A 144,179-nucleotide genomic window follows, 5' to 3' on the forward strand; every position below is an offset into this window, starting at 1 on the left:
TCCATTGCATGTATGTATGTATGTATGTATGTATCTGTCTGTGTGTATACACACACACACACACACACACACACACACACACATCTATCTCACAACTTCTTTATCCATTCATCTGTCGATGGACATCTGGGCTCTTTCTTTTTTAGTTTGGCTATTGTGGACATTGCTGCTATAAACATTTGGGTGCACGTGCCCCTTCAGATCACTACATTTGTATCTTTGAAGTAAATACCCAGTAGTGCAATTGCTGGGTCATATGCTAGCTCTATTTTCAACTTTTTGAGGAACCTCCATACTGTTTTCCAGAGAGGCTGCACCAGCTTGCATTCCCACCAACATTGTAAGAGGGTTCCCCTTTCTCTGCATCCTCACCAACATCTGTTGTTTCCTGACTTGTTAATTTTAGCTATTCTGACTGGTGTGAGGTGGTATCTCATGGTGGTCTTGATTTGTATTTCCCTGATGGTTAATGATGTAGAGCAGTTTTTCATTTGTCTGTTAGCCATTTGTACGTCTTCTTTGGAGAAATGTCTGTTCATGTCTTTGGCCTGTTTCTTGACTAGATTTTTTGTTTTTTTGGGTGTTGAATTGATAAATTCCTCATAGATTTTGGATACTAGCCCATCTGATAAGACATTTGCAAATATCTTCTCCCATTCCATAGGTTGCCTTTTGGTTTTGTTGACTGTTTCCTTTGCTGTGCAAAAGCTTTTTATCTTGATGAAGTCCCAATAGTTCATGTTTACCCTTGTTTCGCTTGCCTTTGGAGACATGTCTAGCAAGAAGTTGCTGTGGCTGTAGTCACAGAGTTTGCGCCTGTGTTCTCCTCTAGGATTTGGATAAATTCCTGTCTCTCATTTAGGTCTCTCATCTATTTTGAGTTTATTTTTGTGTATGGTGTAAGAAAGTGGTCCAGTTTCATTCTTCTGCATTTCCAATTTTTCCAACACCATTTGTTGAAAAGACTGTCTTTTTTCTATTGGATGTTCTTTCCTGCTTTGTCGAAGATTAGTTGATGATAGAATTGAGGGTCCATTTCTGGGCTCTCTATTCTGTCCCATTGATCTATGTATCTGTTTTTGGGCCAGTACTGTACTGTCTTGATGATTACAGCTTTGTAATAGAGCTTGAAGTCTGGAATTGTGATATCTCCAGCTTTGGCTTTCTTTTTCAACATCACTTTGGCTATCCGCGGTCTTTCTGGCTCCATACAAATTTTAGAATTGTTTGTTCCAGCTCTGTGAAAAAAAGTTGATGGTATTTTGATAGGGATTGCATTGAATGTGTAAATTGACAATTTAGCCTGAATGTCTAATGATTCTACCAATTTTCCTTTCACCATCATCTCCATTCATTTTAAGAGTGCCCTTAAGCCTGAGGTCTCCACAGTCTATTCTTTTTTTTTTTAAACATTTTATTTATTTATTTGAGAGAAGAGAGAGACAGTGAGAGAGAGCATGAGCGAGGGGAAGGTCAGAGGGAGAAGCAGACTCCCCGTGGAGCTGGGAGCCTGATGTGGGACTCGATCCAGGGACTCCAGGATCATGACCTGAGCTGAAGGCAGTCGCTTAACCAACTGAGCCACCCAGGCGCCCTCCACAGTCTATTCTAAGTGAAGCCAACATCTTGGAAGAGAAGGTACATTTGGAAGGTACATTTTCGGTCCACTTCTCCCTCCAGGCAAAATCTCTGAGCTAATGCTGTGGAGTTGGAGACAATGGCATGCTACTGATTTAGTGACACCACCAATTTAGGAGCTGGGCACTTGAGGAGTGGGGTAGAGACTTCAGGTCTTTTTGGCTGGCCTCTCCCTGTATGGAACCACCACTTTATGAGCCAGGGCAAGGCAGTCAGGGCCCTTGTATTCTCACTAGGCCATGCCTAAACTAAAGCCTCCATCCCAGCTCTTAGCAACACTTGTCTGGAATTTAGCCTCACCAACCAGCAGCTGGGGGCAGCAGGAGAAACACTGCTGTGCCAGCCCTTGCGAGAAGGTAGCTCTCTGACTGTGAGCTGGGAGGACAGGGAGAACTGTGTTGTCAGTTGCACCAGCCTAGAGTGGAGGTTTGGTCTCACTGATTAAGAGGGGAAAGCGGGGGAAGCAGATCTCAGTTCAAATACTATTATCTCTCACTGTTCCTACCAAATTTTGGTAGAGTTTTTGGAAAAAAAAAAAAAAGTTTCTTCATTTGCTAAATTTCCTTAGGATCATTTCCAGGGATTTTAAATGATTGTAGGGTTTTGTTTTTTTTTTTTTAATTTTGTTTTGATTTGTTTTGGTGGTGGTGTTTTGTTTTGTTTTGTTTTTTATCACTTTAACCAGTTTTTCTGGGGATAGGGCCCATAGAGCACTTCATGCTGTCATAGTCGAAGTTCCTCTAACTTGATTTTTAATCAAGTGTCATCCATGCAGGGAAGGAAGTAATACTTTCCTGAATATAATCTTGACTTTGGAACCCATGTAAGTAATTTACATAATTTAAATAAAAATTTAAAAGAAATACCTAAAAGTGGAAAATAAATAAAAGAATCTACCTGTGTATCAGGTTGGTGGCATAACAACAGAGGAAAAAAAAATTCTTAAGTAACCTAAAAATAGTTTTTTGACCATACATACCTAGTGTCATATATCCATGATTTGCTGGAGCTACTTTACTGGAGCTAAATCAAATTACATTAATGTTATTAGGAACCAAGTTTTTTTTATATAAGTGACATCAGTATACAATTAAAGAAAAGTAAAAACTCTATAATCTTACACTTGAGTTGAAAAAAATCAGCATGAATTTGTGACTTCACTTAAAAAAAAAATATATATATATTAGCTCTGTCTGCTAAAAAGGCTTAGAACAAGCCTCTAGATGTAATTCCCATGTGATAGGAAATGCAAGAGATAGAGAAACATGTTAAATGATACCATGGAGATGCAATCAGCCCCGTCCAAAATTTGGGAAATTCTAGAGGACAAAGGACCCCATTTCTTCCACAAATAAATTACAAGAAAAAAGCAGAGGGAAAAGAAACTGTTAAAGTTAAAAGAGGGGCACCCGGGAGGTTCCGTTGGTTAAGCATCTGATTCGTGGTTTCAGCTCAGGTCATGATCTCAGGGTCCTGAGATTGAGCTGCGTGTTGGGCTCTGCGCTCAGCACAGTCTGCGTGAGATTCTCCCCCCTTTTCCCTCTCCCTCCGCTCCTCTCCCCACTTGGGCTCTCTCTCTTTCTCTCTCTCTCTCAAGTAAGTTTTAAAAAATGTTTTTTAAAAAGTTCGAAAGAAACTTTAGAGACTTATACTATAAGCAGTGTAACTTTTTTTTTTTAAAGATTTTATTTATTTTATTTGACAGAGATCACACGTAGGCAGAGAGGCAGGTAGAGAGAGAGAGGAGGAAGCAGGCTTCCTGCTGAGCAGAGAGCCCAATGCTCGATCCAAGGACCCTGGGATCATGACCTGAGCTGAAGGCAGAGGCTTTAACCCACTGAGCCACCCAGGCACCCCCAGTGTAAACTCTTTTTGAATACTGATTCAAACAAACCACCTACATATGAGACTCTTCGGGAATAATTAGCGAAATCTGAACACTGAACAGTTATTAGATGATATTCATAAGGAACTGGGTGTTTTAACAAATCATCAGGTGAGATGATAGCATCGTAGTTAAGTTTTTTAAAAGAGACTTTTGATATTTTTATCATATATTTTTATTTTTTGACTTGAACAAATGAGCCTCAAAAAGTTATGAGATGTGGGGCACCTGGGTGGCTTAGTGGGTTAAGCCTCTGCCTTTGGCTCAGGTCATGATCCTGGGATCCTGGGATTGAGCCCTGCATCAGGCTCTCTCCCGATCTGGGGCTCGATCCCTGGACCCTGAGATCGTGACCTGAGCTGAAGGCAGAGGCTTAACCCACTGAGCCACCCAGGCACCCCATATAATGGAAAGTTATAAAAATAAACAAAAAGTTCTATCTGTGATAAAGATATAACAGCCCTGAGGAGAAGAGTTGTAGAAAGCCTTGATGGGTAGGCAGAAAGACCCAGAGTGGAGGAGTCTGTGGCAAGTACTGCTGTGGGCAACCCCTATCCTAGCTCAGTTGCGACCAGGACCTAGCTGTGGAATGATGTGTGTCTTCCTGGGAGCTTCTGAGCTAAGCAAGTGTCAGGATAAATAAAGTTCCAGTTCTGGTGTTTAATACTGGCTAAGTGAGACCCCCTGTGACCAAATCCAACTTACTGTTCCATTTTGGCAACACCAATCCAAATCTCAACCCACCCTACCAGACCCAGCTCAAGTCCCACCTTTTCTTAACTAACTGCATATCCACTAATCTCCCTTTGCCTATATTCTTATTCATTTTGTCTTCTCATTTGTTCCCTCATATTGTTAGCTGGTGGCTTCCCAATACATACTTTTCCAGCCTCAGTGTATACTCCTAAAACCAGGGACTATAACATACTTAAAAAACTCTTTTGGCCGCAAAAACAACACGATCCACAAAGCTAGAGCTCAATTAATACTTGAATGAAGGCTTAGAAGAGGCCAAAATGTAAAATACGTAATGGTCTATTGGGCAAAGCAGAGGGGGTGGGGCAACATGGCTCTTGATTCCTCTCTCCGGGGGTTTCAAAGACTCCATAGGCACAGCACCTCTATTCCTGTTATGAAGCTGCCGGATGCTTTGACCACCTCAAGTATGTCCAGCAAAAATCTGTGCCATTTGGCACTGCATAGGAGCTTTAAATAGCATTTTTTTTTTTTTTTAAGTTGGAATTTAAACCGAGTTTTTTGTCCTACTGATAATCACCACGTTCAGTTTCTGCACAGAGCAGGCCTGGGCTTTTCACTCGACCGTCCAGCAGGCTATGCTGTGCCCAAGGAAAACACACCTGCAAGGCTTGCGGCGAATCCCTAAATAAAGTGGAACAGAAGGGAGGCTCGGGGTCTACAGTAATGCTGCCATGAACTCTGATTCAAAGGCACATTGCTTTTTCTTAGGCATCGCGGGCTTAAACGTTTAGATTTAGTGATTTAAAAACAGACTCATCCCAGCGAAAGAATAGAAATTACACAAACCTATGCGGGAACAAAGTATCGGGGACAACACTCTTCGAGGAGCACGCTGGAAAACAAAAGTAATAAATAGTAAACGTTTCCCCTTTGAGGGCTCTGGTCCTCACAGGTGACCACTACCACCTTACTCAGATAATTGTGCGGACGAGTGAAGGCGGACGGGGGACCAGTGGGCACCAAGAGCGTGCCCGCAATCAGCGCCGAGCCCAAACGCACTGGCCGGCCTGGCCTGGCACCACCGAGCGCGGACCTCCGCCTGGTCCTAGAGCGGCCACACGCGGTCACAGCCCGCGGCGCACTTCCGCCCGTGCCGGCGCCGCCCGGTGGACGGCTGGGCCTTGCCGCGGGCCTGCGCCTCCCTCGGCTCCTGCCGCGGGCCTCGGGGAGTGGGTGAGTGGGACAGGGCGCGCTGGAGAGGGGAGGGCCAGGGTCTGAGCTGCCGCCAGCCCCGCGTCCGCCTAGTGGGCCGATACGCGCGGGCAGGCACGCTTCCTCCGGACTCCTGGGCCGGGTCCGGCGTGGACGACCCAGGCCCGGGGAGCCCCGGGGAGCGAGGACGCGCCTTGTCTACCCCCTACCCCGAGGCGGGAGCCCCCAGTCGCCCCGCGCCCCTGCCGCCGCCCACCCCTATTCGGGAGACTGACATTGACTTGGGGGAGAGCCTGGGCTCGGAGGTGGTCGGAGACCTAGCCTCTGGCCCGGACTCGGCCTTGGCCTCTCCATTTGTCTCTCCCCGGTCCACGGTTCTTTCATCTCTAAAATGGAGGAAGGCAGTATCCGCCCTCCCGGTACCACAGGGTGATTGCAGGGTTGGCGCTGCCTCCATGGAAACTGGTTCTCAATTTGGCAACCTTTAGAGTCATTTGGGATGCCTTCCAGATGCTGAGTCCCCAGAATCACCAGGTGATTGTGATATGCAGCGGGGACGAGAAGCACTGGCCCGAGGAATGTCAGGTGACAGCACTGTGGACGTGTGCTCTGTTCTCGGCCGGCCGGAATGTGCACTTGATCCAAGGTGGATCATAGCCATGAGAGCAAGCGGCTGCTTTTGTGTTCAAGAAGACAGGGACCCAGCCTGGTCTGGTTGCTTTTAATTCCTGGTGCCTCGAATGGCGCATGTCACAAAACATGGACCATTGATTAAGCAAATTTAACTTCTGATTCCTTCCCGACCTGGTGGAAAGGTTTTGATTATTTGGCTCATTTTTAAACTTTTTATTATGGAAAATTTCAAACATAGGAAAATAAGATCAGTCTTGTTTCATCTGTTACCCTCACCTCACTGGATTATTTGAAAGCAGATCTGAGTGTACCATTTTATTCACGAAATACTTGCTTATGTTTGTAAAACAGAATAACTCTTTTTTAAAACAAAGCCATTCTCAATTTAATAAGCATATCATGTTATCATTTATCCAGCCAGTGTTTACGTTTCCCCACTTGTCTCTTTTTCTCCCAATTCTCTTTTTATCCCATTTTCTCTTTTTAAGTTTGTCCAAATCCAGGTCCAAGCAAGCTACACATGCCACGTTTGGTTGACCTCTTTTCAATCTCATTTAATCTTATGGCTTTTTTTCCCCTTGTATTTTACTTGTTAAAAAAACCTATTCATTGTTCTGTGACGTTTCCTACATGTTGGTTTTTGCTTCTTCCATCCCTGTGGTGTCCTTTAATAAACTGGTGTTTGGATTACAGTTTTTTTCAGATTCAGGTTCTACTTTTCGGCAAGAAAACTTCATCGGGTTATTGTGTACTTCATACTGCAGCACACCAGGAGTTAGATAAGATCTTGTTTCTCTTTGTGGTGTTAATATTGGTCACTGGACCTTTTCTGTACAGATTGCACTGCAGGGTGACTAAATTTACCCAGGATTTACAGAAGGATGCCCCTAATAACTTCAGAAGAATGAGAGAATATCACCTTTTGGCAGCCTCTAATGAAATAGTGAATCCTGACAATGAACGTTAGTGGCTGTTAACCTCAGAAAGAGAGAGACAGCCAGACAGCATGAACTTCCTAATGGAAGTACCAAATACCACTTAATCAGGTATATGGGGGATATAGACCAAACAAGATTGCCCATGAGTTGATAATTGTTGAAGCGTGGTGATGGTTACATGGTAATGCATTACACTAATCTCTCTACTTTTGTGTTTGAAATTTTTCATAATAAAAAAAATTTTTTTTTAAGATTGACTTCTTGACTAGTGAATTTAGGTCAGCCTGATCTATTCTTTGTAGTTCTCCATTAGCCTTTCACTAAGTGATTCTCAAACCTGACTGCACATTAGAATCACAGGGGAAGAATTTTTTTTTTTTAAATACTAAAACACATGTCTTACTTGCAGAATTCCTTTTTAATTGTTCTGGGATGGAGCCCAATTATTGATATGGTTTAAAAGCTCTCCAGGTAATTCTAATACGCTCAAGGGTTCTGTACCAGTGGCCTAGATCCATTATTTGTTAAGGATTGCAAAGTGATTATATTTTATTATTCCTTCTGCATTTATTAGCTTTTAAAATGTTTAACTTTCCACATTCTGTTATTCTCACCTCTGTTGAAAACTGCAATCCAACAGGAAAGCCTCTGCAAATTAAATTACCTGATTATCAGAGGGAGGCTTGATCTTGGAAGTGAAAGTGTGGAGTAACACATGGAAGGGACACTAGCAATTACCTAAAACCTGTGCATGGGTTGGAGAGATATACCATCTGTATGTGTGAGGTGTGTGTGGGGCGATGGGGTAGGAGGGCTGATTGTATCTCCAAATAGTAAGAAAGATTAGGTGATGTATAGTTAGAAAAGTATGTTCAGCCTTATGACACATTTCTTTTAAATAATCAATATTAAATAAATTAAATATAAAATACATTGAAAATAAAGACATCAAATGCTTTTCATTGCAACCAAAACCAATCCAAAGATTTAAAAGAAAACTTAACCACTCCCCACCATCACCATTTTAATCACCCCTGAGATAACCAATATTAACAGTATGGTGTATATCCTTCCACACAGACCTTCTCTTTCTCTGTCTTATGTAAATGCAGCAGTTCAGGGCATTTTAAAAATGAGATCATGCCATAGCCATCTATACCTTTTATCATTGTCACCCCTCCAAGACAAGAGTTATAGACCTGACTTAAGTGCAGAACAAATAGTTCTGAATGTACAATAAAATATTCAGTCATTTCCCTGTTGAAATATATTCAGATGGCTTCCAAATTTTAGCCACCTTAAAAGTACCACCAGAAACATCACTGTACATAGGTCCTTTATTTCTGTAGGGTAGATTCTCAAAAATGGGGTTGTGGGTTAAAACGTGTTGATAATAGCAGCATCGTTATTTTTGGTAATGTATATTGCCAGCTTACTATCCCAAAACACAAAAGCAGTGTATACCTCCACCACTAGTAATACGAGAATACCTTTCCCCCGTGCGTCACCTACTCATTCTTCCCTCCTCCCCAAACCACTGTCAACCATTGGTGTTTTTATTATCTCCGTAGTTTTACCTTTTCCAGAATATTAAATAGTTGTGGTTCAACTATAGTTTTTAATTGACTGGATTTGGCAGTTTTTTAACTTGTTTTTGTGTGTGTGTGTGTGAGCAGTCATACAAGGTTTGGTAACTTGTGGTTTTAACTCACTAAGAGTTATTAGAATCTTACTTGGTGTTTCTTTGGGAAACTATTAGAGAGCAAGAATCCAGTCTTTTCTGAATAATTTATAAATAATACTTATGGATAACATAAATAACAGTAAATCTCAAAAGAACATGTTTTTGGTGATTTTGAGCAGTGATGTGTAATAATCCCTGGATGATCTTTTCATTGCAGGGTGGAAGATGTCTATGGATGTGACATTTCTGGGTACGGGTGCAGCATACCCTTCCCCAACCCGGGGTGCCTCTGCTCTGGTCCTTCGGTGTGAGGGCGAGTGCTGGCTCTTTGACTGTGGGGAGGGGACACAGACACAGCTTATGAAAAGCCAACTTAAAGCAGGTTAGTGTGCTTTCAGCTATCTCATTAAGACTATTAGTTATTCATTGTCTTGGCTCTCCTTGGGCCTTTTGCTCAGAAAGAGCCCCAAGAGTTGCATTCCTACCTCAGTGCTAGAGCCCTGGCCAGATTCGCAAGGCCCTCAGGCATCCAGCCACATCCATTGAACTTTGTTTATTTAGTTTTTGTTCTTCCTGTAAATGTTGAGAGCAAGGATTTATATAAGCTTGGGGGTGGAGGATGGAGTGGGATACATGAGGCATATTACATAGATACTCCAGAAGCAGAGGAGCAGTGTACACACTTATTTCCACCAGGAGATAGTTGTAAGTATCATAAGAGGGTATAAAGAGCTGTAGATGCTCAGGAGAGTGAGATGTTCTTTTTCATTTGTGGTTATCAGGGTAGGTATCTAAAAGAAGGTGACCCTTGAGTTATCGGAGGAGGAGGGATTTGCTGGGCTGGGGAGAAGATGAGCATGCCAGCCAGAGGCAATGGTATGAGCAAAGGCCCACCAGAGTACTCCACCAGGCCAGGGAATGCAGTGGTACAAAGCCTTGGCTCAGAGTCAGACCAACCTGGGTTGCAGTCCCAGCTGTGTCTTGGCTTATAGCCTTAGCAGATCAACAAACTTAAGGTTTATTTTCTTAACCTTGAAAATAAAGATAAAAACTCAACTTAGAAGGGATGTTGTAAGAGTTATATAAAATAATCCCTTCTCTGTGTGCTTCTCTCATCAGTAAATCTTAGTTCAAATGCCATCTCCTGAACCTCTGGGGTTAAGTTATTCCTTGTTTATCCCAGGTATTCTACTTCTTTGTGCTATTTTTATTGATTTCTTAGCATCAGTATCTAAGATTGTTATTTAAATAGTTGTTTCTGTGTTTATTGTGTATTCCCCTGTATGATAGAGTAAGCTCAAGGATTGTGTGTATACCTAGTAGATGTCTAATAAACAATTCTTCAGGTGATGCATGAGTAAGGTATTCAGCACTTAGTATGTGCTTCTCACTTACTAGGTCTTGATAAATGATAGTTATTGAAATTATTCCTGTGATTCATTACAATGTGTGGCATTGATGACTGAAATAAAGTTAGTTCTAACATCTAAGGATCTCATAGTCTAGTGGTGGAAATTGGTATGTTAATAGACATAGTGTAATGTGATAAAGAGAACAGTGGAACTATATTCTAAATACTGTTGGAGCACAAAGGAGGGGGGCATCAGCTATGTGTTCAGAGAAAGCATCCCAGAAATTGTAATAGTAGAGCTAGGATCTAACTGATGATTAGAAGTCTTCTCTGGTGAGAAAAGTAGGGATGCACGTTGTACACACACACACACAAATATACCTATACCATTAACATCTCTACATCTACAAAAAAATTTACCTATAAGAGTGGAGGCTGTAATCTTTCACATTTTAGATAATAGGGATTGAGGGTGTGGGGTGATGAAAACAGAAACAAGAAACTTTTAAGTGTGGGTGCCAGAGGTTTGGGTGTGGGGATAGTCTTTTTATTTAATACCTGTCCCACTTATCAGTGCTGCATATCCGATTACAAATTTAGTGTCTTACTTGCATTTATTATCCATAGTTTCTGTGGGTCAGGGAGTTTGGGCCTGGGTTGGCTGGGTTCTCTGCTTCAGGGTCCCACTGGGTTGCAGTCCATGTTTGACCAGGGTTGGGATCTCATCAGAGGCTCCACTGGGGGAGAATCTGCTTCAGAGCTCACTAGAGTTGTTGGCAGAATCCTTACAGTTGTAGGACCAAGACTGGCACAGATCCTAGAGGCCTCTGGTTCTTGATCATGTTCATTTTGCTTCATGGTAGTTTGGTCCCTTACTGCCAGCCAGGGTGAAGGAAACTCAAGAGCAAGCCTGCTAGCAGGATGGAGTCTTCTAATGTAATCAGCCGTATCCCTGTGTCGCATTTGCCTGGTTAGAAAAGTCACAGGTCCCACCCACACCGAAGAAGAAGGAATTGTAGAGGGATGTGAACATCAAGAGGTAGGGGCTATGGACCGCCACCTCACGTCTATTTGCTACAATACCTTTCTCCAATATTTTATATTTTATATATGTTTTATTTTATTTTTAATTTTTTTAAAGATTTTATTTCTTTATCTGACAGAGAGATCACAAGTAGGCAGAGAGGCAGGCAGAGAGGCAGGCAGAGAGAGAGGGGGAAGCAGGCTCCCTGCCGAGCACAGAGCCCGAAGCGGGGCTCGATCCCGAGCTCGTGACCTGAGATCATGACCTGAGCCGAAGGCAGAGGCTTAACCCACTGAGCCTACCCAGGCGCCCCTATATATGTCTTAAGTAAACATTTTTGCAAAGCTAAGCCTCACAAAGAATAAATAAAATAAAGCCTAAGGGAACCTTTAGTTTACTAAATTCTTACTGGCTAAAAAAATTCCTGGCCTCAGAGAAGAGGGTAAGATGATAATCACAGAATCTTAACTATGACTCTATAGCATTCCAAAAGCCCCCATTCTCAAACTGGAATGGAGTACTCAGTTCATCCGGTACTCTCAATGCAATACGGACCTACCATTATTTGATCCGTTGAAACCCTTTCAGCTTGTAGTCCTCCTGGGGTAATAATATTTTATGAGTTTCATAAGGGATTACTTTTTGTTTATCTAAACATACTTCTTTTAAGCTTCCTTGGTCCTCATGTGCAAGCATCTGATCAACGAGTGTGGGTCTGTCATGTCTATTTCTTTCATAATTTTATTTTATTTTATTTTTTAATTTTTTAAAGATTTTATTTATTTATTTGAGAGAGAGAGACCATGAGAGGGGAGAAGTCAGAGGGAGAAGCAGACTCCCCGCCAAACAGGGAGCCTGATGTGGAACTCTATCCTGGGACTCCAGGATCATGACCTGAGCCGAAGGCAGTTGCTCAACCAACTGAGCCACCCAGGTGCCCTCTTTTGTAATTTTAAAGCGTGAGCTTAAGCCTTCCTTTTTATTCCCTTAAAAATGATTATTTAAAGTATTACAAAAGTGTAATGAAATGATTATAAAAAGTATACGTGCAGGACACCTGGTTGGCTCACTCAGAGGCGAATATAAGTCTTGATCTTAAGGTGGTGAGTTTGAGCCCCACGTTAGGTGGAGAGGTTACTTAAATAAATAAATAAAAACTTAAAAAGGAAAGGTATACATGCTCATTGTAAAAATTCAAACAAAGCAGAAACATAAAATAAGCCTGAATTCCCCTTATAGGTAAGTTTTTTTTGTAGATGTGGATATGTTAATGGCATAGGTGTATTTGTGTGTGTGTACAGTTTGCACAAATGGTATCATACCAGGCGTAACCTGCTTTTTTTCGACTGAACAATTATATTGCAGGTGTTTTCCTATGATGGTAAATATAGCCGTGTCCTAAAGGGGTGTTTAGTGTTCCACTTCTCTGTGAATGATATATACCCCTGTAACTTCCTTTTCCTCAAGTGAAAGGGAATTCATGTACTCTGCTTTCTTCATTTGATAACATCTTCTAACTTTGATCGTTATGGTTGCCATTCCTTCTCCCTCTGAAATCAACTTTCTTGACAAATGAAATGTTTGTCTTCCCTGAAACTGTGATAACTGTGGGAAGAAATTTTTGACTTAATTTGTCTCACTTACTTTGGGCTCACAGATTGTTTTGGTGTTCAGTGTTGGCTTTGTTGTGCGCTATATAGGGAGAGGGCCCAGAACGTCGGACTCTGCAGTTGTAAGGTCAGCGTGAGGTCATGACTCAGTAACCATCATAGTTCTGTCTGCAGAGGACTCAGGTCACACTTATGGGTGCATCAGCAGCCCAGACAGCAGGAAGGGGAGAATGGAAGGGTTACAAGAAGTCTAAAGACAGTAAAAGCAAGGCCTTAAAAGAGAAAACTAAAGGGAGCATAATGAGGAAAGTTCTAGAGTGCGTCAGGATTCTCTAGATATCAAATCAGCCTCTGTCCATTCTATTGTTCCTGCCACTGGGGCCTGGGTTTGGTGTATTAACTCTGGAAGGCTTACCTGGAGAACACTTTTGCCTTGATGTTGCTGGACAAATCACTTTGCAATAAACTATTCCTATTCTTTTATGGTATCAGTATACTGGTCATGTTCTCTTATGGTATCAAATATTTGAAATAGGTGCCCCAAGAAGCTAGGACTAGAAGCCTCTGTTATACCAAAATTGTGTTCATTGTGATTGTTAATTTTAAAATGCCTTGGTGCATCTCAGAAAAATGCTAATGTGGCATCCTGTACATACCAACTGTAAATTCAGTTTACCATTGGCTAAGTCAAGTTACAACCTAAGCCAGTATGCACTGAAAAAGACATTGTGTTAGCTCACACTGAAGAGAAGGGATGGACCCACATACCTTTACATAACACCATAGAGGATCCGCCCTCTGATCTACATTGTAGCGTCTGTTGCCCACCTCCCCTCTGGGTTCTTCACCTCTATCCTCTCCCACCTCCTTCTTTCTCCCTCCTGCCTCATCATCTTCCTTTTTCTCCTCCCTCTTCAGACTCACTCAGACAGGCAGGCTCTTTCTTGGTTAATCTCTCGTCCAGTGTGGCGAGTCCTTAAATGGTAGTTTGGGGTTCAAGCATTGGTCAGGTTGGAGCCAGGGGAGCGTTTGTTTTGCTGAAGTACGTATTTGTTATTCGCAGAGGAAGCAGCAGAGGGCATTGTAACTGTCGGATGGCTTTTGACATTTGAGGCCTGTCTAGTTCAAGTGAACTATTTTAGTACACTTTCTTACTTTTCTCTATTACTTCCTTTTCTTTTCTCTTCTCTTCTCTTCTCCTCTCCCCTCCCTCCCCTCCCCTCCCTACCTTTCCTTTCCTTTCCTTTTCTTTTCTTTTCATTCAGCCTGCCTGCCTGCCTGCATTCTTCCCTTCTTTCCTTTCTTTCAGCAAGAAGATAATGTAGGAAAATACTCTTAAAACTACAGTACTATGTAATTTGAAGATGTTTCATTAAAAAAGTTATATCTTATTAAAACCATAAAGGCTGTCTTTCTTGCTTCTAGAATCATGTAGCAAAATATAACGAAATAAGTTTATGGTGATAAATAGAACTCCAGATTCATTTTGCTGCTTTCGGTGTTTTAAGTAGCATTGCATGGGTTTTTACTTCTGGAAAAATTGCAAATTTTATTTCTCTGCCTCAATCAAAAGGGAGAATTACCAAGATCTTCATCACACATCTTCATGGAGACCATTTCTTTGGCCTTCCTGGCCTCCTTTGCACAATCAGCTTGCAGAGTGGCTCTGTGGTCACCAAACAGCCTATTGAAATCTATGGCCCTGCTGGGCTTCGAGACTTTATCTGGAGAATCATGGAACTCTCTCACACAGAGTTGGTCTTCCCCTATGTGGTCCATGAGCTGGTGCCTACAGCAGATCAGTGTCCTCCAGAAGAACTAAAAGAATTTATGCACGTGAATAAAACAGACAGCCATCCCAAAGAGGGACAAGGAAGAACTATCCTTTTAGACTCAGAAGAAAACTCATACCTTTTGGTTGATGACGAACAGTTTGTTGTAAAAGCATTTCGCCTCTTTCACCGAATTCCCTCCTTTGGGTTTTCAGTTGTGGAGAAGAAACGCCCAGGTAAACTCAATGCACAGAAACTAAAAGACCTCGGTAAGTGATGTTTTGTTTTGTTTTGTTTTGTTTCCCCTCCTCCTCATCAATTAAGCTGTTGTTAGCTGAAGCTGCTAGAAGTGTCATAATAACCTTCGTTTCCTGTCTCCCAGGCCTAAAACTGAGATTTTCTCCACTTATGTCTTTTGCCCAAAGTTTGTTTATTAAGGGAAATATGTGGGGCCCAAAGATGCTATTCAGACCCATACCCACATATATATGTGAATCCTTTTCTCTTCAGCTCCCTGGATCCACATTTTAGTCTGTCTTACCTTTAGCTAGCTAGCTTGGTTGGCAGGGTGGTGGTGGTTGTCTTAGGTCCAGGCTTTTATGTTTTCATGTCTTCCTTCTGAAGTATGTTTTCGGTGACCTCTTTGGCCCGAGTATTTTTACTGTAGTTGGTAGCCGTGCAACTGCAACCAGCTACTTTTAGGGTTTTCCTTCTTTGTCAACCTTGCCTACTCATTCAACCTTGATTAAGTTAATCTGGTGTTCAGAACACCATGCCTCAACTGTTTCACACGCCTGGGTTTGTCATAGGTGGGAGCTAGCGCACAGAGACAGACTTGGGCCCCCTCTGAGGCTTTGTACCTCCTCCAGGCCAGGCTATCTTGCATGAGGGGGTCTTCAGTCCTCTCAAAGCAGCGTCCAGGTCCCTTCTACCCGCAGCATCACTGCCTTCCTTTTCATGGCCACAGCAGAGCCCCTAAAAAGCATGATGGTTTCTTTTGTATATTTGTCTCTTTATACAATCTCTTCCTTCTTCCCCAACTAAAACAAAATACTAAATAATGAAGAGAAGTGACTTATGCCAAAGGTATTTTTTCTTATCTAAAAGCCTGTGGAAATGCTATTGTATTGGGAAACTTTAAACAGGGTGCATGCTGGAAATAGTGAACACTTTCTGTTTGTTTGTTAGGTGTTGTTCAAAGTGATGGTCACGTGTTGTTATAGATGACTATAAGATAATTAAACAAGAGGAACTGCCTCTGTCCACAAAGAAGATTGATTATGTATGATTGTCAGAAATGTTCCTTGCTCTTGTGATCCAAATGATCCTCTCAAACCATTTTTTTTATTAAGTTAGTCAGTTTGTAGGTACTTTGTCATTATTTAAATGGACTCATTAAATTTACTTAAACATGAGCTTGTTCAATAAAGCAGTCTCAGAAACTGGTACTCCATTCATAGCAGAGAATCAAAGCTGGTAGCTTGATTGTAAGAAGGTCTTAGTCTTAGTGGGACTTAAAAGCTCAAAGCTCATCTGACACGTGTGCTTGGGAGATGTTTTAAGTACTAGGGCATCACTAATATCAACAGCCAACACCGAACTTTTAAAAATGTATAAATATTCCAGCTTTCCACGAGTAGTAAAATATTTATAACAATTATGAAAAGAATTGGATGCCTTTTCCGTTTGCTGTGCTGTTAAAACAGACTCTCTTAACAAGTCATAAATTCCATTCCCATGATGTGATGTTATCTCCCTCCATCATTAGGTGTGCCGCCAGGTCCTGCCTATGGGAAGCTGAAAAATGGAATTTCTGTTGTTCTGGAAAATGGAGTTACAATTTCTCCCCAAGATGTCTTAAAAAAGCCTATTGTTGGAAGAAAAATCTGCATTTTGGGTGACTGTTCTGGGGTTGTGGGTGATGGAGGAGTGAAGCTGTGCTTTGAGGCAGACCTGTTGATCCACGAAGCTACCCTAGATGACACGCAGATGGACAAAGCGAAGGAGCATGGCCACAGCACACCACAGATGGCAGCCACATTTGCAAAGTTGTGCCAAGCGAAGAGGCTAGTTCTGACTCACTTCAGTCAGAGGTACAAACCAGTTGCCTTGGCCAGAGAAGGAGAAACAGATGGGATTATAGAACTAAAAAAGCAAGCTGAATCAGTGTTAGATCTCCAAGAAGTGACTCTAGCCGAAGACTTTATGGTGATTGGCATTCCAATCAAGAAATGAACCCGGTATTCCAGAATGCATCCTGACATGTCTGTGAATATGTTACTGAACCAGCAGTCAAGTTGGTTGTTGTGGTGGTGGTGGTGGTTGTGGTTGTGGTTGGTGTTTTGGTCTAAGATTATTTGGGTCCTAATAATCCTAAAAAGGATAGAGCTGCATTGCTGAACTGACTCAGCAGCGAGAGAGAGCAAGCTTTTTGATAATAAATCATTTTAAAAAGAAAGAAAAAACCAGCACCTTTCTTAAAGACCAAATTTGACAAAATGATAGACTATTCAGGTATACTTTTAGTTTTGTGGTTGCTGCCTCAGATATAAGCCAGTACCCCCATGCAGTTCTGGGCTTGCTTCTGCCCAGTTTTATTGGTGTTGTTGGCAAAGTACAGAGAGCTCAGCCCTCTTGGCTAAAAATGGTGTTTTAGCAGTTTGTTGAATCTGTCCATGTTATTAACAGAATAGAGAAAAATGTAATGAGACATTATACATGCAGGATTGAAACTAGCATATTAAATCACGATTTGTTTGCTGGAATACTGAATGCAGGGTCAAGGTAGGTGTTTATCCTTCAATTAATGTTTTTTTGGAACTTTCTGGTTCGTTCTAAACCTGTGGGTCTCAGCAGGGGGTGATACCATTCCCCTAGAAATTATGGGGGTGTTTCTTGTCAAAATGATGGAGTGGGGGCTGGAGAAGAGTATCATTAAAATTTAGTCAAAAGGGGCCAGGGGTGCTAGATCCTACAATGGTGGGGTCAGTCTTGTACGATGAAAAATGATCTCACCCCAAGATGCAAATTGCAGGCCTATTGAAATACACAGCAAGTTAAAAATTATACTCCCAGTGTGAATATGCTTTATCAAAATTAATGACATGAATTGAACTGGTTAAGTCAAATTCTTGAAACAAACATTAGAGAACTAGCTAAGGAGATGTTGGGGTTGTAATACCATGTCAGATATTTGACAGAAATGAGCCATGAACTATAACTTAGGAATCTGGAGGTAAAGAAATTGTATCTATTAAGCTGAGGTTTAATTTATGTGTCCCTATGAATAATTCTTTGAGCTCAGTTTTAATAACCTAGCTTTTCCTTCTGAGCTGCCTTCCACCTCCCTTCTGTCTGCCGTGGGATATCTCTGACTCATTTGACCCACAGTTTTTCTCAAAATGGAAAGCTAGTCTCAAGCACAGATTCATTCAAAAGGATTTCCTTATCACAGTTTGGGAAATGCTTTATGTGTGTGTCCCTCTGGAGGCGTTCTCGTGCCCATCAGTATCATAAAAACAGTACTGCTTGAATGATCACAAACCTGTCTTTGGTGCCAGAAAGACATGATTTCAGAGTCCCGTTCTGTACCTTGTGGTCTGGTGCAGATTACTTAGTGTTTGTGAGCTTTAGCTTGCTCGTTTCTAGAATGGAAAAACTAGTAAGACCAACTGTGTAGGATCGCTGTGAAGATTAAGACAGTGCATAAAAGGAACATCACACATTGCTTACAGGTGCTGAGAAGTCCTGCAGTAGAGGGGCCTGTCAACTGTTTTGAACCCCTTTCTCAGTACTGTTCCACCACATACTATCTGTTAACCTTTCAGGAACCTTGAGAGTTTTATAATAGACATATTTTGAAATTCTATCTTGGTATATACTGTTAAATTCTTTTGGGTTCTGGGGGTTCTCTCATAAAAACTTTTGACTCCTGGGTGGTTCTAGAGTCTCTAGAGTAGTGATAATCAAGATGGGTCTCATTACTCAAGATCTCAGTCATTCTGAAGCAGTTTCCAGAATGGTCTGATTCTACCCTACTCTAGGCTTTTGCGCCACCAAAGTTTGACTAGCTTAAAATGTATCTTGGTTTCTGAACTCAATTAAAAAAAGTATTTATTAGACGCCTAATGTGTGCCCAGACCTGTACATCTGGGAATGGCTGGCTGGTAGTCCTACTGTATGGAGCTCTTAAGGGTAAAGACTGTATCTTAGTCACCTCTGCATTCTTGGAATTACCGACTCACAATAAGCACTCAGAAATGTTTATTGAATGAAATGAGGCCTGATATATGACTGCATAAACTTTAGGACCTAAAGTTTAGGACTTGTGCCTAGCCCATTTCATTATTGCATTTGTCCAAAAAATTTGACCACCTGTTTGGTGGTGCTCTGTTCAACTGAGTACCAGCTAAGTGCCAGTGCCAGGTTTTACTGCGTTGGGACTACGTAAGTGAATGTAAGACAAAAATTTCAGGCTCACTGTCTAGGTGGTAGATACAGATAGTAAAAAACAAAAGTAAATATACGGGTCCTTCAAGTACTCTAATCTTGTAGCCTGGCACTCACTTTTGCTCTTCTTGAGCATTCTTTGGTAGCTGACTTGAGCTGTGCCCTTAGAGTCAGGCCCTACTACTATATGGGCTAAGCCCTCAGAGACCATGGGAATGTGGGAAAAAATTGATACAGTGAATCGATCAAGCATAGGCTATAGATGCATGCTGAGAATTGCTTCTTAGGCTCTCTTCTGGCCTAGAATTTTTTTCTTAGTGGTAGGCCACATTCTAAGAATTTGTGGAGCTAGAATTATGAATGAAGCTTATACTGGACTTCCCAGAGCCTGTAATCTGCTCATGGTTATATGACTCTTAAGAGGGGATTAGAAAATGTATTGTACACCAAACTTACTTGATCACTGAATTCTCTTTCGCCAAGGAACATCTTGGAACACGGAGAAATATTATTACCTAATAACTTCTCAAAATTACTATATTTACATTTTTTACCTGTACAATTTATTGAGGTAATGAATTCCATATCTCTGCTTAGTGTTTTCCTTATCATAAACTGGCTCTTCAGTTGTCAGGGATTTAGAAGTACCTGCTTACTTTAGATTTCCAATGCTCAGGAGGTGTTTAGACTTGCCCAAGTAGACCCCAGATCTGCTCTGTTTTTCTAATACTCATGCTTCACTAATACACTTCTAATGAGCTTTTATTTATAAAAAGCAGCATACGCTTGATAGATAATCTTTTTTAAGGATTCCAGAAAGAAGATGATTACTCATCATTCCACCACCCTGAGAGCAACTACTTCTTGTTCAGTGGTGTTCAAATGAAGGTGTGGGTCAGTATCAGTCAAGGTAGTACGTAGGCGGACAAGGTAGTACGTGGGTGGACAAGGGTGTGTAGGTATGCAAAAATACTTGGGCTGTGATTCCAAAACCTCTAATTCAGTTGGTCAGGGGTGGAAACCAAGGATCTGCATTTTTAGCAAACCCTCCGTCTAGGTGGTTCTGAGATATATGGGTAGCAAACCACACTGGGAGAAAAAACTGTCTTTTTCTGTGCACTAAAAAAAAAAAAAAATTGAGTGTGCATAGATATTTTATATATATTTAAATATACTATGTTTATATATGTGTGTATGCTTTTACATGTAGGTTGACCTCAAATGTTTTTCTCATTTAACATTATCAGCCTCTTCCATGATGTTAATTGTTCTTTGAAAGCATGAATTTAATGATTTTATAGTATTCCATTCTATAGATGTAACATAATTTTCCTACTTTGGGGGCATTGAGATTGTTTTCCATTATATATAAATAATACTATCGTGAATATTCCTGGGCGTAAATCTTTGTATCTCTGCATATTTCCGTGGGGTTGATTTATTGGAAGCTCAAAACACCTGACTTGTCCTTTTAGACTCTGCATGGGAATCACCCACTTGTTTTCTAGCTCACATTCTGCAGCAGCAAGAGAGAGGCCTATTTTGCTTCTCTACGGGTGGAGGATACAGTTCATCAATTAATGACCTTTCGAACACTTCTAAGACATTTGTCTTATAAAGGTTACTTTGGCCTCCTTGTGCAAAAAGCTTTATTATGTCTTTTAACCAGCACATGTAATTCAACTGTAATTTCCTTGAATATTCTTATGCCAACTTCAAAATTTGAACAGTTTTTACTTAATGGGGTACACGTTTTTGCTGCTTCAAATATGTTTATGACTGATGTATAGGGAAGGTACTTCTGTCCTCACAAAGATACCAATTTATAGTGAAATGTAGCAGTTCTGTCCTTATTGATTGATGGATTTGTCAGGTAATGAATGACTCAGAGTATCTTTTCTTACATGGGAAGAATAAAAAGGAAATGCGAGTAATGCTTCAAATGCTCACTCTTGGCAGGATAAGAATAGAGTTTGGGCATGGTGGGACATGGGGTAAGCTCAAGAAATTCTTGTCTTCCCTAGTAGAAAGTAAACAATGCTTAAAACTAGAAAATAAATAGCACTTTAAGAAAATCATGTTAAAAAGAAAAAAGAGGGATTGTAGTAAATACCAGATGACTAGTTACGAGTAGAGGAAGGGATCCTTAGTGGAAGGTGTATGGGGTGTGAGGAGGGATGGTCAGAGGACTACTGTTTTTTACGAGCCTAACAGTACCAGTTCTAGTTGCTATTTTGAACATTTTATGTGTGTATATATTCATTTAGTTTAAAAATTATATTAAAACACACCTCAATATGATTATTCTAAATAAATAAATATTTAGAATAATCATGTCAGTCGCTGGTTTCCACATGGGTGCCTCAGGTACTTGACAGCTCCCCTCAAGCCTCTTTTACATTCCAGGCCGGGGCGCCTGGGTGGCTCAGTCTGTGAAGCAGCCAACTCTTGATTTTGGCTACGGTCATGGTCTCAGGGTCGTGGGATCGAGGCCCTGCATCAGGCCCCACGTTCAGCAGGAGGTCTGCTTGAGGATTCTCTGTCCCTCTGCCCCTCCCACTCCTGCTCTCGCTCCAAAATAAATAAATAAATCTTTAAAAAAAAAAGAGAACATCCCAATCCTTCCTCTATATTGCAAAGAGACTTCAACATGCAAATCTGAGCCTAGCATCCCCCTACTTGAAACTTGCCTTACCCACCGTTTGCGACCTAATCGCTTTCCACAGTGCAGTTCATTTTTGCAGCGCAGCCACGTGGGCCTTCTTTTAGTCCTTTGTCAGAGGTTTCTGTTGTTGCACAGTCTTTGGGAACTTCTCCCTCTGCTTGGAATGTTCTTTCTCCTTCCCACAAGTTAACTCTTACTAGGCCTTCAGATCCCAGCTGTGCAGTCACGTCCTCAGAGAGCCCTTCCCAGACTTCCCACTTGGTAGCTTATTATTCTAACAGCACCTGCACCACACCTTCCTGGTGTGACGCTCATATTTTTGTTCTGTTTGTTTATTTGATTAACGTTCCTCTTTCCCGCTAGCACCACAAGCTTTCCAAGAGCAGAACTGTGTCTGATTTTGTTGCCTTTTGTGCCCGAGCTCCTAGCTCATTGCCTGGAGCATACCAGGCACTCAGTAAATAGTTGTGACTGGCTCAATTTTCCTTACCATCCTGTTCTATTAAGATACAATACCTCATTCTAGAGATTTTTCCGGATCAATATGAAAAGCAAAGAAGAATCCCCACCCTTACTCTCTGAACTAAAACTGGAGAGGAAAAGAATGGTTGTCTGTGACCCTAATGAGGCAGATCCTTATAAATAATAATTACGAAGTTTTAACTTTGTGTCCTATATATGTGGACAGATATCTAGCGTCAGAGAAAGGGCTGAGAAAAGAAGTTTCTGTGCCTAAGAAATTGGGATGTTGGTTTTTGCTGTGCATGGACAAGTCAGAAAAAGGTAAAAAAGAATGAGAAGAGAAGGCCAAGCACCATGCAGGAATCTGGAGCCCCACGCGGGAAACTGGGAGAACCTTAAAAACACAGGTGTCTGACATTCAGTGTGATGGGAGCTGTGTTGCTTGAAGTAAGTCCCTCCAGTTACCCCAAAATGTCTTTGAAGTTTGATAGACACATAGGATTTAAGGAATCTCTCCCCAACCCTGCACACCAAATGAGAGCAAGTTCTGAATTCCCTGACTGGGTTGACCTGGGTGGAAAAGGGACAGCCACGGGAATCTGGGTGACTCAGTCCGTGAAACGACCGACCCTTGGTTTCAGCTCAGGTCATGATCTTGTGGTTGTGGGATCCAGCCCCGTGTTGGACTCCAGAGTTGGCTTCAGATTCCCTTTCCCTCTCCTTCCAGCTCATTCGTGCTCTCTCTCTCTCTCAAATAAATAAAATCTTTTAAAAGGGGGGGGGGAGGGAAGGGACAGAGCAGAAGGGAGAGAGGGAGACAACCCTGAACTAGTATATTCACAGGAGGTGGAGTCGGGTGAATACAGAGCCTAAGTCTCTCAGGAATTTTCAGAAATTGTAAGGAGGGCATTGACCTTTATGTAGCCCATGGGATGGGGAAGGAGGAGAGGTATTGAGCCAGTTTCATGTGTATCTTAAAGGGCAGGGCAACTTTAACAGCTGGGTACAGATATTTCTATGCCCTTGACAGACATTCTAAGGATTAAAGAGCTGTCATATTCAGGATAATAAGGAAGTTGAGGGAGGGGTGCCTAAGTTTACCCAACGTAAAAAATATCCCCACCCCTAAATAAAGCTGAGAAACACTGTTGTTCAGATGTCAGCATGCTAATTATACACTCAGCGGACATGGCAGGTACAAAGATTAAATTCGCCCACGAAAAAGTAAAAGGGGAAAGGCAAGGGATCGAGTTCCCCAGCTGTATAAATCCCCTGTCACTGCCAGAAACTGTTTGGGCGACCTCAGGTAGAGCTAAGCCACATTTAGTTTGGTGTCACCGAGTGAAACCAAGGTTATTTTGTCTAGGTCGTTCTCTACATTGTTGTGGCTTCCAGAGATGATAGGTTTGTCTATATGAGACCCTATCTCTGGCAAACATCCTGGACCGAAGCTGACCTTGTAGAAGTACCCATGTCTGGGTCAGCAACCCAAGTGCTCTTCCTAATTGGCCAACAACAGGCCTTGCTGTAGAACACATCTTCATACAGCTAGTAGATACTGGGACATGATTGATTTTCTCCCACAGGCCTCTACTAAGAGGCAGTATACCCGAATGCAGTGGTCTTCAAACTAGGATATTTCTATCTGTAGAGATATGCAAAGACTTTTCTAAGGATACGCAGGCATGCTTCCATATGAAGAATTTCCTAAAATCAATCTTCGTGAGAACTAGTGAGGCAAAATACCTTTCTAGGTCCATTGCACAATGCTTCAGGATACCAAAGAAGGGGATAATTGAAATATTGGCATTGGGACTAAAACATGAATAATTGGGTATCAGTTCTTTTGCTTATTGGGTAGGTAGTTTCCAATCTGTTCTTTGAACGAAATTGAAGGGGGATCTAATCAAGTCTAGATCAAGGAGTATCTAATCTGTCCAATGATAGATTTTTTTTTAAGATTTTATTTATTTATTTGACAGATAGAGATCACAAGTAGGCAGAGAGGCAGGTGGTGGGGGCGGGGGGGAAGCAGGGTCCCTGCTGAGCAGAGAGCCCGATGCGGGGCTCGATCCCAGGACTCTGAAATCATGACCTGAGCCGAAGGCAGAGGCTTAACCCACTGAGCTACCCAAGCGCCCCCAATGATAGATTTTTTAAACTGCTTTATTGAGATATAATTCACATACCATGCAATTCAGTGGTTTTCTCATATTCAGAGAGTTGTACAAATATTATCACTACCCATTTTAGAACACTTTCACTATCCCATAAAGAAACTGTACCCTTTGGCAGTCACTCCCACTTTCCTCCCAAACTTCATAGCCCTAAACTACCTTCTACCACTCATCTACTTTCTGCTAATCTGCTTTCTGTCTCTCTATATTTGCCTATTCTGGACATTTCATTGTAAACAAGGAAGAAATATACCTTTCTTCCACAAATACTTCCCAAAAATGGAAAAAGAAGGAATACTTCCCAATGTATTTTATGTGGTCAACATAACATTGATGCCAAAACTTAAGGACATTAAAAGAAAGGAGAATAATTACATGCAGCACCTGGATGGCTCAGTCAGTTAAGCATCTGCTTTCAGCTCAGATCACAATTCTGGAGTCCCAGGATAGAGCCCTGCATCAGGCTCCCTGCTGGGTGGGGAGTCTGCTTCTCCCTGTCCCCCTGCTCCTCCCCCGCACTCCTACTCTCTTGCTCGCTCGTTTTCAAAAAAAAGGAAAATTACAGTCCAATTTCTCTCATAAAAACCCTAAAGAAAATAGTTAACTGAACCCAGTAATATATAAAAATAATAAGACATCTTGACAAAGGGAGTTTATTCAAGGAATGAAAGATTTATTTAACATTTCAAAATCAATATTATTAATAACTTTAACAAAATAAATGGAGAAAGGGGGGTAAGATGATCTCCATAAATACAAAAGATTTTCTGATAATAGTTTTTAAAAATACTGATTTATTTGAGGGAGAAAGCATGTGAGTGGGGGAAGGGGCAGAGAGAGAGGGAGAGGGAGAGAATCCCCAGCAGACTCCCTGCTGAGCTCAGAGCCCAATGTGGGGATCCATCTCATGACTCATGAGATCATGACCTGAGCTGAAACCAAGATCAGACACTCAGCCCAACTGAGCCACCCAGGCCCCCCTCTGATAAAATTTAATACCTCTATGATAAGAATTCTTAGCATATTAAGAACAGGAATGAATAATCTGATGAATAGCTGCAAAATAATAGAATAAATATTACACGCATTTAATAATAGAATATTGAAAGTTCTCCTCCTGGGATGAGAAACAGACAAGGATGCTCATTTAATACCCCTTCTACACAACATTGCTTTGAGGGTCTTAGTACAGTAAGGCAAGGAAAATGAATTAAAGGTATAAGGATTAGAAAGGAGGAAATAAAACTGTCATTGTTAGATGGTATGATTGTGTACATAGGAAAATCCAAAAGAATAAGCAGATAACTTGTTAGGATTATAAGTGAACTTAGCAGGATATCTGGATACTCAATCAGAATAGGGAAAATCAATTTTATTTCTATATTCCAACAATAAACAGATTTAAATTTTTAAAATAAAACCATTTAAAGGAACATCAAAAAAGTAGAAATAGATCTAATGAAAGATAGGCAAGACTTAACTGAAAACTATAAAAGATTATTGAGATACATTACAGAAGACTCAGATACATGGAACTATATACCATGTTCATAAATTTGGGATATTTAGTATTGGAAAGATGTCATTTACCCCTAAATTTATCTGTCATTTCTTGGTGTACATGGAAGTTATATGGGTGTGAATATAATTTTCACAGTGTGAAAATAAGGTGCTCAGTTGTGATTTGGACATTTTTCTATATGTACATTACACACCAATGAGGATTTAAGAACATTTTTTAGTTGTATATCAATTATATCTCAAAGCTGAAAAAAAATGGGGGAACTTTCTTAAAGAAAAAATTCTAGACAGAATTCTAGAGATTCTTATTTGCTGGTTATTCAAGCATCTATCTAGGTATTATGTGAAATTTGCAAATATGATTAAAGTCCCAATCCAGGTTACCTTGCGATACAGAAATTATCTGTGTGGATCTGATCCAATCTGGGGTGCTATCTGAAAGCAGAGAATTTTCTCTGGCAGTAGAAGAGGGTAAGTTAGAGAAGTCTGCAGCATGAGAAGGATTTGAGAGTCCATAGCTGGCTTTGAAAATGGGAAGGGCCACATTCAGGGACTGGAGAGCGGTCCCTGGCCAGTAGCCAGCTGGAAAACAGAACTTCGGTCCTTTACAACTGCAAGGATCCTAATTCTGCTAATGATGTGAATGAAGCATTTTCTTCCCCAGAGCCTCCAGATAAGAACTCAACCCTACTAATACCTTAATTTTGGACTTGGGAGACCCAAGCAGAAAATTCAGTCACTAGCTCTCTCTCTACCCACCATGGACTTCTCTTCTACAAAATAGTGAGATAATAAATGGGTACTGTTTTAAGCTGCTAATTTTGTGGTATTTTGTTATGCAGCAATAGAAAACTAATACAACCGCTATGTAATTTTAAAAATATTTTTGTTTTATTGAGATATAATTCACATACCACAATTCACTCCAAATGTATAATTCAGTGACTCTCACTATATTCATAGAGTTCTACAACTACCACCACATTCAGTTTTAGAACATTTTCATCACCTCAAAAAGAAACTCCTCCGTCTTTAGCTATCACCCCCTAGCTTCCCATCCCCCTAGCTTCCCATCCCCCTAGCCCTAGGAAACCACCAAGCTACTTTCTGTCTCTATGGATTTGTCTATTCTGGACATTTCATATAAATAGAATCATACAATGTATGATCTTTTGTGTTTGGTTTCTTAGTATGTTTCAAGGTTCATACATGTTATATCTATGTATCAGAACTTCATTTCTTTCTGTGATTGAATAGTAAATATTCCCATGTAGGGACACACCATATTTTGTTTAGCTATTCATCAGTTGATGGAGCAGGCTTTTCCTTCCTTCCTTCCTTCCCTCCTTCCTTCCTTCCTTCCTTCTCCCTCCCTCCAGCCCCTGACAACCACCAATCATCTAAAATAAAAAATATATGGTAAATATTAAATGAGGTTTTAGGACAGTCTATTCCTTCCTGTCTGTGTCTTTCTAGAACAGTTGTTTAGCACAGTGGCTAAGAGAGTGATCTTTTAAATTCCAGCTGTATCACTAGTCGTACAAAGTCCCTTAATCTCTGATTCATTGTCTTCTCATTACATTGGGTGATAGAATAGTATCCATCTCACAGGGTCATTGGCTGGTTTAAATGAGTTGATAAGAGTATAACCCTTAGAATAGTGCCCAGCACATAGTAAGTCCTCAATAAATGCTATCAAAACACTATCATGTCTAAATTATATCGATTATAAATGCCTTAAAAGCAGGGCCCCTGCCTTCGTTACAGCTAAGTGTAGAGCCTGTTCAAGATTTTTCTACTTGCTTGGCTCAGCAGTATTAATTTATTAGCAGATGCAGGCATTGTCTTGCTTGCTGGTTTCTCCATCTGCTCTAAATTTGGGACTAAATAAAGACACTTGGTTGGGGGGAGGAGGTTTTAGAGATCTCTGGTCCAAATCCATTGGGTTTTTGTTTTGTTCAAAAGCTGTAATCCAGAGAGAATTTGGAAGCATCTGCTGAAGACCATTTTAGGCATGTTTTGCAGAAATCTGTAGCATCTATTTACATGTTATGTGCATCTGCACTTTGAATCTTCAACCATTTGGATATAGTAATATCCTAACTGGTGTTCCAAATTTGATGCTACTTTATATATAGTGATTCCTAAGTCATAACAGATGGATAGTAAATAAATTGATTTATGAGAAGCAATTTACTTTTTCAATCTTGGTAGTTAGAATAGTCACAATCTTACAATCCCAGATTTGAATAAGGATGGCTGAGAATATGCCATCATAATTAAACTTTACATTTGTATAGTGCATAATAATACCTTAATCTGTATACCTTGTTTAATGCTTACAAGCACTCGGTGAGGTAGGCAGGTAGGGGAATATGATGAATTCCATTTCATAGATGAAGAAATTAGAATTCAGAGGTGTTAACTGACTTGCCAGAATTTACTAAATGGTAATAAATGGCAGAGCCGAGACTGTGCTCAGGTTTCCTAACTGCTAGCCAGTGCCCTTTCCATTCCGCTGGCAGAGGAAAAAGTTAGGAATTCCCACTTTCTTCCATCAGGTTTTACAGCCCGATTCTACCAAGGACCAGGCAGTACTTGCCAGCAGCGGTCTGTGTGTGAGTCCTCAGTAAAGCCCTGGCCTGCTTTGGTCAGTCTCATTTTGAAAATGCTGTAGCCTCATCCCCCTGGCAATGAGGATTTACGCCAGGCAAATGTTACAGGTAACGGTGTTTAATGGCAGGGTTAGAACTGAGAAACTTTGGAATTGAAAGATCAAAAACAATCATTGATTAAATAATTTGAATAATGGGGGAGAATCTTCTAGTCAACACTCAATCTCTTGCTCCTCACCTCAGGCTAACGATGCCTATAAAACACGATGTAACGTGGCTGCAGAAGGTATTTTATGGACGGAACTTCAAGTAAAAGCAATCCTGGGCGTTTTGCAGTTTGTTTTCTCTGAAAGGGAGTCCCCCTCCCCGAACTGCCAGAACTGCTTATCATTGCATAGAGGAGAGAGAGTAGGATTAGAAGTAGAAAAAGAAGTAGCCAGAACATCCAGTTGATGGGGACTGCTTCTGTGTGGTTGAGAGTATTTATACTGTAAAGGAGTTGGCTTCAATGGCAGAGACAGAATGACTAAAATCTCTCTGCAATTAGCATATAAAGTCCGACCCGACAAGTATGTACTGGCATAGGCAAGTATGAAGCATTTGATGTTGGGCGGAGAAACAGGTCAAGAGAAAGCCCGTGTAAAGGATCCACGTCGCATAACATGGCAGTATGATAGGAGTCTATATTTCAGAGGACTAAACCCGAATTGAATAAGCCTAAACAATAACAATTTATTGATTTCTTGTAAGTCAAAAGAATAGGGATGGTACCAGCATCAGATGCAACCGAATCCAGAGCTCAAAGGATATCAGGGTTTTTCCCTCTCTCCTACCTTTTAACTCTGCTCCCCTCTGTTTATTATCCTCATTGCTTCTGCAGATGGCCTTCCTCTCTGGAGTCAGAGAACATGGTTGCCAGCAAGGGCAGACAGATGCTCCATCTTAGCCTAGTAATCTCAGAGCAAAGAACATGGCTTCCATGTATAAATACCCAGAGAAGGATTGTTATTGGCCAGTGGAGGCCATGTGTCCTCCTGTGGACCAGTCTAAGACTCAAGGGTAACCGAGAGCCAGAAGTGGTCAATTCTTGCTCGTGTCTCCACATTCAGATCAAAGCAGATGGAGTCGAGTTACCAGAAAATTGGTGGCGAGGAATCTGCCTGGGCTAGCACAGTCCACTACAGCCATAGTTCCCCAAATTACCTGAGGATAAAAATCACCTTGACCCTTGTTATAAAACAGATTCCTAGGCTCCCCACTCAGACTAATGGATTCAGAATGTAAGGAGAGATGGATGGTAACTTGGATATTGAACAAGTATTCCAAGTGTGTTAGCTTCCTGTTGCCACTGTAACGAGTTACCAAAATCTTAGTGGCTTAGAACAACATGAAGGTACTGTCCTATAGTTCTAGAGGCCAGAAGTTCAAAATCAGTGGGCTAATGTCAAGGGGTTGATAGGACTGTTTTCTTCTGGAGGCTCTGAGAGAGGAACCTATTTGTCATTTTCAGCTTCTAATGGCTTTCTGGTGGTGTTCCTTGGCTGGTGGCCCCTTCCTCCATCCTTATAGTACAACATTCCAATCTCTCCTTCCATCATGACATCATTTTTCTACTCTGACTTTTCCTATGTCCCTTTGATGAGAACCATTGTGATTACTTCAAGGCCCACCAGAATAATCCAGGATTATCTCCTCACCTCAAGATCCTTAACTTAATCACATCCACAAAGTCCCTCTTGCCATAAAATGTAATATTCATAGGTTCCAGGGATTAGGAATGGATATAGTGGGCCCCTATTCATGCTACCATCCTACATAATTATTATTAGGTAAATTTGAGAAACACTGCAAGGAATGGCTAGTTAATCTTAGAACTACAAGGTAAATATTCCAAACCACAAATATACTAGCATAGTTCATTACTTAACTGTGTATAATATACAGGTGCCCAAACTGGGTGACCCAAACACCGCATTTTTACATGTGTCAATAATTCATGCCATTTTATTTTTGCGTAGTAGACCACTCAATTAATTTCCCGGAGTCTGTTTGTGTATTCACCCATGGATGGACATTTGGTTTATTTCCTTTTCTGTTTATTTTGAATAAAGCTAGTCTGAACATTGGTGTACACAAGTCTTTGTGAAGATATATGTTTTCCTTGGAGGGTGGTAAATATCTATAAGTGGAATTGCTGGGTCATATGATCAATGTATATACCACTTTTTTTTTTTTTAAAGATTTTATTTATTTATTTGACAGAGAGAGATCACAAGTAGGCAGAGAGGCAGGCAGAGAGAGAGGGGGAAGCAGGCTCCCTGCTGAGCAGAGAGCCCGATGTGGGGCTCGATCCCAGGACCCTGGGATCATGACCTGAGCCGAAAGCAGAGGCCTTAACCCACTGAGCCACCCAGGAGCCCCAATGTATATACCACTTTTAAAGATAGTGCCAGACCATTTCCTAAAGTGACTGTAACCATTTTACTCTCCTCCTAGCACTCCCAAGTACTCCACATCCTTGTCAACACTTGATATGGCAAATCTTTTTAATTTTAGATATCCCTGTGGCCATGAAGCAGTATCTCATTGTGGTGTTGTTGGGGTTTTTTAAGTAAGCTCTACACCCATTGTGGGGCCTGAACCCATGACTCTGAGGTGGTGAGTCACAGGCTCTACTGACTGAGCCAGCCAGCCCCTCACTGTGGTTTTAACCTGCATATGAGTGAGCCTCTTTTCCTGTGCTTTCAGTCATTTGTCTATCTTCTTCTGGCATATTTGGCCTTTTTTATTTGTACTATTTCTCCCCATCTCCCTGTCCCGGTTTTTTTTGAGATCCTATTAATGCAAATGCCCTTGAGGCAGCACTCGTAGTTCCATAGGGGGTGGTTTCTACTAAGTGAGGCCTTGGGAGGAAGGGATGATGGTAGATGAGGTTGGGGAGGCCTGGGGATAGGTGGGGTTTGTGCTTAGGGCAGAGTGAGGAACAACGAGGGGCTCTGGATCCGGAAAGTCAAGACTAGCGCTGCTGTTATTTGTGTAGATGTGAAAAGGTATACAGTGTTGTTGCTGCTATAAGTTTTAACCTGGACGTGATTGACAACAGAAGGTTTGCTTTGGCAATCACTAGGGATCAATCGGCCTGTGGGATTGCATTTCTAGATCCCTTTTGCCAACTTCATTACCGCCAGGTGAAAATGTCTGAGAGCCTCGTGGAAATAAGTTTGCCAAAAAGGATGGGACAGAAGAACAAACATTTGACTGATTCCTGAATGGAACTCACTCGATTCTCACAACAACCTTAAGTTTCTTTCGAGGATAAAAACTCAGGAGGGGAACTGCCGGGTTTCAGGGATACCTTGTCCTATTTCCATAATGCCAGCTGCTCTCCGAAATGACTTTCCAGTTTATGCTCTGCTCCCACCAAGTGCACCTTAAATGTCCTGGGCCCCACTCACTGCCAGCAGGAAATGGTAGCTGATTCTCTTTTTTCTTTCTTCCAATCTGAAATGGTATTTAGCTTTAATTTACATGTCACTGATTACTAATGAGCTTAAACATCTCTTAGTAGACTTGTTAGTCATTCAGATTTCTTCTGTGAATTGCCTCATCATATCCTATGCTCATTTTGTTTTCTGTTGGAATTCCTATCTTCCATAAAGCTATCTCAGAATTTTTAAAATATTATAAATCTTTATTTTGTGTTGGTTTTGAAGATGACAAATAACTTTTCCCATTCGATCACCTATTAGTTGTGATTATGATGGCCTCCATAAGACAGACATAATTTAATTTAATCAAGCCTATGGATTTTTTTTTGGTCCCCTTATAATTTGTATATTTGGCATCTTTTTTAAAGAAAATTTTCCCACCCCTAAAGTCCCAACAATATTCTTATACATTTCCTTCCATTGGCTTTATGATTTTGTTTTTCAAATTTAGGATTTTTTAATAGATTTTATTTATTTGTAAGAGAGAGAGAAAGAGAGAATAAGCAGGGGGAATGGCAAGGCAGGAGGGAGAAGCAGGCTCCCCGCTGAGGAAGGAGACTGATGTGGGACTCCATCCCAAACCCTGGGATCATGACCTGAGTCAATGGCAGATGCTTAACAGACTGAGCTATCCAGGCATCCCTCAAATTTAGGATTTTAATCTGTTTAAGGGATTTTTTTTTTGTATATGTTATGAGAGTCAACTGAATTTTTCTCCTTAGAGCAAAACAATTTTTCTGTCTATCTACTGAATAATTCATCTATTTCCCATTGATTATTGGAGTCTTTCTATCCCAAGTTCACCATATTAATACCTGATGCATTTGCTCTTGCTATGCCAGGAGCACAACTGCTCTGATGATTCCAGATTTGCAATGTGTCTCATTATTTGGTAGGGTGCATCCCTCCCCACCCCCTTTTGCTCTTCTTTTCAGATGTATCTCAAGTATTTGTAGATATGTGTTCTTCTGTATATATTTTAGAATCAATTTTCTTCACTTAGGATTATGATGCAATTACATTTAATTTATAGGTTAATATTGGGAGAATTACTGTTTTTATAATGTTAAATTCTTCTAGCAGTGAACATAACAGTATGTTCTTGTTTATTCAGGTTTTCTTTTATGCCTTTTAATTGAGTTTTACATTTTTATGTGCATTATTGGGTAGTTTAATTTCTATATATTTTTTAGTTTTATAACTACTGTAAATGGTATCTTGTTTACAGGGTTCGAAGGTGTAGAGGAATGCTGTTGCTTTCTGTATGTTTCCCTGCTATGTGGCAACCTTCCCAAACTTGTGTGAGACCTAATAATTTGTTAATTCTCTTGGGTTTTCCATATAAGTGACAATAACACATTTCTCTCTTTCCTTCCAACCCTTGAACCCTCTCATAGCATTACATTGGTCAGTCCTCTATCTCTGGCTCAAACAGCAGTTGTGGCTAGCAGGTCTGTTTTGTTTCTGAACTAAAAGTGATCACAGTTACGGTGCCTGGGTGGCTCAGTGACTTAAGCCTTCGGCTCAGGTCGTGATCCCAGGGTCCTGTGATTAAGCCCCACATCAGGCTCTCCGCTCAGCGGGAGTCTGCTTCTCCCTCTCCCTCTGCTTCTGCCTGCTGCTCCTCCTGCTTGTGCGCTCTCTCTGTCAAATAAATAAATAAAATCTTAAAAACAAACAAATAAAAGTGATCACATCTGAGGGTTCACCCTCTAGAGTCTTTGACCTCTAGATCCTCTTTTAAAGGGCAACCTGGTTAGGTCAGGCTCACTAAGGTCAATCTTTCTTAATTAATTAATTGTATTTATTTATAAGATTTTATTTATTTATTTGACAGAGAGAGAGAAAAAGCATGAGTGGAGGTGGGAGGGGCAGACGGAAAAAGAGAAGCAGACTCCCTGGGAGCAGGGAGTCAATGAGGAGCTTGATCCCAGGACCCTGGGATCACAAACTTAGCCAAAGGCAGACGTCTTTTAAAAAGACGTCTTTTTTAAGCCTAAGCCAAAGTCCTTAGGCTTAACCAACCAGCCGCCCAGGCGCCCCTTGATTAATTTATACTTAACTGATTTCAGAACTTTAATTATATGTCTAAAATCCCTTCATATCTTTTCTTATCATATTCCTTTGCCATATAATATGACTAATCACAGGAGTGATATCTCATCATATTCACAGGTGCTGCCCACACTCAAGGGGAGGAGTTCATTCCAGGGTTTATCTCTGTGGGGCTCATATTAGAATTCCACCTACCACATCCAACTCAGATTCAGGACTGTGTAACCTCATCTGTATAACATCTATATCTCCTTTCTGTCATGTCAAATCTCAGTTCTCAATAACACTAATATAATTCCTCATTTACTTTATCCTGCCATACACACCACTAACAGTCTCGGAATAATAATGCCAAGACTCTACCACCAAGGTGATTGTCAAAATAGATTTTAAGATGTGTATTTGTATGTTTGTATTGCAGTTCTTTTGTCCTAGGCTATGTCCCGCTAGGGATGTGGAGTCCAATGCCTTGTTTTAAAGTCACTTCCATGTGCCGACAACTTGAGAGAGTGAGGTTCATTTGTTTCAATTTGTCTTCACTTCTTAGGGATTGCTTTTTAACTTAAATTTAATTTTATTTCATAATTATGCTAAAGATTTAAGTAGTTTTATAGTGAAATTCACACAACGAGGTACATTTAGAGCATTCTAGTTTCTCACTCCTTGTCTCTTTCCTCCTCATAAGTAGTTTTTAAAATTTTTTATGACTTTAGTTTCCCATTGTTCTTCAATATCAGCAAATATATATATTTTTATATAGTTTATATATATATATGTTTATATCTGATGGAGCAGGGGAATCTCATCATGATTTCAAATTTTTTTAAAGATGTTATTTATTTATTTGACAGAGAGAGATCACAAGTAGGCAGAGAAGCAGGCAGAGAGAGAGAGGGAAGCAGGCTCCCTGCGGAGCAGAGAGCCCGATGCAGGACTCAATCCCAGGACCCTGAGACCATGACCTGAGCCAAAGGCAGAGGCTTAACCACTGAGCCACCCAGGTGCCCCACAATTTCAAATTTTTTTAATGGCTATTTTTCTGTTTAAAGTTTTCTGTTTCTCCATGGGTCAATAGGTATTTTCTGTTTTTCTAGCTGTGTATCCCCCTCATCGACATTTTCAAATTTATTAGTGTGTAGTAGTTCATAATCTTATTAAAAATGTCTATTTTGTCTGTAAATTATTTTTTCCTTTTAATTATGTTTTCTGTTTACTTGTATATCTTCCTGCTTTTTATTGATCTTATGACAGGATTTTTTAAAATCATCTTTTGATTTTGTTATTCATGTTTATTGCTTTTCCCCTCCTCCCCAGCACCTTGTATCATTGATTTTTGCCATATCTTTATTATTTCCTTCCTGTTTATTCCTTTGGGGTTTGGCACTAAACACTTAGCTCATTTGATTTCAGTATTTCTTATTTGTTAAATAAATGTTTGTAACACTGCAAATCCCATTAAGCACTACCTTATGTACACTTTGACACATGGTGCTTTCATTATATTTTATAATTTCCCTTATTATAATTTCTTTTTTCTAGTATTTAATAGTATTTTTAACATCTCCAGATTTTTAGGAGTTTGAAGCTATTCTTTAAAAAAAAAAAAAAAATTTATTTATTTTAGAGAGACAGAGAGGGAGTGAGTGGGAGGAGGGGCAGAGGAAGAGGGAGAAAAGCAGATTCCCAGAGGAACAGGGCCCAACCACGATGCTGGCCCAATCCCAGGAACCCTGAGATCATGAACTGAGCCAAAATCAAGAGACCACATTGAACCTCCTGAGCCACCCAGGGGTCCCCTAAAGCTATTCTTTTATTAATGATTTCCAAATTTATTGTTTGTGATAAAGAACATGGCCCAATTGTTGTTAATTTTTTAAAATTCACTGAGGAGCATGGCTAGTAGGTGAGTGATCTCTGGAGTCTTCCATATATTCTTGAAGAAATGTACATTCTTTATTTGTTGAGTACAAAGTTCTTTACCGGACTGAGCTCACTAACTGAGTCAGTCGACTGACCTCCAGGGCATGTAAGGTCTTCTTTGTCCCTTAGGATGTGTTCCCCCTGAAAGTCTATTTTGGGTGACACTGAAATTGCTACTCTGGAGGTCTGTTGGTTCATATTTACTCTGCATCTCTTTTTCCATCTCTTACTATTCAAAGAACGATTCACTGGGCCCTTTCCTGGCCAATGCTGCACAACAGCAGGGCAAGCATCAGGATGCCCTGGAGCTAAGTTCAGCCCCTCAGCTCGCAGGAGGGGAGCCTTGGCTGTCTCTGAGCCTGCACAGCACCCTGCTCATTTTCTTATTTTCCTCTCCCACATCTGCCTTGTTCATTTCCATATTCTTATCTTGCAGCACAGTGCCTGATATCTGGTGGGCACTCAGTAAATATTTGTGCAATGAATGGAGCATACAGCCTTCTTAGGAAAATAAGACCCCTTTAAGAAGTTGGAATTTATGGAGCGCTGACTGCATGTTAAAACTTCTCCCCACATATGACCTCTCTGATCTTCACGCCTACCTTGCTCTTCTCTCGTACCCTGCCCTTGCTTCGCTGGTGTTACTGTTCCGTGAACACACCGACCTCATTGCTGCTTCGGAATCTTTACACCTGCTCTCCCCAGGTGTTGGCATAGCTCATTCCTTTGCATCATTCAGGTCCCTGCTCAAAGGCCACCTCTTCAAACATCTTCCCTGAGTCACCCCATCTAAAATACTACTACTCCGTACCTCTCCAAATCTGATCCAAATCCCATCACTCTCTATGGTCTTTACTTAAGACAGCAATTATCACTAATATGATTCGTTTGGCTCCATGTTTATTGTCTGTCACCCACCAGAAGTTCTTAGAAGACAAGGACTTAGTCCGTACACCACTGTACCCTCCTCTATAGTAAGTGTCCGGTAAACAGTAGACACTCAGTAAGTTTACGCCGGGTGAGAAAATTTTCCTTTAATCCTCAGGGAAATAACATTTTTAACAAGCATGATTATACCTAGTTCTGTAGAGGAAGTCATTAAAGCTGAGAAAGGTTCAATAGCTTGCCCAGGAGCACAGGCAATGGAGCCAGGATTTGAACATGAGCTCATTTGACTCACAAGCCCATCCCTAACCTCCACCTCTAAGCTGCTGTCTGCTAATGAAGTAGAATGTAAACACACAGGATAGGAGGAAATCAAGGGCCAGGGTGGGTAGCTAGCTTGTGGCTTTCTGGATGAGGAGAGTTGGGCCTCTGGATAAGATGGGGAATGGTGGAGGGAGGGAGGGAAGCAGGGTAGGCCGACCTTGGGCCTGGGCCTGCGATGGTCCACGTGGCCTTTTCCTTGGCTGAGGGATCGGTTGGGACTTGCTCCTGGGGGAGCAGTGAGGACGGAGGGCAGTTTGTAGGGGAGCACCGCACAAGCCTGCATTCCTGGGCCTTTCGGTCAAACCCTCCACAAAAAACCTCTGCCAAGGAGCCTTTGTGGACTGTGGCTAAGGGAGTCAGGCCCGGCATTCTAACTAACATCCCCCTCCCCCGGCCCCCGTGGCCTCTGGCAGGATCAGACCAACTCCCGAAGCCCGCTCACCACACCAGCGATCTGTGTGCTGGGAAGGGCGGGCCGGGCGTCCAGTCTGCAGAGGCGCTTCGGAGCCAGAGCGTCTTTCTTAGACGGGGTTGGTCTTCCTGTCGAACCAGGTGAGAGCCCACCCGTGAGCCAGCCTCCCTGAAAAGCGGGCGGGAGCAAACGGCTACCACCACCAGGGGCCCGGGCTGCCTGAGGCCGGCAGGGTGTAGAGTTCTCACTTCCTTGCTGATGAAAGATGCGCGCGCGGCGGCGCAGGTGGTCAGGCCGGGGAGGAGGCTCCACCCGCAGCAGCGCTCCCCCACGGGAGTCACCGTGCGTGGGCGGCAGGGGGTTGGGGGGGGGTGGGGGTAGGAAGCGTAGCGACAGTTCAAAGGCAGCAGCTGGTGCAGCTTGTCAAAAGGGCCCGGGAAGTGAAAGTCCACCAGGCATAGGAAAAGGGGAAGAGAAAACAGCAGAGAGGGGAGTGGCAGCAGTCACTGGGGGCAAGGGAAAGGCAAATCTCGGAGTGGCAGGTGTTGTGGGAGCTTCTGCCAGGCACCTTTTCTTGGAGGAGGGGACAGCAAGGCTGAGTCTTAGAATCAGGGTCCTGCATCCTTCCCACAGCCCGTTCTGAGGGAGGAGCAGACGCCAGGTAAGTGCTGTTCAAACGCACACAGCATCCTTCTTCTCCTACAAAAGCCTCATTTCCACCTCGAAAAAGTGGCACTTGATTATACTCGAACCCTTTAAAAGAAAATAGTAACTGCAATTTTCGTCCAAGGTAAAGTTAATTACTTTCCTCCAGTCTGTCTCCCCAGAAAATTGCTTTAAAAATAAGAAAAGAGGGGCACATGGGTGGCTCAGTCCTTAAGTGTTTGTCTTCAGCTCAGCTCATGGTCCCAGTGTCCTGGGATCAAGCCCCACATCAGGCTCCCTGCTCATCAGGAAACCTGCTTCTCCCTCTCTCACTCTCCCTGCTTGTATTCCCTCTCTCTGTCAAATAAATAAATAAAACTTAAAAAAAAATAAGAAAAGATTTTGGTGATGGTAGGGTAATCTGCTTTTCCCCTGAGTTGAAAGTTCAAACCCTTTGCATAAATATTCATTATAAGAATCTTTTATCACTAAAAGGATGCCAACTCTACCTTAAAAAAAAAAAAAGTTTTGTTTTTGCGTTTGATGTAATTGTTATTTCCAGCATCCTCCACCCTGCGATGTTCCCTTTTGTGCCTGTGACACCAAGTGAGTCAGATGCCACGTTCACTTGTTTGGACCAAAAACCATGTCGTTTTAAGGCTGATTTGGAGTCTTCTAGGAGAAGAAAGAGGCTGGATAAATTTTAGGTGGTTCCGTTAATGTTCGTCACCATCCAATTCCTCAACCAAAATAAAGCATGGCACCTAGTAGGCTCACTCAGCATGTTTCCTGAATGAGGGATTTTGGAAAAAAGAAAGCCGAGTTTATCATTGAAAAGCATTGGAAGTAGATGGCATCACAACTGTGGACTGCCTCCTGAATCAGGTGGTGTTCCTTCCTATTCCCCTCCTCAGGAGATTTGGCATTCAAGGCCCTAGAGGTCTGGGATGTAGAGTCTAGAGTCTTGCATCTAGAACTCTGGTCCAGGGACGAGCTGTATCATCTCCTCTAGGAGCCTGTTAGAAATGTGGATGCTCCGTTCCTACCTTGGAGTCGCTGAATCAGAATCTGCATGATCATGTTCAAGATCATGTTCAAGGGCACCTGGGTGGCTCAGTGGGTTAAGCCTCTGCCTTCAGCTCAGGTCATGATCTCAGGGTCCTGGGATCAAGCCCAGCATCAGGTCCTCTGCTCATCAGGGAGCCTGCTTCCCCCACCCCCTCTCTGCCTGCCTCTCTGCCTAATTGTGATCTCTGTCAAATAAATAAATAAAATCTTAAAAAAAAAAGATCATGTTCAAGTGGAAGAAAAACTGTTTGAAGGTACCTGGGCCACTTCCTTTTGGAGGCACCTGGTCAGGAGGCCCTTCTGGGTCTTGACTTCAGATCTGGGTTGCAGGACAGTTCCACACTGCACTTTGTACAGAGCGCTGGAGACCACAGAGGGTTCCAAATCCAGCTCTCCTATTAAAAGAACTTCATTACATGGGCAGGTGACTTAAAAAGCTAAAGAAACAAAAAATCAGTCTTAGAGAAAACTTACAAGAATAGTACAAAAACCTTCTGTATATCCTTTACCCAGATTCACCAATTGTTAACGTTTTCTTTCTCTACTTATATATTATTTAGGAATTAATGGAGGGCTAGTTATACACATAGGTCTGCCTTTCCCCTTAATACTTCAGTGTGGACTTACTAAGATTAAGGACATTCTCCTACATCACCGAAACACCAGTGCCAGATTCAGGTGGAGGCAAGGAACGTCTGAGTCAGTGGCCCTGAGAGGGCTTCCTAGGAGCCTTGCTTACCGCACCTTAATCCCGGCCCTGCACACTATACTTACCCAAATCGGGAAACCTAACATGGATTCAATACTATTATCTAATCTACTGTACGTATTCCAGTTGCATCGGTTGTCCCAAGAATGTCCCAGTTTTTCTATACCCAACTCAAGACCATGAACAGCATGGTCATGTTTATTGGGTGTCCTTCAGTCTGGAACAGTTCTTCGGTCTGTTTTCCATGACGTTGACATTTTTGAAAGCTATAGACTAATTATTTTATAGAATGGTCCTCCATATGGCGAAGTTATTTTTAATCTCTTGACGGTTCAATTTCACCACCGATAGATTGAGAATCGTTCCTGCTTCATGTTGAATTGAATAAATCCAGCCATCTTATAGTCATGACACATGGCTGGTGTACATGGATTTAAAAAGTTAGCTAATACTAATTAGGTTCTTGTCAGTACCACGTTAAGTGCTTCACCAGCATGATCTCACTGAGTCCTCCCTATAGCTCAGTGACATAGGCTCTGTTTTTGTCTCTGTTTCACAGGTGAAGAAATGGAGACTTAGAATGATTTGTCTACTGTCTTATAGCTAGTAAGGAGTGAATGGGGACCTGAACCAAGTCAGCCTGCCTCTGAGGACTATTTGCTTAGTAACCTTGTTAGGGATGCTTACCTAAAATGTTAAGGGTTTTTTTTTGTTTATTTGTTTTTAAAGATTTATTTATTTATTTGAGAGAGAGAGAGAGAAACAAGGTGAGGGGCAAGGGAGAGGGAACAAATCTCAAGCAGATTCCCTGCTGAGTGTGGAGTGTGGAGCCTGACTTGGGGGTCGATCTCATGACCCTGAGATCGTGACTTGAGCTAAAATCAAGAGCTGGACACGTAAGTGACTGAGCCACCCAGGCACCCCTAAAATGTAAGATTTAAGATAAAATTTACATAATATAAAATTTACCATTTTAATCATTTTATTTTCTCTTACCTTTATTGAGATATAGTTGACATACATTGTGTAAATTTAAGGTATACAATGTGATGATTTGGTACAGATACATATGGTAAAATGATTATCATTATAAGGTTAGTAACACATTATTCATTTCACATAATGACTTTTTTTTTAGGTGGTGGAAATATTTAAGATCTCTCAGCAGCTTTCAAGTATATAATACAGTCTTGTTAACTAAAGTCACCATGCTATATGTTAGGTCCCTAGATCTTATTCATCTTATAACCGAATATTCGTACCCTTGGACCAACATTTCCTCATGTCTCCCCCAACCCCTGGTAACCACCATTTGACTCTTTGTTTCTATGAATTTTAACTATTTTATTAATTTGTTTGTTTGTTTATTTTTAGTGAAGAATGGTTGACACACAAAGTTACATTAGTTTCAAGTGCACAAGTTTATTAACTATTTGAAAGTGTACAACTCAGGGTCTTTTAGTATAGTCACAATGCTGTACAACCATCAGCACTAATTCCAGAACATTTCCATTACCTCAAAAAGAAACCCGTGTCTTTCAGTTCCCCTCCTTCTATCCCCTGATAACCACTAAATCTGCCAATCTTTCTGTTTCTATGGATTTGCATATACACACAATGGAATACTACTGAACAATAACAAGGAGCTAACTACTGATATACACAGGAACATTTTGGATCTCAAAAACAACACGCTGAGTGAAAAAATCCAGATGCAAAAAATTACGTGTTGTAAGATTCCATTTATATGGAATTTTAGAAAAGCCAAAACCTTAAAAACAGGAAGTGTGGCAGTGGTTGCCTGGGGCCAGGAATGTGGGGGTGGGGATTGACTTGACCGCAAAGGGGCAGAAGGCAGTGTTCCAAACTGGATCGTGTGATGTATACCTTTACCCAAATCCATCCAACTCTCTATGTTAAAAAGTTTGTCAATGTAAATTGTACCTCAGTAAAACCGTAAAAACACAAACATACATGTTCTCCATACTTACCAGCATATCTTCCTTCATAGTCTGGCTCCATATCTCTTTCCAGCCTCACCTCACTTCACCTCTCACCTCTCTCCTCTATGCATTCAGTCAACAAACATTCTCTGACACTTGCTGCGTGCAAAGTCCTCAAGAGAACTTCTGCCCTCAGGGAACTCACAACCTAGTCAGAACAAAGATAGGGCTCCCAATCCTGATAAACATCAGGGATCCTAGAGGATCACCAAATCTTTTTTTTTTTTTTTTTTAACTCATCTTATTTATTTTTGTAAAATAATCTCTACACCCATCATAGGGCTCAGACTCATGACCCCAAGATCAAGAGTCCCATGCTCTTCTAACGGAGCCAGCCAGGAGCCCTGATTATCGATTGAGTCTTAAAGGAGAGGAATGAGCATATACGTTCCAGTCACTTTGAATTTCAAGTTTGAATCAAGTTTCAGTTTAATTTTTTGAAGAAGTAGTGCATTTTACAGGGTTCAAGAATAAACGATATTAATACAGTGAAAAGCTTCCTCCCATCCAGTTCCCAGTCTACCCTATACAACCTATACAACCATTGTTGTTATAAACACATACTATTTTTCTTTCTTTTAACAGAAAAGATAATATACATATCATTTTGGACTTTGCATTGTCATTTGGCAGTAAACCTTTGAGATCTTTCCATAAGGGTACAGTGAAAATTACACTCTAATTATAGTTATGTAATATTTCATTGTATGGATGTGCCCTAATTTATTTTATCCAGTCTCCTTTAGGTAAACATTTGAGTTTTTCCAACAACCTGTTATGGCAAACAATGCTGTAATGGGTACCCTCTTATAAGTGGTGTATTGGGTTTTGTTTTTTGTTTTGTTTGTATATATGTATATCTATGGCTATATATTGAATTCTTTTTTCATCCATTCCACAAACACGCCAACCACTTTCATGTCTGTAGCCTGTTTCTCTGCCTTGAAAGTCTTTACCCAGTCCTTTTCTATTGGCAAACTCCTACTTTACCTCAAAGTCCAACTCAAATGCCACTTTCTTGTGAAGGCTTCTGAACTCCCACAGCCACGTGTTGTTCCTTCTCTTGTTTTCTCTCGGTATTCCATGACCCCATCATCAGAATGATCTATTAACACTTCTTTCTTGCCCCAGTAGAGTAGGAGCGACTCAAGGGCATGGACTATAGTAAATTTATCTCTGAATCCCTTTGTAATTGGTACCTGGTAAGTATTGAGGAAAATGCGCACTGCAGGAATGGTTCAGACTGACAGAGGGGTCTGTACTGCTCCTGTCCCTTGCTTTCAGCTGCCTCTTGGTTTGTGTTGCTACTTAGAGGACTGTGGCCAGACAAAGGTGGGCTGTGATTTCCCTTCCCCTCCCACCTAATTCCTTCCTTCCTGCCTCCACCCCTTCCCTACCCTTGGGATTCTGTCCACAGCTGCCTTTGTGGCCCTTGCTGGATCTGGAATGGATAGCAGTTATTATAGCTTTTCAGTAAATTAAGATAGATAAATAAATAAATAAATAAATAAATAAATAAATAAATAAAATGGAGCATTGGCTCCACCCATCTTCTCTTTCTTCATCAAGTCTTTGGCCTCTTATAAAGCTGAAAGAACATATCACTTGAGGGTCAAAGGCACATCAGTTGCTCTCAAACATAATTTCCTGCACTTTAAGTCAAAGGAGATGACAGAGTTTGCTATTGTGCTTTAGGAATGTGGGAAATGCTTATAGTGTTTAGGTTAATCAATCTTAAATGATTTTCAAGGGCAACTTAGATTCTTTTTTAAAAACATTGGGTTAACTCTGAAATGTCTGAATGTCATGAAACTCATGGCTGGACCTGTCAATTGCTAGGTCACTTCTGTATTAAAAATTATTCTATTTCTGCCTGGCTGGGCAGTGCTGGAGGTGGGAGCTCTCCCTCCCTCCACCTCTGGAATGAAAAGCCAAAAGCTCTATATTCTCCTTACCCTGGAGAAGCTCCAAGTCCGGGATGTGAGCCATCAAAGAAAACAACAGGGAAAGAAGGCTTTCAAGCCTTTGCCTCCCCAGGTCAGAGATGGATATGGATTGAGATATTTCACCTGAAGAAGTCTCAGGAAAAGTGGTAGCTTAGGTCCCTTGGAGTTCTTTGGGATTGTGGTCTTCAGAATTTCTTGCTTGCATGTCTCTTAAAAGAAATTTGAGAAACCATGCTTCTTCTTGTACTTTTAAAGGTCATATCTAAAATGTTTCATCTTAAGTTTAAATAATGGCAAAGTTTGTTATTTCTGGCATAATAAGTATTGGCATTTTAAAATAAGATTGTTACATCATTCTGTAAGTGTATCCAAGGGGATCTAAATATCATAATGTACCTATCATCCATTTAAAAAATACATGAACAAGCATTTCTTAAAAAGAAATCCTACATCACTCTTTTTCTCGTTATCTTGTATTTCCATTCCACCTGCTCCTGAACATGATAATATGAGATTTTAGGCTGGAAAGTCTTTTATTGCTCAGCCTATCATATTTCCCTAAAAATTAAAAAAAATTTTGATTGAGTCTCCAAGTTTAAAACATTCATCTTGACTGTATTATTAATACAATCTCAAGGGGCGCCTGGGTGGCTCAGTCAGTTAAGTGTCTGCTTTCGGTTCAGGTCATGATCTCAGGGTCCTGGGATTGAGCCCAGAATAGGCTCAGAGGGGAGTCTGCTTCTTCCTCTTCCTCTGGTTCTGCCCCCCTCCACATTGTGCTCACTCACTCTTTCTCTCTCGAATAAATAAAATCTTTAAAAATAAATAATTTTGAATACCTAATTGGTATAAACAACATAAAATATCATACATTTTGATGAACTATTAAATTTTCAAAAAAATTTTATTTATTTATTTATTTATTTGACAGAGAGAGAGAGAGTGAGAGAGGGAACACAAGCAGGGGGAATAGGAGAGGGAGAAGCAGGCCTCCTGCTGAGCAGGGAGCCTGATGTGAGCGGGGCTTGATTCTAGGACCCTGGGATCATGACCTCAGCCGAAGGCAGACGCTTAACAACTGAGCCACCCAGGCACCCCGATGAACTATTAAAATTAAAATTTAGAATAGTTTTACAGGAATAAGATACAGTTTAGATAAACTTTATCACTAGTTTTCACTGTTTTGGGGAAGAAGCATGAAACACCTGTTCATTTATTCAACAATTTATTAAGCTCCTATTTGTCAACAGCAACTCTAGTCACTTGGGATATGTTAGTAAACATTACAGAAAAATCCCTGACCTCGTGGAGCTTACATTCTAGTGGGAGGCAATAGATAATAAGCAATAAGCATAATTATAAGTAAATAATACAGCGTATTAGAAGAGCTATGAAGAAAGACAGAGCAGGGTAAGAGGGATCTAGGGTGTAGTGTAGGGTTCAAAATGAGTTGTGGTTTAAAAAAAAAGTTAGGGTGGGCCTCATTGAGAAGATGGCATTTGACTAAAGATGATTAGGGAGTTAGGGAGTTAGCACTGCAGATACCTGGGGGAAATGTGTGCCACGCAAAGGGAAGTGCCAACACAAAGGCCCTAACTCAGGAATGTGGCTGATATCTAATACTAATAAGGCTGTAGCAGATTCATCCAGGAGAATAATAGGAGATGAGATTAGAAAGGTAATGATGGAGTGCGGTGGTGGTGCAGATCTTGTAGAACCCTGTAGACTACTGTAAGGACAAAGACTTTTACTCTGAGTGAAATGAGGAGTCATTGTGGGGACTTAAGCAGAGGAGTGACATGATTTGACTTATGTTTTGGGAGGATCCCTTTGGTTAGTATGTTGAGAACAGACTCTAAGGGGTAAGACTGAAAGCAGGAAGAGCTTTTATTTTTTTATTTATTTATTTTTTAAAAAGATTTTATTTATTTATTTGACAGAGAGAGAGATCACAAGTAGACGGAGAGGCAGGCAGAGAGAGAGAGAGGGAAGCAGGCTCCCTGCTGAGCAGAGAGCCCGATGCGGGACTCGATCCCAGGACCCTGAGATCACGACCTGAGCCGAAGGCAGCGGCCCAACCCACTGAGCCACCTAGGCGCCCCAGGAAGAGCTTTTAGAAGACTAATCCAAACATGAGATAATGGTGGCTTAGACCAGGGGGTAGTAGCAGTGGAGATGCTAAGGGAGGCTCTGAATCCAGACTAGATATGAGATGTAAAAGAAAGAGGGAGGTCCAGCATGACTCTAGGGTTTTTCATCTGAGCAATTGGAAGGATGGACTTGTCATCAACTGAGACAGGAAAATTGGTGGGTTGAACAGTTTGAGGGAGAATGTTTTTCAGTTTGTGGCAAAAGTTTGAGATGTACAGTAGACTGCTGGTTATTAGAATCTGGAGTTCAGATGAGAGGTCTGGGCTGAATACATAAATTTGGAAATGTCATCATATATGATGATATCATGTATCTCTGATACTGGTATTGAAAGTTAGAAGGCTTAATGAGACTCACCAGTGAAATGAGTATAGATATAAAAGAGAAGAATCCAAGGAATGAGCCCTAGGTCATTGCCAGGCCCTGGGTCTGGGAAAAGAGAATCAACAAAGAAGAAATAAGACAGGGAAAGAGGGACCAGTGATGAAGGAGGAAAACTGAGATGATATGGTTTAAAAAAATGTGAATCAAGTAATTAGCTGTGTTAGCTGTTACAGACAGGTCAATCAAGATGAGAGTTCCAAATAAATCATTGGACTTAGGCAATATGAAGTTCATTGTTGACCTTGATAGTTTTGATAATGTGGTAAGGATAAAAGCATGAATGGGGTTGCTCTAAGAGAAGGTGGGAGACGGGCTCAGCTGGACCCCTAAAATATGCCACATATGTAACCTTGTGTGCATTGTTATGATTCTATTATATATGTATATAGTCCTATCATAAGCATTGTATTTGGCATGTTTTTGAACTTTTTATAAATTTTATCATATGGCATGTATTCTGCTACAGAGAGGGGAGAACTAGAGACAGAAAGCATAGAAAACTCTTTTAGAAGTTCTGTTGGAATTGAAGTAGAGAAATGGGGCAGTAGTTGATGGTGGAAGTGGGTCAAAGAGATTTCTTATGATTAGAGAAATAACTTCTTATAAGTGATTCGAATGACCCAGCATAGAGGGAAACATTGATAAGTAAGGGGGGTGTAATTGCTGGAGTGATGTTGATGATCTTGATTAGGCAAGCCAAGATTGGGATTCGGTGTCTTAGCAGAGGGACTGCCTTTGGCTAAGAGCATGGAAAACTCAACTACATAATGGGGGGGGGGTAAGGTGGAGAAGAGGTTAAAGATGTTGGTATGTGGGTATGGGTAGATGAGATTGTGGGATTCTGTGAGATTTTCATTTCATTGCTTCAATCTTCTCAATGAAAAAGAAAGCAAGGTTGTTAACTGAGAAATGAGGATGAAAGGGAAGGAAGTGTAGGTTAGAGGACAGAGAGGTGTGAAATCCAGAAGAATGGAGGAAGGAAGTGGAATTCTGGAGCAGCACTAAGGGCCCACTGGTGGTTAAAGGTGGTGAAATTAAAGTGAAACTCACTAGTGTGATTGTGTTTTTCTCTAGCCACTTTCAGATGCAGGGGTACTGGTGTGGAGTAGGTGGACAGCTGGCTTGACCAGGATTCTGGTTTTGCCAAGCATGCAGAGCAAAGGGAGAAGAAAGTACTGGGGTTGAAGGTGTGTGCAATGGAGTGATACAATAATTGGCCAGGGGTTTAAGCTGGGTAAGTACAGGAGAGAGTGGATATGTACTTTGAACAATTGCTACAAGGAAATTTGGAAATGAGATAGTATTCAGAGTATAAGATGTTTGAAATTGTGATTATGATGAAATTGCAGTTTGATAAGGCTTCTGAGATTCTGTCCATGGGAGTGAGTGGTTACGTTAGGGTAGGCCAAGATCTCTGGAGAAGAAGTCAAAGAACTGAGAGGTCTGGGTATTGGGAAGATCATCCACATGTACATTAGAAGCACCTAGAATTAAGACCAAAGTGGTATTGGAATGACTGATGGGAGCAAATAGTGAAAAAATGAAGGGAAATGGAAGCAACGATGAGGGGTCCTGTATAACAAGATTTAAACCTGCACATTAGTAGTGAGAGGGGGATGGTCTATTGAGGAGCAAGGAGGACATCCACCCCACTTCCAGGTACAGTCTGAGAGGCTTATGGTCGAGTTGCCCGAGTTGGCCAAGTTGCCACCACTTGGGAGGGTGGCAAGAGATTCACTGTTCCAGGGGGGAAAGTCAGGTTTCCCTTAAGCAAGAAAGTGAAGACAACCTGAAGAGAAATTCTGAGGAGGTTGGGTTGCAGGGATTATTATTTGCATAAATAAATCGATGGGTTAGTGGACTGTGATGTGGCCCCACGTGATCCCTGCCTCCTGGCAGTCATGCCCTTGTGTGGTCTCCTTCCCTTAAGTGAGGTGAGAGTGGGACTTGTGATTTGCTTCTGGCCAGCAGAGTATGGCAAAGCTGACATGATGTATGTGACAAGGCATACATGATTATATTACAGAAGGTTGTTACCAGCATCTTACAGAGACGTTCCCCCTTGCTGGCTTTGAAGAAGGAAGCTGCCATATTGTAAGCGTCCCTACAGATAGTGCCACATGACAAAGAACTGAAGGGGGGTGCCTGGGTGGCTCAGTGGGTTAAAGCCTCTGCCTTCGGCTCAGGTCCTGATCCCAGGATCCTGGGATCGAGCGGGGGCTCTGGCTCTCTGCTCAGCGGGGAGCCTGCTTCCTCCTCTCTCTCTCTGCCTGCTTCTCTGCCTACTTGTGATCTCCATCTGTCAAATAAATAAATAAAATCTTAAAAAAAAAAAAAAAAGAACTGAAGGGACCTTCAGCTGACAGTGAGCAAGGGGCCAAGGCCTTCAGTCCTACAGCCAGCAGGTAACTGAATGCTGCCAAGCACAGTTTGGAAGTGCATCCTCTCCCAGCCAAGCTTCATTATGTGATCTTGCAAAGGACCCAGCTAAGCCTTGCTTAAACTCCTGACCCATAGAAACTGTGAACTAACAAATGTGTGTTGTTTTAAGCTGCTAAGTTTTTTCTTTCTGTTTTTTTTTTAAAGATTTTTTATTTTCTTATTGACAGAGATCACAAGTAGGCAGAGAGGCAGGCAGAGAGAGAGAGGGGAAGCAGGCTCCCTGCTGAGCAGGGAGCCCAATGCGGGGCTCCATCCCAGGACCCTGGGATCATGACCTGAGCTGAAGGCAGAGGCTTTAACCCACTGAGCCACCCAGGCTCCCCTAGCTGCTAAGTTTGTGGTTGAATTGTTATACAGTAATAATTAACACAGATGAGAATGGAAGAGGGTTAGTTACAGCGATGTTACTATTATCTCCACACACATCCAGTGCAGAGCCCAAAATGGGGCTTGAATTCACGATCCTGAGATCAAGACCTGAGCTGAGATCAAGAGTCAGCTGCTCAACCAAGTCACCCAGGTGCCCCTAGAGCGATGTTACTTTTAACTCCTTCTGAGGTATACTGCCCAGGAACCACATGTTAATCTATTACCAAATCACCTGCTTAGACCTTCCTTCAATTATGTTGATAGCAAAGAAATGGAAACAGCCTGACTTGGGAAAGAATTTATAACCCATTCATTCAGGTCATTCACTTTCTCATCATAACACCAAGTTCTGAATTGTCCCTTTGAATTACCTTGGAGGTTTTACATCTTGGGTTGGGGTGCCTGGGTGATTCCGTCAGTTGAGTGTTGGGCTCTTGATTTGGGCTCAGGTCGTGATCTCAGGGTTGTGGGTTTGAGCTCCTCATCAGACTCAGCTCTCAGCACGGAGTCTGCTTGGGATTCTCCTTCTTCCTCTCCCTCTGCTCCTTCCCTACCAGCACTCTCTCTTTAAACAAAACAAAACAAAACAAAACAAAACAACAACCAAAAACATCTTGAGTTGATGATGCACCTTAAGTAATAGGTGAGAGTTTTAATTTGTTCCGTCAGGTGGGACAGTTTTGAAAGGGGATGCTCTGTCCTCAGGTGATTTCTCAAGCTGAACAATTTTATTAAATAGTATATATAGCAGGGGTGGATCTGTAAATGAATTACCTTAAAACTAGTCTTGGAAAGTCTTCCTGAACCCCAGGAGTAAGGACCATTGAAGATGACAGTTGTAGAGTCTTTCTAGCAGAAGAGGTAAGAGCACAGGATGTGATGGTAGGGAAGACAGCATGGAAATAGGGTAGGGGGTAGGACACTGTGTGTGAAAGGTAGGAGGGTGAAGAGACTTAAGAAATGATTTTAGAACTCCCCAGTATTTAGTTTTCATGTGACCCCCGAATGGAAGAATTTTCTAGGTGGTAGCAAAAAATAAAATAAAAATTTAAAAATTATATAATTAGTATGTGCTTTCTGAAACTTTTTAAGTATAAAAGAAATTCATGCATCTTGGAAAACTTTCAAAAAGAGTATTAATTCAAAAGCAGAGTTTATGCTTTTCCCTACCCAACAAGTAACCTAGTTAACAGGTGTGTTGTAGGTCCTTGAAGGTCCCGTCCAACTCTGAGGTTCCACCGAAATCTCTTCTACTCACTTTTCCTAATACCTGACCAGATTCTCAAATGTGTGATTCCTCGACTCTCCTGTGCATCCCTTAAGCCCAAAAGGGATTTGGCAAGTTTAAACACTTTTGGATCTAGTGATCCAGGGCTGGTGGAAACGGAAGGTGCGGTCGTTGCCAGTTTCTTTCCAAAGTGAACCGCTACAACCACCTTCACCCCGGAGCTGTCTGTCCAAGTCTAATTTTTGTGCCCGCAGGTCCTCAAAACATAAGGGCCGGCTGATCGCTATTTATAAACACTTACTGGACGCCCACTCTACTCCGAGCTTTCTCGCGCTGCTTGAGTACTTTTCTGCAAAGGGATGCCAATTTTTCTGATGAACTCCCTCCAAGCAGCCCTTTGTGGGGCAGCGCCCTAAGTCAGGGCCGGAGCCCAGAACGGGACTCTGGGAAGCCAGCCGACTCGTGCTGCCTCACCGGCGCAGGCGCAGAGCGACCCTCCCGTCACTCCGGGCGGGAGGCGGGGGCAGCAGGGAGAAAGGAAAGCTGCGGGGGGAAAAAGGGCCAAACCCTGAAATTACCCGGATGTGGTCTCCGTGCGCGCATGCTCAGTGTCCTCTCGACAAGTTGGCAGCAACAACACGGCCCTGGTCGTCGTCGCCGCTGCGGTAACGGAGCGGCTCGGGTGGCGGAGCCCGCGTTCGCGCCCGCCCGCTCTCCTCTGAAGGCCCTTCCCGCCCTCCCCTCAACTCCACAGCCGCTCAGGGGGCGGGAGCGGGTGAGGGGAGCCGGGCGCCCCGCGAGAGAGGCACCCCGCCGCGGGGCGGCCCGGGAGCTCGAGGCGGCCCGCGCAGGCAGCGGCGCGGCGCCGAGAAGGGGCGGCCTGGCCCGGACGCGGCGGGGCGGGGGCCGAGGAGCGCTCCGGTCCGCTGGGGGAGCGACGGGCCCGGCGCCTCCGCGGACGAGCGGCGGCGGGAGAGCGGACACTCCTCGCCATCGCCCGAGCCCAGGTAACGCGCCATGTCCCCTCCCCTTCCCCCGGCCGGGCCCGCGCACCCCGCCCGCAGCTCCCCCGCCCCGGGGCGGGCTCCCGGCGGCGGCGGCGGGGAGCGAGCGGGAGGCCGGCGGGTGCGCCGGGAGAGCGAGAGCGGCCCCCCTGACGAGCCGGGCCGGCGGGGCCGCGGCGCCTCGCCTGTCCCCGCGTCCCTCGGGCTCCGGGCTCGGTCCTCCGGCCCCGAACTCCCCTTGCGGTGTGTGGCAGAATCAAGTTGAACTCGGACCGGGACTCCTGCCGCGGCCGCCGCTTCTCTTTGTTGTTCTTGAGTAGTTTCACTGTCCGCCCCAGCCCGGCGCGCTGGGGAGGCTGGAGTGTGTCGCCTTGGGTATAAATGAAAGTTGTAAATGGCCTGCCGTCATTTCTTTTCTCAAGGAAATTTTTGTTTTCTCTTTGTCCTTTACTTTCCCTTCATGGTTGTGTCATTCCAGGTTTTGTTTCTGGCTTTGATTTGTTTACTTTTTGAGTATTGTGGGTGATGGCGGTATGCGGGAGGCAGCCTAAGCACCTAACTGACCGCCACCCCAACCCCACCCCACCCCTAATAAAAAATAAAGACACAGTTTATCTTATTGCTGGGACTACAAGTACTGAGCGTGAAATTGGTGTAGGATATAGGGCGGTGGCTCCATCACATGCCCCAAACTGGGGTTGTAATTTCTCAGGCAAGATTTTCAAAGAAATGGGTGTGTGTGGTTAACTAGAAAGATTTCTTTGCGGGTATACGTAGGTTTTAAAAAAAAAACTCTGTTGGTGATAGATAGCTATTTTCCCCTTTGAAAACCCCGGCAAATTTTTTTTAATGAACATATTTATTTCTAATTATTTATTTTGAATTTAGTTTCTTAATGCCTTTAATTTTTGCATCACACTTGAGGGTGAAATTGCCGGTTATTCCGGAATTATAAATACAAAACAATGTGGAATCATTTTAATTAGTCCGAATTAATTTTTGAAAGGCATGTAATATTGGCTAATTTTTGTTAATAACCTTTGACTTTTGCCAGAATTAGCATCTTTTTAGTCTTGATGACAGTTCGATTATGTGGCTTTTGAAAAGTAGGTTCAGTATTTTTGTTGGAAGAGACCATGTCGTCTTAAGAGAGAATAAAGAAATGCATATTTTCAAAAAGTAATCAGATTTAGAACATTGCATTGGGATAAATTTTATTGTGGATTTCATAAATTGCCTTTGCCTTGTTATACAGAGACTAAATATATTTCAGTTGAAATATAGCATCGTAAGTTCTAACGTGTAACTTTTCTTTTTCTGCTAAGGACTTCTTATTTTCCTTTTTGAAAAGTTCTGATGTGCTTAGTTTATGACATTTCAAGTTGTAAATGATTGATATAATTAACATTTTAAAATATGATATTCTGCTAATGTTTCATAAGTTAGATGATTTTGTTTTCTTAAAAGGACTTGTTACAGAACAGAGTAATACAGGCAGGCTAAGCATTTAGGATTTGCAGTATTTTTAGGTCTAAAGGTGATAATGAATTATGTAGGTTTAAGTTGTTGGAATTAAAACTAAAAGCCTTTCTAGAGAAAATTGATAAACCATTTTGTGACTCTGTTAATAGAAGTGGCTTTTTCTTTGCTTTCCAGGTTTTTGGGTGAGGTTGCTTTAAAGAGGTATTACATCTTAGTTTTTTTTTTTGTTTGTTTCTGAAGTGGGAGTACCTAAGTAGAAGCTTCTCTGTTTAGCTAAATGCCATCATTGTAAATCTTGAGCTTAGGAAAGAACTGCAAATCAGTTGCAGATTTAATGAAAATTTGGGCTGAGAAAGTGAATTTGAAATTTTTAGAATATGTTTTATATGGATCATTGGCCTTTCTGATGACTTTGCTGCTTGAAGCAATTCTGCTTATACTATGAAGCAGCAAATCTTATTTCTAAAAATCTACGTATGCTTCACTTTCTTAAGCTGCATTTTAGTTGAGCTGTTTCTTTATGTGTGAATTATTTTTTCTGCATTCCCCTGTAGGTGTCATTCCCCCCCCCCCAATTAAAGAGCAAGCATTAAACTCATTTATGCTGCCCAGTCACACTATACCTCTCTGGCTTGGAAGCTGGGTTTTTTGTTGTTGTTGTTGTTGTTTTGTTTTGTTTTGTTTCTTCCTGATTGAACTGGTGTTAAAGTAACATCATTAGACACTATTCTCATTGAGCTGTAAATTGCTGAGGCCTCTACTAGGGCAGTTAACCCTGCAGGATCTGCCTTGTTCATTACATTTAAAATGTGTGATTTGTCTCATCTAAAATTTTGCCTATTTTGGTGAGTGAGTACATTATTTTTCTTATGTTTAAACTTAGTTCTACATTGTCCACCTCTAGCTCATGCCTAACTTTTTTTCAGTTTTCGTTCAGTGATTTTTAGAGTGAATGGGTCTTTAAAATCTTAGTTGACCATTTCAATGCTCATTGTACATGTTTTGATTTCCTTTTTTTCTAGAAGATTGTGTAGTTAGGCAGAAATCTTTGCTTTGCTTAAGTGATTAGAGGTTGACTGAAGTGATGCTTAATCATGTGTAAAACTAACATGACTAGAACAGTTTCATTGATTTCATTATTTTCTACACTAAATCAAAGTTAAAGGACTTGGATAACCATAACACAGGATATAATTTTGTTAAATTATCAAATTTTGGGCTTTCTACTCAACAGTTGATGAAGATTTTATTGTTTTAAAAAAATTCAAACAGTTAATATGTGTAGATATTCATTTGAGCAACTTTCAGTATGATACTGTTTGCATCATAATATGGTAAAACATCTGCTTGGTAATGAGTCCGATTTAGAATTTCTGGATTTTTTTCTCATTTTGAAATGTGTAATTTTGGTGATGGGAAGTGTGGCTGAATTCCAGTTTCTCAGGAACAAGGTATTTTAGGTTGTGTCACCTTGACATTATTTTGTGGTGTGGTTGGCATCCAGGAAAATTTGTTTTAACCATGCGAGTGGATAGAAACTAGGGTAGTGCTTACTTATGTAAAACTAAGATGATAGGTGGTCAGAATCTTATAATTTTAAGTCTGGATTATTTGCTACTGCAAATTATATCATAGGTCAGATAGATACCAAAGACTGGTTGTAAAGATTGTCTAACATCTTTTTTTTTTTTTTTTTTAAGATTTTATTTATTTGACAGAGAGAGAGAGATCACAAGTAGGCATAGAGGCAGGCAGGGGCGTGGGGGTGGGTGGGTGGGCAGGAAGCATGCTCCCTGCTGAGCAGAGAGCCCTGTGCAGGGGAGGGGGGCTCCATCCCAGGAGCCTGAGATCATAACCAGAGCCGAAGGCAGAAATGTGTAGACTTAATCCACTGAGCCACCCAGGCGCCCCTATCTGTTATAACATCTTAATTTGAAGTTGTTGATAATTGCAAATACATTTAAGCTAAAAAACTGTATTATTTGAAATGAGAATTGTTTGCGCTTTGGAGAACTTGGAACTGTGTGGGGTTCATCTTTTTATTGCCTCTTTACTCCCAAGGTTTAGGACAGTGGTTCTCAACCTTAGATGCATTTTGAAATCTTCTGGGGAGCTTTGCAAAATACTGGTGGCTGGATCCCACCTCCCAAAATTGATTCACTTGGCCTGGGGTACAGCAAGATTAGAGTTGGAGGTGGCTTAGTTATTAGGGTCCTCTAACTTTATATTTTGAACTGTTTCACTTGTGTCAGTTTTCCATCCTTTAATACAATGATGAGCATATGTACTGTGTAATCATCTCACATCTAACTTAATGGGTCTCTTGAAGGTATTGTCCCTTTTATTTTGCGTCAGTATTTGTCCCTTCATTTGTCCCTCTTTCCCTTCTTTTCTCTTCTTTGTTCATTTTTTTTCAAATCATTTGAAATGTCTGGTAGCAAGTTCTAGGGACTTGTATTTCCGTGATAAGAAGTTGGTATAGCGTTAGTATTCCAAATAGGAAGTTGATCTTTTTCTTAAAGTACTCTAAAATGTTTATTTGGTCTCCTTTTAGAGACTTGGGACTTTGTTTAGGTGCCAAAATTAGCATCTAAACTCCCAGTGGAATTTCGTATTCAAGGGGGGTTAATCTGGTGAGAAACCGTACATTTTCTAGGCATCAGTTAACTGGTCACTTGACTGGTTCCTGAGAGGCAAGTTTGCATTTCACTTTTGCTGTCAAGAGTTAAGTTGTGTGCTGTGAGACGCTCAGCAAGCCCAACTAGTTAGCATTTCTATAGAAATGATCTAAGGTGGGCATATTCAGTTCTCCATTTACATCACTTTAGTAGTTCCTAAGTGCTGGTTGAGGAGTACATGCGTCTTCATCTCTGGAAGAGCTATATTTTTTTTAAATTATTTTTCTCTTCCCACGCTCAATTCCAACACAACAAACAGATTCAGAATGGGAATTGAGTGGAGGAGGCATGGGAATCTGTATGATTAAAAAATGATTAAAAAACTTCTTGGGGCGCCTGGGTGGCTCAGTGGGTTAAGCCACTGCCTTCTGCTCGGGTCATGATCTCCTGGGATCGAGTCCTACCTCGGGCTCTCTGCTCAGCAGGGAGCCTGCTTCCCTTCCTCTCTCTCTGCCTGCCTCTCTGCCTACTTGTGATCTCTCTCTGTCAAATAAATAAATTAAAAAAAAAACAAAAAACTTCTTGATCTTAAAGGCTTTAGATATTTTGTCCTTATTGCTTTGCTTTGATATGTGACAGGCTTTATTTTGCAGTCATTGATGCACTGGAAAATTTACTTTTTTTTTTTTTTTTAAACACTGCTACTGAATATTTGTCTTTTGTAGTAAGGTATGATTTCTTTATTTTAATGTGGATGAATTCAGATCTTTTTCAAGTCAAAATGTGTTTCTAAACGTAAAACTTAATTAAGGATATTTATCAGTAGTATTTGCTAGTGAATTCTAGAGCTTATATCAACAGATGCTTATCATTGTAATAATTCAGTCATCTGATGAAAGGATGACCAGAAATAATACTTAATGGAGTAAGATGAACCAGGTATCATTGTATGTAAACATACTGGGTACATCTGTGTCGTAGATATGCCACACTAAAATTAAAGGAAGAATTTTATGTGTATAGATGTTGAAATTAGGCAGTTAGTTAATAGTAAAGAAAAATGACATGACTCTTGTGCAATTAGTTTTTTAATCAGTTGCATATATTCATGATACTGCAGTTTGTTTCAGTAATTTGTAAAGTGAAATGTGTAGACTAGTATAAACTAGATCAGTGCTTTGTAAAACTGACAGCCCCTCAAACTCCTAGAGTTCTTTTTGGTTGGGGCCCCACTCTTGATTTATAGTTAGTAGGGCTGGGCTAACCTGCAGGGATTCTGAAACACCGCTTTTGAAAGAATAAGGTAGATGAATTGATAGTTTCCTTTGTTTCAGAGGCTTTATGACATGTATTTTTCAGTTTATTATAATTCACCTTAATTTTCAGTTTTTTAAAACAGTGTTTCCCAAAGTGTAGTCCACAGACTCCTGGGGTCCCCATGACCCTGTTCTTTTAGGAGATTCATGAAGTCAAAATTGTTTTTGACATAATAAAACATGTTACGTGCTGTTTTCTGTGTTGGCATGTGCACTGATGGTGAAGAAGCAGTGGTAGGTGATAAACCGCTGGCATCTTCACATGAATCAAGGCAATGGCATCAAACTGTATGAATCTTTACTGTGTTCTTCACAGCCAGAATACGTTAAGCGTTTGAAAAAATGTTTCACTTTAGAGTATCTCTGGTGAAGCAGTAAAAAGTTTTTTTAAAATCTCTGCCCTGGAGTGCATATCTTTTTAATACTCAGTGCGATTAAATGGAAGTGTGCATAAAGTTCTTGTGTACATCCAAGTACAAGGTTCATCTCTAGGAATAGTACTTGTGTGGTTGAATTGTAAGGTAAATTAGCTCCTTTTTTTTTTTTTTAAAGATTTTATTTATTTATTTGACAGACAGAGATCACAAGGAGTCAGAGAAGCAGGCAGAGAGAGAGGGGGAAGCAGGCTCCCCGCTGAGCAGAGAGCCCGAGATGTGGGGCTCGATGTGGGGCTCGATCCCAGGACCCTGAGATCATGACCTGAGCTGAAGGCAGAGGCTTTAACCCACTGAGCCACCCAGGTGCCCCGATTAGCTGCTTTTTAAAGTGAAATCTCTCTCTTATTTTTACTTAAAAGAATTGTAGTTACTTAGACTTGGATATTTGTCAGGTATTTTCTTGAAAATTAGTGAAGTGGGCCTGACACTCAGGGAGAATAACTAGTTGTTGCTAATGATAAAATATCTTTCAGGTGAAAATTTTAGATTTGAAAATTTGTGTCTGCCACATGGGCTGGCCCTCTGCGTAATACTTAAAAGACTTTTCTGATGACATTGGTGGTGATATTAATGAATGTAATTTTAAAAAATTATATATTGTGTAAGGAAACGTTGTTAGCATTTGGAAGATCTTTATAATTCATTGAACCAGTTTTTTTTTAAGATTTTATTTATGTATTTGACAGAGAGAAAGAGAGATCACAAGCAGGGGGAAAAACAGGTAGAGGGAGAAGCAGGCTCCCCAGTGATCAAGGAGCCAGATGTGGGGCTTGATCCCAGCACCCTGGGATTATGACCTCAGCTGAAGGCAGACTCTTTTTTTTTTTTTTTTTTTTAAAGATTTTCATTATTCATTTACAGAGAGAGAGATCACAAGTAGGCAGAGAGGCAGGCAGAGAGAGAGAGAGAGAGAGGGAGAAGCAGGCTCCCCGCGGAGCAGAGAGCCCTACACGGGGCTCGATCCCAGGACCCCGAGATCATGACTTGAGCCGAAGGCAGAGGCTTCCACTGAGCCACCCAGGCACCCCCAAAGAACCAGTTTTTTCCAGAGACAAATGCATGATATTACAAGATCATGCGTGGGCAGGAGATCCATTCAAAGTACAATGTACACCAATGGATCTTAATGTAACAGAGCCAAGAAGTTCATTGATACAGTTTCAGATTCTACATTGTAGCTAACCTTTAAGGATTGCCATTTGTTGCATTTTTGTGTTGAATAAAAGATGAATAACCATGATTATCTAAAAAGGCCACTAAAATACTTCTCTCTTTTCCAAGTATGTATGTATGTGAGGCACATTTTCTTCATGTACTTTAACTGAAATAATATATCCGAACAGATTGAATCCAGAAACAAATATGAGAATCCAGATGTCTTCTTTTAAGTTAGACATTAAAGAAATTAGCAAAAATGGAAAACAGTGTAACTCTGAATATTAATATTTTTGTGTTTTGGAAAGTAGTTATTTTTTCATAAAACATTAATTATATTAACAGATACTGGATTTCTTATTATTTTAAATTAATTTGATAAAATACATATTTAAATACCTTTTAGTTTTAGACCATAAACAAAAGCTATTTGGAATCTCAGTAATTAGGAATGTAAATAAGGAAACCTGAGACCAGAGAGTGACAACTGCTATTTTAAAGTAACTAATTACCTGTATTACTGACTAGATTACTGATTGGTTCCAATTTTTATGTGGTTTGTATTATATCATTGTTATTTCTGAGAATTTTAATTTAATTTTTGTTTAGTAATTATGTACTGGGAAACATGTAGCAGTCAGACTTGTCAAAAGGGGAATTTATTGTCTTGGTCTGAAAATAGAGCTGGCCTCAGAGTGCTGGATCTTGGTCACAACCAGCCGGTATCATCAGGACTCTTTGTTTTGGCTTTGCTTTTTTTTTTTTTTTTTTTTTGGTAAGATTTTATTTATCTATTTGACACAGAGAGAGAGAGGGTGCATGCACAAGCAGGGAGAGCTGCAGGCAGAGGGAGAGGGAGAAGCAGACTCCCTGCTGAGCAGGGAGCCCCATGTGTGAGCTTGATCCCAGGTCCCTGGTATCATGACCTGAGCCAAAGGCAGATGCTTAACCAACTGAGCCACACAGGTGCCCCATCAGACTTTTTTCTTTTCTTTCCTTTCCTTTCCTTTTTTTTTTTTTTTTTTTTTTTGGATTGAGGTATAACTGACATACAATACCCTGTGAGTTTCAGGTGTACATCATGGTGATTTGATATTTTTATACATTACAAAATTATCCCCAGAGAAAGTCTAGTTACAAAGTTAATGTTTAAATAAGATTTTTAAAGCTGAAGCCTGGTATACCAATATCACATTTACCCAAGACCTATGGGTGTACAAGAAGCACATCTCTAAATTTGTCTCTTGCAGTTCATCTTAAGAGTTGTAACAAAAAAATTCTTTCTGTTTGATTGTATCATTCGCATCTCAGATTTTATAATCATTAATACATATGTACATAATCCTTTGTACTCTTGGGAGTGCTTCTCCAGTTACTCTCAGTTTACGGAAACCCAATTTTCAGACCTCCCTCTGTTTAGAATCTAGGCTATAACTTCTGGTTTAGGCAGTTGAACTGAGCCTGCCCATTTTGTTTTCTGCTTATAAGCCTAGACTGCCTATACTGAGAATTTCTTTCTGATGATATTTCACTGGGCCAGGTTTTTTTTTTTTTTCCATGTTAAACGTAAGCATTTATCTCGTAGTCCCATATTTAGTCTATTGCATTGACCAAAATACCTATAACTTCTAGAAAATATACTTGTATATTTTGTTTTACATATGTAATACTGCCAGTAATTCAAAAGTAAACAGACATCTGAGAAATAAAGTCAACATTCTTTTTTTTTTTAAGATTTTATTTATTTATTTGACAGACAAAGATCACAAGTAGGCAGAGAGGCAGGCAGAGAGAGAGGAAGGGAAGCAGGCTCTCTGCTGAGCAGAGAGCCTGATGCGGAGCTCCATCCCAGGACCCTGGGATCATGACCTGAGCCAAAAGCAGAGGATTTAACCCACTGAGCCACCCAGGCGTCCCAAAAGTCAACGTTCTTTAACTAAAGTTTATGAATTCCCGTAAGAACTTCTCAGGCCAAGCACTCAACTTTTTTGATTTTAGAGAGTTTATTTATTTATTTATGAGTGATAGCAGGCACGCATGCACCTGCGCATACAGAGGGGAGGAGCAGAGGGAGAGGGAGACTCCCAAGCAGACTCCTTGCTGAGTGCAGAGCCCTAGGTGGGGCTTGATCTCAGTCCTGAGGTCACAACCTGAGTCGAAACCAGGAGTTGGAAGCTTAACCAACTATGCCACCCAGGCGCCCCCAATTTAGGGAGTATCTTAACTAGCCTGGTTATCTGGCTTTGTAGTCCATGGAATGCCTTTTAGAGCTGTGGTTACTAATAGGCAATAGCTTATGATTAATAGCAAGGCTAGAGACAAAACACACAATAGGTAGACAGATAAAAGTATGAACCTCTGTCCTTTTGCTAACTTTTTACCTTCTATTACCCCTGTCACCGTAGGATGGTTTGTTCTATCTTTACATAATATCTGTATTTTAGAGACTTTTGAATAGGCTTAACTTTTCTTTTTTTAAAATTTTTATTAACATATAATGTGTTATTAGCCCCAGTGGTACAGGTCTGTGAATCACCAGGTTTACACACTTCACAGCACTCACCATAGCACATACCCTCCCCAATGTCCATAACCCAACCACCCTCTCCCTACCCCCCTTCCCCTAGCAACCCCCAGGCTTAACTTTTCTACTGAGCTCGTCAAACTCAGTGTATTTAAAACTGAATATGTTACTTAACCCTTTAAAATCTTCTATTCTTGGGGTGCCTGGGTGGCTCGGTGTGTTAGGCCTCTGCTTTCAGCTCAGATCATGATCTCAGGGACCTGGGGTCGAGCCCTGCATTGGGCTCTCTGCTCAGCGGGGAGCCTGCTTCCCTCTCTCTCTCTGCCTGCCTCTCTGCCTACTTGTGATCTCTCTCTCTGTCAAATAAATAAATAAAAATCTTTAAAGATTAAAAAAAATAAAATCTTTTATTCTTTCTTCATCATTCAGTTAACTGTGGAATAGGTCCTCTTTGATTGTCCCTTCTTTTCACCTCTTATGCTTAGTTGATTAAAAAAAAACCTAGTCTTTTCTACTTAGAGATATTGATTCCCCCTTTGTTTCTATTGCCCATATCCCTCATCTAGAGCCTATCACTTTTCTGATCACTGTTGCCTAACTAGTTTTGCTTCCCTTTCCAAAGTTATTTTCCATGCTTTCAATTACAGTTTTCTTTCTAATGCAAATCTAATGCCACTTTTCCTTCCTTTTTCCTGTGATGAACCTACTCTAAAGAAAATCTGCACTCTTATCCCTCTGCTTTTCCTGATTTTCCTTCAGCCTGGCAAATTCTTATTCACATGTGGTAGTTACTAGTATTATTCCACCAGTATTCTTTTTTTTTTTTTTAAATTTTATTTACTTATTTGACAGAGATCACAAGTAGGCAGAGAGGCAGGCAGAGAGAGAGGAGGGGAAGCAGGCTCCCTGCTGAGGAGAGAGTCTGCCTGATGCTGGGCTCAATCCCAGGACCCCTGGATCATGACCTGAGCTGAAGGCAGAGGCTTTAACCACTAAGCCACCCAGGTGCCCCTCCACCAGTATTCTTTTGGCTCTCTGCACTTCTCTGTCTTCCTTCCCCACATTAATTTAAGCATAGCTCAGGATATCCCAGTTTCGGCACTACTGACATTTTGGGCTGACTAAATTTTTGTCACAGGGTGTGGTCCTGTGCTTTGCAGGATGTTTAGAAGCAGCTCTGGCCTTTACTACTTGATACCAGTAGTTCTCTGCTTCCCACCTCCCCATCCAGTTGTGACAAGCAAAAATGTCTTCAGATATCGCTAAAGTCCCCTGAGGGACAGAGTATTCGTGGTTGAGAACCACTGGCATGGCCTTATGATGTTGGCCAATCAAATGTGAGCAGAAGCGAGACTTCAAGAGACAGTGCATGAGTTAGCCTGTCTTTCCCCCAGCCATTTGAGGACATAAGTAGTGATGGAGCCTTAGCCTAATTCTTGAAAGATGATAGTGAGCAGTGATCTGTTTATCTGTGACGGACTGATAGTTTAGCTTATGCAGGAAATCTTTGTTTTAAGCTACTGATATTTTTGTGTTTGGTTGTTGCTGCAATGTAGCATAGCCTGGCCTTATTGCTAAACCATGGTAAGACTTATCTTACCTCTGGACGTCCCATCCTTTCTTATTTATAGTCCCAAATCAATTTAATAGCCACCTCTATTCTCATCTCTTACTTAGTATAGTAGTAGGTTTGGATCTTCTAGATTGGTGGTTCTCAATGGAGTAAGTACTTTACTGTAAGGGATGTTGTGGAAATTAGAGAAGCATTGGTAGATGGGGGACAAGGGATGCCATCCTATGATGTGAGGAACTGTGAAGAATTACCATGCATCCCATAATACTTTCACATGCCCCAGAAATTCATGTAGAAGGTTAATATGTAATTAATTATCCAACCCCATCTTTTTTTTTTTTTAAATAAAGATTTTATCCATTTATTTGAGAAAGAGACCACAAGCAGGGGCAAGGGCAGAGGGAGAGGGAGAAGCAGACTCCCCCCTAAGCAGGGAGCCTCATGTGGGGCTCTGTCTCAAGACCCAAGGATTATGACCTGAGCTGAAGGCAAACACCCAACCGAGCCACACAGGTGCCCCTAACTCCCATCTTAATATATACTCATTTTTTCAGGAATTAAGTTTCTCTTATTTCTTTTTCTTAAATTGAAGTTATTTGGAATTTTGTTAAGAATTCAGTGTTTGGGGAAATCCATGTCACCATCTGCAGTGCTATTGTGCTATTTGAGTTGCCAGAACAACACACCTGTCTTGGAAGGTCTGAATTTGTCATAATTAAGCTGTCATAATTACGATGATTCTACACTAAGTGCAAATATCATGCCTGAACAATTTTTTTTAAGTATGCTCCAATGTAGGGCTTGAATTCATGACCCTGAGATTAAGACATGAGCTGAGATCAAGAGTTGGACACTTAACTGACTGAGCCACCCAGGTGCCCCATGCCTGGGCATTTTTATTGAAATGCACACTTTATTATATATTAATCTTTTTCTCCTTTATGTTACAATTAAGGCATTGTTAAATTTAAAAAATGTATGTACATATGTTAGAACTTTGTTTCAGGATGGCTAAGAGGGGGTAGTATAAATTATTTTTTACAAAAATGGGATGTTTGATAGAGTTGAGAACCACTTTCTGATTATGTGCTACTTGTTTTTTGTCTCTGGAGTGCTTTGCGCGTACTAGTAGATACAGTATTTGTTGAATTGGTCAATTATGGTTCCCAGATTACTTTTCATACAGTGTTGCAATTTGTTTACCATAGAGAATCTGTAAAGTTGGCAAGGCAAGAGTTTGTTCCCATTTTACAGAGAGAATTGAAAGACATACTGACTTGCCCTATCATACTGCTAGAGTTTTAATCAGAACTCACAAATTTATTTATACCATTCTAGTACTTTTGTGTATCATTGCATACCACTCTTTTTTTTTTTTTTTTTTTTTTTTAGATTTTATTTGAGAGAGACAGAGAGCACAAATTGGGGAATGGGAGGGGCAGAAGGAGAGGGAGAAGCAGACTCTCCACTGAGTGGGGAGCCTGATGAGCCTGATTCTGAGCTGGATCCCAGGATACCGAGATGATGACCTGAGCTGAAGTCAGACGCTTGACCTACTGAGCCAACTCTGTCATTGCATATCACTCTTAAAAAATTATTATCTAGAGCTGTTTAATGTAGGAAAACATCTATATGCCTCTGTTGGCATTATTTTTTATGCAGGGAACTTTATGTTTTAGGCACTTGTCATAGGAGTAGAACAGGCATAAAATCAAGAAAGAATGTGGTGTTTGAGGAAGTGAGGATTTTTTTTTTTTTAAAGATTTTATTTATTTATTTGACACAGAAAGAGTGAGCACAGGCAGGGGCAGTGGCAGACAGAGAGAGATGGAGAAGCAGGTTCCCTGCAGAGCAGGGGATATGGGACTTGATTCTAGGACCCTGGGATCATGACCTGAGTTGTAGGCAGTCACTCAACCAACTGAGCCACTCAGGTGCCAAGTGAAGACAGTTTTATCAGTTTTCAAAGAAATGTGCAATTAAAGCTTTAGGCCCCCATATAGCTTAAGTTTTAGGGATGGTAACATCTGAGTGTGGTGAAATAGTTACAGTCAAACATTGTAATTACATTTTAAATTAGCATAAATCTTTTGGAAAGTAGTATCAGAAATGAATTCAACAACAAAAGTATTTATAGCCTTTAAAATTTGTTGCAAGGAAATGCCACAGAATAAAAAAGCTAGTCAGTCTGTGTTTGCCTTGTATATATCAGGAGCTGTGCATGGTGCTGGGAATTTCTAAGGTGAAAAAGTTTTGCTGTTTTCTTGAACTTCTAGATTTGTGGCAACAGAGTATGAGACAAATACCTAATCAAATAACTGTAATGTGTTGAGTTGTAATTGGGGTGTGTTTTATTTTTTATTTTTTTTATCATTTTTTAAAATTTATTTTCAGCATAACATTATTCATTGTTTTTGTTTTTGTTTTTTTTAAGATTTTATTTATTTATTTGACAGAGAGATCACAAGTAGACGGAGAGGCAGGCAGAGAGAGAGAGAGAGGGAAGCAGGCTCCCTGCTGAGCAGAGAGCCCGATGCGGGACTCGATCCCAGGACCCTGAGATCATGACCCGAGCCGAAGGCAGCGGCTTAACCCACTGAGCCACCCAGGCGCCCCTATTCATTGTTTTTGTACCACACCCAGTGCTCCATGCAGTCCGTGCCCTCTCTAATACCCACCACCTGGTTCTCCCAACCTCCCACCCCGCCACCTCTTCAAACCCTTCAGATTGTTTTTCAGAGTCCATAGTCTCTCATTATTCACCTCCCCTTCCAATTTCTGGGGTGTGTTTTAAATTTGAGGGAGGGCATAATGAACATACCAGGGAATACAAAGTAAACACACCAGGAAAGTCATTCTCCAGGATTAGGGGAGAGACATTTAAGCTGCATTTTGAAGGGTAACTAGGACTTACTCAGATAGATAAAATGAGACTGGATGTTTTAGGCAAAAGGAATAGCATGGACATGCATCTGAAAGCACATACAGAAACATATTCATTTGACAATAAAAAGCACTTACATGTCCTAGGATTTGGGCATGTATGATGAAGAAGACAAGTATAATCTCTGTACCATAGATCTTTCAGTCTAGATATTAAAATTGTTATGAGGTTGGCACTCAGAGATTTCAAACTGGTGGTTCTCTTGGGCCAGATTTGAGTTGAAGGTGTGTTTTGTTTGGCATACCCAGTGGCTTTTCTCTCTCCCTTTTCCTTCCTCCCCTTTCTCTGCAAATAAGTTGCTGATACTTAAAAATGAGATTTCATACCCGAATGAGCATTGAAGATCTGGCAGCAGTGGGCTAGTGTTTTTATATGCTGCTTCCACGGGAAGTAAACAGTGGCTGCCTACTTGAGATGGCTGTGCACTTGTGGTCCTCAGTACTTTTCTTTAAACCTGACACATTTTATTCATTTATATAATTTGCCAGGCTCCTATATGCCTTTGAGTTGTGAGCCTTGGATGAGTCATTTACTTCTGTCCTTGCCCTTCTAAATTTTCTTTGACATATTTTAGTAGGAGAAATACAGAAAAATGCACATTGTGTTTTAGAAAAATAACTGTTCAACTGAAAGAGGAATCAACATAAAGAATATGGAATTCAAATATCAGCCAACAGATTTAGACTCTATTTTTTATCTATCTAATTCCTGTTTCCTTAATCATGTGCTTTGAGTTTGGTAATAATACATGTGACATTACACTAAGAAAACAAACTTCTGGGCTTTCAGAGGGCTTTGTTTTATCTGTAAGAACCATATAAAAGAATCTGGAATAAACACTGAAAGAATGTGTAAAAAAAGCTCCTTTTAAGGTAATCATTTTAGTATCCAAACTATAAACACTAAACATTTTAGTACTCAGTCTATAGCTTCCTTTTCATTTTCTTTTATTTTGTTAAAGATTTTAGTTATTTATTTGACAGAGAGAGCGAGCACAGGTAGGCAGAGTGGCAGGCAGAGGGAGAGGGAGAAGCAGGCTCTCCACCGAGCAGGGAGCCCAATTTGGGGCTTGATCCCAGGACTATGGGATCACGACCTAAGCCAAAGGCAGATGCTTAATGGACTGAGCCACCCAGGTGCCCCTCCTTTTTATTTTTAAAGTAGGCTCCATACCCAGCCTGGGGCTTGAACTCATGACCCTGAGATCAAAGAGTTATATGTTCTGTCAACTGAGCCAGCTAGGTGCCCTTTTAGTTGCTTTTTACTGAACATTATGTGCTAGGCACTTCATGTAGATTTTCTTCTTTGAGCTCTGTATATACCTTTTAATCCAGATTCAGAGAGTTTAACTTAATTTGTCCAACTACTTAGTGTGAGAGCTAAGATTCTAATCTAGATCTCTGACTCCCAACTCCCCCCACCACCCCAGGCAGGTGATCTTGGGTTATTCCTTCAACATGTATTTACTGAATGTGGGCAAATGCTTACTATTCCAAGGTATAAGAAAACTGCTTCTTTGCATTGGGCTTATAATTAGTTGAAGAGAGGCATTTATGTAAAATAGGTAACCGTAGAGGAGAACATGAATTACATACCAAGTGATTGATAGAAATGCCAAGGTGGCTCAAAACTACAACAGCATCAGGGAGAATAGGAAGGAGGAGACTGCTCGGAATGACTAAGGTAGAAAATCATGTAAGTCTGTGAGAGGATGTGAGGATAATGAATGAGAGAGGTAGGTCAGAGATGATTTACCACGCTGTCCAGTGCTGGGTAGTTGAGTAGAATTAATGCTTCATGAGCAGAGGTTATCAGAAGAGGAACAGGCTTTGGTAGAGACTGATGAGTTAGTTTTTGTTTGGTTGGTTGGTTTTGTGTTTTTGTAAGCTCAGCGGCCATTGTGGGACTTGAACTCACAACCCTGAAATCAAGAGTGGCTTGCTCTAGCAAATAAGCCAGCCAGGCACCTTGGTGGGGGATAGATTTTTAATGATTCAAGTAAATAGCAAAAGAAATTAAAATAATAAGCATGGAATACAATATCATCACCAAACAAATAAAAAACAGTTCAGCATAAGGTGTAGTCTCCACTCCAGGTTTATCGCATTTATTCTTAGGCTGATGGCCTTTTCTTATTCCATGTGAGATCTTAAGGTTAGATAAGTTACTTTAGTTTTGTGCATATTGAATGGATTCTTCATTAATACAATTTTCTGTATTTTGATTTCTTTTGAAAATAATTTACCTCACTGCTTTTACAAGTAAAATCTTTTGAGGAATTCAGTGGTCTCTTATTTTAATGATAACTTTATTAAGATATAATTCATGTACTCTAAAATTCACTCTTTTAAAATGTATAATTCAGTGGTTTTCACTATAGTGGCAGAGTTGTGCAGCCATCACCACTATCTATTTTAGAACATTTCATTATCCCCAAAAGAACCTCCATACCCATTAGCAGTCATTTCTTGTTTCCCTTTCCCCTAGCCTCTGGCAACCACTGATCTACTTTTTTCTGTATGCATTTGCCTATAATGATAATTCATATAAATGGGATGGCTTTTTTTTTTCCCCATAAGATTTTATTTATTTATTAGAGAGAGAGACAAAGATGGAGCATGGTCATGGGGGAGGAGGCAGAGGGAGAGGGAGAAGCAGACTTCCCCCTGAGCAGGGAGTCTGACACAGGGCTCAATCCCAGGACCCTGAGATCATGACCTGAGCCATAGGCAGATGCTGAACTGACTGAGCCACCCAGGCACCCCATTGTAATGTACTGGCTTTATTCACTTAGCATGTTTTCCAGGTTCATTCATGTTATACCATGTATCAGTACTTCATTCTTTTTTATGACTGAATAATACTCCATTGTATAGATATACTCATTTATGTAGTCATCAGTAAATGGACATTTGTACTGCACTTTTGGGCTATTATGAATGATACTGCCATGTACATTTACATATACTTTTTTGTGTGGACATAGGATTTCGGTAATCCTGGGTAGAATTGCCAAGAGTGGAATTCCTGGGTTATATAGTAACTCTGTTTAACATTTCGAGGAATTTTCAGACTACTTTTCAAAGTGACAATACTATTTTGGAGTCCCACAAGCAGTGGATGTTGGCTCCATTTCTCCACTTCCTCACCAATGCTTATTATTGTCTACTCTTTTGATTTATTTAATGTAGTGAATGTAAAGTAGTATCTCCTTGTGGTTTTGATTTCCCTAATGAGTAATGATGTTTGAGTGTCTTTCATAGCTTATTGGCTGTTCTTTGGAGAAATGGGTATTAAGTCCTTTGTCCATTTAAAAATTTGTATTCATCTTTTTATTGTTGTCAGTGGTCTCTTTAAAAAGATGGGTGTTTTTAAACTTATAAACGGCATTTTGTAACAGGTGATGGTAAATTTTTCATGTGAATTAGTGGTAGACTTTTAGGTTTAAGTAGTTGTTAAGTTCTGGTCTTCATTAGCATTCATTTTAAAAAGTCTTTTTAAGATTTAACTTTAGGGTGACTGGTTCAGTCCACAAGACCTGACTGAGCATGCTTATATAATAAGAAGATTTAGATTTAATATTTTTTGGAATGTCAAAAACAGCACCATTTTAATTTATTTAAAACTCTAAGCACCAAATTTAAATTATGTGTGTTGACTCTTTGACTTAACTGGAGCATTTCCATCTTTTCCCAAGTAATTGAATCTACTTTGTGAAATGTGTTTTAATGTCTATGTCTCATTTTTTTTAGGTTATCCCGAATACCACATGCTTAATAATTTTCCTTGCAACGTTAGCCATTGTTTTTCACTGCCTCCAAAAGATCAAAATTTCTCCGGAAATTGGAGACATATTTGATTTAAAAGAAATAACTTTAACAAATGGACAATATGTCTATTACAAATACACCGACAAGTAACGATGCCTGTCTGAGCATTGTCCATAGTTTGATGTGCCATAGACAAGGCGGAGAGAGTGAAACATTTGCAAAAAGAGCAATTGAAAGTTTGGTAAAGAAGCTGAAAGAGAAAAAAGATGAATTGGATTCTTTAATAACAGCTATAACTACAAATGGAGCTCATCCTAGCAAATGTGTTACCATACAGAGGACATTGGATGGGAGGCTTCAGGTTAGTCTTGTCTGAGAGTTTTTCTGTGTCTTTTGTAGTGGCAGATTAAAAAATTCTTGCTTCCTCTTAATTGCTATTAGATAACGTAATGTCTGCGCCGTCTCTTCAGATACTGTACATCCTGCAGCGGTGTGTGTTACGGGAATCTATGAAGAATATATTCTTCATATAACAAAGATATATCATAAAAGATTTTTTAATGTTCTAAGAAAAAAATTCAATGTAGAAAATTTGGAAAATTAAAAAGCAGAAGAAACCCCATACCTTTAGCACTTTGGTATTCATCTTTGTAGCTTTTTTCCTTCTTTTTTTGAAATTTTATGTACATTTTAAAAACTGAGTTATAATTGGCCCTTTTATAATTTGGACGTCTGATATTGTATGCTTGGTACTTGTGTATGAAAAAGAACTCAAGCACATTTTGAAAACTCGGAGTTAAAAGCTTGTATTTTATAAAATTTTTAATCTTTTCGTTTTTATGGATTACATTTTTTTAATAGAATTACATCATGTGTGTCCTGTGCTGAATATTTTTAAAGAAACATATAGAAATATTATGTCATTAGATTTAAAAATTTTATTTCTAGATTTTAGGAATGGTTATTCAACAAACTCAATACTTTTTTTTGCATTTTAAAAGCCTGAGCATGGATCTTAAAAAAATACCTTAGTTCATTAATGTTTCTCATTTATGAAATGGGGATTATAATACTGAGTTTGTAGGGTTGTAAGAATTAAATTGAGAACATATATAAAGTGCCTTATTTAATGTGTAATGTGTAACTGATGATCAATAAGTTGTTGTCTATCTTTCCTAGGTGGCAGGTCGGAAGGGATTTCCTCATGTGATCTATGCCCGTCTCTGGAGGTGGCCTGATCTTCACAAAAATGAACTCAAACATGTTAAATATTGTCAGTATGCGTTTGACTTAAAATGTGATAGTGTCTGTGTGAATCCATATCACTACGAACGAGTTGTATCACCTGGAATTGGTGAGTAGGCTTTGCTTTTATCCTCAGATGCACAAAAGGAAAAGATCTCAGTAGTGTTTTAATTTTTCTACATTAAATTATAAATTTGGGTATAGCTCAGGACTTCAACTAAGGTTAAAGAATCAGATATTTTTAATGACATATAAATATTTAAATTTGAACTTTAAAGTAGACTTGTATTTTTCTTTATTACTATGTATTCATTATAGTTCATAGTCTGCCCATTTAGAACCATGTTTTTGAAAAGTAAGGTGGAAGACATTATTGAATTGTTTATATACTATCAGATAGCATTTATACTATTCTTCTTGAATTGAAATGGTTCATGAAGTTTTGAATCTCTGAATTAAATTTACATTTTGTAATTTTAAATACAATGGAAATATTTTCATGGTAATGATTAATATTTCATTTTCTTTTCCTCTTTAAAAAAATTAAGATCTCTCAGGATTAACACTGCAAAGTAATGGTAGGTAATCTGTTTCTTGTAACTTTCTCTGTTTTCTTTTATTCTGTCCCCTCTGTTTTTTATTGTCCTAAAATTAGTTTGTGTGGGTGCTGGTAACATAAAACTTATAAGAAAAATACTTATTTGTTTGGAAATGTAAATTTTGGGGGAGCATGCGTCAGTACTTAAAATTGGATTTCAATAGGCTGGTGGTTCTTTGGATTTGAACTACCATTTATGTACTCAAGTGTTCTAAAAAATATGATACGGGAATATAAAACATATAAGAGAAGAGTTTTTTTTGAATTGGTAAAAAACTGGCTGTTTTGGAAGAAAATCTCAGAGAGCCAGTTTAAATGGGTATAAATACCTGTAATGTTCAGTAATTTGGAGTCATGTATAGCATGTCCTTTAGAAATACTAATATCCTAATTTTTCTTTGTTTCTCCCAAATTTATTTTTGTAAATGATAATTTTAAGTATGATTTAAAACTACATACATTAATTTTTTTTTCAGTCTTGTTACATTTTGAGTAAATAAAACAAGGCTACTTTCACTTTCATCTATGATCCAATTCTGTTTTAAAAAAAGGAGTGTGTTTTGAGTTAGGGAAATGAACTCAGTAGTGGGAGGGGTTTGTTTTTTAGTGTAATATTTGAGAACAGAGATCTGTTAAAACTTTAGTTTTGTTACTTAGAACATGTTAATGAACTAAAAGGTTTATAAGAAGTAATTAATTTGCAGAGCAACTCTGATAAAGAACCACCATTATCTTAGAAAGGTGTGCACTTGTTCTGGAGGGAAATTAGTGTGTTGGCACTTCTTGTTGCAGAATCTTAGAGGTGAGTCAGAAATACCATCTGGCCTTAAACAAAATTTAGGAAGAGCATGAAAGTCTACTTGTTTTTATTGTCCACTTTTCTTCCATGTCACTGTATAAGAGAAAGACTATAGTGCCTTTTGGTACTTGCTAAGGGTTAGATTTCTGAGAATAGTGGGTTGGTAATGTGGTTGTGGTCTGGGAAGGGTAGCTCTAAGACTGGTTAAATTCCTGCCTCTTTGCTACACAGATATTGATATTATGTCATTTATTTTCTTTGAAAGTAAATACCTTTCAGATCTTCACCATTCTCCATCCATGATTTTGGAAAATTATTCCTCAGTAGGGAGTAAGGATTGGGGGCCTATAGTGATATCTGTATCAGAATTTCCTTAGTGGGAGTGGTTGTGAGGAGCCAATTTTGAAGACTCATTACACCCCCGCCCCCCATCCTAACATGCTGCTGTTATGAGTAGGTGTCTTTGGTTGGATTGTGATAGGCTCTTTTTATTGACTCTAAGGTTGCTTTAGCCTTGCAGATCCCCCTAGTGGTGGTTTTTTTAAAGGCCGGCTTCAGTGGCTTATTTCCTCAGAAAACAATAGGGGTTTTTCACAGCCCCTTCTAGATTTGGACAGAGAAATAATACAAAGCCAGGTTAAAAAAAAAAAAAAAAAGTTCAGAAAATGAGATAATTCCTTCGCTTTTGAGTTGGAATTTTACGGTAATCATTTCCAGCCTATCACATACCTTTTGTGAAACTTTCCATGACCCCATCAGTCTGCATATTCATTTTAAGAAATATTAATGAGCATGTATTGCTTGGTAGTGTGTTAGGATCTAGGGACAATAGGGTAAAAGTAAGGTGTGTTTTCTCCACTCAAGGTAGCTCATAGTTTAGTGGAGGAAGGATAAGGTAAATTAAGACAGCAGTAGTAGCATCAGATAGTGCAGTGCTCTGTCTGCTGGTGGTGATGAAGAGCACTGACTTAGGGTGGGTTCAGTGGCTTCAGCTTTTGTGTCCCGTATACATTCCTTTACCTTTCATAGAACATTTTACAATTACATGTATGATTGCTCTAAAAGTATGGTTAAAGCATAACAGCTAACACTTGCTAAGTATACACTTTGTGCCTGGTACTGAGCTATATGAGTTACAAGTATTGTTTCATCATTCTCATTATACCCCCGCATGAAAGATGGCATTTTACACACTTGATTAGATGAAGATCAAGGTAGACAGCTAGGAGGAGCTGGATTAATATGTGCTCAATATTTGATATTTAAACAGTAGAAAAATATTGTAGAAAAGTCTAATTTCCATGAGGGCAGAGATTTTTCTTTTGTTTATTAATGTATTCCGGGTGCTAGAACAGTACCTGGAACATAGGTGCTCAATAAATATTTATTCAGTGAATGAATTTGTTGAATGCTAGTCCATAAAGAAAAATACTTAATAGTTTGGTATCTGTTATTCTGGACTTAAAAAATATATACTATATGTTTTTTAATTTTATTTTTTTGAATAGGCAATACATGGTCCATAAATCAAAATACTATAAAAAGGTATACAGTGAAAAGAAGTGCTCCCACCCCTGCCCCCATTCCCCCCTACCTCAGGTAATCACTTTTATTAGTTTCTGGTGTTTCCTTCCAGGATTTCTTTATGCAAAAATACATGTGTTATTTCCCTCCTTTCTTACATAAAAAGCATATTGTGCCCTTGTTCTGGACCTTGCTTTTTTAATTACAGTTTGTGATTTTTTTAAAACATGCATGTAATCATAGTGTACAGTAGTGTTTTGTAACCTACTTTTTTTCCCTCGGCAAAAGTATACTGCAGACATCTATCCTTGATCCTACAGTTTTACCTAAGGGACACGTTTTAAGTTATTTGACTAAAGAGACTTATAGTTGGGTAGAAGTCTCACACTTACCTTTGGGGAAGGTTTAGTCAATATATTAGGCAAGAAAATATTATGAGGCATAGCTCTTTAAAAGTAGAGTTTAGTCATTACGATTGTACATTAAGCTGAGAAGAGTCACCTGAAAAGCAAAAGTGATGAGTATCAAGTTGACCCACTATTTCCTCAAATCAATAGCTTTCTCCTTATGTGCTAGCAATACCAATATCTTGGTAAAAAGATCCTTGTCACAGTAATAACAAAAAATCCTAAAATATCCAGGAATTACATAGGGATGTCAGGATCTATATGAAGAAAATTACAGAACTTTGTTGAAGAGTATAATTTAAAAAAAAAGATTGGATAAATACAGTAATATCCACTTTGTGTCCCAAACAATTTTTTCTTTTATTTTTATAATTTGGCTAAGATTAGTGATGAGTGTTTGGGTCCAATTTTCTTACTGATATATAGTGATACGTTAAGCATCCTTTTAGTTATCTTTTTGTTTCTCTAGGATATTTTAAAGAAAAAGTTTTTGCAAAATCTTCATGACTTTTTTTTTTTAAATTTATTTATTTGAGGGAGAGAGAGTGCACGTGCATGCATGCGTGGGTGGAGGATGGGGAGAAGGAGAGAGAATCTTAAGCAGAGTCCGTGCTGAGTGTGGAGCTGCACACAGGGCTCTTATCTCACAACCCTAAAATCACAACCTGAGCTGAAACCAAGAGTCGGACGCTCAACCAACTGTACCATCCAGGTGCCCCTTCATGACTTTTGATGTATGAAGAAGCCCATAAGAGATTATATAGAAATTTGAACAGCAGTTTATTCTTAGTGCTTTGAAATAGTCTCATTAAAAAAAAAAAAAAAAAGTCCATGTTGGGGCACCTGGTTGGCTTAGTCGGTAGTTCATGTGACTCTTAATCTCAGGGTTGCGAGTTCAAGCCCTACTTTGGGGCTTTTTAAAGCCCCACTTTTTTAAAAAAAGGGGGCCAAGTAACAAATTGGTATTAATGTGTAATAAGTTTTTGCAAAAATTGACATAGGGAAAGACAAAGGGCGCCATATGTTGATTCTTAATAGAAAAGAGAATGTCTTATTGTGGACTATTTATTGACTGTTCTAAGAAGAGACTGTAGTATTGGAATTCAGTGGATTGTAAAATTCTGGGAGAGTGTTAGTTTAGAAGCAATGAAGAGTTGTTTGCTAAAGATAAAAAGCATACCCCAAAGCAGTAGCCTAAAACAAATAGGGAGGTTCTGGGCAGAGAATAGTTGACATCAGTGCAGTTTGTTTTCTTTTCTTTCTTAAAACAAAGGCAACCATTCCCTGGTTTGTTAAAGGAAAAGTGTTATGTTCTATCAGCTAGAGTTTAGGTTTGCTTATTAAGGTATAACCACATAGGTGAAAGATTTTGATTGAACTTTTTCACGTGTATTTGTCAAAGATCATTATTTGATTTGGGTTTTTAGAAGGAAATTTCAGTTTGACTTAGCATTTAGAATTTTTCTTTCTGGTTCTAACCCTATAGTGGACATTCAGTACTTTCACTTTCAAAGCATGTCGCTTAACAGTACGTCTAAATCCTGGAACTGGATAGCTATCAGATCCCATTCATATTTCTGCACTGTGAAATTAGCAAAAAGATATAGCCAAGTACTTGATCTCAGTTTTGTCTTCTTGTGGATAAACATTTTCCCCAGCTATTTACTTTTCACCTAACTCATGTATTTAAGATGGTTATTACTTCTAGGTTAGTCCAGAAACTAAGGAATACCTCTTGAGGACCATTGCTGGAAGTTGTTGAAATATAGTCTATAGTTTCAAATTTCAGGGGGTCAGTCAGGTTGATTCATAGAATATATCTGAGATACCTACTTCTAAATAAATATTTTTGGATATAAAGTATTCTTTTCAAATATGAAAGAAATTTGAGTTAGAGTTATTTACACTATAGTTGATTTTAGGTGTTGTCATATTACAAGATTTTTTTTTTCTGGTAACTGAAGCTTATAAGGTTTTAAAATGTGTTTAATTTTTTTATATAGCTCCACCAAGTATGTTGGTGAAGGATGAGTATGTTCATGACTTTGAGGGACAGCCATCATTATCAACTGAAGGGCATTCAATTCAAACCATCCAGCATCCACCAAGTAATCGTGCCTCAACGGAGACGTACAGCACCCCAGCTCTGTTAGCTCCGTCTGAGTCTAATGCTACCAGCACCACCAACTTTCCCAACATTCCTGTGGCTTCCACAAGTGAGTAGTAGAATCAAATGTAGTCCGCAAGTTGATCTTACCCTATTTAATATTTGTATGTCATCATTATATCTACTTGGAGGAAAACTCCAAGTAAGTAAAAATTAAAAGTACTGTGGTATCTTTTATAGGAAAAAAGTATTAAATTGGTTTCTCAGTTGGTCCTGAAAAAAGTGGTGTTTATAATTTACTTAAATTTTTTTATGTTGATGTACAGTCACTTGGAATTTAAGTAATGACTTTGATTATAATACTGATTTAAGTTAGTGGTCTAATTTGTAATTTCTCTACTATTACATGCAGAAATAAGAATTGTCTTGCACTTTCGGATGTATTTTAGAGAAGCATTTAAGCAGTTAACAAGTAGTTTTGGACCAAGATGTTTATAAAAATCTCTGTCAATTGAACTGTACACTTTGCTTTAATCAGGGTTTCTGTTGTGCTGTATCTGGCAGAATATTACTTTGTAATAGTCATTTTCAGTTTTCCTTTGTACAAACTTAGAAAAAGCGATCTTGATCATGTTTATAATATATATATTATATACAATAATATGTATATTATAATAATAATATGTATAATATATAATATATATATCCTTCAAGATAGACATTAAGTATTCTAGTCTGTTTTGAAATAAAGCTAAATTCTAGGTATCTATGTATTATTATTAATTATTTTTAACCAAGAAATCTTTTTCAAAAAGATTCTTCCCATGACAGAGATGCCATTGTCTTTGCCACATTGTAGAGGCAGAGGGCTATTAGGTTTATCTTTTCTTGGGGCCCGATCAGGCAATAATGACTCTGTTCTATAAATACTGCTATTTATTTTCACAGTACCGAAGTTTGCACAGTTTGCTGTTTGGCAATCAGGTTTTTTTTGTTTTGTTTTGTTTTAAACTAATTACAGAGCAGGGTCTTGGCCTATATATGGTGTTATTTGTACCTGGTTGCTAAGGAGATTGTATCTAAGCCCACATCAGCAGTAATTGTTGCTAGATCTGGACTAGTACTTTATTAGCAGCTACCAAAGGGAGCAGTATTCTATTTACTTTAATATCTGATCAGATTCAAAATAGAAATTTGATCTTTGGAATAAATAGAGGACTGATTTCTCTAATTAAGTTTATAAGTATGGTGTACCAAATATCCTCCCTCTAATTCATTTTACCTCTTCAAAGCAATATATTTTGGATTTGCTTTGTAAGATGACGGTCTCACCATAGGCAACATATTCTAAGTGGAGTTTAGAGGTTAAGCACCTACTTTAGAACCTGGACCCTCTTAATTACTTAGTGCTTCTGTTATCTGTCTACTCTTTATTAACCAATTTGGAAATGTAGTTGACAGAGTAGTCAGCGATGGAGAGTAAGAGAAAGCAAGCACATTATAGCCACCCAAGCATAGATTAGTGAGAGTACAGCCACTTACTTACTTACTTCTGTTGATATTATCTGGAGATTGAATTTGCATGCCTTTGTTGATGCTTGCTAAAATGGTTTTAAGTGTTCTATGCCCTGGAGTCAAGTCCTATTAAATACTAGAAAAAGTGGTATTTGTGAAATTCTGATAATTTTTCTTGGTTATTTTTCTAATTGAATAGATGAATATTTTTCTAATTGAATAGATGATTATTTTTAGAATCTGTCACAAAATGTTCTTCTAGATCTCAAAACATGTATTGATAGAATTAAAAGGAAAAAAATAGGACTAAAACAGGAATTGGAAGACTATTTCAAATGAGCTAGTATAGTTTAGTTCTACTATTTAATTTCATCTTATATACTTGGAATTGTGGAATGGAAATATTCAGTAGAGATAACCACAGTGAGCTATTTTATAGTCTGTGTTCATTTGGCACTTGAATATTTTCAGGTTTTCTTTCTAAATATCTGTAAATTAAGATAATCTCATTTCACCTGCATAGTGACACTTTTTGTAAGTTAGCTAAGTCTGTGGCATGCATAGTTGTTAAAAGCAAGAGTAAATGTAATTAACATTTAAAGATAACTTGGAAAAAATTAGGCATATGTGTAGGGAGGGGGTTCCTAAAAACATCTTTAAAAGTAAATAATTTGGGGATTATTGCAGTAATCTCTTTAACTTTTAATTTTATAATCCTCACCATAAGGAAATGTGATTTGCAGAGAGGAGAAAAGTGTTCCTTTTCCTTGGTACTTTGAGTAATGGTGTCATTTCCTTTCTTCTATCTATATTCCCATTTGGATGAGAAAGTGATTCCAGTGATAGATAACAGTTGTGAAATTTCAGTGCTTTCCAAATGCAATAAACAATTGGCTTAATTAATGCTTGCTTGAAGAAATCAAACTTTTTCCACTTAAAAAAAAAAAAAAGAAAGCCTTAAAAATGTAGGTCGTGTGTATACCTGGCTGGTTTGGTCGGTGGAGCATGGAACTCTTCATCTCAGGGTCGTGGGTTTGAGCCCCACTTTGGGGGCAGAAATTACTTTAAAAAATAAAAAATAAAATCTTAAAAAAAATAGTAGGTCAGTAAGCAATACCGTAGAATGGTTTTTGAATAGAATAGAAACCAGACAAATCTTGCTCCTCTTGGTATATTACATATAGAACGGGTAGCTAATTTCCTGTCAATCCAGGAAGATGATAGTGTTCTTGGAAGGAGGTGATTTTTGATTTTTTAAAGTACCTGAAAAAATTTCAAAGTAGACTTATAGTTTGTTGTTGTGGTTTTTGTTTTTTGTTTCTGTTTTTCTTTTCTTTTTTCTTTTTTTTTTTACTAGCAGTGCTCTGTTGATTGAACAGTGGAGCTTGACCTTTTCTAAACTTCACCTTACCCATCACATTCCATTTAAAATATTTGCCTGCTCTGCTTTTCTTTTATCAAACTCTGCATTTTGCCATTACCAGTACCAGTGCTGATAATAATGAATTTCCAGTTTTCAACAAACTTTCTTGAGTTTGGACTTTTGGAGTCCTAATCAGAAAGGTCCAGAGCTACATGGCATGGCCAGGGATGAGCTGATGTACTTCTGAAGTTATTATGATAGACTAGACATATAGTGGGATTTTGCTGGCATTTGAAGAATATTTACAAAGGAAAAGTCCTCTGAAATTAGCTAGACATTACTTAAGGTAGAACAGTTTCGGACATTTTCAAGTTAAGGTTTGCCTTCATAGATAACTTCAGGGTTTTGATAGACCACGGACAAGTTCCATTTTTTGCCCATCTTTATAGTTGTGATTATCAGATATAATTTGTCCTTCATTTACTGTATAAAAACATAGGATTGCATCGATCAATGTACCGTATTAATGTCTTCTTATTCCTCTAGGTCAGCCTGCCAGTATACTGGCGGGCAGCCATAGTGAAGGACTGTTGCAGATAGCTTCAGGGCCTCAGCCAGGACAGCAGCAGAATGGATTTACTGGTCAGCCAGCTACTTACCATCATAGTATGTACATGCTTTTTAAAATCTTTTAAGTAGTTGAGAAAAAATAGGCAGACTTTCTAAAAGCAAATTAATCCATGTGGGCCTTAATTTTTAGACAGCACTACCACCTGGACTGGAAGTAGGAGCGCACCATACACACCTAATTTGCCTCACCACCAAAACGGCCATCTTCAGCACCACCCGCCTATGCCGCCCCATCCCGGACATTACTGTAAGCTCTCGTTTTTGTTGTAAGGGCCTTTTCTTTTTTGAGAACTGGTTTCCTTTCTATTTTTTTTTAAATGTTTTTGCATCTTTTATTCATCTTACAATTTAGTTTCATTAAATGACTACTGCTTTTTCAGCATTTTTGGTAAACAATATTTACTTTTTGTAGTTTTGTTATCATACCTTTGTTTTAGAGGAGTGATGTTTACTAAATACATTTATTTCTCTGTTGCTGATGTTTCATTAACACCACATTGATTTCCATTCATTTGTTTGTTTGCTTTTTATATGTTCTTAGATCTCATGTATACCTGTATATCCACCCTAAGTGGATTGAAACTCCTTGAGTGTCAAGATCTCAAGGTACTCATCATCATACTATTCAGCATACTGTAGACACTTAGATGTTGAATCTGTCATTACTCTGTGCAGTCTTGTTTGGGAAGGAGACTCTACTGATAATCATAGCTTGTAGTTTCAGGCAGAAGAGGAACATTGTTCATCTGGCTTAGTGAAGTCAAGAGCATACATTTTTCTTATGTATTAAATTCCTTTTCCTCCGTTATAAGAGTAATATTACCAAAGAAAACTTGGAAGATACAGAAAAGTGGAAATAAGAAAATAAAAATTACCCAGAGTGCTCCTACCTAGAGATACCTACTTCTAAAATTTTGTCGTATTTTTTCTTCCAGTCATATAAATGGGTCTCTTATACACTTGGGAGGGAAAATATCATACTGCGTATATATTGTTGTATCCTTCTTATTTTCAATTATGTTACTGTTTTTCCATGTCTTAGAGAATATACTTTTTTATGGCTGCCTGGCTCAGCATAGTGGTTAAGGTGCTGAGCTTGGACCCCTTAGCTGGCTGTGTGACCGTTGACAGGTTATATAATCCTCACTAACTAAGCCTTAAGGGTAACAATAGTATCCATTTCAAGGAATGTTGTAAGGAGTAAATGTAATACTTGTGAAGTGTTTAGCAGGATGTTTTAACACTTAATAATCTCTTAAATATCTTAGCTACTGCTCCATTATGTAAATATCCTTAATTTAATAAACCTTAAACACTTATTTTCAGAATGGACCTACAATTTGAATTATTATTATATATTACGTTGTAAATTATAGTCTATCATGTTACATGAATAATTCATTTATAATTTACATTAAGGTTTCCATGTACAATTATTGTAAATTGCTAATAGCACTTGGCACATAGCATTAAAGTGTTAGCTCTTAACTATCCACAAAAGTAACTCGAGTATTTGCTTATTATAAAGTAATCTAAACAAAGCTTTTAAATTTTTAGATATTGCATAAGCTTGATTTAAACAACTCCTGAGGTACAGTAGTTATATTTTATTAAATATTTATTAAAATATTTATTTTATTAAAAGTTTTATTAAAAGCAAGGTTTATTAAAAGTTTTAGCATTGGAAAACTTTTAATAAATAAAAATGGGATTTTTGTCTTTTCTTTAGGGCCAGTTCACAATGAGCTTGCATTCCAGCCTCCCATTTCCAATCATCCTGGTAAGTGCATTTCAACATTGATTCCCTATATTTAGATTTTCTTTATAGTAATTAAAACACACACACACGAACACACACACGTTTTAGTATAATTACAGAGTAATCTAACTTTTTAGATAAGTATAATACTCCTTATATCACATTAACTAATCAGCAGTTCATGAGTAGCTGATATAGTCACACATAGGGTGTCCATATTTGATTCTTTTTAACTGTCTGAAAGAAAAGACAAGAACTGTCTTTTTCAGCTAAAATATGAAGTAACAAAATGCTGGTTTTAGCATTGAATACATAAATATGCAGCAGAAGAAAACTAGGTTTCAAAATAGAACAGCTGTAAAAATGTAGCTTAAAAAGCCAGGGAAGAATCTGAAGTAGATGCTGAAAATAAAAATAATTCACTGTGTCTGTTTCAGAAGATAGATTCAGGAATTTTTGGTTAATTGGAGTTTTTAGAAACTTTTTGATTAAATAATCTTCAAAAGAGTAAATAACTAAATAGATTTCCTCAGTTCAGAGTTTGAATATATCTTTTTAAACTATAGAAGTATAACAGAAAATTTAAATAAAATACTGGGGGCTTCTTAGCATAAATATAGGATTTTGATTTGTTTTCCTCTATCCTTTCATACCTTTTTTCCTTAGCTTAAAAAGTTGGAAATATTTAATTTCCACTCATCACTTAATTTTTCCCCCTAATTAAAAATAATTTATTTTATTTTGAAGAATTTCAAACATACACCAAATATCAGATGCCCCCTCCCCCTAATATACTCATTCCTCAGTTTCAGCTGTTATCAGCTGTGTTTCATTGATACCCTCACCTATTATTTTGAAGGCAATCCTATAAAATTGTTTTGTGTATAAATATATGATCGTGTATTTCTAATAAAAATTTTTTAAAAGCATTGTTCCAGTAGGCATAATGATCAGTTTAAAGGTAAAGGATAACTTATAGTTCTTCAAATAGGTCTACATAATTTTCTTAAACAGTGTTCTGTTTGTTTTTTTTATGTTCTAATTTTTCTTCCAGATGTTAGAAAAACCCCAAACCATTGAGGGTAAGATTTTCAAGCTTGTGACTCTTCTCATATTTCAGTTTAAGAGATTTAAAGAGTTTCTGAATCAGAAGGCTAAATTGCTTTACAGAGACCGTATCAGAATGTGAGAACCAGTTTTACCATGCTCACCAGTATAGGTGTGATAGTTTGGTATACTTTTTGTTGATTTAGGAGGCAAATAATATTTGTTTTAAATGCTATGGCTGGGGCAGAAATACTTTTTAACCATACATGATTAGTAGTTAAATAATCCTCTTTAGTAGATTTTCTTCATGTTATTTGCATATTTATTGTAACTTTAAACGTTTTGGGGGGTTGAGGAGCCTTGCCTTTTTATAAACATTTTTACTGAGAAATAGAATATACAGAAAAGTATATAAAACAACTATATGTATAGTCTCATGAATAACATTGAGCCAACACCTAGGTAACCACCACCCAGATTGAGAATTAAAATTTGCACACCCCTAGAAAAGTTCCTATCCCATTTTCAGTCAAAAACTTTCCTTCTCCCTACCAGAGATAAGCACTATTCTGCTTTTCGTGGATACTATTTTTTTTTTTTTTTTGCTCTTTGAAAGTGGTGAATGCATCACCCGTCTAGTTTAGTAGATCAGTTTTACTTGTTTTTGAAATCATATAAATAAAATCGTTGTATCAAAATTTTAATTTGTTGTGAATAGACATTGTGTTAAGGGGAAAATCTAGAGTCATAAGAATAAGAATTTTTTCTGGCTTCAAGAGAGCATCATTGGGAGTCATGGTTCTTGGGACTTTGGGGGGGCCTCAGTGTCCATATAGATTAGTGGAAGGTGGTCTGTAGGAGGGAGGAAAACCAGAGCTCAGGAGAAAGACCCACCCTGAATGAGATGGTGAGGTGAGGTTGGAAATGGTGGCATTTAGCCGGTTATTTGGCCTCAATTTGGATTCAGCAGTTGCTTTTGGCTTCTTGATAGATGTTTTATTCTTCTCATGGTAGGACTGATGTTGAGATCTGACAGCTCCTGGTGGTTAGGGAATAGCATTAACTAGTTATGAGGATACACATTTGGAACACCCCACATTGGCAGTAAAGCTTTTGACTGTGAGTAGAATAGGAAGTGACAGTGGTTGGAATGATCCTGAAAGGTCTCTGAGTGGTTTTGCGAAGGGATTAGCTCCGTGCATACATCTTTAGTGCAATCAGCTGATTGGAACTCAGTTGCCTGTGAACTCTTTGGCTATGAATACTTACAAGTCCCAGAGGAGTTTTACCTCACAACTGTTTTCTTCATTTCTTCTCTTGTACTGTTAAGAGGATATTTAACTGGTCTCCCTATTGGGAGAGCTTCTAGTCATAGTTTAATCTCTACTCTTACTCAGTATTTCTTTCCAAATTTGAATCTAATTACTTCTCTGCTAAAGAACTTGCATCGTTTCCCCTACTTATTGCTTGGCCCAAAGGTCTAAATTCCTTAGCTGGACATATATACATACATTCTCTGATATATAATCTTGCTCCTGGTCCCTGTGTGCTTTCCTAGCCTTGTCTCTTTATGCTTTAACCATCCTGAAGCACTTACTCAGGCTTGCTCAGCTATATCATTCCTCTATGCAAAAAAAATCTGTCTGATGGTCTTGTACTCTGTATTAGTTACTTGTTCTGAACTAGAGTACTCCCCAAACTTAGCTGATTAAACCAGTAATAGCAGTCCTTGATCTTCGTTCCTGTGGGTCAGGGATCTGGGAATGGCTTGGTTGGTTTGCTCTGGACTTAGAGTTGCATGAGGTTGCAGTCAAGATGTTGGCTTGGGCTGCTGTCATCTGATGGATTTTCTGGGGCTAGAGGATTCACTTTTGCGGTGGTTTACCCACATAGCTGGTAATTCAGTGTTATTGTCTGCAGGAAACTCCATTTCTCTCTGTGTGGACCTCTCTGTAGAGCTTCTTGAGTGTCTTCACATGATAGCTAACTTCTCCCAGAGTCAGTGATCAAGAGAAGGCAAGACAGAGTCTTGGGGTCTTTTAAGACTTAGCCTCAAAAGTCACATCATAATTTCTGTAAGATCTTATTTTGTGGGCAGGGGATGACACAAGGATGTGAGTATCAGGAAATGAGAATCATTAGGGGCCACCTTGATGCCCACCCATGTACTCCTAAAGTCCTAAATGTGGCAAACTGTATTTAAGATCTAGCTGGCATATACCACTGTTGGGAAATTCTTAATCCCTGTGTCCCCTTCTATCTAGTACTTTTAATTCTTTTGTTTGTTTTTTTAAAGATTTTATTTATTTATTTGACAGAGAAAGTGAGAGAACACAAGCAGGGGGAGCAGCAGAGGGAGAGGGAGAAGCATGCTCCCTGTTGAGCAGGGAACCCGATGTGGAGCTTTATCCCAGGACCCTGGCGTTATGACCTGAGCGAAACCAACTGAACCATCCAGGCACCCCTCTAGTATTTGTAATTCTATTAAATTATAGATGTTAGTTTACAACTCTGCAATCCTGTTTCATAAAGGAATAGAAAACAAAGTTAATATTTGTTTTAGGTGTCTGGTTAATACAGCCCCTTAAGGTCTGATTAAGAAATGCTAAAATATTCTACCACAGACTTAAGGCCATTTAGATGGGAAATAACCATATACCCTGTATGTAACTATATTACATACAGTTGAAATACTGAAATGCCATCAATATATAGTGAATCTATTTTGAGAAATGATTTTTGAAGATAGTTACATAGATGATTTCAGAAATGAGGTAATATAAATTGTAAAAAAGGAAAATAATTATTATTGGTCATTACCTTGGTGTTAAGGATTTTGGTTGGGCCATATACTTGGTGATTTTTATATTTTGATAACTAAGTTGAAAAAAAATTTTTGGAAAAGGTTAATCATTTTATTTCATTTTTATAAACTAACTCTGTTTTTGCTTTTTCTTAAAGCTGAGATGTATTCATTGAATTAAATATTGATTACAAATTAAAGTGAAGAGTTTCCTCAGTGTCTTTGAGGTTGTTTTGGTAATTCACAAATGAGTTCAAATCCGCAGATTTCTACATTCAGGTTATATTCTAGTACTTAGGAACTATCTACTACTATTCAAGAGACTGCCTTTACGTGTTGATAAAAGATTTTCATAGGGTATCTTAACTCAGATCTAAATAATAAAAGAAATAATTCATAATGAATCTCTTGGGTACTGTAAATCAAGTTTTTAACTTCTTGAATGATTTTATTTCAGAAATTAAAGACAATGCTTTGGAGACTGCATTTTTCAGTGTAATTGTGCTTTATAATACATTTTCCCATTATAAAAAATTTTTTTAGCTAAGTTTTTATATTGCCAAAAAAAAAAAAAAAATCATGTTGTTAACTCAGGTTTTTAAAAACCTTTTCTCTGGCCAGTGATGAGCAGTCCATAGGCTTCATGAGACCAGCTCAACTTCACTAATTCAGCAACAAGAAGCTAAAAATACCATCAGCAAGCACATTAACAGTCCCATTCCCTTTCATATGACTTTGGACATTAAGAAAGCCGTCTCTGAACTGAGTAATTTCATCTGCTATTAATACTAGTTTTGAGAAGCTTCAGGCTTGTCACTTAATATGGCATTTGGTCCTTGGAGCAAAAGAGCAAAGAGAGATCTAGAAAGTCTTAATGAGTGTTTCCTATTACCTTCTCCTGTTTAAAAAAAAGTTTCTTCCTGGCTGTTTAGCAAATTGAGAGTGGAGTAGAGGTTTTTCACATGGTATGTTGTATCGCAGCACTGCCAAGTTTTCTGGAACCCACTTAGAGTACTTCTAGTTCTCTGTCTTGTCAGACAGTAACTCCCTTCCTCTTGCTTTCTTAGGGCTTAATCTCTTAAAAGGTGGTTGTTTTTTCATCCCTGGTCTAGGGTGTGCAATTCTGATGCCACTTTCTGTTAACTTCAAGTTTCTTAAAACTCTTCATCTCAGTACTAACAGGTCAGCTCATTCAGAGATGCAGCTTTATGTAACCATATTAGGCAAGCACACAGAAACCCCTTTGGTGACTGGAAAATAATAAAATAAGGTTTAAGTGGAGTTGCAGATGTTACAATTCATGATGATTAAAAGTATATTTTTTCATATTTAAACAGAGAGATAATACAACTCTCTTTTTCTCTCTTGAGACTCTCGTGGAAAAAGATTGCTCACCATGGCACTTCTGGATAATGTTCTTCAGTATGTACTAGGAAGTGCATGTACCTTGGACCTTATTTTTTATCCAGCATTATGAACATTCATGACTTCATGGCATTGTTTTTAACAGAATTTACTGTTTGGATTGTCTAAAGACCTCTTTAAATGCTATTACTGTTTTTTGCTTCTAGAATATTGGGTAATTGTCTTAGACAATCTCTTTAGTTTTGGCTTCAACTAATATATCTGCCAGTCACGTTTGCTGAAGCTTTTTGTTCATAGCATAATGGATGTCTTTAATACAGAATAACTTAATAAAAATTTCAGAACTAGTTTTTTTTAAGAAGGGACTTCAGTATATCACTACTTTTTCATGTTTTAATGATAACCAAACATATTTAAAATAAATGTTAAGTATTTGTGATTAGTTGATTTGATCTCTGTAGCAGAACATTTGAATTGCTGTTTTTGAATCACCATCTTCATGTGGTTGGTTTTATTAATTCTTCATTGAAAAATACTTTCTTACTTGACAACATTTTTTTTAAAGATTTTATTTATTTATTTGACAGAGAGAGAGAGATCACAAGGAGGCAGAGAGGCAGGCAGAGAGAGGGGGAAGCAGGCTCCCCGCTGAGCAGAGAGCCCGATGTGGGGCTCGATCCCAGGACCCTGAGATCATGACCTGAGCCGAAGGCAGAGGCTTAACCCACTGAGCCACCCAGGCGCCCCACTTGACAACATTTTGAAAAGCAATTAAATACATAGCTTTTACAAGATTTTTTTTTTTAAAGATTTTATTTATTTATCAGAGAGAGAACACAAGTGGGAGGAGGGGCAGAGGAGAGGGACAACAGACTCCTTACTGAGCAAGGAGACAGAAAGCAGGACGCCATGCCGGGACCCTAAGATCATGACTGGAGAGTCAGACACTTAACTGACTGAACCATGCAGGCACCCCAGATTTTACAAGATTTTTTTTTTTTTAAGTTTTTATTTATTTATTTTTTTTGTCAGAGAGAGAACACAAACAGGGGGAGTGGTAGGCATAGGGAGAAGCAGGCTCCCTGCCGAGCAAGGAGCCTGCTATGGGACTTGATCCCAGGACTCTGGGATCATGAACTGAGCTGAAGGCAGATGCTCAACTGACAGAGCCACATAGGCACCCCTACAGGATTTTTAAAATATATTTTAAGTATCAGTCATACTTCATTTTAAGATATTTTGGAAGTTTGGAAGATCTACTTTTTTGTCATTTTAAGTATCTACAGATTGTTGAAAGTTTTATTGCTGCAAATTCTAGTTTAGTCAAAGTTCATAAAGGGCACATTGAGATGCAGATAAATAATTGGTTTATCAGCAGAAAACTTTAGTCTCTAACAAGTGGCACTGGCCTTTTCTCCCCTTAAATATGTCAAATTCATTTTTATTCCAGGGCCTTTGCATTTACTTTCTTTTTGAAGTGTTCTGTTTACAGTCTTTATATACATACAAGGTCTTTCAAATTTCACCTTTTCAGATAGGATGTACCTCTGCCATCTAGTCTAAAGGATTCTTTCCAATCATTTTCTATCGCACACCCCGTTTTATTTTCTCCACAGTGTTTATCATTCCTGGAGTCCTCTTACTCATTTATTTCCTTATTTGTCTGCCTTTGCGTCACCATGAGAACAGGGACAATAGCTGTGGTATTTACTGCTGAGTATGTTGTGCCTAGAGTAATTTCCTATATACTTTCTGTGTATCTGTTAAATTAGTTAAAAAAGGAAAACCAAATAATTTCTATGTATGTTATCTCTATGTAATAATATTTGTATTCAAATAAAAATTAGAAATACTTGATCAACTCTATTTGCAGACCATACCAGATAGTAGTGCCTTTCCCCGCTCAGTCATTCCAAGTTATTTGTCATTTATTGTTGTTCAAATGAATACACTAAATACATCTGCAAAGTTAAAATTGTAGTAGTTAACATGAATTGACTTCACTAAAAATACAGATGGGACAAATGACCTTTCACCCAAGAGACAGTTGAGAATCCTGCTCACAGCAACTGTATAGTGGAGTGTAATTAACCTTGACTCTAGTCTGGGATGGTTGACTTGCTTATGCCCTTTCTCTCAATTAGGGATCTATAAAAGTATGTCATAAATTGATGTTACTCAAAAACACTTACCTGGAATATGTCTTAGAGTCAGTGTGTTTAAAAAAAAAAAGTTCAGACTATGTAGAAAACATGTACAGTCAAATGAAACATGGTGATAAAATATTTTAGAATCTGATTACTTCTGTTCTTTAAGTTCCTAATTGGCTGAGTCCTTTGAGGTAAAAACCATTAAAAATGACTAGAGTTTCAAGAATGCTCAGGTACTGAGCTGAAAAATGGAAGACATGGAAGTACCTACTTTTTAATGGATTGTCATTTTGATCAAATTCTTTTGGGTGCTTTTCAGGTGCCTCTCCCCTTCACCCTTTTTTTAGGAAAAGCTTTGTCTTAGGGAATGAACATGAATGCCGTATATCTATCTTACATGGGTAGGTGTTCTCTCCTGTTTACCTCCTGTAGCTCCTGAGTATTGGTGTTCCATCGCTTACTTTGAAATGGATGTTCAAGTAGGAGAGACATTTAAGGTTCCTTCAAGCTGCCCTATTGTTACTGTTGATGGATATGTGGACCCTTCTGGAGGAGATCGCTTTTGCTTGGGTCAACTCTCCAATGTTCACAGGACAGAAGCCATTGAGAGAGCAAGGTATTGTTGAGTGTTTAGTTAGTTATTTTAAAACTTGAACATGGTACCTTGTCATTTATTCAAAGTTACATTTTTCTGTGTACATTTATAAGATTTTTGAATATAGATAAAGGTCATCTTAAAAATTCAGAATTCATAAGCATTGCATTGTAATTACAGATGTTATTAAAAATATGATAAAAATGGTCTTTTAAGTTAGTGATGTTTTTATATTTTGAATAGTAATAGACCTTTTGGTATCCAGTTTGAAACCAATTTGTTTATTTTCTCTTATATTATTTCTATAAATCTTTTGAGAGGAAATGTAAAATGACGTGTTTCTGCAAGTATTATCTATACTGTTGGAAAAATAAAAATAGGGAAATGGTTAAGTAAATTTTGATGAACTTTCATTTTTTTATGTGTTAAAGTGTTAATTGAAAGTTTATGTAGCAAATGTAAAGGCTTAAGATGAAATATTACAGGAAAATATGCATAGTTTTTGGTATTATAAGATCTCAGATCTTTAAGGAAGTGTGTGTGTGCTTAAGTACATAATCATAGCTCTATCACTAGCTATGTGACTTTGGCAAATTACTTACTCTCTAAGCCAGTACTGTCCGATAGAATTTTCTGTGATGAAGGAAACAGTTTATACCTGTGCTGTTCATTGCAGTAGCCACTACCTACATTAAAATATGGCTGTTGAGCACTTAAAATATGACTCATGTGATTAACTGAATTCTGTAATTTAAATGAGCACATGTAGCTAGTAGCTGTTGATTTGGGCAGTGTAGCTGTAAGCTTTTATATGCCTTAGTTTCATCATTTATAAAATGGGAATAATAGTATTTACCTTACTAAATTGTGAAGGTTAAGTGAGAATTTATATTAAATATTTGGTACAGAGTAAGCATTATATATATGCTCATCATTTTTTTTTTTATGAGTGAGATATTAAAAAAGGAAGTACGCAAAAATGTTAACAGTGGGTATCTTTCAGTAATGGTGTTATATAACATCTTTTATTTAAAAAAAATATATTTGGTATGCTGTATAATCTGAACTAAAACTTATCTTTAAATACTTCCAAAACAAAATGTAATTTCCTTTTTCTTCCTAAGGTTGCACATAGGCAAAGGTGTGCAGTTGGAATGTAAAGGTGAAGGTGATGTTTGGGTCAGGTGCCTTAGCGACCATGCAGTCTTTGTGCAGAGTTACTACTTAGACAGAGAAGCTGGGCGTGCACCTGGAGATGCTGTTCATAAGATCTACCCAAGTGCATACATAAAGGTTAGTTGCAGTTTTACTCAAACATTTTAGACTTAGAAAGCTCTATTTGTTGTTTAAAAAATTGAGATGGAGGTGGGAGGAGAAGAAAAATGTCTTTTTAATGTGTTAAATAATCAGAAATTATGTTTGTGTATAAAACACATTTCCTGGGGCATATATTGACATGATTGGCTATATCTAGTTTTATGATTGTATTCATGCCCTAATGTTTTATTAATAAATTTATTAAATGTTTTAGAGTAATACACAGGCTCTTGAAAATTTTGAGTGAAATCTTCAAATTTGTATTCCTTTGATACATAATAGGTAAAAATCAGACTCTAGAAATTTATCTTAGCCAGTCTTCAGGATTATACGGAGGAGAATTCTAAAATTAATAACTTTTCAAAGTAAGAATGTGAGAAATGAAAAATTCTTCAATCCCAATTTTTAAATGTTATTTTGTACATTAAGTGAGTTTTATTTGTTATCATTTTGTATATTAAGCCTGAGGTGTTTATCATTTATTCAGCTCATTTCAATTTTAATTTATAACATATACTGCTTTTGAAAGAAAGGTAGTTGGATTTAGAAAGCCTAAATGTATTTTTAATTTCAGATTTTTAACAGTTATTCTAAGCATCTTCATTTTGGCCATTGTAAAATAGTGAAATTAACTGTAACTCATCACTTATTCCCAGGAAATTGTTAGTGTACGAATAATAGAGTCAAATAGCATATACAGAAATGGAATTGCTTGATGGCCTCACAACAACAAACTCTCATTTTCAGTTACTGCCGTTCAGTTAAAGAATACAGGGATCTTTTTTTTTAAAACAACTTTGGAATATATCAAGTATGGAGAAAATAACAAACCCTCATGTACTCACCATCCAGTTTCAGCAGTCATCAGCATTATATCAGTTTGTTTTGTGTTTATCACTGTACCTTTTTCTTCCAGTAATTTAAAGCCAATTCCAAATATTAGTTCATTCATAAAATATTCTCCTGTGAGTGACTAATTGGTAAATATTTCTAAAAGATATAATCACAATGCTGTTTATCACACTTAACAAAATTAACAGTAATTCCCTGTTGAAAGTCTTGACAATAGAGAATCTTTATAGTGTTGATCTGTTAGAACAATGGAATAGACTAGAACAATAAAATATTAAGATACATTTATTGATAGGATATTTATGATGTGGAAATATTGATTATTAAACAATATATAGAATGTGATCTTATTTTTATGAAAGAAATAATATCAAGGATATTTGTATTCATTTATATATATACCTGCAAGTCTAGAATCGTGTACATGATGTCTTACCAGGAATTGTCTCTGGGAGGTGGAATTATCTTCATTTGCATTTTCCAGTTTTTCCACAAGGAATTTTAGTTATTTGTGCTTTATTGTTATTTTTAGGTGGTGTTGGATTTCCTTGTATGCTTTGCAGTCTATTTTATGTTGGTTGGCAAATTTGCCTTGAGAGAATTAATTCATTTTATTTTTAATTTTTTTCCTCCCTGTTATTGCTTCTCCCTATAGGCAGTTTTGCCTTAGTCTGGCACCCTGGGATCCACATCTCAGAATCAGTTCTTATATTTAGGAGGTAGAGGAATTTTGTCCCATGAGGAAATTGAGTTCCAATCCCCAGGTATGCACAGGGCCTAATTCCTCTTACATAGGTTTCTGATGCTTAGCTCTGCCATGGGCAAGAATTTTATTCCTAGGTGCATTTTCCAAATTAGCTGTCAAAGTGTTTTACTAGCACTTAATTCATGGGCAGGTACCCAGTTGTAGCCCTCAAAGAGCCTGGTTCTTTTTCCAGGTTACTATAAGAAGTTGAATTACTAACCTCTACATCTTTTTTTGGTCTTGGTACCCCAAGTACCTCCTATCTTTAGTTCCTGCTCTCCACTGTAGATTTTGTTTATCCATCATCAGTAGGTGGACACATGGATTATTTCCACTTTTTGGCTCTTATGAATAATGCTGCTCTGAACATTCGTATACAGGATTTTAGGTAGATGTTTGTTTTCCTTTTCTTGGATATATATGTAGGAGTGGATTTGCTGGATCATAGGGTTGATTCTGTGTTGAACATTTTGATGGGCTGCTAGACTGTTTTCCCAAGTGGCTATATGCCATCTTACATTTCCACCAGCAATGTATATATGAGAGTTTCAGTTTCTCTGTATTCTCATCAACACTTGTTGTTATCTTTTTTATTTTAGCTATCTTAGTGGATGTGAAACAGCATCTCATTGTGGTTTTAATGTGCCCTAATGGCTAATAATATTGAACATCTTTTCATGTGTTTATTGACCATTTGTATATCTTTTCTGGAGAAATATCTATTCAGATCTTTTGCCCATTTTTAAATTGGGTTGTCATTTTATTATTGAGTTGTAAGAGTTCTTTATATATTTTGGGTATTAGTCCCTTATCAGATACATGATTTGTGCATATTTTCTGCCATTCTTTGGCTTGTCCTTCATTTCACTTTCTTGATGGTATGGTTTGCAGCATGAAAATTTTTAATCTTGGTGTAGTCCAACTTAGCTGTTCTTTGGTCACTTTTGCTTTTGGTGTCTTTTCTAAGAAACCATTGCCTGATCCAAGGTCATGAAGATTTACTCTTATGTTTTCTTCTAAGCATTTTATAGCTTTAGCTCTTTAATTTAGGTCTGTGCTCCATTTTGAGTTAATGTGTGTGTACGATGTACGGAAGGGATCCAGCTTTATTCATTTGAATGAGAATATCCAGTTGTTCTGGCAACCATTTGTTGAAAACTATTCTTTCCCTTGTGAGTTATCTTGACACCTTTGTTGAAATTCAGTTGACCTTGAATGTAAAGGTTACTTTTACTTCTGTGCTATCAATTCTGTTTCATTGATCATATATATCTATATATTTATATCTATCTATCTATCTATCTATCTGTATGTGTATCTTCTTATGACAGTACTGCTCTACTGTAGCTTTGTGGTAAGCTTAGAAATTGGGAAGTGTGAGTTTTCCAACTTTGTCCTTTCTCAGGATTCTTTCGGCTATTGACTGCTCTTTCCATGTAAATTTACTATTGGCTTGAAGGATATATACTTGTAATAGTTTTTCTATCCTTTGTGCTCTTAGCAGAGAAAGAAGCTGTTCGTGCATACCTACTCATCTATCTTGACTTGGAAATCTCTAGATTGTGTAATTTACAGTGAATGGATAAAGAACTAGAGTGTTGATTATATACTATGTGTCAGATGGTAGTTATGAATTTATTTGATGTAGGGTCATATTTAAAACATTTGAGTTAAAAAATGTGGAATTTTGTATAAGTAAAGTAATTTCAAGGATTTTTAAATAAATGTAACATCTCTATTTTGGTACAGATGGCTCTTGAAAAGCTCCTGAGGTATGAGACATAAAATCACTTGATAAAACACTCATGGGTAGATTTTTATAGTAATCTCAGGCTTTTGCCATGAACAATAAATATCTTGTGGGACACTTTAGTGGAGTAAAAAACAGCATACCGTTTTGTCGTAATAACTGTTTAAGGTTTAAAAAGAATTATTTGTTTACCAAGCATATTATTATTGTTCAGAAGAATCTTACTAGCCAGAAAGAAAGAGGTGCAGATATACGCTAAGTCTTAACCATTGGCATTTTCTTCATTTGTGAATTTTTTAGGCAGTAGTAACTAAAGGATCTGTATAGTGCTGTTTAAATTGTCATATTACCACCAGAGATAATAATACTGAGATGAATTATATTCAGGTAACATGAACTTCCGGAAGGAGTAGTACCCACACGTTGGGAATATACCTCCCCCTAACCCCCTAAACATGCACATACAAACATATTTTTCTCTTTTTAGTTAAAATGAAGAAAACAAAGCTTTGAAGAACCATTCTTTTATTTTATGAACCAAGAAGCTAGAACTAAATTGGGGGGGGGCGTTCTACTAAGATGTTAATTTTTTTCCCTTCATCTTTCATGATGTCATAGTCCCCTTACATTCATGAAAATTTGATGTAATGAAATGGCATTTTACAAGCTTTATGTGAAGCAAATGTTTGAATTCTGAGTGGCCTTGCTGTTTTGCTTTCACAAAAGTAAGATCTGTTTTGTTTTATGGTGCATACTACTGGGTAGTCAGGTTTTTTAACAGCTTTATTGAGATATTGAGATAGAATTCACATACCATGTAATTCACCCATTTAAATTTTACAGTTCAGTGATTTTTAAATATATTCAGAGTTATGCAACCCTCATCACAATCAATTTTCAAACATTTTATCACTCTGGGAAGGAACCGCGTACCCTTTAGCTGTTATTCCTCAAATCCCACCCCCCCATTTCCCTCAGCACTAGGCAACCACTCATCTACTTTTTCTCTCTACAGATTTGCCTATTCAGAACCTTTTTTATAAATGAATTAATACAGTGTGGTCTTACGTGACTTCTTTCACTAGGCATAATGTTTTCAAGCTTCATCCACATAGCATGTATCTGTACTTCATTTTTTTAATGGCTGAATAATATTCCATATACCACATCTTGTTATCCATTTGTCAGTTGATAGATAAAGAGTTTCCACTTGTTGGCTATATTATGAATGATACTACTATGAACTTTAGTGTGTACAAGTTTTTATGTGAATGTATGTTTTCATTTCTCTTGGATGTATACCTAGGAGTGGAATTGCTAGATTATGAGGTAACAAGCATTTTGAGGGACTGCCAAACTGTTTTCCAAAGTGGTTTAACCATTTTACATTCTGATCAGCAGTGTGGGAAGGTTTCAGTTTGCAGTCTCATCAACACTTGTTATTATCTGTCTTTTTGATGTTAGTCATCCTAGTGGGTGTGAGTCATTGTGCTGGTTTTTGATTTACATTTCTCTGATGCTGAGTCAGGTTTATTTTTGAACACATGCATGTTAGGGGATGCTTCTAAATCACGGGTAGGCTAGGTTGAAAGTTATAATCCTAATAACCTTCAGATTGATTAAATTGATTCTCAATTGCCATATATTGTGATTCTTACCTCCAGGTCCAGTAACTTCATAAATTCTTAATGCAGTCTTATGTTCAAATGCCCAATATAACAACACCAGTTACCCGTTTCTCTTTCTGGGTTTCTAGTTTTTGGTGTTAATTTAAACTGAGAGTATTGTAATTAAGCCTTATATATGCAAAATACCAAAATTTTGACTGGTTGAAAGACAGTATCCTGAAGATGTTCACATTGAGCTTTTTAAGACACTAACTTGGGTTAAGTAATAGGATGTAATAAACTTACATGAGAGTAACCATAGGAAACACGCTTAAATAAATGAAAGTGATTAAGTCAGGAATGGTGATCAGAAATATCTTTTGGAAGTGCCTGCGTGGCTTAGTTATCTGCCTTCAGCTCAGGTCATGTGTTCCACGTTTGACTTTGTGCTCAGCGAGGGATCTGCTTGTCACTATCCCTCTGCCCCTCCCTCCCACTCATGTTCTCTCTCTCTCTCTCAAATAAATAAAATCTTCAACAACAACAACAAAAACCAAACAAGAAAGAAAGAAAGAAAGGAAGAAATATCTTTTGGATCTGAGTGCAAAAGAATATTTAAACCTTTGGTTCCTTTGAATTGTCTTTACCAACAACTGAGTCAGATTCTGAAAGCAAAATGATTGCATTTCAGTGATAGCCTTCATTTTGCCATCCGGTATAACAGATAAAACCTGTTATGGTTTAATGGATCAGATATATATAGAGAGGCGACCCAGGTTTCACTTAGCAGTATAGCCAGTAATTATAAATTTTCTGGTTCGAGTGCTTTAATTACATAAATAATCCACTGTGGAAGGGTTTGCTGAGGTGCTTAACAAATAATTTCTACATCTGCAGATAAAAGTGATAATATTTTAAAATTTCATTTTTGTGGCTACTATAATTGTAGCTGGCGTTAGCCTAGATTTAGGCTAAGACATTCATAATTGTGATTGTTTACAACATATTGTAAGGAATCGATGTGTGAAGATCTATTGGTTATTCATGGTGGGGAGTGGGGGTATGTTGAGAGCATATTTGAACCCTAGGAATTTGTAAGTTAGTTATATTCCCTGTTCCCAGAGAGTAAGATTATATAGGTACCATACTTGGTTAGTGATGATTAAAACAATTTTTTTTTTAAAGATTTTATTTATTTATTTGACAGAGACCCAGAGAGAGAGGTAACACAAGCAGGGGGAGTGGGAGAGGGAGAAGCAGGCCTCCCGCAGAGCAGGGAGCCCAATGTGGGGCCTGACCCCAGGACCCTGGGATCATGACCTGAGCCAGAGGCAGACACACTTGATGAATGAGCCATGCAGGCATCCCGGTTAAAACAATTTTTTAAAAGTGGTTGTAAAGACCTAAATGTTAAACACAACTATATGACATCTTGGAAAGGCAAAACTATGAAGACAGTAAGATCAGTGGTTTCCTAGGGATAAGAAAGGAGGGAAGGATAAATAGGCAGAGCACAGAGGATCTTTTAGGGCATTGACACTACTCTTTATGGTACTACATACAGTATTGGAGATATATATATATATATATATGTAAAATCAAGAGTGAAACCTAATGTAAACTATGACCTTGGGTGATGATGTGTCTGTGTGGGTTCATCAATTAGGACAAATGAACAAATGTATCACTGTGCCAGGGGACATTGTTCTTGGTGGGGACAGAACTCTGTTTACTTTCTGCTCAGTTTTAGCATGAACCTAAAACTGCTCTAAAATAGAAAGTTTGTTAATTTCCTTCTTTAAAAAAAAAGTAGTTGTAGAACTGTTTGGCTTTTCAAATATTTGAGTTCCTGCTTTGTACTGACTGGGTGTAACGCCTTCTGAGAGGTCATAGCCCAATGGAAAAGGTCAGAGTCTAATGGACTCTTGGGAAATCTTGAAAAAATAATGCTTCCTATTCTGGGCATTGTGAGATTTCTGATTTTCAGACCCGACTCTCATGCTTTCTGTCCTGCAGTCTTTTTGAACTACAGTTTGGCAGGGTAATACCTATATATTTGACAAATTAATACCTCTTCAGAGAATGAGATAGTATAAGTTTTGTCCTTCATTGATGCTAGAAGATTGACGTTGAATAGAGAAATAAGTAAATAAGAATATGAATTGCAATTTAGAGAGGATAGTTCTATGTTCTTCTTAATACCAAATACCATGATTAAAGACAATCAGAATTTATTTTTAAGGTATCTGAAAGTTAGTGGTTTGGATTCCAGACTTCTTGTTGTTGATCTGATATAAAGCAGCATGTTATGCATTCTTTGATGACAGTGATGATTCTTTTTTTTTTTTGGTTAAAGATAATTGTGCTTGCTCATACTGGGTTTTGTGCATACTAAGAGGATTTTTGTTTGTTTGTTTTTTCCTTCACTTTTTTTAAAAAAAATTTTTAAATTTTTTAATAAACATATAATGTATTATTAGCCCCAGGGGTACAGGTCTGTGAATCGCTAGGTTTACACACTTCACAGCACTCACCATAGCACATACCCTCTCCAGTGTCTATAACCCAATCATCTTCTCCCTACCCCCCGCCCCCTGGCAACCCTCAGTTTGTTTTGTGAGATTAAGAGTCTCTTATGGTTTGTCTTCCTTCCGATTTCATCTTATTTCATTAATTCTTTTCTTACCCCCCCAAGCCTCCCACGTTGCATCTCCACTTCCTCATATCAGGGAGATCATATGAGAGTTGTCTTTCTCTGATTGACTTATTTTGCTCAGCATAATACCCTCTAGTTCCATCCACGTCGTCGCAAATGGCAAGACTTCATTTACTAAGAGGATTTTTAAAATAATTTAATGTACTCTGAATAAGGAATATAGTCACATGGTTCAGAAATTAAGATAATATAAAAAGTTTGCGTTGAGCAGCCTGTTTCCACTCTGTTTTGTTTCCTGTGGCTTCTGTAGATGACCACTCTGCTTGTTAATATTTCGGTGCTTTTTTTAAAAGAAGACTTATTTATTTTTTTAGAGCTAGATTATGAGTGGGAAAGGCAGAGGGAGAGGGAGAGAGAGAATCTCAAGCAGACTCCCCACTGAGCTCAGAGCCTGACACAGGGCTCATGACCCCAAGATCACAACCTGAGCCTAAAGCAAGAGTTGGACACTTAACCGACTGTGCCACCCAGAAATCCCTTTCAGTGCTTTTTAAAAAAGCAAATATAAGCAAATACATTATTTTGGGAAGTTGTTTTTTTCCTAGAAAAAAGATGATATGATTTGTCATTCATAACTTATTGCTTACTTAAAGAGCATGTCAGTACTTTCATGAGGATAAAGATAAAAGTTTCAGGCCCTTCCTCAGTATACCAGCCCTTGGTGCCCTTGGTGTGGCTGGTAAATAACCATGAAATTACTTACGAATTCCTTATGTTGTCCTGAAAGGTAAATGATTCAGGGGAGGCTGAAACCAAAATACTAGGTAGCATTTATTGACAGCTTACTATATATTATGCTAAGTTTACTACAACTCTGTGAAAAAGCATGTACACTTAGCACTCCCATTTTATAGATAAGAAAATTGAGGCTCCAGAGAGATTAAGAATCTTATTAGCCCATGTAATTAGCAGATATTAGTGATATGATTCAAAGCTAAACTTTTTTTTTAATTACGAGCACTTTTCAACATACAGAAAAGTGGAGAAACTAGTTTAGTGAAATCCTGTATATCCATCACTGAGATTCAGTAGTTGTTACAATTTTATATTTGATTGATCCATCCTTTTTTTCTTTATTTCTTAAGTATTAAAAAAATTTTTTTATTAACAAGTTGGGGAGAAGGGAGAGTGGGGTAGGGGTGCGGGGAGGAGCCAAGGAAGAGGGCCGGGCAGACTCCACCCTGAGCACAGAGCCCAATGAGGGGATTGATCTCAGAACCCTGAGATACAGCCTGAGCAGAAACCAAGAGTTGGATGTTTAACCGACTGAGCCACCTAGGTGCCCTTATTTCTTAAGTATTTCAAAACGAGTCCTAGATATCTTGTTACTTTGCTCCTATGTACCAAAGTGTACATCTCTAAAAAGTATAGATGCTTTCTTAAATAGTGACAGTGCCATTTATTACACTTTTCCAAATAGCTAGAATGATAAAGAAGTTGGCACGTGACCAAGACCATCAATTCAGCCTAAAGAGCACTCTCAGCAGTTTGGTTACGAATAAAGGATAAAGGGTGGGGTTTTTTCGTAGGGACGGTGACTGCCCCACATTGCATTAGATAAAGGCCATAGAGGCCTGTGGCAGCCAGAACTCTCCTGATAGTGACCTGTGCCTCGTGCTGAGCTCCGGTCCCCTTCTCTAACCACTAGTTAGACTCTACATAAAAACTTAGATTTTTAAATTAATTTCTTTTCTTAGAGCTGCGTGGAGCTATGAATTTTAAATAAATCGTGCATTGGTTTTTGCTGTGCGGTGGCAGCATCTCTGATGGACTCCTGGCATTGAACTTAACGCTCTTTGCTTCAAGGTCTTTGACTTGCGCCAGTGTCACCGGCAGATGCAGCAGCAGGCGGCCACCGCGCAGGCTGCCGCCGCCGCCCAGGCAGCGGCTGTGGCGGGAAACATCCCTGGCCCCGGGTCGGTAGGGGGAATAGCTCCAGCCATCAGTAAGTATGCTTTCAGTTTTTTGTCCTAAAGTGTAATAGTTGGTATTTTATCTTGATTCACTCAGTTGCTTAGTTACTTTAGGCAATAACAGAAAACTAAACTACTTTTTTTACTGGGATAATAACATTTTTGAACTAAAAGACTGTTCTGTAATAGTTGCCCTTTGTCTAGGACCCTACTTTCATTCTTTCTGTATCAAAAAGGGAATATGGGATAAAGGACAAAGGGGGTTAATTGTTAGATTATATTGCTCAATCTCCTGTTTTTTTTTGTTGTTGTTGTTGATGCTTTTAATTCTTACCTCACCAGCAAGGGTGGGTTGTAATCACTGACGTGCTTGGCTTTATTCTAGAAGGAAAGCATATATCAAATTCAGAATTAGGTACCTCTCCAGGTTTTTTTTTAAGTATGCTAAGCATGGAGAGAAAACTAAGTGAGGGTGGTATTTTGATAACTTGTAGACTTTTTTTTAATTTTAGGGTAAAATTGAACTGTGTGCCAGGTTTCACACTGATGGGGAATTTTTTACTGCAGAGTTAAACTCCTGACTATAGACTTTTATGATGGAAACACGTGGCACCCATCTTCCACGTCTGAAGGCATAACTAGTGATTCATTCAACCCCTGTTCTTAACCTCTTCAGTGTGGTAAGCAAATCACACTGGCTAAGAAAACTGCAGTGGCCCTGCAGGTTTCTCTACAGCACATGCAGACGCCTCCCATTAGATTCACTGTGATACTGATGAGTGGAGATTGACTATATGACTGTATGTTCTGACTGGAAAATTAGCTGCAGAATCTCCTTTGTGACTTATGTTCAGGAGTTTACAGTGTAGAGGTAGATAAGACATATCCAGTTAGAGAATTGGCTTTTTAAATAATTGGAGCATCTAAACCATTAATTTGCTAGTTTTGATGTTATAAACATGCTTTTACTAAAGAGTCCAGAGCTGTTATTAAATTTCTCATTCTTAACTACTGCCCCCATTGAGTGATGGCACGGTATCTCTGTGACACTGTGAACTTAAGAGACAGACATTCTCTGGGTCATCCAAGAAATCCTTAGTGGAACCAGGACTATTAACTGTCTCACGGTTAGTCAGGTCTTACTTTGAATGAGGCTGTTCAAACAGACAGTAAGGTTCTTAGAACCAATCTGTGGACATGTGCTGCCTCTTAAAAACAAGTTGTTTTTTTTTTTTTTTCAACCCTTCACCTCTCCTTCTAAAGAGAAAAATAGGTGGGGTGTTGGTGGATTGTGGTAACTTATTTTATAATTGCTGGTAGCTAGAAGACTCATGTGGAATGTGAATTGTCTTAACCGAAAGTTTTCAGTCCCTGTTGATAAAGTGTAGATCTACACGTACTTCTTGGCACTTTGACAGAGAAGTTATATGCTGGGGAGCATGAAGTAAAGAAAGCTGGTTGGTCACTTTATTAATAAGGTGTAGGGAGGATGGAAGATACCAGCCTGTCCCTCTGACGTCTTCCAAATCTTCTCCGTTAGGTTTGTCAGCGGCTGCCGGCATTGGCGTTGATGACCTTCGTCGCTTGTGCATACTCAGGATGAGTTTTGTGAAAGGCTGGGGACCGGATTACCCAAGACAAAGCATCAAAGAAACGCCTTGCTGGATTGAGATTCACTTACACCGGGCCCTCCAGCTCTTAGATGAAGTGCTTCACACCATGCCTATTGCCGACCCACAGCCTTTAGACTGAGGTCTTTCACTGTCGGGGCCCTTAATGTTGTCAGGATGATGGACTATAAGATACAATCCTGTTTATAATCTGAAGATATATTTCACTTTTGTTCTGCTTTATCTTTTCATAAAGGGTTGAAAAGTGTGTTTGCTGCCTTGCTCCTAGCAGACAGAAACTGGATTAAGACAATTTTTTTTTTCCTATTTAGAACTTTTCAGGCATGGCTCAGAGCTTGAAGATCAGGAAAAACACATTCTTATTAAATCCTCACCAGTTATGTATGAAGGAATCATTCCAGTGCTGGAAAATTTAGCCCTTTAAAATGTCTTAGAGTCTTTTATATGCAGAACATTGATACATGTGTTATTCTACAGAATAAATTCAATATTGCTGATTTTAAAGGAGAGAAGTTCTCAAAGTTAATTCACCTATGTTATTTTGTGTGCGAGTTGTTATTGTTGAACATACTTTACTCCAAATATTGTGCCATGTGGGTGAGTTAATTTTACCAAGAGCAACTTCACTCTGTGTTTAAAAAATAAGATAGTAATGTATTATAACCTTTTATCCAAAATATTTTTTTGCAAGTTAAACTAGTGAAGATGATTTCAATTCAGATGGTCTTGTAACTTCAGTTTTATTTTTGCCAAGGCAAAACACTAATCTGTGTGTATATTGAGAATTCCTTACATTACCCCACAGAGAAATACCATTTAAAATTAACATTTGTTATCCCTGTTGGATAACTATTTATCAAGAAATACTCTTGCCCTGTTATACAATAGATGTATTCTTCTCTATTTCTAGGCATAAGGTTGGTCACTAAGTAGCCTAGAAGAGGAATTTCTTTCCTTCATGAATTCATAAGGAAAGGTTTTATATTTTTAAAAACACTAAAAGCAGTGTCACTCCACCTAATATCTCACTGTTCTGCAAAGGTGGCAATGCTTAAACTAAAAGTGAGTTGAGTATTTTGGAAACTGCTAAATTCTATGTTAAATACTGTGCAGAATAATGGAAACATTACAGTTCATAATAGGTAGTTTGGATATTTTTGTACTTGATTTGATGTGTGACTTTTTTTTCGTATACTGTTTAAATCATGTATGTTATGACATTGTTTAAAATTCAGTTTTTGTATCTTGGGGCAAGACTGCAAACTTTTTATACCTTTTGGTTATTCTAAGCCCTTTGCCATCAATGATCATATCAGTTGGCAGTGACTTTGTATAGAGAATTTACGTAGAAAAGTTGCAAATGTATTGACTGTACCACAGACACAATATGTATGCTTTTTACTTAGCTAGTAGCATAAATAAAACCGGATCTCAACATACCAAGTTGAATTCTAGGTTTGATTTTTAAATTGTTTTCTTTTGCACTTTTGAGTTCAACCTCAGAAGCAGGACACCTTCTAAATGACAGGCAGCGGCCAGTACTGTCCGGCAGCTTTGGTTTCCCTCACACTCTGCCAGGACTTCCCCGCGGACATTATGTATCAAGTGTAGAGTTGGTTGGGTTTTGTTTTTTTTTTTAAGCTTTTATTTTACTGTAGCAAAATAGGCCTGATTGTCTACAAGATAAATAGGTTGTCTACAGGATAAACAGTGTGAAATAAAACCAAGGGTTATCTTTCAGATCCTTTTACTTATCGCTTGGTGGGCCTTCTTAAATGTAATAAGATTCTTAAGGTGTGTGACAAGTTTGAGATTTGATAAGCACTATGCATAATAGTCATCCGTCTGTTGACTTGAATGGGTAAGTTGTCTGTGTCCTTGCTCAGAAGGTCTTCTTCATAAGACCATTCTGGAAACCACTGAGTTTGCTTATTGCTGTGATGTAAACATAGATCTCGATCCGAGCTACATGTCTTTTGTTTTAAAATAATTTCTCTGCTGGCTCATTTGAGCTCTTGAGTACTTACAGATAACTTTTGTTAAAGACCTAATTTTAATCTATAAATGTTTGGTGATTCAGGTTTTATTGGCAGATTTTTTAAAAAAAGATATCTTCATTCTCTAGAAATTGCTGACTTTAGGTCTATTTTACTGTGAATGAAGAATAGGAGTGAAGGGAAAGATTTTAAAAATTCAGATTATTTGATTAGGATCATTAGCATGCTATGCTATCATCCATCACCTCCTTTTCTCCTTTAGGGAAGGTTTTCATGTTTAGTCATCTGGGGAAAGTATGTGGAAAATATTTGCTAAGAAGTCTATCTTTGAAGCCAAGCCACCTGTCTTGGTTTCTTTCTGCTAAGAGCCATAATGTTACTACCAGTATGTAGGAGTTCTTCTAGTTATTAATTGCTTTATATTTGTACCTAGATTCAGTCACCTGCTTTTGAGAACACAACTAGTATGTTAATGATCAGTTATTTCTGAGAGCTTAGTTGTCAAACAGTATTTCCATTTCTTAGAGGTAGTCATCTTTGATGAGTAAGACTCAAGAATCACTAGGTTTAAAATTTTACAGCTACTTTAGGGTAGGATAGTTTCCTCAATTCTCAGAATCTGATTATTATAAGGATATGGTTCTGGGTAGGTTTTCTCTAGCTATTTTGTATCTCAATATGTTGAATTTCATTGAAAGCTGAGTGAGAGTTGAATCAAGTACCTTTATAATCCAGTATGAGGCCATTCCATTTTGGTCCAGTGCCTTTTAGTACGTTATCAAAGGGAATCCTTAATGGTGTTGCCTTTATTTTCCAGGGAGTAGATTGTTTTATGGGATATAAGCTGTCTCATTTTTTATAGTATGCTACCCCTGGTATACAAAGATAATGATAGTAAATCACTGCCATATAACCTTGTTTTTCTAGAAGCACGGCTCATTTGTGTCGACCTACTCACTATAAATAGGTCTCCTATCACGATTCCTCCTGTAACCATCGTAGATTTGCAGGCTGTGTGGTTAGCTTAAGGATTACCATACTCTAATTATCCAGGTAAACTGAAGACATATTAGCTGTGTTGTATTTCAAAGTTAAAAATTCATTTTTGTGGGGAAGGGCATGGTGTAAAGAGGGATATTTGTAATGGAAATTTTGAAGGCAAAATAAAATGCTCTTCCAGATGATAGATGTTTTACTTTAAAAGTAAATTATTGCAGTTATCTTTTTGACTCTGCCCATCTGGAGAGGGAAATTTTACATTTTCCCATGGTGCTCCTTATGCATCTGTGGAGGTGAAATATTTCTATTCCTGGTTTGATGGTAACTGGTTAATAGTTACTAGCTGTTATGCAAAATTAGATTAGTTCAGATCTTTTTTAGAGTTGTTTGGAAGAAGCAGTTTTATTCTGAGTAGGGCAGAATCCTTTTTGTTGATAGTTTTATATGGTTGGCTCCTTTCATTATTAAGTAATTTTACTGGCATTTTATTTAACGATAGCAGATTGGGCTGATGAATTTTAGTTACTGAGGTAACTGAGTACATGAAAGCAATTACCTACCAACTTCACCTACCAACTTTTCAGTAGATGGAGCTAAGACTAGCAGATAGTAACAACATGAGGAAATGCTTTCTTTTTTTATTTTTTTTTCCAGTTTTCAAAGCTTTTTATTATACTATTTCACTTGATCTTTACAGTAACTCTGAGAAGGAGTTAGAGGGAAGGAAATGCCTTTTTCTTTTTTTCTTTCTAAAGGCAGACCTCATCTTGTCACAGATAGCTATCTGTAAATAGTAGCCTAAATTCTTCTTTGGAAAGTTTATAGAAGATAGGCTCTGAGAATCTTTTGTGTAAACCTTTCCTTTTCTTTTCTTTCTTTTTTTTTTTCTGACAACTAGGTAATTTCTTCTAATATCTTTCAGGAAGGATGTATAAGGTTAGTGGTCACATTCATAGAAGCATCCTCAGCTTGGTCTTGTCCCTAGCACCTGTCCCAGTGCTACTGGGTTGTTTATCTTGTTTATCTGCTATTACTGTGGAATGGCATTTTCTGCATTATCCATACTTGCCTTATTTAAGCAGTAAACCTTTTTTATTTTAGCCATTTTGGGGGGGGTGGAGTTATTTAATATGTACATCAGAGAACATACTAGGCATGTTTCTTTTGTGCCTAGCTGTCTTTGTAGATGTCCAAGGCTGCTTAGGTTTTGCCTTGATAAACTAAATGGTCATAGACTGCTCTGGCTTTTGAATGTTCACTTTTTTTTTACACACATACCCTCCAGCATTCTCTTCCGACCACTTCATGTGTACCTCCCTTTAGGAGTTTCTTCTTTCCTTTTGGATTCATTTTTCCAGCTGCTTGGGCAAGAAAACGAAATAACTAGACCTACTAGAACCACCTTTAAAACACAAGGAAAACTGGCATGGGTCCTAAGAAACTTTCCTGTAAAGTACTTTGAAAAGGCCTTCTTCAGTGCTTCGGTGTCTCATCGGTTTGACTGCTTAGAATGTTTCCTTATTCTTCGCTGAGTTCCAGGTAGCTGTGGTAGGGAGAAGTGGGTCATATTCATATTTCCCCCCTTTGAAAGATTTTGAAAGGTTTTGTTGCTTCCACCTCAATCCTGCTCATACAAAAACTGGAGTCACAAGACTCTACATTAGCATCAGTAGTCAGAGCAAAAAAGGATACGAGCAAGAAATAAACTTGGGAAATGAGAGGGTTGTTTGTTTGTTTGGGTATCCCCTTTTGAGCCCTAACTTCTGGCTTTCCTCCTCTCCAGATATTTTTGACCTATAGGTGCCTTTATGAAAATTGAGGGTCTGATATCCTGTCCCAAGGAATAGCTAAAAGTAATTGCTGATGTTTTCAGGGATTTTAACATCAGACTTGAATGAATGAATGAATGAACCATACTCCTTCCTTCCTTGTTTCTTTCCTTCCTTCCTTCCTCTCTCCTTCTTCCCTCCCCCCACCCCCTTGTAGGAAGAACTGAGGTGAAGACAATCATTTCTCTCTATTGATATGGATAGTTTTCACAGTAGATCTCAGAGCCCATGTTCTTGTTCAAGCTAAAACTAGTGGCTCTGGGCTGGCACCAGGTACACTCTGGCTTGCACTCTGCCACTAATCTGATGTGTGACCTTGGGCAGGTCATTTTACCTTCTCTGGGCCTCAGTTGCCTCATCTGTAAAATGAGGGAGTTGGATTAGATGTGTTCTTCCAGCTCTGAAATTTAAGTGACCTTGCCTACCTTGCAGCAGGTTTTGATTTCTTCCTTCCTTTTGCTCTGCTGTTTGAGGGGGCTTTTTCCTTATTTCCACATTGTTCAAATGAGATTAGGCTTGATATTTTATTATTATTCTCCTATGGACAAGAAGTTACATAATATGTCCTTGAGACTTAAATTTAACCAAAGGCCTAGCACCACCTTGGGGGCTGCAATAAAAACTTACAAAAAAAAAAAAAAAAAAAAAAAGGAGGGGAAAAATCTTCATTTTATTTTCCCGTCATCTCTATTAAAGGTTTCTTAAGGCTTTTTTTGAGTCATGGCATTCCACCTTTTGGGTTGGTATGTGTGTGACACCATCCTTTTAAGTGCTGTGTGCTGGTAATTTTTTTTTTTTCCGACTAAAATGAATTGAAAACTTATTGTGAATGCCTAATGATATTAGAGGTCATTGGTTTCTTATCTCTGGTCTTTGGTTCCTTATCTCTTTTAAGTTCAAAACAGGGAAATCCCTCTGAACAGCATCAGTTAAGATGGTTCATGTGACAGAAGAAAATAATACCAGCGGATGATCCTTTACTTTATTCTTGGCTCTTTTTAGGTGCATTTTGTTTAGAAGACTTTTGGGTGGAGTGTTCCTTTCAGAGTATTTTTCACCTTATTCTTCGATAAGTATAATTAATGAACTTGGCTTTTCAAGGACCTTGAGAGCCTTCCTTGGGAGTGGGTCAAGGGTGGGGGGTTGGGGAGTCCTGGTAGAGGCCAGCTCTGTGCTAGCTGGAGAGGAAGGAATGAAACCAACTGCTGTTGCCATGGCTGCTTGTCATTCATAGAAGGACTCATGGGCTTGGATTGGTTAAAAGGCTAAACAGGTAGCCGAGAAACTTCCTCCAAGTATGGGGTTCTTCTGGCCAATGCCTTGGACATGTGACTTAAGGGAACAGCATGAATGCTTGTAGATGATGCAAACCTGGTGGGCTGCAGAACCATTTGGATGAAGTGACTGGGGGTTGGGGACTGATTTGGTGGTGGTATTTCCCAACTCCGTCTCCTCTCCTGAAATCAGAGTAATGCAGCTATGCCAAAACCCAGAGAAGAGCCACACTTAGCTTCTGCTTTTGGGAAAACTGGTCAGCTAAAGCTCCGGTAGTTCCTTTGTGGCTTTCTGTATACTTTTGTCTGGTTGAAGTCTGTGGCTAAAAAATAGTTGAACCTTTCTTGAGAACTCTGTAACAAAGTATGTTTTTGATTAAAAGAGAAAGCCAATTAAATCATTATGGGCTCATTCTTTTTCTTAAGCTTGTGGATGTCTTGAATCTGGAAAGAGTTTCTAATCACTTAGAGAATTCTCAAACTTGAGGACAATGGTTTCCTTCACTGCTTTGTGACCACTGAAATGGAAAATACAGCATTTCAGATATGACCATGGAAGAACAGTCCCCTTTCTTTACTCATTTCTAAAAGGACAGGGTGGAGAGATAGTAGTTGGAGAAGAGGTAGATGCTAAGGGATTATGAGGCCCAAGATGCTTAAGGAGAGACAGACATCAAAAATTGGAGACCCTGCCTTGCCCATCTAAGAATTAAGGAAAGCTATTAGCATACTAGCTCCCTGTTCTCTGAATTGGGAGTCAAGATAGGTGGGGATGAGGTCAGGTAAGGTGACTCTATGACAATGGCTTATAAATTGCATGATGAAATCAATATTTTTCTGATCTTGCTGACATGAGTTCTAGAGATGTTTATTAGTTTATTATTATGTTCTCACCTGACCTGAAGTTTTATAGTATTTTATTTTAGGTTAGAACTTGAAAGGGGTAGTAGCTTGGCGTTCTTTGGGGAAATAAAAACATTTCTTTATGAAGCACTTAAGAATAAAGGGCAGTTGTATGTATTCCTCTCTGCCCTTTGCTCTTGACTCCTAATTCTTTATGCTTTATTCCATGTCCTGCCTCCTCAAAGCTCTAAATCCCCTTCAAATCCTTTCTACCCCCATCATCTCACTGTGATAAATTGCAGTGCTCTGTCCCCTCACCCTTTTCTATGCTAAAAGAGTAATTATTTTCGGTTCTGGCCATACTTTGGGATGGTACCCACTTCTATATTTTGATGTAGCTCTGTTGAGCTACCACTTTGGTCTCAGACAGATGGACAGAATGGGTTCAGAAGACCAGAGAATTTATCTCCAGTAGAGGTACCCTAAAAGAATGGCTAAAGGAAGTTCTCTAAACAGAAAGGAAATGGCAAAAGAAGAGAAAATTGAAGAAAGAAAAAACATGGTAAGCATAAATACAAATGTAGGCTTTCCTTTACATCATGAGTTTTCTAAATTTATGTTTGATTGCTAAAGCCAAAATTATAACACTGCCGAGGGTAATTCTAAATGAATATAGAGGGGATATTTGAAACTACTGAAAAGCAATATAAAGAGAGACACTCAAATACTATAGATAAAAATGTAATTATTTAAAAAAAAAAAGCTCAAAGGGCGCCTGGGTGGCTCAGTGGGTTAATGCTCTGCCTTCGGCTCAGGTCATGATCTCAGAATCCTGGGATCGAGCCCCGCATTGGGCTCTCTGCTCAGCAGGGAGCCTGCTCCCCCCCCCTCCCCACTGCCTGCCTCTCTGCCTACTTGTGATCTCTCTCTGTGTATTAAATAAATAAAGTCTTTAAAAAAAAAAAAAGCTCAAGTAACTTACAATGAGGCAGGAAAGAAAACAAGCAGAAATAAAATGGCAGGCTTAAGCGTTAACATATCAATAATTACATTAAATGCAAATGGTCTAAATATACCAATTAAAAGACACTTACTGGCAAGGTGGATTAAGAAACATCCAACTATAACTGTCCGCTGGGAACACACCTCAATAATTTAGTAATATAGGCAAGCTGAAAGAAAAAGTAGGGAAGATACATACCAGGTAAAAATGAAAAGCAGTAGTGGCTATGTTAATATTAGATTTCAGAGCAAAAACAATAACAAAAAATAGAGAGGGACATTATTTAATGATAAAAAGGACAATTCATTAAGAAGATAGAGTGATCCTTACTGTGTGTACACCAAATCACAGAGCTGTAAAATGTGTGACGCAAAAAGTGACAGAACTGGAGAAATGAACATCCTCAGTTGTAGTTGGCAACTTCAACATCTTGAACAATTAATAGAACAATTAGATGTAAAATCATCAAAGATATAGAAGCCATCCAACAATACCACCAAAATGCATATGCTTTTCAAGTGTAAACATACCATATTCCAAGATAAGTTATATCCTGGATAGACCCAAAGCTCAACAAATTTTAAAAATTGAAGTCATAACAGGTATTCTCTGACCACAATGGAATCAAACTGGGACTGAATAATAGAGAACAGGAAAATCTCCAAACACATAGAAACAAGAAACAACATCTAAAAAAAAAAAAAAAAAAAATCCATGGGTCAAAAAGCATCAAGGGAAATTAAAAGAACAAAAACAACAACAACAAAACCCACAAAACACCGAACTGAAAGAAAAGTGAAAATAAAACATACTGATAATTGTGAGATACAGCTAATAAAAGAGTGAAAGGGAAATTTATGACACTAACTGCAAATACTAGAGAAGAGGAAAAAATCTCAAATCCAAGCTTCAACTTCAGACACCTAGAAAAAATCCAAATAAGCAAGTAAGCAGAAGGAAAGAAATAAAGAGCAGAAACCCATATAATTGAAACAAAACCAATAAAGAATATCAATGAAACAAATATCTGGTTCTTTGGAAAGATAAGTAAAATCAACAAACCTCCAGCAAGACTGACCAAAGAGAAGATACAGATTACCAGTATGAGGTACAGGATGTCACTTCCGGACTCTTGAGACATTAAAAAGATAATAAGGGAATGATGAAACAACGTTATGCACATTTGTCAACTTCCATGATTTTAACATCTAATTTTCAACAATTTGTTGAAAAACAAACTTTCACAGTTCACCCATTTATTTCATAAATCATTTGAATAGCTCTATAGCTTTTAAGGAAATTGAATTCATAATTATAAAACTCCCAAAAAGAGGGGCACCTGGCTGGCTCAGTTGGAAGAGCATGACTCTTGATCTCAGGGTTGTGAGTTCAAACCCAATGGTGGGTGTAGCGATTACTTAAAAAAATAATAAATAAATAAAAAAATCCCAAAAATGAAATTTCCAGTCCCAGATGGTTTCTCTGGAGATTCTGGCAAACAAAGAATTATAATAATATATAATTATAATAATTACACTAACTACACAGTCTTTTCCAGAAAAGCGAAGTGAAGGGAACACTTCCTGATTCATTGTATGAAGCTAGTATTCTCCTGATAAAAAGCCAAAGGCAATGCAAAAAATATCTCCCTTGAATATACCTGCAAAGCGGTCCTTGACAAAATTTTAGCAAATAGAATTCAGCAACATATAAAACATACAGTGTTTGCCAGAAGCTGAGGAGGGAATAGGCTGGGAGGCCAGTGGGTGTGAAGGTAAGAGAGTAACAGGGATCTTGGTAGTGATGGAAATGTGTATCCTGACCGTCAATGTGGATGTCCCGGTGTGGTACTGGGCTATAGCTTAGCAAGGTTAGTTAGCGTGGGGAATTTCTCTGTATCTTTCTGCGAATGACTATAATTGTTTCAAAATAAAAAGTTTAACTTATTTTTTTTTTTTTTAACTCATTACCGAGTGTCCAACTCCAGGGTTTGGGGCTTTGGGCCCTCAAGAGCTCTGTGGTGAGTGTGCCCCCAGCAGCCCCTGCCTGCGGTTACTCCTGAGCAAAGTCAAGAGTGGTCCTGAGCGGTGGGTCATTTTCTGGAATCTGCAAAGCTTCCACAAGCAGCACACGGCCTTTAGAACCCACTGCTCCATCTCCCTTTCCACTTCTTAGATACCCTTTTAACTGCCCCTCATCTGATGCTTAATACTATGTTGTCCACTTAAAACATTTGTTCAGAAGGTAGATCTCAATGTTCAGTGTTCTTATGACGGTAAAATAAAAAAAAAAAAAGACAAACCACAAAAAACTTCAGGGTCTCCTGGGTGGCTTAGGTCGTGATCTCAGGCTCGAGCCTCATGTCGGTCTCAGTGTGGAGTCTGCTGGAGAACCTCTCTCTCTGTCTCCCTCTGCTCCTCCCTCTGCTCATGCTATAAACAAACAAACAAATAAAATTTTAAGTCCTTACTGTAACAAAAAAACGGAAAAATTGTCATTACTCTACCATTTGTAATGAAACCATCAGTTATCTCTTCAGAAATTTAAAAAGCAAAAAGAAAATCCTTCATTTTAATCTACGCTTACTATTTCTGGTGACTTTAATTCTTTTGTGTAGATCTGAGTTTCCAGTTGGCATATTTTTTTTTATGCTTCAAGAATTTCCTTAACATTTCTTACAGGGCTGGCCTGCAGCAGTACATTTTCTCAGTTTTTGTTTGAGAAAGTTTTGGCATCGTTTTTTGAAAATTCCACTGGATGAAGAATTCTAGACTTACAGTTTTTTTTTTTTTTTTTTTTTAGCACTTTAAAGATTTTATTACATTGTGGGTGAAGATGAATGTGTGTGAACTGAAGGGACATGTCAGGAAGAGAAGTAACGTGGGGTTTAGGTTTGTGAGCAGTGATCTCCTCGACAAAAACAACCAAAAAATCTAGGGCTGGGCAAGACTTCCATTTCAACTCCTGTACTCATGGCTGGAGCAGGAAACTCAGTCTTCATTGCTAAACTCAGAACATCCCCTCCAAAAACAGCTTTTCACCCAAGCAGGGCTGCCTCCCTCCACATCACAGGACCCAGCCCAAGAAGCCACATCCCATGCTGTGGGCTAGGAACCCAGGAGCCTTGGGGGCTTCATAGGAGGACAGAGGCCAAAAGGAGGAGAGGACTGGACTTCTCAGCATGACTAGGACCCCATGGTTTTCGTCATACTCTGTGAGTCTTACTGCAGCAGGACCTTGGCACCTAAGCCGATAAGTGGGGTCACAGTTCTACGTTCCCACCTACTTGGAACTATTTCTGGGTTTTTTAGTCAGTTTCATTGGTTTGCCTATTCCTGTATTATTACTATACTATTTAAATTCCTATAGATTTGTAATTTAATACATGTGATTTAATATATAGTCATATTAGTATATTAATATACAATGACATATTTTCAATCTCTGAATACGTAATCACATATTTTATTTTATTGTTTAAAGATTTTAGTTATTTGATTGATGGAGAGAGACACAGTGAGAGAGGGAACATAAGCAAGGGGAGTGGAGGAGGGAGAGGCAGGCTTCCCACCAAGCAGGCAGCCTCATATGGGGCTTGATCCCAGGACCTTGGGATCATGGCCTGAGCCAAAGGCAGATGCTTAATGACTGAGCCACCCAGATGCCCCATAATAATATATTTTACTTTTGTAGGGCTAGTGCTCTATTTTATTGTAAAAAATCCCAACACACATAGAGCATAGTAACAGAAATTTTTTTACTGTTCACCTCCTACTTCATTTCTCCCCCTAAAGCTAACAAACCCTTCACCAATGTTTTATAGCCTTCTATCTTCTAATGTTTTCCCATTGTATATTTATACACACATATAGTTTATTTTCTGCTCACACCAGTAGATCTATATAACAGCATTTTATTAGCTCCAAGATGCCATCAATAATAACTTATACACACACTACCAAGAAGTGATTATAATGCCAGGTAAACTATGACATATGCTTTCTTTTCACTTATAATTTTTATTTGACATTTATTGGAAGAGTTTAGACTGATTTACACAAAGTGGTTCTTTTTTGTATTATTTCTCAAGACCATACATTAAACAGAAACATAAGTTGGTTCAGGTGTTTGCTACAATTTCTGAATGTTCAGAATCTGGCTTTTCTGAATCTCTTCGGACCCCTTTTCACACGCTGTGTCCTTCTTTGAGCCATCCAGAGCCTTCTGGCAGCCTTTCTTAAAAGATGACTTTGCTACTGTCTCAGGAAGTTTTTTCCGGGTTGCAGTTTTCAATTCTAACACTTTCTTGATTTCCCAGGAATTAACAGAAAGCTGTTAGGTGGTAGGACTCACATTCCTTCATCAGATGGTCCTTAAATGGTTTTGTTAACTAAAATCTTCAGGGTTGGCGCGCCTGGGTGGCTCAGTGGGTTAGGGCTCTGCCTTCAGCTCAGGTCATGATCTCAGGGTCCTGGGATCGAGCCCTGCATCGGGCTCTCTGCTCAGCAGGGAGTCTGCTTCCCCCGCTCTCTCTGCCTGCCTCTCTGCCTGCTTGTGATCTCTCTCTGTCAAATAAATAAATAAAATCTTTAAAAAAAAATAGAATCTTCAGGGTTCACCCATGCTCAGGCAACATAGCTATATCCTGACTGGCACCAAGCCAATGGCACTTAAAAGAAGCCATTCATTGTAATGTGACTTCTGATTTTCAGAGGTGTTGAAATGTGTTAAGATGTGAGTCTTGGAGTCAATTGATAAAACATGTCAGTATTTTTTCTGTAACTTCCTTTTCTCACCTAATGATATGTGCAGGAGATCTTCTCATATTCATTCATAGAGGCCTGCCTGAGGTTTTACAGGGAAAATCTGCAGCATTCCACAATGCGAATATTCCACAATTTATCTAGCCACTGTTCTATTATGGATATCTGTCTTGTTTCCAAATATTATGAAAATGCTACAATAATTACCGTTCACACTGTTTATTGACAATGGACATTATCAACTTAGAAATTGTGCCAATAACATTGGATTAAGAGTGATGTCTTGCTGTGGTTTTACTTTGCATTTCCCTGATTACTGGTAAGAAAAGAAGCTTTTGTGTGTTTATGGTCCACTTACTTTTTTGGTGAATGGCCTGTTCCTAATCTAGTTGTTTGGAATTTTAAAATTTATCAGTACAGACTTTTATGTATTCTGGACCTGGATATTTATCCTTTGCCGGTTATATATGTAAATGATTTCTTCCAGGCGGATCCTTCCTTTTAGTTTTGTTATTGGTCGCAATGTTCAATAGAAATTTTGAATTGATGGAGCCAGATCTCTCAGGAATTTCCTTTAGAAGCTTTTGTGTTCTACGTTTCGCTTAGGAAAGCCTCCCCCGCTCAAAGATTATACAAATATTTTTTCTTCTGTCTTGTAACATCACAGTATTTTACAGGTTGTGCGGTTATCTCAGTTATTTAATTCAATCCTGATTTTATATATAATGTGAGGTTTAGAGACCAAACTTTCATTTCTTCCAAAGGGATACCTAACTGATTGAGCACTGTTTATTAAACCATTTGGTAACTGATTTATTTCTTGGTATGCCTCCTTTATGATGAACAAAACTTTCATATATGCATGTTTCGTTCTGGGCCCATTATTGCATTCCGTTGATCTGATCTATCTGTATCCTTGAGCCAAGACCAGGAAAGTTCTCCTGCCTTTGAAATGTGTTTGAGTGCCTCCTGGGACAAATTACCCCTCATTGCTTTTCTTTTTCCATTTGCAGGGAAAGGTGTATGCAGTCATTAGAGGGTTGACCACCTGGATTAGCTGCTGTGTGACAAATCACCACATACAGAGCAGACGCAACAATTAAGCCCCATTTGTTTACTCCCAGTTTCCACGGTTAGGGAGTCTGGCACATTTTCTCTGGTTTTCATGAGGCTGAAATCAGTGTGTCGTCCTCACCAGAGGCTCCGAAAGGTCTGCATCAAAGCTTCCTCAAGCTGTTGGCAGAATTCATTTTCCTAGGGTTGGAGGACTGAGGTCCCCGTGGTCTTGCTAGGGGTTGGTTGGGGACTGCTCCTAGGGGACCTAGGGGCGGCACTCAGGTCTGCCGGTGGCCACATCAGCCATGGAGGGCCTCCCTCGGGTCAAACCTCTCACACGTGGCGCTCTTGGACTTCCTCTTCCGTGACCAGCTAAGAAAACCGCTTTTTAAAGTGCTTATATGCTTCGGACAGGCCCACCCAGATAATCGCCCTATTTTAAGGTCAACTGTGCCATATAGCGTCACCTACTCACAGGCGTGAAAGGATTATTCAATTCAGGGAAGGTACACCTGGAGTGCAGGCAATCTTGGGGTCCACCGTACAATTCTGCTTATCACATCACCTAAAAGCTATACAAAAGAGAGGTCTTTTCCTTTGGGTAGGAGGTTATTTCTGAGCACTGTTCTGTGCTAGGCACGGGTGGCATGTGTGTGTGTGTGTGTGTGTGTGTGTGTGTGTGTATAGAGGACCTCCAGAGAAGCCCGGGTGTAGTTTCTACAAGGAGCTCATAGTCTGATAGGGTTAGCGGTTAAAGGAAGCCGGGGCACATGACTTCCCAGATGTCTTTTCTTTTCCACGTGAGTATCTCCAGCAACCTCGGTCGCTGCCATCCAGGGATGGAAATGGACTCTAGACGTCTCTCCATTACTTCTCTCCTGCTGAGTAGGAGTAGGGGGAGTGGGGCAAAGACAGAACTTTGCTTCAGGCCTAAGCAATGTGTAGTCCCTGCCTTAAGTGAAGGTCAACCAGGGTCACCAGTCTCCTCTGAAGGAAGCTGGAGGATCTGGGAAAGCTTCCAGGAGGAGGTTGGCTTTGAACTTGGCCTTGAAGATTGGGAAGAATTTCAACAGGAAGAGCTGGGCACAGGAAGGGTGATCATCCAGGACTGACATGGCAGAGGCACGGATGTGGCAGCCTGTGGGCTTTTCCTGGAAGGGCGAACCGCAGGGTGCAGGGGGACCCCCCCCAGAGAGCGTGTGCGCGGAGGAGCAGGAGAGGGTATGCCGTCGGGTCTGGACTAGATAAGGCAGAGGAGGTCAAACTTTGGTGAGGTTGCCTGCTCCGCTGGATACAGGGTGACATTAGAATGATTTTTGCCACTGCCCAGGGGGAGAAGCTTTATTCCAAGTTAATATTCCACATTAACACCTAACATGAAAGAGAGAGAGATAGGCATCGTCAAGACCACTAAAGTATCCCTCATGAGCTAATAAGAGGGGACAGGACTCACAGTGGAAACAAGTACATCTTTGCAGTGTGGAAGTTAGGTACCCCCCCACCCCCCCATAAGTGCTGCGGGCCTTTAGCTGGCTGGGACAGACCATGCCTCTGGAGCTGTAGTTTTAACTGAGCAAAGTGCCAATTGTTATGGGTTGAATTGTGTCCACCCCGCAAGGGAAAAAAAAAAACAAAACGTTGAAGTCCTAACTCCTGGTATCTGGGATTGTGACCTTACTTGGAAATAAGGTCTTTGCAGATGTAATCGAGTTATGAGGTCACAGGGGTGGGCCCTAACCCGACAGGACCGGTGTCCTTATTGATAGAACAGAGACAAACTGACATGTGGGGAGAGGGCCACAGGAGGACGGAGACAGAGCCCCGAGACTCATCTGGGGGCCAAGGAATGCCATCACCAGCCACCACCAGAGGCTGGAAAAGTCAAAGAAGTGTTCACCCCTACGGGTTTCAGAAGGAGTGTGGCTGTGCCCATACCTTGGTATGGCAGAACCTGCAGTTCTGTGAAAGAGTAAGTTTCTGGTGCTTACTTCTGGTCTAGAACTGTGAGAAAATAAGTTTCTGTTGCTTTAAACCAACTTGTTTGTGGTGCTTTGTTATGGCTGCTGTAGGAAATTAGTACTACATTCATTGTTCATTCTTTAAACACATCACGTGTGCTCCCTGAGCCAGGCTCTGTGCTGGGGGCTTCAGGCCATCTCTCTGCGGGGTGAGATGCTGGCAGCCCGTGTCACAGGGTACCGAAGGGAGCCCACTGAGAACCGGAGCCTCAGTCTGCAAAGATGTGGGGCACGTGGAGCGGGACGGTAATGACTCTGTGAAGTCACCCAGGACAAGGTTCGAGCAGCAGGACTTTACTGATCACTTCCCCGGGTCCCAGAGGTGCCCTTCCACAGTACCCAGAGGTCCCACAGAAAGGGGTGCTCAGGCAGGATGGGAGTGATGCGCATAATCTCCCGAGAGTGAAAACAGTGCAGGAATCTCTGCACGCTTCCATAAAGCAGCAGCTGGCAGGCACCTGGAGCCCGTCTGTCCTAGCCCAGGGTCTTGGCATGGGTCAAACCTGAGGTTACTCATTATTACACCTTCAGCAACTTCTGGAACTTTTTAAAGTTTCACTTTCTTTACCTGGACAACACTGACAGACATAGTTAAGATCTGAGGCTTGACGTGGGGATAAAATGAGAACAATGTATGTAAAAGTAGGTAACAATGTGCGGGTGCATAGGAAGGGGCCAGTACAGTTCAGCCACCACGGCCACCAGAAGACTCTTAATGGAAAACCAGCGTGTTTGGGGGATGCCCTTTTTGATGTACAGGCCTGACTAGCACATCAATGTGCCCACCGCAGGGGGACTGCTTTGAGCTCCTCATCTGGGCACTAGTGCCCTCCTCCCCTACCCTCTGCAGCCCCTGCCATGTGGGGCGTGTCCTGGGACGCCCTGATCTGACACCTGCAGGGCTGCTGCTCCGAGATTTGGACACCGGCAGCCGGATTTCAGGTGACAGTATGAAGCAGAGGACCCCTCGGTCCCCTGGTTGGGGGGCTCTTCTTCAGCGCCGGCTCTAAATTCCCCAGATCTGCCAGGCGAAGGGGCCGGCAGGAGCGGTGTTCGCGGTGGAGACCAACAGGTAGTCCGGGGACAGGTATCCTGGCTGAGGGGAGACTGGAGTCAGAGGTGTGGCCGGTGGGACCTTGGAGCCGGCTTGTCCCCAGGAGGGGCGGAGGAACCGGGGAGAGCGGCCGGGGGCGAACTGGCAGGGGATGGAGGAGCGAAGCCCCCGGGCCGGCTGCGGCGGGGAGCGGAGGGAAGGATCGCGGGGTCCACCAGGCAACAGGCAGAGGCGGCGGGAGGCGCCTCTCCGAGCGTTCCGCTTCCTGCGCGGACCAGCAGGTGTCGCTCTTGCCCCGCAAAGGCCGCGGGAGCGTCGGTCCTTCGAGGCTCCGCCTTCCCTCCTTCCCCAGCACCTCCCAAGTTAGACCTGGTCCTGCAAAGATGACCCTCGGCTCATCTTGAATCGTTCGCCGTGGCCCCAAAGCCCGATGGCGGAGGCCTGCGCAGAGTGAACGGGGCCGCCGCCTGCGGACACGCGTGTGGGGCCCACCTGCTGCCCCTGCGGCCTGGGAACCGGACTGACTCCGATGTTCCCGACGCCTAGATTTCTGCAGATCAAGGATGTGCAATCCGATGCTGCAAGGACTCCTGGGAAACACTGTGTGACAGCGGTCGTTTGAGTCCACAAGAGCCGGGGTCCTGCAGAAGAAGTACGCCAGGTCCTTACTTGCCGACGATCTGGAAGCTGGCGGAGTGAGCTCTGCTCAGGACAGACGCCCCCTCGCTGGGACGGTCCAGCTTGGAGGCTTTCAGGTTTCCCGGGCCCCTTCTCTTCCTGGGGCCCAGCGGGGCTCCCCAGGGCTCAGACGCCTCCCCTCCAAGCTAGTGGTTTGGGTTCAGAGCACCCGAAGGGACGTCATTACCCCCACGGGGCGTCAGCTCTCCGAAGAGCCCCTGTGGCTGACAGGGCAGCCGCCCTGAGCCTGGGGAGCTGAAGGCCGGCCAGGAAATTGCACAGCCAGGCCCGGGCGGCAGAACAACCGCTGACGTTTAGTAAGCACTTACTGCATGCCTCGCACTGTTGTAGGCACATTACCTGTAATGACTCACTCCTCCTAAAGACTTTGTAAGGGAATATGATCGCCGTTGTACAGAGGAGGGGGAGCGAGGTACAGAGATCTTAAGCCTCTCTGTGACTCAGTTTCCTGAAAGTCCAACAGTTTTGAAGGAAAGTCCTCTAAAGACCCCACGGGCAGAGAGTTCACTGACCTGTGGATCCGGAGGGAAGAGCCCCATCCCCCACCGCGTTAGCCAGAAATTATTTTACTGAACTAGAAGGCAGTTTCATTGAGTTAAGTGGCAAGGTGTAAGGGTGAGACTAGGAAAATGCTGTATGTTTTTTGTTTGTTTTTTGTATACACTGAGCTGAAAGAAGAGCATTAGAAAAAATTGCTCTAGAGCCTGGGGGAAGCTTCTTGGAACAGCCCGAGAATTTTTCTCCTCAATCGGCCCCTGGTGGACAGGGCGCTCAGTGCCGCCGCCTTGGCAAAGTCCCAGGAGGTCCTCCCGGGACGGGATTTCTCACCCTGGTGATGGAAAGCCTCCGGGTGTGGGCAAAAGGCAGCTTGACCCGTAGACACGATGCTGGAGGGGATCCTCCTTGAGTGACTGTCCCGACTGGTGGCCCCCGACAGGCGGGCATTTGTGGTGTGTGCGCCGTGGGGCGGCGGCGATGCTGGGCAGAGATGGAACAGAAGGAACTGGTGCGCGGTGGTCTGAAGCCGCGAACGGGTGAGAAATTCTATCACCGGAGAGACGAGGGGACGGCACAAGCCCGGGTCTCAAGTCTGCCCCGTCCAGGCCAGGGCGGCCCTGCAGTCACTTCCTTCCAGGCGGGGAGGCCTGGATCCCCCAGGACGGCCTCAGAGGCCCCAGGAGGAATGAGCTCATCAGGTGACTTCCAGCGCAGCACCGGGTTGGGGGGGGGGCAGGGGTGAGGAGCTGCCCCGGTGCCCCGGGGGGTTGGCTGTGTCAGCGCCTACTGCTTCCACGGCGGCCCCAGGCCCCTGAGCCCTCCCACGGCCCGCTTGCGTAGGCAAATAGCCTTTGGGTGCAAGCCTCCTCCAGAATGATGTACTCCCATCAGCCAGCGTGCACGGGCCTTCAAGGTTATTACAGAAGAGCCCACCGATTGCCAGCTCCAAGGCAAAGAGGCTTGGAGGCTTCCTGGCGGGAGGACCCTCTCCCACAGTGCTGGGTGGACAGTGGCTGGGGCTCCCCGTCACGGGGGTCAACGACCAACACACTGACCACCATCTGCACCCACAGGCCATTCTGTTCTTCACTTTCACTGCATGAGATAACCAATTCTTTTTTAAAAAATTATTTTTAATAATAAAAAAAGAATACGTTTGTGAATCATCAGACTTACACTCTGCACAGCACTCAATTGGTTATGAGATAACCAATTTTTTATAAAATAGGCTTTGGGGGCGCCTGTGTGGCTCAGTGGGTTAACGCCTCTGCCTTCCGCTCAGGTCATGATCCCAGGGTCCTGCGATGGAGCCCCACGTGGGCTTTCTGCTCAGAGGGGAGCCTGCCTCCTCCTCTCTCTCTGCCTGCCTCTCTGCCTACTTGTGATCTCTGTCTGTCAAATAAATAAATAAAATCTTAAAAAAAAATAAAATAGGCTTTGTGTGAGACCCTTTTGCCCTAGTGCAGGCTCACCTATGTGTTCTGAGCAAGTTTCCGGAAGGCTAATCTATGGTGTTCCATAGGTTTGCTACAGGAAAAGCATTTTCAACTCACAGGATTTTCAACGCACAGTGGATTTATCAGGATGTGACCCCATTGGAAGCTGAGGATCAGTTGCAGGTGATTATGTCTGGGAGAGAAATGACGGAGAAAAAGGATGCCGCAGGTTGAGGTCAGAGGTAGGAGCGTTTCCTTTGGAAGGAGCCTCCAGAGAGTGAGGCCCAGGGCTCAGCGGTGGTCACCAGCAACAACTCCCAAGCCCCCTCCTCGGGGCTGATCCTAGCTCTTCCACTAACTGTCCTGGCCTTCATTCTTCTGAGCCTTGGTTCCTCATCTGTAGAATGGGGATAATCACACCCCTCACAGGGCTGTGAGAGGATTCAGTGAATTCACGTATTTGACTCACTCAGCGTAGTGACTGGCTTGCGGTGAGCGCTCGGTAAGGGGCGGCTGGTACAGGTGATCCTTGAACAATCAGGGGCGTGGGGGGGCTGATTAGGGGCGTGGACCTATGCCCCCTCAACCCCCGCTCGGCTGAAAATCTGAGTGTGACTTCTGACTCCCCCAAAACTTAACTACTAATAGCCTGCTGTTGAGCTGAAGCCTTAGTGAACATGTAAACTATCAAGGAACACGTGGTTTGTATGTTCTATGGACTATATACTGTATTCTGACAAGAAACGCAGCTAGAGAAAAGAAAATGTTATTAAGAAAATCATAAGAGAGGGGCGCCTGGGTGGCTCGGTCTGTTAAGCATCTGCCTTCGGCTCAGGTCATGATCCCAGGGTCCTGGGATCGAGCCCCGAATCGAGCTCCCTGCTCAGCAGCGACCCTGCTTCTCCCTCTTCCTCTGCCTGCTGCTCTGCCTGCTTGTGCTCTCTACCTCTCTGTCAAATAAATTTAAAAAAAATCTTAAAAAACCATAAGAGAAAAATACATTTACAGTACTGTATTTATTAAAACACAGCAACAACAACAAAACCCTGTGCACACGTGGGCCCGCATAGTTCAAACTCGTGTTCCTCAAGGGTCAACAGTATTATTTTTCCCTCGAAGTGAAAACTTAGAGAACTAGCGACTATGAGCAGGGAGGGCCCATGGGGACCTCCAGCCTAATCGCTTCTCCTACAGGGGAGGGAACAGCAGCCCAGAAAGCTGCTCTCCCCGCTAGTACCTGGGCCTTGTGCCCAGCCCCTGCCAACTCCTTTCTCTGCTAGGGCACCGCCAAGTCAGGACCGCGCTCCGGGAAATCTGTGTCTTGCCATAACGCAGCACCTGGGGGAGGGGTGGGGAAGCACCATGGCCTGTCTGTGCCTTGGTCAGGGTGCCAGGCACAGACAACCCAACCCCGAAGTGTTGAAGCCAGCAGCCACACAAAGGCAACTTGCACATGTCACCAGCAAGTCTGGGGTGCTTCTCAGGGGCAGGTGGACCTGGGACCAGAAACGACACGCTGTCTCTCCTTTGTGCTTCCTCGGGTGGGCTTAGTCCCCAGGTAGGCTCTCTTCATCGGGGCTAAGGGCAGCCACCAGCAACTACAAGCCTATGTTGTCTTCCTGTTTTAAAATGTGGGTTTATTATTCAGATAAGGTGAGGCCCACCAGTCCGGAGGCAATTGCCACTGAAAAGATCGCTGGCTACTTGCTTCCCTAGAAAAGGGATCTCCCCGGAGATCGTTTCCCTAGAGAAGGCTCAGCTTGTCAAACAGGGCTGTGCAGGTCAGGAAGCCGAGAGGGGCAGGAAGTAAACCAGGGCAGGAGCCTTATGGTTTTTGTGGGAATGGATACGTCCGGTACGCAGGCTCAGCAGGTTTAGGATTGGCTATTTTGAATAATTTCAGAGGGCCCTGGGGTAATTAAGGCCGAGAGCGAGCCCAACAATGAGGGGTTTGAGGGTGTGGGCTGTGGATGGTTAGTCTGCATATGGAAGGCTTGCTCGCAGGAGAATCATTTGCTGTTTGTAGGAACCAGCTAGCCCTGTGAGGGGCAGTCTTGCCAGGGTCAGTGAGGCCCCAGATAATAAAACATCAGATATACAGAAAAAACAAAACAGAATACACCTCACGGTAAAGAATGTGCTTGTCCGCATTGCCAGCTAACGTCCTGGAGAGGCTCTGGCTGGACCACTTGTGTGATACGTTTAACACTAAATGCTGGAGACGGTGCCGGGAAACTGGGCCTCCCGTGCTTTGTGGACGGGAACGTGAATGGCGCAGACACTCTGAAAACGATCCGTCAGTTTCTTAAAAATCTAAGCCGATGTATGACCTAGCAATGACACATTTATGCCAGAGAAATGGAAGCTTCTGTCCACATGAAAATCTGTACATGAATATTCATAAGTTTATTTTGTAGTAGCCCCCCAAAAGCCAATCTCAAATGGTCACACACTGTATGATTCATTTATACATTCTTTTAAAAAAAAAGATTGTATTTATTTATTTGAGCGAGAATGAGAGAGAGAGAGAGAGAGAGCACAGAAGCAGGGGCAGAGGGAGAAGGAGAAGCAGGCTACCGGCTGAGCAGGGAGTTCGATGTGGATCTTGATCCCAGGACCCTGGAATCGTGATCTGAACTGAAGGCAGATGCTTACCCGACAGAGCCATCCAGGTGCCCCTCATTTATACATTCTTGAAATGACAAAATCAGAGAGATTGAGAAGAGGTCCCTGGTTGCCAGGGATTAGGGACGGCTTGGGCAGAAGGGCCCGCACGAGGGAAACCTTTCTTGTTCTGGAATAGTTCCATATCTTGCCTGGGGTGCTGCTTATGGGAATCTGCAGCGAAATGGCTCAGCACAACACACATTGTATCAAAGTCATTTTCTTGTCCTTGATACTGTACTGTACTTATCTAAGATGTAACCACTGGGGGGAGCTGGGTGAAGAGTACCGGGCTCTCTCTGTCCTATTTTTGCAACTTCCTGTGAGTCTATAATCACTTTAAAGTTATTTATTTTATTTATTTATTTATTTATTTATTTGACACAGAGAGAGAGAGATCACAAGTAGGCAGAGCAGCAGGCAGAGAGAGGGGGAAGCAGGCTCCTCACTGAGCGGAGAGCCTGATGTGGGGCTTGATTCCAGGACCTTGGGATCATGACCTGAGCTGAAGGCAGAGGCTTTAACCCACTGAGCCACCCAGGCGCCCCAAGTCTATAACCATTTTAAAATGAAAAGTAAACAGATCTGAGAGTATCTTAGCTCTGAAGGGTATGAAAACCCTTGGTGGGAACTCCTGCTGTGTAAGGTCACAATCCCAGTGGCCTGGAGGAAAGGTGTGGGTTCTTCTGCTTGTGTCCTAGGAAGAGACAGTCTCTCGTTTTGTTCTTCCAACGACCTGGCTACGATTCTGCTGAGTGATGAGCTTCAAAGCGAATCAACCCCGTTAGCTTCAGAAAGGAAGAAATAAAGGCCAAGGGTCTTTAGAAACAAGAAGGCTGATGGACTTTTATGTATCCAACCAAAATGAATTCTTACTGGCAACCTGCGAAACGCTTCCAATATTCAGCGAAGTGATCAGAGGACACTTTTCTGTGCGCTGTGGTTGTAGGCACATATAAAATATAAAAGCATGGGGTGCCTGGGTGGCTCAGTAGGTTGAGCAACTGCCTTCGGCTCAGGTCATGATCCTGGAGTCCTGGGGTTGAGTCCCGCATGGAGCTCCCTGCTCGGCAGGGAGTCTGCTTCTCCCTCTGACCCTCCCCCTTCTCATGCTCTCTCTCCCTCTCTCGTTCTCTCTCTCTCTCTCACAAAGAAATAAATAAAAATCTTTAAAAAAATATAAAAGCATACGGATGAGAACAGAAAGAGAATAACCAAAATGAGTATGATTTTACAGGAGTAGGATTAAGGGTGGGAGTTCCTGCTCTGCTTTTTAAACTATTTGTGAGTTGTTTGTGGTATTTTTATTTAGTTGACATTTCATTTTATTTTTAAACGTATACTCCAAGATATATTCTTCTCCCTTGTCCCCCAGCAACTATTTTAGCCAGCGTCTTCTGTATCCTTCCGTATTTTCTTGATGTAAATCCAAGCAAGCCTGAATGAGATTCTTTCCCTGCCCCATTCTACCATAAAAGTAGCATTCTAAACCATGGTTTCTGCTTGTTTTTTTTTCCCCCCACTCAATCCTATCATGCATGGTACTTTCCCCCTAAACAAACAAAAGGGAAAAACAAAGGAGCAAATGGAAGTGTGAATGTTGTGATTAGCAGCAGGGCAGGCAATCCAGGATTCTGCGTTGAGAGCTCCCCTGGTTGGTCAAAGAAGTTCGTGCCCCCTCCTTCCACTCCAGAGCTTTGTCTCCGCTCATTTTCTAGTGAAATGAAGGACGTAACATCCTTTGCCATCTACCCAGCAAGCACGGCTCCCTATTCCAGGCAATTGCTCAAGTGTCTGTTTCCACACTGATTCGTCGGTTTTGAGGACTGGATGGGAATAGGCAGCGGCAGGGAGCGTGACCCTGCTGGACGCATGTCACCGTGACAGTGAGGCTGCTGCGAGGGGCCCTGGCTCCAGAGGCTGCTTGGTTCCGGTGAGGCTGCTGACCTCCCGTGGCAGGCCTTGTCAGGGACCCTGCTTCCTCTCTTCTGGAAGCTGCAGGTGTCTGGGTGTGGCCGGCCCCACATCCTGGAGACAGGGCTGGCTCCAGGGCGGTGACGGGGGGGATGCCACCAGGAACAGAGGATGGCCGGATGGTCGGGAAAGTAGCAGAAGCGCCAAGCTGAGCATCTCACCAGTGGTGACTGTCCTCAGCCTGGCTGAATTCGTGTCCTTCTCCTCCCTGTGCCTAGATATGGCCCTTGGGAAAAGCCAAGAGGGGGCCGTGGAGGAGACTGACTGTATCGAATTTTGCTCCCACTCTGAGATACATTATCTGTCCCTGGGGCAGAAGAACCAACAAATGGCCAACCAATGCTGGTGACCTGGCCCCGGAGCGTTAGGGCTAGAGAGAAGCCCCAGACCTCAGACACCCTGGCCCTCGGGGGCCCCACTCCCCAGCCAGCTCCCAGCATCCAGTGGATGGCCACCTCAAGGGGCCTCAGTTTTCTCAGGGCAAACGACTAAACGGCCACCTTCCCTTTCATTCTGGGATGCAGCAGAAAGGAGTTAGCCGGGGTGGCACACCCGGGTGTCCACGGTGAGGAGGGAGCTAAGTGGGGGCACAGCCAGGGAGAAAAGATCTTTTTGCTGGAACATGAAGCCCTCTTGGCTTAGATTTGATTTCTTTGCCTCGATGGAGCAAGGTGTGGAACCCATTTCCCCTTCCTCCTACCCCTGCTCCAAGAAGAACCACGGGTCAAGTTGAGCGCAGGCCGCCCGAGGCCCCCGGGGGAGAGAGTGGGCAGGGGCAGGGCTGCGGGGAGGGGGGCTCAGGGGGTTCGGGGCCACATCCCCACATCCGAGGGGCAGTTGCTGGGAGCGCCGGCAGACAGCTGCCCGGCAGGAAAGCAAGCCTCGTGTTGCCAGAGCTCATTCTTCAGAAGTGGAAGCCATATTTTTATTGACGTTTCCTAATGTTGAAACATTGGCAAATGATTCAAAAAACCGTAAAACATGGCGAGCCAGTCCAAACAGGTCTGAGGGCCAGGTTCCGGCCTCCGGCTGCCGGTTTGCTGACCTCAGGCCCAGGCCTCCCGGGGCCCTGCGCGGTCTGCGGGGCGCACACCCAGCCGGCCACAGGTGCAGGCGGGCCCCCCTGGCCCCCGACCGGCCTCGACCCCCAACCCGCAGTCCGCTGGGGGACACTGGCAGACTTCGTTCTGAGGCATCGATGAGGGAGGGTTTCTGGAAGTTTGGCCCCTCTCTTGCCTACTGTTTCGCAGAAGCAGTTGGAAATTACGGGGGCGCTCCTCAGTGACACTCGGGGGGCCCGGCCAAACCAGTCACTTCTCTCTGGGCCTCTCTTTATCATGAGTAACACGGAAGAGGGCCAACAGGGCACGCATCCAGATCAAACCTTTGTTGGCTCCAGAACAAGTTTTTATTTTATTTATTTATTTTTATTTGAAGATTTTATTTATTTGACAGACAGAGATCACAATAGGCAGAGAAGCAGGCAGAGAGAGAGGAGGAAGCAGGCTCCCTGCCGAGCAGAGAGCCCGCTGCGGGGCTCGATGCCAGGACCCTGGGATCATGACCTGAGCCAAAGGCAGAGGCTTTAACCCACTGAGCCACCCAGGCGCCCCTCCAGGACCAGTTTCTGTGTTTTTTTTTTTTTTTTTTTGTCATTTTTGTTTTTTTTGTTTTTGGTGGGGAGGGAGGAAGAGTGTTCCTAACATGATATTAAAATGCAACAATTTCCCCTCACGGTTTTCGGTGAGTCTCGAAGGCCAGGCTGTCTGCAAAAGGATGATGGGAACCTCCAACATGACGTTTTTCGATTTTACATTTAAGATTTTCTAGTAGCCACATGAAAGAAACAGGTGAGATTAGTTTCAACAATACATTTGACTTAATGCAATGTAAACGTATTATCAGTTTAGCATGTAATCGATTTAAAAACTAGTAGTAAGGCGTTGACTTACTGTTGGAAGCCCAGTGCGTGGCTTGCACTAACAGCGCATCTCCAGGGCTCCATAGCCACACGTGGCTTGTGACCTCCACACTGCATAGCAGAACTCCAAGGCAAGAAGTGACAGCTATTTCCACATCCCCAAGTGAGATGTCAGGTCCCCCAAGCGGGAATGAGAACTCTGCACTTCACCTAGTGCATACAAGCAGGGCGCATCTTCTTTTCCTCCCACCGAAATTCTCTTTCCACTGGAAAAATGTCATCATAGTGAAGGGTGGCCATGCTGTGTCCGGTTTACCCGCCATGCATTGCTCTCCAACCCGGGCAACCTGACACCTGTCTGTCTCCACCCCTTGCCCATCTGATCAGGGCACGGTCTGAGGAGACAAGACCTGCATGGGAGAGAGATATGAAGAGGCCTCGGGGGGGTTCCTAGCTGACCTTGGCGTGTAGCCTTTGAGAGCCAGCGGGAACATCTCCTCTCTTCCTTACCACCCCCTGAGGGAGCCAGAGGCAGCTGTAAGCGGGAGAAGAAGAACCTCGGAGACAGGCTCCCAGCCTGTAGCAGCCTCAGGTGGGAGAGGGAACTTCCACTTGACACGGGGACTGGGAGTTTGGGATCCTAGATTATGTCACCAGACTTGAGTTCAACGAAGACAATTTTGTTTCTAAAAATAACTAGAGGATTTGTTTTAAAAGGTTCCAGCACAGGGATGCCTGGTGAGTTGAGTGTCCCAGTCTTGACTTCGGCTCAGGTCAGGATCTTGGGGTCGTGGGATCGAGCGCTGCGTCGAGGAGGTGGGCGGGGGGGGGGGGGTCCCTGCTCAGTGGGGAGTCTGCTTGGGATTCTCTCTCTACCTCTGCCCCTCCGACTCGTGCTCTCTCTCTAAAAAAAATTAATAAACCTTATAAAAAAAATATTCCAGTGTGTGTTCTGGGCGAAATGCAAACCGGTGAGACAAGACCGTTCATAACTAGCAAAGCGGTGTGACTCATTATATGGGGTTCATTATAGCATTTTAAAAAATTTTGGTTATATATGAAAATTTCCATAATAAAAGTTGCTAAATAGTGGCCAGAGGATTTTTTTAAAAGGAGAGCCACAGACCCTGTCAGAGATTCACTTATGGGTAAAATCAGACCTAGCTCCACAGAGTAGGTTTCAATGGGTAAGTTATGAGCAAAAACAGTAAAGTAATAAAATTGTTTCTGGAACACGTCACGTGAGACCCAGTTGCCCAATGCACCGTTTATTTTTTTCTCGGTGGGTGAATGTGTATGCTCCCATTCTCCAGCTCTTGCCTCCTTTGTTCTTTGGGGTGTGCCTTGTTGCTGAGACACCCCCATTCCTCACCTCAGCAGGGGCTGGGCTCCCTGGCTTTTTTGGGTGATTTGATGACACAATAGCTCCTTGCAACAGACACCCAGATGGATGTTCCCGGAGCATGGAGGACCTCAGAGCGCGGAAGGACGACCTCTGTGAAGATACTGAGCGCAGCAGGGACCATTAGTCACCAAGGATCATTTGACATTTTGAAATGAACTCACGGGCTCTCATAAATAAGCCCAGACCCTAAATCACGCCTGGAGCAGCGTGGCTGTGGCTGGGGGTTGGGAGGTCCCCACGTTTCTGCGTCAAGTGCCGTGGGATGCAGTGTATAATGTCTAAATATGTGTCAAGTGAGCAGTGCGAGAGAAGGGGTCCTCGCTTGTCTCCCCGAGGCCTACTGTTTGGAGCCACAGCTCCTGCTGGGCGGGTGGATGGTTACTGTCCACACTGGTGACAAGCCTCTCCTCGCCACTGTGCATGAACTTACCCCTCAAACCTCAGGCCTGGGCCACTTGGGGCCCATTTGGTTGCCCTTTCTTGACCTGGAAGGTGCGCCGGCCAGAAAAGCTTTTCCTTCATGTTGAGTCCATATTGCACTACAGAGGCCTCCTCGAGCCTCTCTGCCTCTCTGAGAAATAAGCATTTCATACAGCTTTAACTTTTCCCTGTGAGTAATTAGCTAACACATTTTGAAGGCTTCCGGGGGGGCGAGGCATCGTTCAGTACTTGTGTGAATTACTGTATCCTCACTTAACCCTGTGAAGGGGGGAGTTATGGTTTCCTTGCTGCATACACAGATGAGAAACCAGAGGGACACCTCCCAAAGGTTGCTGCTAAGTGTGACCTGCCCAGGGACATCCAATGAGCCAGGGTGACCAGATCCAGCCTGGCAACCACTGCACGATCCCCCTCCCAGGGAGTGCAAGGGAACCAGGCTCCTTGTGGGTACATATTGAAAAAGGAAACAAATCCAAAAGTACCTGACTCCTGGAAAGCTCTGGGGTGGGTTTCCCCCGAGGGCCTGGAAAAGTCCAGCAGCAGCGCATCTCTGGGCCATGCGGCTATGGGACATTCCAGTACATCCATGGTGACCTGGAGCCCTTACAAGCGGGGGTTCTTGCGTGACTTAGAAGAATTGGTGATGAAGAATTTGTCATGAGGTCACATGTTCTTTCTGACATTCAGGAGCGTCCTCTGTGGGAGAATCCTGCCCTCTGCCCAGCTCGCCATGCCCAGCACGTGTTTGGTGATCCTGCAGAAGCTGTCTGAAGAAATGAACAGACAATGCCCAACACTCAGAGTTCACACAGTGCTTTCTTTCACAATTCGTGTCTCTCTCTGTAACATGGCAGCAGTGCCATAGACCCATTATAGAGATTAGAAAGCAGCAGGCTAGGGTGGCCAGATCTACTGCTTGGTGGCTTGGCCGGGACTCAGATCACACATTCAAAATCGGATTTATCAATTAAAAAAAATAGAAAAGGAAAAGAGATGTCAATGGGATTTTAGGACAACCACCCCCGTGTGTCTCAAGGATTTCTCTCCAGCCCAGGTCCTCTGGACTTCCTGGTTATATACAACCCCCTCCCCTCCCTCCTCCCAGCCCTTGGTGCTGATGAAATCAACAGGGTAATTTATAGTCATTCGCCTTGGACAATGAGAGCAGCATGATGGCTGGACTCATCAGCAGGCCTAGGTGAGAGTGGGTTTCTGGGTTCCCATTTCAAGGAACGTAGATCCTTCCAGGCTGGATGACGATTTAGGATGAATTTTCTTTGCAGTACTTAGATCCATGACAGGGATATAGAACTCATTGAACCTCCTTACTAAAGGTTGAGGAAAGTGGGGAGCAGGTGGGGTGGGGAGGAGAGGTGACCTGCCAGACACAGGATCATCTTGGTCCCATTCAGCCCAGGGGAGCCCAGGGCAGTGAGAAGCCTCCTTCAGAGAGGCAGACGCCCCTGCCTGCCCTTGTTTGATATCTTAGAGTTCTTCTGTGGGTTATTTTGCCCCCCTCCCCCCACAATGGCTGTATCTCCTTGGCCTCTACCCTTTCTCTAGCACCCACTAGCCTGGACAGAAAGTTGGTCCTAACCAAGTGGCCTATAAGACATGCCTTCGACAAAGAGCTTCAGGGCAAACCTTTGAGGCTTCCTTTGCTGATTTGCCGATGAGGATGAAGAAAGGTGGAATGGGCTTCTCCGAGGTCACGAGCTAGAAACCCAAATTTTCCATTATGAGCCCAAAGTCTTTCCGCCCCAGCCCTGAGAAGTAAGTCTCCTGCCTTAACTCCTACAGCCCGTGGTGTCTTTGAGATTCATGTCCCTGAGAGCATATTCATTTGCCAGGAATTCTTACCTTTTTTAAAACTCATAAATACATGTCTCCCCAACGGAACTCTATGCCCTTTGAACCAACTCAATAGATTACAAAGCAAGCAAGCAAGCGAACAAAAACAATGGAAGCAGGGAAAGAAAAAAGGTGCATCTTGACCTGGGTAGGACTTTATCCTTAAATCTCTGGATGCCTCCTGTCTACCCGGTTACCCCCCAACTCCAACAGGTAGTGGGAGCTCCGTGGTAGGGTTTCTGTTTCCAGAAATTAAAATTATTATTAAGAAGATCATAAGGAAGAAAAAGTACGTTGACAGGACAGCACTGTATTTATTGGACAAAATTTGCATGTAAGTGGACTGCACAGCCCAAGCCTGTGCGGTTCAATGTCAATGAGGGTCATGCACAGAGAAGGGAAACTGTTGTGGGTGTGTTTCATGTTTCACTCAGTTCAGTAACTGTCCTCGATACTCAAATTGTCCCATATTTGGCCAAGTCTACTTGGCTCCTGTGTCTTTGATAGTTTCTTTCCCATCGCCCAGGACAAGATATCCTAGGCTCATCTTGTACAATTCTCCCAGACATTTCCCCTTGAGACACTGGTTTCTTTTGGTGGGAAGTGATACACTACTCTCAAAATTTGGTTACTGAAAACAGCTGAAAAGGTTACTTTGTGTGTGTGTGCTCATTCCACGCCACCCCTTTCTCTTCTTCTTTTAGGAGCATTAATACGTACGATACTCTCTCTTTTATACCCTTCATGCAGCCTTCCTTTAACGAGCGTGGCACGCGCACACACACACACACAGGCCACATAGCTGTCATTTTGGTTGTCTAAACTTCATTCTCTAGTAGTTTCCTAAGCAAGGGCTATGGAACTCCCATTCCCTCAATTTTGCATGTTGTTGTAATTTTTTTTTTTTTAAGATTTTATTTGACAGACAGAGATCACATGTAGGCAGAGAGGCAGGCAGAGAGAGAGGAGGAAGCTGACTCCCTGCTGAGCAGAGAGCCCGATGTAGGGCTCGATCCCAGGACCCTGGGATCATGACCTGAGCCGAAGGCAGAGGCTTTAACCCACTGAGCCACCCAGGCGCCCCGTTGTTGTAATATCTGTATTTAAGAGCCAACTTGGCAAGGTTAAAAAAGTCCTTGGCTCTCATTTTCTTTCCTTCCTTTCTTACCTTATCCATTTTCTTGTGGCATAGAATATTGTTATTAGAATGTTAAGAATTGAATTTTCTTTTCCTGATGTGTTACTCTGTCTTTTTGTCAAGATGTCCAAAAGATGTTTCTCCTTTTTATTTTTAAAGTCCAATACTTGGCTAGATGATAGCTTGGATGTATCATTTGGGATCAGTGAAGTGGTATGTCCTTCCCATTCCTTTCAGACTTTTTGTTTCCCCAGTTTCTGGGAGAAATGTGTTACTATTTCCTAACTACAGTTATACATTTGCTGTTTTTTCTTTTAGTCATCAACATTTGCTTTCTACATTTTGAGGCTGTTTTTATTATGCACATAGGAATTTAAATTTGCTAGATCTTTCTGGTGAATCAAAATTTTTATTGCTAGGAAATACTTCTTTACCTCTAGTATTACTTCTTGATTTAAATCTCTCTTTTTTTAAAGATTTTATTTTTAAGCAATCTTTCCACCCAACGTGGTGCTGGAACTCACGACCCCAAGATCAAGAGTAGCATGCTCCCCCAACTGAGCCAGCTGAGCACCCTGAAATCTATTTTTTTCCTGATAATGTCTACTCTGACATTCTTTAGGTTTTTGATTGCTGTCTCTTTCCCCATAGTTTAACTTTTAACCTTTCTCTCTCTTTGTATTTTAAGGATGCTTCTTGTAAGCAGCTTATAATGGGGTTTTGTTTTTATCAAGTCAGCCGACCTTTAAATTTTTAAAGGATTTAACCTATTTACATTTTAATCTAATTACTAATTCACTTGGGCTTAAATGTTATTATTTATTTTCTTTTTGTCCCAGTTGAAGTTTCCTTCTCTTTTCTTTCTTGCCCTCTTTAGTTCTTTTTAAACGATTTCATTATTTTCTCTCTTCATTTGGTAGTTACACTTTTTACAAAATACGGTTTTTAGTGGTCAAACTTGGAAATTACAATACTTTTTTGAGCTATCCAGTTTCTAAAAGAAATGATCACTTTTATCTCCTTTTTTTGGACAATGTGAATACCTTAGAAAAATCTCAATTCCATTTACTCATTTCTGATGTGCATATTAACTGCAGTTGTGTGGGCCTGCCCAGCAGCCTGGGAAGCTTTCCAAAGCAAGGCTCTGTCTCCACCTGCCGTCCTCTGCATATCAGCAAATGCACCCAGGCTCGGAACGCCCACTTTGCCTACCTGAGTGTCTGCTCTGCGTGGGATCTTGGTCCAAGAAGTGTTCAGTCTCGTGTTAGCTCTTGGATGCCTTTCATAACTTTTACAACTAATTCAGCTTTTCTAGTTGGCCTTGGAGAAGGAGTTGGTCTGATTTACCTGGTCTGTCACTGATGGCAGTGGAAATCGCGTGCCGGTCACCACAGTCTTGCTGATGAAGACCAGTGAGGGGGTCAGGTATTGCTGCTAACGGAGTTGTCGGAATCCCCAAGTGCTTCCCGACCAGCGGCGTCTGGGGAAGGTGACTCACAGACCCAGCGGGTGGCGCGCCGAGGGCCATGTGTGTGACAGCCAGCCCTGTGGGCTGGACAGATTGCCGAGCTGTCTGAGTAAACAGAATCCAGAAGGGCACCTGAGGTGGCCTGTGCCGCACTGAGCAGATTTGGGATCAGTGTCCAGGACCCAGGGCCATTGGGGCCTACCTAGCCTCTACAGGTCAACATGAAAATAGGCTCTTTGTTCCACTTTCACAAAGATGGACACAACAAGTGCTCAGTGCTGGTTCAGCAGCCTGTGGTTCAAAAACTGGAGTCTGAGCCAAAGGTCAGCATTGGCATATCCTGCCAGGGGCCGAGGAGAGGTGAGACAAGGCATTCCTGGAACTAGTGCATCGTCTTTCTTACGGATCTGAACCAAACTGGTGTGGGGCGGGGGAGGGTCGGGTGGGCGGAGCGGGGCTCTGCATGACCTTTACTGGCAAGGGCACAGTGTGGGGCCAGAGTTTCCACACTTGCCCAATGCCATCTTCTTGGTGTTGTGGGCTGAAATACATCCTCCTGAATTCACACGTTGGAAGTCCTAATCCCCAGTTACCTCGGACTGTAACTGTACTTGGGGATAGGGCTTTTAAAGATATCCTTATGTTAGATGAGGTTGTGCATGTGGTCCGTGATCCAGCAGGACCTGGTGACCTTATTCGAGGAGGGAGAGACAGCAGAGATGAGCACGCACAGAGAGAAGGCTGCGTGAGGACGCAGCTAGGAGGTGGCCATGCACACGCCAAGGAGAGAGGCCTGAGGAGAGTTGAACCGGCCAACACCTTGAGCTCTGACTTGCAGCTTCTCAGACTGTAAGAAGATCTATTCCTGTGGTGTTACCCACCCTCCTTGCTGTCTGTGGTGCTTTGTTCTTGGCAGTCTGGGCACACCAATACACCTAGGGTACCGTCAGACACTCTCAGGCGACAAAGGTGATGGTACAAACCCCTGTCCTCCCAGGAAACACCCCCTAGCCCCACCTGGTCCTGCGGTATCCAGCTTTTGAAAAATCCCTTCCCAGGGCTTCGTTTGTCTGTTCTGTTTGCCAGCCTTAGTCTATCCTCCTTCACCAACCACCCACTTCCAAATGAGAACATTCTGGCAGGTTTCTTCTCTGAAGGCAGGGAGTCCAGATCTCTGGGGTTTCTGTCCTGAGGGTTGCTGCCACCTGAGTCTCTGGCTCTGCTGGAAGCACCAAAAGGACTTGGGATTGGTTTGCTCCCTGGTGGGATTCCCACATCATGGGGGGCCGGGACACCTTGCCACTTCATGGGTTGCTCGTGACTTACAGGAACTTACCATTCCTAAGCCTCTTGCCCTGCTGTTTCTAGATCTATTCCTGTGAGCCAGGCGGGGCTCTCAGGGTCTGAGAATGACCCAAACCAAGCTGTGGTTCTTGCCCTCATGGCATGACAGCTGGGACCTAAGCTAGATGACCTGCAACCCACAGGTGAGCGAGGTCGGGAAGGACTTGGGAAGGCGGACTGGGAGATGAGACACCGATTCACTCCTGGGTGGTAAGCTTGCCCGCCTGCCACTGCTCCAGGGTGGGGGTGGGGGGACAGGCTGTGCGTGTGCCCACGTGTGTATGTTCAAATCACATTTCCTTTTGTCCTGCAGGCAATGGCACATGCATGAAATTAACTTTTTACTTATTGACCACAAAGCACTAGAAACTAAGATTTCAGGCACAAGGAAGGGCACTGGTAATGAACAGTTTCTGCTTAAACTCAGCTCCTTGTAAACATACAAGTGATAGGATACCTCCCACGTGTTCCCTCCCTTTGCTAGTCCTAAAACCTGAAAGACTGCTCCAGCAACAACCTTCATTCTAGATAATTCTGTATATCTAATTTGAACACCAAAGTGATGATTTTAAAATGTGAGTCATGTATAAACCTCTTTTTAAAAAGAGGAAACCTGGGTGGCTGAGTCAGTTAAGCGTCTGAGTTCGGCTCAGGTCATGATCTTGGGGTCCTGTGATCCGCCCTCATGGTGGGCTCCCCACTCAGCGGGGAGTCTGCTTCCCCCTCTGCCTCTTCCCAGCCCCCCCCCCTTTGCTCATGCTCTCTCTCAAATAAATAAAATCTTTAAAAATAAATAAAAAAAGGAAACCAAAAGTCTAACGATCCTCCCAGGGATGACAAATTATTTCACCTACATTACTTAAATAACTATGAACACAACATTATTTAAGCTCTGTATGCTTAATAGCTCTTACCTAACGCTACCCAAGACCAGTGTACAAATGAAAGGCACAAAGTCTCCACACCAGTGAAACTCACGGTAGCACGCTTTCTTGAACAGGATCCGCCATGTTATTTTCCTGAACCCAACACTGAATATCGTGTTTAGTGACACCACCTGTGTGGTGCGATGAAGCAGTTACTCCGTGTCTCTCCCCCACTGGAAAACCTGCAAACACCCCACTTGCACTTCTAGAACACAGTGATGTTGTTCATGAATGAAGTCCTCCTTTCCATTCTTTTAAACAATACTTCGTGGCTCTAAAATCTCTAGAAACAGTTATGAGATGATCTTTTCATATGCCGTGGAACATGTTTAGGTTGATTTTTAAGATTTTTGTTCAAAGGAAAACTGAAATTCTCATGGAGGGGTCAGGGATCTTTGGAATATATCTGGTGCTTCTCAGGGTGTTTGTAAACCCCAAGTCAATGGATTTGAGGTTCTGGCTTTCCTGTGAGCAGCTTTCCATCTGCTTCCCTCTGGTCCGCGTTTGTACCCCGCTACTCTAAGGCCCCTTGGGGCTGGGTCCCCAGAAGGTGCATGGGCCTGGCTTGTTGTTATTTTTCTTTCCCTGGGTGGGGCCCGGTGCGCGTGATGTGTGCAACGCAACCAAAACCCAGAGGGCTGTTGAGCTGCCCGAGGGAATGCTCCCCGCTCCACTGGGGCTCCCCAGCTGTCTGGCGTGTCCCCAGGTCTCTGGGCTGGGGCTGGCTCAGGGAGGGGACTCTGCCACACAGCGGATCCTGGCTGGGAACTGGCTGCTGACCGCGCCTCCACCGGAGGAAAAAATAGCAGTTCGGTCCTTGGAAAAAACTAGCGCCTCACACGACCGGAATAGCAACTGGAGACGTACTTAAAAACAGAAACACCTGCCGCGGAATGGTGACAGGAAATGAAATTTCAGAAATGCCACCCTGCAGCCCCCCAGGGAGGCAGCAGCCCCTCCCTCTGCTTTGGTCGCCAGCTGGGACCTGCCCCCACAGGGAAAGCCCCGCCCCCGTTCACCCGCGCCCCGCCCCCGGCCCCCGCTCTGTGGACCAGCGTGGGCGGGGCGCTGAGGCAGGTGCAGGGGGCCCGCGGGGGCCCGCGGGGAGGGGCTGCCTGCTGCGGGTGGCTGAGACCCCTGGCTCCCATGTGGGACCTCCTGGCTGGTAACAGAGTCAGGGAGAGCGGGTCATGGAGTGAAGGGGGATGGGTGGCCCCCTGAGGCCCACCGGGCACAGAACTACCTTAGGTGGATCCTACAGCTCCTGGCGGGTCCTTAAGAAGATGACGTCCCTTCAGAGGTCTCCATGGGGCTTTTCGGGAAAGAGGAGGAGTGCTGTGTTCAGTCTGGCGCAGGGTCGGCAAAGCGGGGTACACACATTCCAGAGGGTGTGGAAGATTCTCTGTGGGGTCCGGGAAAGGAACCATTAGTCTGTTTAATGTTTGCCTTCGGGGAAAGAGAAAGCTGTGCAGCGTTATCAACATCAAATGCCTATGAACTCTGGCCCCTGACCCCTGAGGGTGGTGAGGGAGGGGAGCCCTGAGGGAGAAGTGGGGCCTGCAGCTTGGGGCAACGGCCACGGGCCCGCTGAAGGGGAGAGATTCGATTCTCTACACTTAAGTAAGCTAACTCGGAAAATGACAGGTGGCTTTAAGTCATCCTTGTAAGGGAACCTGGGGCTGGATAGGACCGTGATTTGGAAATCAGTGCGAGCGGCCCTTGGATGGCAGAACTGACTTTTCTCACCTCCGCGGGAGCTTGTAGTGAGCCAGGTTATGAGGTCAAACCACAGAGCTTCCCGCAGATCTGACCAGGAGATGGCCAAACCGCTGGGACTTTACATCCGTAGGCGCTGATGTCCACCGTGGCCTGATCACCAGAGAAAAGTAAGACACTTACAAATACTGTTAATTTCATCTTGATTGCACCCTTTTCAATCTTTTTTGCAGATGTTTTTCTTTATATGGAAAATGTAATGTGTACGTAAATAGATACAATGTATAAAATAAGACAGAGAACCGATGTGGAGGCGTGAACAGCGCTTTGTCTGCAGGTAAGGGCGGGCAGGCAGCGCAAACACTCGAGGATGGCTGATCTAGTTTTTCAAACTGGAGGTGCCTCAGAATTACCAGGAGGCTTGTTAAAACACAGGTCGCTGGGCCCACCTCCAGGGTTTCCGAGTCACTCCCTCTGGGGTGGGACTTGAGAGTCTGGGCTTCTAACAGGTCCCCAGGTGCTGTTGTAGCATCTGGGGCCTGTGGGGTCTACGGGAGTGGGCCCAGCCCAAGGGGAAGCAGGCCGACGCTAGGCCACGTCAGCCTGCCTTATGGTGAAGACCAGGGTCTCCCTGAAGACCATGGATAGCCACCGCCCAGCTGGCCACACAGCCTGGAAGTCTCCCACAGAGACAGATCCTTTAGCCTGAAGCCTGGCTTTGCAACCATGTCTGGAACACGGGGGAGCAAGAAACAGCGCTAAGGGACCGCTCAGCTGCCTGGGGCACAGGTGCAGGGTAAGGGGCTTAGAGCCCACCTACTTACCTCACCTGAGGACACAGGGCTTGGAACTCTCAGGCTGTGATGTCGCAGAGATCTGATGGCATCCCTGCAGGGACTCACTAGCTTTTGACCTCAAATCTTCAATAAGGTAAACTTTGTGCAATGGGACAAAAATATCTTATTTTTCCGCTCTCTTGCTGCCTCTGAGAAGGGTGGTACTGGAGGAGGAACTGAACTACCCCTGGGGGACGGGCGGGGGCAGGAGCTGGGTGCAGTGGTCTGCTGGGGGGCGGGCAGGAGGAGGAAGCTGTGGTCAGCACTGGGGGGACTTGAGAAGGAAGCTGTGAGCAGTGTGTGTGTGGTGGGGGTGGGGGTAGTTCAGGCCTCACACTGCTCCCCTGTCCCTTGCACTCATAGCAAATAGGGCAAAGATGGGGCTGAGTCCCGCATCTCTCATCCGGTGGCAAAGGCCTGGTGGGGAGGTCTGGGCCCTGGCACAGTACGGTGGTTTTTCCCTATTCCCCTCTGCTCTGGGCTCCCTCCCACAAATATTCACAGCCAACTTCTTTTCTTTCTTTCTTTTTTTTTTTTTTAAACATTTTTCCAGGGAGTCTCTTGAAAACCAGGAGCAGTAACACACCAAGGGATGTAGTTCTGATGGCAGGATTTCAAGCTCAGGCTAGGAGGTAAAGAGTCAGTGTCCCTTATAAATGGGGCCCCCATCACATCCATCCCTAGGCCGTGTGCTTCAGAGGGAAGCAGTGCTGTCAGGTCGGTTTTCTGCACCTGCCTACCCTGGCTGCCAATGAAGAATATTAGAATTCCAGCCCATGGCACACAGCCTGCAGGGAGCAGCCGAGCCCCCAGTGTGGCCAGGCACAGGCGCTGGCCTGCTAGCCTGCTAGGGTAGGGGCTGGGGTGGGGTGAGGGGGCCTGCGCTCCTTCCTTCCTCAGCACTCCTCACAGGGCCCAGGGTTTGTCCTTAGGGGTAATTATGGAGCCTCCTTTACCCACAGCATAATGCCCATGAGGAGCCAGTGAGAACAGTGTGGGCTCTCAAGACTGGGGTCCAAATCCTTATGGCCAGCCGCTGGCCTTGAGCCATGGGTGATGAGGGCGCCCGCTGTGGATGGAACCGGGGATGCGGTGAATGTGTGCAGAGGGCCAGGCCCTTGGGGTGCTCCCTGCCACCTTATTATGGACTGCTTCAGTCTGGCTACGTGTGGGTTACTGCACTGAAAGCTAAACTTGGAGAACTTATCCCGGGTTCCCCGGGTACATGAGGGTGAGAGACATTAACTCATTCATTCATGCACATGGAAATCCTGAGTGCTGAGTGCAGGTCAGACAATGAACTAATAAGTATTAAGAACAAAGAACAGTAAAGACCCCTCTGGGAGGGGTGCCTGGGAGGCTCAGTCGGTTAAGCATCTGCCTTCGGTGGTTCAGGCCATGATCTCAGGGTCCTGGGATGGAGCCTGAGTCAGGCTCCCTGCTCAGTGGGGAGTCTGCTTCTCCCTCTCCTCCCCTCCCTGCTGCCTGTCCCCCACTTGTGCTCTTTTCTTCTCTCTCTCAAATAAATGAATAAAATCTTAAAAAAAAAAAAAAAGCTTCTCTAGGAGGGGTTTTCATGCAGAAGGGCTTTGAGGCTCAGGGTGGGTCTCCCTGGAGACTGTGCTTCTGGGGGAGGCAGGGAGAGGGAGCTAAGGGCTGGGCAGGCAGCAGGCACTGCCAGTAGATGGAAGCCCATTTCCACCCCCAGGCAAAGCAGCAGAAGAATCATAAAGTGGCTGCCCTGCCTAAGGGCTCACAGTGAGACAAAGGAGAGGCTGAGGCTGGAGGGGTCTGGGTCCAGACAAGGCTCCTGGTCCCTACTGGAGCCCTTCTCTGCTTACCTTACCTCCTAGAGGCAACCTGCTGTGCCAAAGGCCACCGAGTCAGGGCTTTGGACTCAGACCTGGAAGCAGATCCTGCCCTCCTGCTTTGTGTTGGTAAGGTCATTTTAGTGCTCTGAGCCTCAGTTTTTCCATCTGTAAAATGGTGCTAATTCTATCTCCTTTTTCACTCCACTCAGGAGAACCAGGTGAAATCATAAGAAGTGCTTTGCTGGGGCGCCTGGGTGGCTCAGTGGGTTAAGGCCTCTGCTTTCGGCTCAGGTCATGATCCCAGGGTCCTGGGATGGAGCCCCGCATCGGGCTCTCTGCTCAGCAGGGAGCCTGCTTCCTCCTCTCTCTCTGCCTGCCTCTCTGCCTACTAGTGATCTCTGTCTGTCAAATGAATAAATAAAATCTTTAAAAAAAAAAAAAGAAGTGCTTTGAGGACAATAGCACCTTATACTCGATACCTACTGTGTCTACAGCGACAGCCTCCTCCTCAAAGGGGCTTTTATATTTTAAAAACAGCAAATCCATAACGAAACCCCTCAAATGTCACCGCAACATGGAGCAATCTGACCTTTCATCCTCGTTGATGGAGGCGAGTGAGGCAAGGACCCCCACAGATGGATGGCGTGAGAGGAAAAGCTGAATCCGGGTGCAGCTGTGCGCGCGGTGCGGGGTGGATGCGGCCGGCTCCCCCTCAGCTGGCCGACCGACACCGGCGTTAAGGCCCGAGAAGCTGCAGCGAATGTCCCGGGTTCAGTGGCTGCACAGCTGGCCAGTGGGCAGCCGCTTCCTTCGAGATGGACCCAGGGGATGGCATCGAGACAGCAAGGGCCACCTGTCTGTACCCTGCCTCCCGGGATGCCTGGGGCACTGGCTGGTCTCCTGGGCTCTCCCCACCTCATGCTTTCATCTGAGCCTTTACCAGGCCACGCACAGCTACCGACCCAGGACCTCTGAGAGCAGAGGTCTGGCCCTCTGCCTGCTTTTGCATGGCCCGTGAGCTGAGAAGAGTTTTCACACCCTGAAATGGTGTGAAATTCTTAAAAAAAAAAAAAAAAAGTAATATTTTGTGACATGTGACAGTCATACAATTCAAATGTCAGTGTCCATAAATAGGGCCTTGTTCCCTCGTTGTGTAGTCTTGGGCCACTTTCACGCTACAGGCAGGGCTGGAGGAGGGGCGACAGAGGACAGATGGCCAGAAAAACCTGAACTACCTATTATCTGGTGCTTTGCAGAGAAAGTGTGCCGATCCCCGACTTAGATCCCTCCTTCCAGGGGCATTTGAACTTTAATTGACTCTCCTGTCTTAAGCAGCAGAGATGAAGTCCTTCATGGCAGACTCTAGACGCCTATCCACGGCAAGTGGCTCCCTCCGGCTGACTCGGCCAGGAGAAGGTGTGGGGAAAATTAGAGCCGAGGAACAAAGAGCCCCCAGGTTGTGAAAGAGCAGACTGGAGTTTCTAATTCTGGCTTCAACTAACTAATAATTATGTGATCTGAGTGAAACGGCTTCTCCCATCCTGGTGCTTTTCTCATCCATTCAGAATCTGCCCTCTTGGCCTCAAACGGGGAGATAATAGCTGTGAAATGCTTTGTGATCTAAAATGCTTTGTGATCTAAAGCATCACTCAAATGCAAAGATCAGCCAGGCTCTGGAATCCTGATAAGGTACACTACTTCCTCTCCAGGCGAAGGGAGCAGAAGGGACCGCAAGTGTTGCAATGCTGTTCTCATCCATCCCCAGTCAAGATGCTTGGTTTGGCAACAAGACTGTGGCAGATCCGTGGCATCTGTGCCGTTGACGTTCAGTCATTCCCAAACCACCCGGAAGGTCCCCGGCTGTCCACTTGTCATTTTGCTGAGACACAGAACCGACTTACGCGGTTGCTGCTCACTGAGTGAATCTAGCGGACGGACAAGCAGCCTCATCCCAGGACGGCTCCCTCTTCTCTTGTTAGAACAGATGTAATAACTAATAAAGTGATTTAAAACTTCCTTTATAAATGACGGCTCTGTACTCCTGACACAGGCCCTCTCAAAAGTCTGGGGAGGAGCTCCCTAGGAGTGCTGCGGGTCCACAGTAAAGCATTTCCTTGCAATCAGGAGACTCTGGCCTGAGGCGGCCCTGTCTAGATTCTGTCTAACGTGCCTTTAAGAAAAACCCCAGGAAGTGGCTTCCTTTTATGGCAGTCCCAGTTTCCGGTTCCTAGAAATAGCTGATTTCAACAGCACCTGATGATCACAAGTCCCAGGTCACCTGAGGGGGCCCGAGGCCAGGAATGGATGACAACCACATTTTATTTGGACACCGAAACCCATTGCCGGGCGAAGTGCAGCCACGCCCCGCACTGGCCCTGGAGTGGGCCACCGAACGTGCAGCTAGTATGTTTGTTTCCATTTGGCTAACGGACACGTGTGCTCTTAAAAATGCGAACCCACACTGGAGCCCATGCCAAAGACAGTTGTGACAAATTGCATCACCTGGGTTTTCTTGTTTATAATAACTAGCCCATGCTGGCAGTGCGAATTGGCCAGTTGTGTGCTATTTTAAACCCTTCCTGCTCTTTTTCTCATTTGTGCCAAGGGCACACAAAGCTGTCTAGAAGGAAGGAATTCAATCAGCATTAGAAGAATGCACTGAAGTTCTGTTTCCTAAGCCCCAGGGGAGATGTGAGTGGGAGGGGAGGACCCGGCTAGCCAAGGACAGAGTCCTTTCTGTGTGTCTGTTTCTCCAGGCCAAGCACTGGACCCAGCTGACAAATGCTGGTGGGAGGGGACCATGGAGGTTGTCTGGTGGCAAGGAGAGGCCTGGGAAAGAGTGGGGACCAGGAGGGGGTGGAAACATTTCCTGAGGCTTCATCCTGGCCCAGAGTTTCCATCTGCCGCCCCCAGAGTCCCATTCCTCTGCCTGGCCAGGTCCAGCTGACCCTGGTGGAAAGGGCCGCCGGCAGGATTAGTAGTTACCCTGTCCTTACCCTGGTCCTTACCCCCACCCAAGGCCAGAAGCCTTATGGAGCCATATTGTCTTTCTTGGGTCCTCCAGTCAAGTGCCTGGCTGCTGGACTGAAGGTCACCTTTTTCTCTGATCTCCCTCTCTGGTCAGTCTCAGAATTAACACACTTTTGTCCTCTCCCCAGTCTCCTCCCCTTTTCTGAAATGATATGCAAATCCCCCTTTACACTTGGGAGTGTTGGGGACGGTTCCGTGGGGTGCGACCCCTCCGTGTGGCCAGCCCACCGCTTGGGTTCACTGTGGAAACTGGAGACTACACCACCAGCCTGCCTCCCAGTCCCAACAGCACGGTTCCTTCGCTCCGTACTGATGTGCGAGTGAGTGGGGCTAGCAGTCCTCCCCTGGCCCGACTCCTCCTGAGGCCCCAGGGCATCGAAGCACAGGCTTGTGTTGTGGGAATGATGGGAGGGGAGGCAGCAATGTAGGATTAATTCCATCTTAAAAGAGGCACCACACGGCTTTGTATCTGCTAAGGGGGTCAGGCTGGCCTTGCGGATAATAGGCTATAGTGTGTGAACCCCTGGTGTGGTGTCCACAGGTGCTGGAAGTCGATACAC

General features: G+C 41.4%; 2 protein-coding genes and 2 long non-coding RNA genes across 9 annotated transcripts; 3 read left to right on the forward strand and 1 right to left on the reverse strand.

The window, feature by feature from the left end:
• The first annotated feature begins 5,399 nt into the window (after positions 1-5,399).
• LOC111142634 (elaC ribonuclease Z 1) lies at positions 5,400-20,013 on the forward strand. Of its 4 annotated transcripts, XR_002640276.1 has the most exons (5): positions 5,400-5,455; positions 8,907-9,071; positions 14,248-14,715; positions 16,215-19,785; positions 19,953-19,982. XR_002640276.1 is itself a non-coding variant. In XM_022495943.1 (4 exons), exons 2-4 carry the CDS (start codon positions 8,915-8,917, stop codon positions 16,679-16,681), a joined length of 1,092 nt encoding a protein of 363 aa, XP_022351651.1. In that variant the 5' UTR covers positions 5,400-5,455; positions 8,907-8,914; the 3' UTR covers positions 16,682-20,013. The 4 variants fall into 4 exon arrangements, 3 of the variants coding, with proteins under 3 accessions (XP_022351651.1, XP_022351652.1, XP_022351653.1); XM_022495943.1 differs by having other exon boundaries at positions 16,215-20,013; XM_022495944.1 differs by lacking the exon at positions 5,400-5,455 and adding an exon at positions 5,715-5,968 and having other exon boundaries at positions 16,215-20,013.
• A 31,237-nt stretch (positions 20,014-51,250) lies between these two features.
• On the forward strand, positions 51,251-104,803 carry LOC111142438 (SMAD family member 4). Its single transcript, XM_022495568.1, has 12 exons — positions 51,251-51,371; positions 69,170-69,548; positions 70,367-70,541; positions 70,981-71,010; positions 75,764-75,976; positions 79,292-79,411; positions 79,506-79,622; positions 81,105-81,155; positions 88,932-89,115; positions 90,219-90,387; positions 99,888-100,026; positions 101,535-104,803. The coding sequence occupies exons 2-12, from the start codon at positions 69,300-69,302 to the stop codon at positions 101,744-101,746; spliced, it is 1,659 nt and encodes a 552-aa protein (XP_022351276.1). The 5' UTR covers positions 51,251-51,371; positions 69,170-69,299; the 3' UTR covers positions 101,747-104,803.
• A 23,916-nt stretch (positions 104,804-128,719) lies between these two features.
• On the reverse strand, positions 128,720-138,999 carry LOC111142614. The gene is made up of 3 exons (XR_002640272.1): positions 137,973-138,999; positions 137,470-137,628; positions 128,720-130,266 (listed from the first exon to the last, which is right to left on the reverse strand). It is a non-coding gene; the product is annotated as an uncharacterized LOC111142614 (long non-coding RNA).
• Positions 138,813-142,595, forward strand: LOC111142615. 3 transcript variants are annotated; one of them, XR_002640273.1, is made up of 4 exons: positions 138,827-138,872; positions 139,332-139,410; positions 140,632-140,715; positions 141,084-142,595. It is a non-coding gene; the product is annotated as an uncharacterized LOC111142615 (long non-coding RNA). The 3 variants fall into 3 exon arrangements; XR_002640274.1 differs by having other exon boundaries at positions 141,127-142,595; XR_002640275.1 differs by lacking the exon at positions 139,332-139,410 and having other exon boundaries at positions 138,813-138,872.
• Positions 142,596-144,179: the final 1,584 nt, after the last annotated feature.

The sequence above is a fragment of the Enhydra lutris genome, unplaced genomic scaffold, assembly GCF_002288905.1.
Source record: "Enhydra lutris kenyoni isolate GAN:26980312 unplaced genomic scaffold, ASM228890v2 scaffoldscaffold8, whole genome shotgun sequence".
Taxonomy (NCBI): Eukaryota; Metazoa; Chordata; class Mammalia; order Carnivora; family Mustelidae; genus Enhydra; species Enhydra lutris.

What these genes read in the sequence shown, in the direction of transcription:
- LOC111142634 (XM_022495943.1), top strand. Translation starts at nt 8,915, where the DNA reads ATGTCTATGGATGTGACATTTCTGGGTACGGGTGCAGCATACCCTTCC. An exon ending in GAAAAGCCAACTTAAAGCAG is followed by an intron (nt 9,072 to 14,247) that starts GTTAGTGTGCTT and finishes CTCAATCAAAAG; the next exon opens with GGAGAATTACCAAGATCTTC. An exon ending in ACAGAAACTAAAAGACCTCG is followed by an intron (nt 14,716 to 16,214) that starts GTAAGTGATGTT and finishes CTCCATCATTAG; the next exon opens with GTGTGCCGCCAGGTCCTGCC.
- LOC111142438 (XM_022495568.1), top strand. Translation starts at nt 69,300, where the DNA reads ATGGACAATATGTCTATTACAAATACACCGACAAGTAACGATGCCTGT. An exon ending in CATTCCTGTGGCTTCCACAA is followed by an intron (nt 75,977 to 79,291) that starts GTGAGTAGTAGA and finishes TTATTCCTCTAG; the next exon opens with GTCAGCCTGCCAGTATACTG. An exon ending in GCCCCATCCCGGACATTACT is followed by an intron (nt 79,623 to 81,104) that starts GTAAGCTCTCGT and finishes TCTTTTCTTTAG; the next exon opens with GGCCAGTTCACAATGAGCTT.